Source organism: Cenococcum geophilum (assembly GCF_001692895.1).
Source record: "Cenococcum geophilum 1.58 unplaced genomic scaffold K441scaffold_56, whole genome shotgun sequence".
Taxonomy (NCBI): domain Eukaryota; kingdom Fungi; phylum Ascomycota; class Dothideomycetes; order Gloniales; family Gloniaceae; genus Cenococcum; species Cenococcum geophilum.
The window spans coordinates 496,567-637,682 of NW_027137614.1; the positions used below are offsets into that span (position 1 = coordinate 496,567).

The window sequence follows — 141,116 nt, forward strand, 5'->3', positions numbered from 1 at the left end:
GGAACCTAAGCACGTAGAATTTTTTTAGGGTTTTGTATGGTTAAGGTAGCGAAGGCATTATTATAAAGTCCTATAGCAACTATAAGGGTAATAGGATAAAGGAAAGGGTTAGGATTCTAATATAATTTGTATATTTTCCTATAAACCTATTAGCCTATAAATATAGGGAAAGTAAAATAGGAATACTTGTGGTTAAGGCTTTTAATCCTCTCCCTTTCTACGGATTATTATAATAAATATAGCCAGTACTATATAATCTCTAACCTATACTATAAGTATTATAATATCCTAGTAGAGTATTAATTTTAATTTATTTATATCCACGCCCGTAAAAGAGATTTCGTCCTTATTATCCTCGCCATTATTTAAATACGCGCTTTTATATCCATTGTTAATTTTATTAATATTATTATAAGAGTTAGCCTCTTTTATATTACTCCCTATAACCTTATTAACCTTCTGTCGGTATCACCTAGGGGTACTGCAATTGCAATATAAGGTAACTGTTTCTTGATTCATTCGTGTCTTTTCTTTCATCTACTAAAAGAGAAAGAAAGGGGTAGTAAAGGTCGGGCTATCTGTCGGGCCGTAGGTGGTCAGGTGACCTACGCTACGCATACAGCCCCTACCGCATACGCTCTACGCCATTTATCTAATAGCAATATTTATAACCTCTGCTCGTATAAACACCATCTTTATAGCTATATTAACTAGTAAGTATAGCTAAGACCCTATATACGTTAGGAAAAAATTTACTAGTATTTAATTTTACTTTTCTGCCATTTTAGCATTTTCTAGCATTTCCTAGCATTTCTAGCATTTCCTAGTATTTAGCTGCTAAATGCGGTATTTAGAATTAAGTGTTCGCACTTAGCTGCTAAATACAGCATTTAGAATTAAGTATTAGCATTTAGCTACTAAATACGGCATTTATAATTAAGTGTTAGCATTTAGCTACTAAGTGCTAACTATAAGATTACTAAGCATATATAAAAGTATAATTTTTATTATTTTAATATTTTATATACACTTTATTAATATTACTAAGCATATATAAATATATAATTTTTATAAATATAATATTTTATATACGCTTTATTAATATTACTAAGCATATAAAAAAGTATAATTTTTATAAATTTAATATTATTAATAAAAATAATATATTTTATTAATATTAGTAAACATAGGGGGCGGGGCGGTATTATAAAAAAATTTACTAGTATCTTAAATTAGGTTTATGCTAATTAAGTAATTTTAGCATTTAGCCGCATTTAGTTGCATTTTGCGGCTATATACTACACTACTAATAATAATGCTGTAATTTACGGCTAAACGCTGCCTTAATAATAAAGGTGCTATAAGCTGCAGCTTAATACTCTCTTAGAAATAATAATACTAGAAATATTTTAGTTAACTAAGTTTACTATATACGCTATACTACTACCTATAAGTTACTAGAAGATACGTCCCTTAGCTTATATATACGCCACTATATAATTATAATAGGTTTTGCTATATAGCGGCTATATATAGTATTTAAAACTATCTATAGTTATATTATACTCTTATAATCATTACCAGTATTAGATAGTCTTAGTATCTTCCTTCTTATCTTAGCCTACTTTTAAGCTTAAATCGGCCTTCTCCTTATATACCAACTTATACAGTAATAACGTAAATTTAGTTAACTTTAATATCCTTTATTTAATACTTAACTTCTAATTAGCTATAATAGTATTATAGTAAACGGGCTTAGTCTATCCTTATCAATCTATTTAAGCAAATAGTTACTTTACCTCTAAGAGCTTATAGCTTAGCTTAACTATAATAGTATAATTTACGCGCTATAGGTTAATAGATAGCTTAATTAATATAAAGGTACAAAGTAGGATCTACTTAGAGTTATTAGTGTTAAAGGTTTACCTAGCCTTAGCTTTCTTAATATTAGATATACCGGCTATATAATAGAGCACCTTATCTTTACCGTATTCTTTATATAGCCTATTAAACTAATAAGCTAGCGTAAGAGGTAAGTAAGTAGTAATAATAATCTTACACGCTAAACTATCTATTTATTTTTCGATATAAACATAATTATAGATTTTTTTAGCTTAAAAGAACTTTATATTCTCTTAAAAATAGCGGTTAAGTATATTAGTAAACTCCTTACTAAGTAGGTTAGTAATCTACTTAGTGATAATTAGGTCCTTAAGTACGCAACTCTAAGTTTTTAGGCGTTTGTTATTAGACTTATTAAACTTATTAGACTTAATTATAATAGGGGTATACTAGTCCTAGTATTAGATAACCTAGGCTATACTTATTACCATTTTCGCGTTAGTATATAACTTAGCTTAGGTAAGTTTTAGTATCTTAGGTTTAGTATTTAAATTACTACTATCTTCCTTCTATATAGCTAGAAGTTCCTTATATTAGCGCCTCTACTCTATTCTTACTTAGTCCTCTATAGCTATAATTATAGCCGCCTTAGTGTTATTAGGGTCGGCTTATAACATAACTAATTTAAAATAGCTATTTTTTAGGATAAGCTTTTGCTGGTTAAACTAGAGTATTAACTCCCCTCTATATATCTAAAACGTTAAAATAACTATACGGAAAAATACAACTAGTTCGCCGAATTTCCTATCTACTATTACTCTAACTAGGTTAGTTTTCGCATCCTTATAAAGACGGTTAAATTCCTTCTTCTTTAGCTAGATATTTTCTTCTTTAAGCTTAAACAGTACTTTAAACTCCGTTCCCTTTAGCTTATTAGCTTCTTTCTACTCTAGCCTCTTTAATCCTACCGTAATAAACCGCATTAGTTATATTAGGTTTCCGTTATTAGGCGTATTAAACGTACCCTATATAGCAGGGCTGCGATTATATATAATACGGTACTCCTTAACTATATCCTTAATAAATAATATTAAGACTTTACTGGTTGCGTTTAGGTGGCATTTATCCTAAAGGATACGCTTAATCTATATTATACTTTTCAATTTCTAATACATTCTAGGGGATTAGCTATTTAGGTGTTTCTATATATTAGTTTATATAGTAATAAACCCGCGTATTAGTTGTGTGGTAATATAATTTCGCGTAGTAATTAAAAGGAATTAGGCTAAGTATCTTAGCGCTAATAGTTCTATTACATTAGGGGTAGGGTAATAATTATTCTTAAACCTAGCTTTACCCTACGGGTATAATAGAAGAGCCTTACCAACTAAATATATATCGTTATTATTCTCCCATTATTCCTTATTAGTCCACTTAAAAGCCTTATAGATTTGCGGCTATTTATCCTTTTTTAGTTTACTAAATATCTTAACTTTATTATAGTTAAGGGCGAGAATTGTAATCCGGGGCGGGTTAGGGCGCTTTATAATCGCGCCGTCTTATAATATTACACTCGCGTTTTTTAGAAATCCTAGTAGGCCTAGGGTTAGCATAAGGACGACTAAATAGCCTCGTTATAGGTCTATAGGGTACAGCTTTTTAGAGTTATCTTTGCAGTAGTATATAATCGGCTATATTACTACCTATAGGCATTTTATATCCAGCGGATGCATCTTAGGTAGGTAGTAGGTTACATCCCTAGTAGCTTAGGCCTCTTAAATATCTATTACATTCTAATAATAAAAGTAGTTTATTAGCTATTAAGTGATTATTTATATAGTCTTACCTGCGCTAGGTTCGTCTACATAGATACTACTTTCTTTAATTATCCTCTTTTACTTAAATACCTAAGCTATATATACTACTTAGTATAGGCTAAATTTAAAGCCTAATATAAGGCCCTAATTAGGGAGTTTAATTAGGGCGGTTTTAGAGAGTACTTTTAATAAGATAAGTAGGAAATACTTTAGAGTAAGCAGAAGATCTACCTCCATTATATATACTAGTATACTATTTAGGTTATCCTTCCTAGCCTTATAAAGCTGGGCTAAGAAAGTTTATTAATTAAGTTCTTCCTCTATATTTATATTTTAGTTATTATTATTAACTAAATCCTTATCTTAGTTGTTATTATTAACTAAATCTTTATCTTTATCTCTACTTTTATATTCTTAGAGTTAGTATAATATAGGAACTAATTATTATATCCACTAGTACGTTACGGTAATTTGCTATCCTCTATGGTAATATCTTAAGGGATATTAATAGTTAGTAATATAGCAGTAGAGTCGTCTATTATATCATTAGGCTAGTATATACCTTTAGGTTCAGTAATAAATTATAGCAATTTACCGTTATCTGCGGTAATTTCTCTAGTACCGCTGTTACTTACTAATATAGGCTTATAGGTAGATAGGTTACGTCTTCCCTTTACTAATTACCTTCTGCGCATAACCGGCTTATTATTACTGTTTTTTATAAGGGTACCTACTGTTAATTCTGCTTAAGGGCGTTTCCTATTTCTATTTAGGTTAGCCTTGCGACTATTTAACTTCTTAGGCGCGGCCGGCTTACTTTTATTATCCTTTACTAGGGCACTTATTACCAATCTTAGTTAAGGCTACTTATTATATCTACCTAATTTAGTCTTACTATTATCCGATTTCTTATATCTAATAGGCTCGCCCTTACTATTTTCCTTAGAGTTATATATTGCTAATTCTAAATAACTCCGCTTTTTATCTTCTCCTAGTTTACTTTTACCGCTAGCCTTACGCGGCGTTAGGACTTGCTAGCTATCTTTTACGCTATATTTATGGCGTTTAGGCGCCTTAGATTTAATAGCTAGTGGTATATTATTAGCGGCAGCGACTTAGGAGTTTAAGCTAAAAGGTAAGAGTAATGCTATAAGCATAGCCTCCTTTATACTATTTCTTGCTATTTCGCTAAGAGCTATAATAAGTGTGCCCTCTAACCATATTATAAGGTTTTTATATCTCTACGGCAATATATAAATATTCTTTTTAGGTAAACCGTTAATATTAAGCTCTATATAGGCTTATAGTTCCTCCTATAGCTTACCTAGAGCTATATATAGGTTTCCGCTTATTAGATATAAGACTTAAACTACCCTAACTATTAACCTACCCATTAAGCCTATAGATTAGATTTTAATTTTAATATCTCCTATATTAATTACGTTGCTTACCGCTAGGGTTACTAGCTAAGGCAAAGGAATACTATATAGTAGGGTTATAGTAACGTCTATAGGCTATATTATATATAGTAGCTAAGGTAGCGTTATCTCGTCTTATGCTTTGGTCTTTAGGGGTAATATATATTTACGCAGAGCGTACCTACTCTTAGAGGTACTTAGTACCCTCCTTACGCGATTAGAATAAGCACTTCCTATAATTTTTAAAATTATCTATAGTTTTTAATCCGGTAGAGCATTAGTAAATTATAAAAGTTACTTATAAAACTCCTTAACGTGCCCTTCTTTTATTATTATAGAGTTACCGCAATATATTACGTGCTTAGGCTTAACTTTAATTATAATATCTTTAACTATCTCTTTTAGTCTATTATAGTTTTTAATGCTTATTTTAAAGCCTTAAGCAATATCTATATCTTTAATCGGCTTTAGGTTTACCTTATACTATATATCTAGCTTTACCTATAGTTACGTTATTATTAAGTCGCTTATTTAGTTAGGTACGTATAATATTACGGCATATATTAAGTAGAAGGTAACTATTAAAGTAGGAGGGCTTTATACGGTAGCTAGCTAGCGCTATACTAGTATAACTCTAGTATTAGATATAGTTAGAGGTTAGTTATAGAAGAGATAGAAGATAAGGTAAGTAAAGTTAATTAAGAAAAGGTAAAGAGGTAAATCTTATAATTACCCGTATATACCTATATAAAGGTAAAATTGGCTATAGTTTGCTATTACTAGTTAGGGTAAATGCGGCTAGACTTAATACTATATAGTTAAATAAGGGCATAATTATATAACTTATAGGGACTACCCTACCTAGCCTATTTAGGGCTAGGTAGCGGTTTAGTACCGCTAAACTTTTATAGTTTTTAATATAAGCAATTTGTTAAGTACCTATAAAGGGGTAGCTAGTTATTATAGTATAATAGAATATAGGAGGTTATAGGCGTTACTATATTTCTTATTATTATATGGAGTTAGTATATATACGCGCCGCTAGAGTTAAAGGGCTAGCCTATATCTATATATGTGGGCTCTATTACTATAAAGTGTTTACTATATAATAGGTAGTATTTCTAGTAAATGGTGATATATTATACTTATTATAGGCGTTACTATATTTCTTATTATTATACAAAATTGGTAGATATACGCGCCACTAAAGTTAGAGGGCTAGCCTGTGTCTATATATACAAACTCTATTACTGCAAAGTACTTAGTATATAATAGGTAGTACTTCTAGTAAACGGCGACGTATTATACTCACTTTATAATCGCTAGTGTTATTATTATACTATATAGTACTTAAGGGCCTACTAAATAAGTTTATCTAAAATAATAATTATCTAGTGCCTGGGATTTACGTCTATATATAAATATCTAGTGCTTATTTAAACGCATATTTACCATAAAAGGTAGTAAGAGGTTTTATATTTTATATTATAAGTTTATATAATTAATAGCATTTTGCGGCATTTTATAGTATTTTAGAGTATTTTAGGATAGTAGATATATTGTATATACTAGTATCTAGCCACTTAGTAATATTAACTTATCTTACTATTTATCTATTTAGTATTATATAAGAGGTTAGTATTCTACTATAGTATTTATTATATTAGAGTCTCTTAAATTTAATATCTTTATTTTAAATTTATCTAAAACTATATATAGTTTTATATATCCCACTCCCCACCTAGTACTCTAGTAAGAGATTATTTAGTTAATAATACCTTTTCTCTTACTAATTAAGGGAGGAAAAGACTTATACTTTCTAGCAGTAGTAGGCTATGCTTATTAGTGATATTTTTAATAAATTATAGTATTTAAGTTTCCGTTTACCTATAACGTAATTAGCCTACCTATAGTAAAGTGCTTTTACTTTACTACTTACTTCTCTTTTCCTTTACCCTTCTATATATTTATATACTCGTATTATAAACTATAAGAGCTTAATAGTACTAAACTATTACCTAGCCTATATTAAGAGATAGGCTAGGTAAAGTAGTCCCTATAACTTATACTATACCGCGTCTTTTTTTATAGGTTAGTCTTATTACTATAAATTTACCCTTATACGCGTTTAACCTATATAGTATATAACTATATACTTTGTCGCCAAGGTCTTACTTATATAATTTTATTAGGGCGCGCTTTATTTTCTTACCTTTACTAGTTAACCTAACTCTACTAACTACCTACCCTTACTCCTACCCTATTAGTATCCACCTTTATAACTAGTGCCTTTATAGATTTATTTAAGCTATAGAGCCTTATAATATAGTAAGTTAGCTGCCTTATCTTTGGCCTTAGCTATATAATAGAGAATCTATATTTACTAATATGTTTATATAGACTACCGCTTAATACAGCCTACTACTAAAATAGACCTACCTACTAATTATTTTATAACTTATGATGTTAACTACGTTTATAACTATAAAAAGTTCATTAAGGGTGTTATAGTTTTTAAGATTACCTTAATTATAGCAGCTATAGGCTCTAGTATCTTATAAGGTAACGGTAAAGGCCCTATACTTAATTAGCCTCTTCTTTTAAAGCTTAGCAGTCTATACCTCTTAGCTAATAATACTCTAAAATGCTATCTCTATCTATCTACCGGCCATATACACGCTAATTATCCTCTTAAGAAAGCTTCTTAACTTTATTATAGCTGTAGTAAGGCTAGTTATCTTAAAGCTAACTACCTTAACCCTATATATAATAATTATAGGGAAGCTAGTTATCTTAAGAGTAACTATTTTAGTATAACGTATAACTAATATAGTGCTATAGGCTATAGAAAGCGAAACTATCCCTAGCTATTAGGTAATAAAAAAACAGACTTGCCTAAACTATAGCTCCCTAAACTATTAAACTATCTTCTATAATTAGGTATATAAGAACTACAAAGTTATAGGGTATAATATTAATAATTATATAAGTAGACCTACTTTAATTCGGGTAATAGACGCCACAACCGCTTTAGGCAAGGTAAATGCATTAGGTACTACTACTTTAAGTATAGCTATTACCTCTCCGTCGCCTAAACCTCTTAATATAGCTAGCTTCTATCTAGTAGTATATAGCCTAGTAGATAATTTAAACATCTATATAGAGGATAGCGATTCCGTAATAGCTAAACCTTTAGATATACTCTAGCTTCTAAATAACAACTACCTTATAGTTTAGTTTATTATGCAAATTATTAAAGAGCATATTATAGTATATAGCATTACATTTTAGGTGTTTTATAAGACCAGTAAAATGCCTACTTATTATTTATATAAGACGGCGTCTATCTAATTTATAAATACTAATATTACTAGCAATGTTAAGGTTAATACTACTAATACTGCTTCTCTAGTTACTTAACGACTATTATATCTAACTACGCTTAAGTATCTTACTTATATTCTCTCGCAAGATGTTATAACCCTATAACTTTACTATATTAGGTTTATTATCGCCTTTAATAAACTTATACTAGGTACGCGCACGTTGCTTAGTAAATACTTCTTTATTAATAGGGACTTTGGCCTATTTACGCCGTAAATCTATAAAGCTTAGGACATGCTGTTAAATAGTCCTATAGTTATTGTCCATTTCTTTACGCTAGGCACTAAATGGCTTAATAGTTATATCGCGAGCCTAAACGCGAGCCTATAATAGTAGAGCGTTAATAATCCTTTAGGTTGCTAGTGGAAGAACTATAATATAAATATCTAGCTTAGTATATAGCTTTTAGTAGAGGACCAACTATCATATAAAATCCCCGCGAGGTATTAGTTTGATAGCGTTCTTAAGTATTTTACGGTCTAGTTTTATACCGCAGTTATAAGCCTTAAGGCCGTTAATTAGAACCCCTAAGTACCTACTATTATTTATCTTATTACCTTCCTAGGTAGCGCGGACTAAGTCTACTACGCTACTATTTAGATAGTTAATAGTCTTACCCTTCGCACTAACTCTATTATTAATATCTTATTTTTAGGTAAAGACGTAGATAGCTAGGCCAGCTAAAAAGGAGTTATTATTAATACCACTCCCTTTAACTCTAGCTATAACTACTATACTTTTATCTTTTAACCACAGGTGGGTTATAAGTTTATACTAAACCCTATATTTGCTCTAGAATATATCCTAAGCAGTAATAACTTTATAATAGTTAGGAACCTAAGTAAAGCCCTAATTACGGCATAGGGCATTAAATATCTTATAACTAAGTATATTCCTAAGGTTAGAATCTCCTAAGAGATTAATACTCTACGCTACCTATAGCAAGGAGGCGATAGTTTCTATATTAAGCGCTAAACTATGCTATCTAACAACTTCATAGATCTCCTGCGTATTAATTACTTTAACTGCAATATTGCTAAGTATAGGAAGAACTTAGTTAATAATGCCCTTAAGGCCATCTTACTACTACTTAACGAAGAGTAAACAGGTGCCTATACTGCGCTTAAATATATAATAGGCGGTATTTTGCTAATATAAGGCCCTGGTAGTGTTAGGAAATTAACCTTCCTAATTATTTTAGTACAATACTAGTATTAACTTAGGTCGCCCTAGTAGGATCCTACTAGAATCTGGGTCCTATCGCTGCTTAATTACCAACTAAATATGCTGGCTAAGATAATTAATAATGCGCTTATAAAGGACTATAAGGCTGTCCCGCTAAATTTCCTATTATCCTTCGCCGCTATATGCGCTTAACGGAAACTAAGGTCTATAAGTAGGATGCCATTATATAGCGAACAGCGGCAGGTATAAATACTCGTCCTAAGTATTTTAAGGAATAGGATAACTATGCTATAATTAATAAGGACGCGTCTATGCTAAATATAGCATTCCTACTCTACCGTAGGTTTAAGGCTAGTAATACTACTAGCTTTAATAAGCAGTTATAGGTTATATATTTGTCTAAAGGTTAGTAGTTATTACGCCTTATAGGTGTTTTAGATAGTAATAAAAACCTATATCCTATTATAGACCCTAATATAACTAAATACGCCAAATTCCGCTAATACTTGTACTAATTTGCGCTTAGTAATAATATAATATAAGATAATAAGATAGGATTAACACTTACGGCTAATATAGTTATTATAAACCTAGCTAAAAAGGCTAATGTTATTCTTATAATACCTAATATAGTCTTACAGACTTATATATATTCTATTAGCGCTATATATATAGTTTTCTATAATAAGGCTAGAAAGGCGTTTAAGCCAAACAGTTTTACTAGGTTTACCTAGAGCAGACCATATTTAATCTAGGGAGGTCTATAGATCTAGGCTAGTAACCCTGTGCCTTAGGTTTTCCTTAGTAATATATACTAACTAAAACCAATCCTTAGTCCCGATTTTAATAATCCGTTCTACTATTAGAAATTTATCTCCCTTTATACGCGTCTCCTTATGGCTAGTGCGGATACGGTGTAGTTCTCGCTGTAATATTAATTTATTAAAGACATTATATATCTTATAAATACCGCCCTACCATATAGCTAGCTTTAGATAAGCCTAATAGTTAAGGACTAAGAGCAGTCGAAGCTAGCGGCGAGCTTTTTTAAGGATATGCTACGCTACAACCACCCTATTGCCTTTCTTGCTATTAATAGTACTATATAGGTAAACGAGCTTAGCTAATTAACGTATAACCTAGTTTACGCTTAACGCGTATTTTAGGTAGCTATAGCGCTAATAGACTTTAGATTTAAGCCATTAGAGGTTAGCCTTGCCGTTCTATATATAGCCCAACTTGCCATCTACTCTGCAGCGCTATATACGCTTAAAAAATGGTGCTACGCCTAGTAAGATAGCAGTAAGTGGCGGGAATTTACGCCAGTAGTTAGCGAGATTAAGGTCTTTACCGTTAACGGCATCTAAGGCAGCTAGGTAGAGTTATTAGTATATAATATAATAGTCGCCAGTTCGCTAAAATTTATTTAGAATATAGTAAGGAACCTTTTTATAATTACTAGACTATAAGCGGGCCTTATTATTATTAGTAGTTCCTAGGTAGTTTATAATTATTATACTAGCAATAAGACCTTTATAAATACCGCGTATTATAAAATTAAGAAGTAGTGTAAAAATAGTAAGGTATTTATTAACCTTAAGAATCCTAAGCAGAAAGAGCACTTCTAGCAACTTATTGCCCTATTTAACGTTAACAAAACTATATATTATATCTACCGCTAGCATATAGCTAATTATACGCCTATTTTATATAGTATAGATATTAACTTTAATATTACTATCCCTAACTTTATAGGTATAGTAAATATTAGTAGTACTAATAATTATACTAAAGCGTAGAACAAGGCTAATAAAGAGGGCGCTAATAATAACGGCTAGGGCGGTGCCGGTAATAATAGCGGGGATAACAATAATGGAGAGGATATTAGTGGCGTCAGAATATAAGGAGGGTAGTAAGAATGGATATTATAGACTTTACTAGTAGCAAGACCCTTAAATAGGGATATTAGATAGAAGTTAAGAGCGGTAGTAGCTATAGGCCTTTAACATTTATAATTTTACTACAGCACTAGGTAAAATATGGTATATTATAATATTATATATTACAGCTAAATAAAATATACTTTTAATAATTATAATCTCCAAAATAGATATGCGCATTATGGTAAAGATAGCCCAATTTATAAAGCCTAGTAATTTTAGTTTCTATCCCTTATAGGCTAGTAGTTAATTAATACTAATCTATAATCTAGATTTTAAGGGGTTATTTGGTTATAATCTATCGCTTTTAAATCTAAACTAAAAATCTAGCAGAAAGAACGCGTTTTTTTTCGATTTAATACGCATCTATAGCTCTACGGATTGTACGGATATATGCAATCTAAAGCCTTTAGATTTAATTTAGAGTTTAAATAAGAAGCTTTAAGCTCTTAATTTAAACTAACGCTAAGACCTTAGTTTAGATTCTGTATATAGTAAAGTTACTAACTTTTTAGTAACTTTTAGCGTGTTTTTTAGAACATCAAAAATTTATAGCTAAAGTTAAGTTAAACTAGAATTTAACCGAATGGTCGCCTTAAAATTAGATTAGAGCTTTAAATTAACTCTATTTTAAAGCCCTTATTCTAATCTAAACTTATAACTAAATATTCCCTAAGTACTTAACTAGTTAGATTATAGTCTAGATATCTTGCTAATAACCGTAACTATTATTAATTACTCTCCGTATAGTAGTATAGGCCGCCTTTATTTTCGCTAAACTATAATAGCCTTAAATAGGATCTAATCCTTTTCTTACTATAGCTGCCGCTAAGGCAATGTGACCTAACGCCCTCTCCTGCTTATATTAGGTATGCTATTCCTAATATTAGCACGCCGTTACTATATCTTAAAAAACTTATCGCTAATGCTATAGGCCCTTAGAATAATACCTGTCCTATTATACTAGCTACTAGCTAGTAAAATACAGGACAAATATAATGTCTATATAGTTGCCCCTAATAGAAGAGCCTGTAGTAAAGGCAATTCGCTATACTATATTTGGATAACTTAAGATTATATCTATCTATCGCAGTTACGTAAGGGGATATTTAATTTTTATATAATTGGGAGGCGTAGGGCTATAAGGTCGCTCTAGGGCTAGTTCTTAATAGTTTTGCTAGTTCCTAGCACTTAAATCTGCTAAGGATTTGCCCTAAAGCGGCTAGATGTCCCTAACTATAAGCCTATAGCTGCAAGACTATCTAACTATAGTGGTCGCACTAAGGCTAGTTCTTAGTGGTTTTGCTAGTTCCTAGCACCTGCTAAAGAATTGCCTTAAAGCGCTATCTATATATAATGTATACTAAGTATAAGGGATAGCAGGTAGGGAAAGCGAATTAGCCACGTAGTGACTGCGTTTGATATTCGTAAATATTGCAGGAGGTCTTAGTATTATACGTTGCTAAGGTGGATGCTGCTAAGCAATATATAGACGCTAGTATCTATCTATTGCAGTTACGTAAGGGGATATTTAATTTTTATATAATTAGGAGGCGTAGGGCTATAAGGTCGCTCTAGGGCTAGTTTTTAGTAGTTTTACTAGTTCCTAGCATTTAAATCTACTAAGGATTTGCTCTAAAGCGGCTAGATATCCCTAAGCGAAGCTCCTGCGCCTAATAAGACATTACTATATTCTGCTATATTCTGCTATATTATTATATTCTACTAAATTCTACCACCTTATTACATTCTGCTAAATTCTGCTATATTCTACTAACCCTAAGTTATAAGCTAACTAATTAGGATTTTCTATGCCCGGTATAGAAAATTACTATTAGCTTACTTACTACTAGTGCCTTAGCGGCCCTCTTAATATCTTAACCTGCTACCTAGTAATCCTTACGCTAAAAGCGGTATACTACGCTGAAAGTAAGAGTTAAGGTAATAGAGGTTAGTGGTTTTAGTTCTAATATATAGGCGGAAGGCTTCTAATAACTACCAACCTAGCTGCTGAATTTGCTAATATAAACACCCTAAATTTTTAGCGAACTGGGCAGCGCCCTAGCGGAAGAAGTAGTTTAAGTAACTACTTAGGTTAATCCTAGCAGCTACTAGATAGGAGGAAAGGATTTTATAAACCCCTAGAGAGGTAAAGGGTTTACTATTAAGACTAAATAAGGAAGAGTTAAGGGGTTAAGGGTCCCTATTAAACAGCTTTATTATAACAGCGACTAGGCATAATAGGCCGCCTACTGCCGCGATAGTGACGTTAACGCCCTAGTATTGCTTATTGGCTTTGCTCTATTTAAGGCGGAATATTATCCTACTAGGCGTAAAGGTAATATTATATTGGGTAGCCTTTTTTGCTAGAAAGGTTGTTCGGTTCTTAAGCTCCGCCGTAGTATACGTAATTTTACTTATCTATAGAAATCTAGTAAATGCGAGGGTAAATATGGTATTAGTGTTGACATCCAGTAGCAATAGGCTGTGTGTTACTACCTGGACTAGAATATCCCTAGTAATGGGTTGCTTATCCTTTTTTGCTAAGGGAGAGATAGTAGCTGCTTTGGCGAGTAATTGGTGTACTATAGGATCCTTAAATGCTATAATTAAGATGCTGTAATTAATGTGGCGCAAGCGAATTGCGGAGATATAGGCTTATAAGGTTTTGGCCTTAAGCCTATCTATCTATAGCTAGGAGGTACTAAACGCGCGGTAGGTAATCTGTTCGCCTAGTTTATGCGGCTTAGCTAGGTAGGGGGAGACTCCTTTAAGTGCGCAGTATAACTCCTAGCTGTTAACTACTAAGGAATAGTTCCTATGGGTTGCTAGCGTAAGGCCGTTCTAGAGAAGGAGCGCGTAAAGGTTAGATAGCGCGTTAATATTATTTTTAAAGTTTATAGGCGGTTATAAGTAGTCCGTTAGGTTTACGGCACCTATTAAAAACTTATTAGCTTTAGTAGTAATAAATTAAGGGCCTAGTATAGGTAGAACTAATAGATAGCTATAGCCTAGAATTAAGATAGTATATTAGCTAAGCTATTTAAATTACCTAAGATCTACTTCGTGGATATTATAATATTATAAGCTATAGTAGCTAGTATGATTTTGCGGAGCGATTTATTTGCTACGCTATAAATAACGGTCTTTTTAATACCCTGGTGAACTACTATACTATTAATATAAATAGATAGCGCGCTATACTGCTAGTTAGTAGACTATAGATTAAATGCGTAAGTAATAGTATACATCTCTTTCGGATTAATATAGTCTACTTATTAACTGGGCTTAGGCAATATACTAAACGCCTAAGATTAAGGGAGGTTGGCTATATACTACTGCTAGTTATTCTTATATTTAAGTTTCTTAAAAAAGTAAAAGCCGCTAAACCTAAACTAGGTAGAGGCGTTAGTAAAGAGATAAATATAGGTACGCTTGACGTTATTAAAGAATAATACCCTATTACTTATAGTAAGTAGGTTAAGCTAGATATATAAGTCACTTCGTAACTTAGTGCTAAATTGCCTAGGTTTATACTTATTTGCTAGAGTCTTTAGCTAAGTAGTAATAAAAATTTAGAGGAATCTAGAGTAAGATTAACTAAGTTTAATTATATAGGCGTACTATACAAGGTAGCCCGCAAGCTACTAGGCTTAAAGGAATAATAATAAGCCGTATTAGAGTGCGGTAGTGACTTTTTTAATAGCATATAATTGTTTTTGTGGTAATAATCGCGTCTGTATTTATATGGTATTAATAGTATATCCTAAAACTTTAATAATAGTTTCTGCTATATCTTTAGAGCTATTTTAAGGGATACCTAGGGAGTTAGTAATAGAGATGTAAGTCTAGGTAACAGCCGCTAAGTTGTTTAGGTTAGTAAGGATAAAGATAAAGTTATTTAGGTAGTATTTTACCTTATAAGGTAGTTATAAATAGAGTATCTAGTGCAGGCCTTCTGCGAAGAGGTTAAATATAAGCGGCGCAGTTTAAAGACTAAAGGATAGGTAGTATTTTTAGTAGGTAACACCTTCCTAGGAGAAGCCTATTAATATTCTTACCCTATAAGATAGGGGGACTATATAGAACGCGTCTTTAATATCTTTTTTAAGTAGTAAATATTTACGACCTGCAGAAATAACGTGGGCTTAAATAGTGGTAACTATAGTGTATACTAGTGCTCCATATTCTTCTAGGATTGCGTTATTAACTAAAGATGCTAGTGGAAAGGAGAGATTATAAATTTAGCGGTATCCTCTATCCGATTTTGGCACTAGGCTAAAAGGTAAGACTATAATAGGCCCTGTCGCGATTCTAATATATCCTTTTTTAAGGTCTAATATTATCTTCTTAGAGATAAGGTTGGCGTTATCCTAAGAGAAGTTGTGGTTTCTATAAGATCTTAAAGTAGGGATAGATTTGGCTCCTATCTTATAGCTATAGGTTAGGATGCCTACTAAGATGGCTAGTAAATTGCCTAGGTAGTTAGATAGAAGGGAGTGCTACGCTAAGATTCTTAGGGGTAATAGAGAGTAGTAGAGAGCCTTCGCCTTTATAAAGGTAGGGAATAATGGTAACGTATTAGGCCTAGGTCCTAGGCGTATAATTAAAGTTATTATTATTATTATGCTAGACCCTACTTTATAAGGTTCGCCTTACTATTCCTAGGCGCAAGCTTTAGATAATATAGTATAATCTTTACTACACTTTAAGTACTTATGCGGGTATTTGCAAGCTATATTATTGCAGCCTCTACTATTAAATTTATGGTAGGTATTAGAGGTATAGGAGGTATCTAATCTAGGTTTCTTTAAGGCAGTAAAGCTAATAGTACTAGACATTGTGAGGTATGGCGCTATATACTAGGCTAGCATTTACTAATTAGCGGGCTTTAGTTAGCCATTAGTTATTATAAAGGTGTAGTAGTTAAGTGCTAAATTAAGTATACAATCTACCTAGATATACTAGGTTAATAAGGTATAAATTATATTTATTTAGAGAAGTATACTAGCAATAAAGTCCAGCGGGCATGTATAAAGGGTGCTAGTAATAACTATATAGTTAGTAAAACCTTTAAACTAGACGCCTTTATCTATAAATAGCTTCCTATCTACCTTTGCCTTNCTTATAACNAGAGTACNATTCTTAATCNNTNTCTTATNNGCNATCTTAATTTAAGCNGTATAGACTNAAANANNGGCNAGGTTTACTAGATTAAAGGTACCCTTAAAAATATCTAAGTAATCCCTTTTTATAACGCTAGGAAGGCGGAGTTTAAGTAACTTTATACTAGGAGGGAGAGGCTTACTAAGGATATTAGCTATAGTAGCTGTTATAATGGCCTATAAGGCTAAAGCGGCTAAGCCTAACTATAATTAAGCCATTTAAGCTAGGTAGTATTTATGCTAGCAAGCCTCCTCTACTAGGCGGGCTTTGCGCTCTTCCTTATACTTCTAAATCTCCCTTTTATCTTGGGCTTGTTCCCTTTACTCTTTAGTAATTTCGCGCTCTTTTACGGCAGTAGCGTATATATTAGCCTTGGACGGCATTATAGGATTAATAGAGGAGAGTGTAGCGGTTGTAGACGATGGTGTAGTTAAGGTAGGTCGTCTAGGTAGGTTTACTTATTAGGATTATATACGCGTATAAATCTCCTAGTTAGTTATAAGCAGTAATAGCGTTATAAAATAATTCTTAAATAAATAAATAATAAATATACAATAAATATTAATAAGTTTAGCAATATTAAAAGCGAATTAGCCATGTAGTAACTGCGTTTAATATTCGCGAATATTGCAGGAGGTCTTAGCATTGTGCGTTACTAAGGTAGATGCTGCTAAGCAATATATAGACGCTAGTATATACAGGTAATAATCTTAGGGCTTTCTAGTGCGATAGGAGGTCTTACTACAAGGTAAACTTAACTAAAGTTACTATCTTTATATAGATTAGATTAACTATAATTAATTAATACCTTTTAGCCCGCCTAGTAAAATATATTACGCTAGAGATAGGGCTAGATAAACGTTAGTAATATATTATAATTACGACGGACACCTATATACTATCTCTACGGATAGCCGTAAATATAACCTAGCCCACCCTATAATAAACTGCCCTTAATAGAGTAGCCCTTAAGGCCCTATTGTTTCGGATAAGTATAGTCTCTATATAGGCGGTCTATATCTACTCCTTATTATAATCCACCCCGGCCTCTAAAAACATCTTAACTAGTAGCTAATATTCGACTATGCGTAGGTCTTAAGGCGTATTAGACAGCGATACTAGACTTAAGGCTACGTCTATACTTAGGACTAAGTTCGTACTATCTAGTTTCCGCCTATAAAGTAGTATAACGAGTTATTTAAGATTATAGCTGCAGTTCTATATATAGTTAAGCTAGGACAAACTCTGTAAGTTTGCGGTAACTATATGCCCCCTTTCCGTATCCACTATATAGTTAATACTAGGCCGCCCTAGCACCTTTATCTTCTTATATATATTTAACTATATATAGGCTAGTATATTTTATATAGCCTTGTATACCTATAGCGCTAGTGCCTTTTTATATTCTACTACCTAACGGATAACTTTCTGGATTACCTGCTTGTATAGTAAATCGTTTAGTTATCCGCGAAATAAAATATATAAGATGCCGTCCTTAATAATAACCTACTTAAAAGTCCGCTTAATAGTATTAAGTCTTTCCGCAGTAATATCTAAGCCGGTAATAAGCTATATATCTTTTCACGGGTCTATAGCGCTTGCAGAGTTATATTATACCACATTTACGGTATACTACTATCGTATATCGCGTCCTATTGTAAAAAATAGTCTAGTATCCTAAGTAGGGAATAGTAGTGTTTAGAATTCTATGCTTAGTATAATAGAGAGGCGGCGCAATATTAGTAATAAGTAGAGTTTCCTAGCCTAACGTGACGCGATCTAGTATAAATTAGCGTTAAATATAATAGGTTACGCTATCTAGCACGTTAATATCCACGGATATCGCTATACTCTTACTATACTCCTCCTATCTTAACTAGCTTATAATATAGTATAAGCTATAAACACTACTTTAAATATATAGTTCTACACAGATATTATTTTCGGCCCCCTTCTAACTAAACTGTAGTAAATTATAGCTTAATGCGGTAATTTATAAATAAGCTCTATCTAGCAGTAATATAGAAAGTGTGGGACTAAAGTAAAAAGTATAGGCGGTTTAATTTGTTATAAATAATATTATTTAAGATAATAGAAATGGAAGAAGGGTAGATATAAGGGCGTTAATATTAAAGAGATAAATAATAATGCACCCTTACGCTATTAAAGCTGAGAGGAGTATTAGATAGCCTATTATAGGGCTAAGCTAGAGCAATATAATAAGTGGCTACTTATATAATATATAGACGACAATATACTATTATAATATTAAACCTTAAAAGGGTATTATATAACTAATTATAAGGCCGAATTAGAGTAAGATAATAAGTAGCCACCTATATAAGCTCTAGGCGATAATATTATTAATAAGCTAAATAACAGGGCTACGGATATACACTATAACAATAATTCCGTAATATTTAATAGGGTATATAACCTAGTAATAGTTAAGACTAATTAGTAAACTTTAACTGGAATATCTATAGATGTCTTTTAGACTAAAATATTTAAAGAGGCCACTGGCCGCGCTATAGGAAAGCCTCTGGAATGGAACTAAGGAAATCCGCAAACTATAAACGATACTATAATAGTATGCGATATTATACCGCGTATTAAGCGTACTAGCAATATACTAGATAAGACACCTCCCCTATTTTATCTATTTAGTAGTAAGGCAGAATACGCATAAGTCTTATAATAGGTAAGCTATAGGACTTTTAACCGCGCTATTAACGAGTAGTTTAACGATATTAGGCTTTAGGGAGTGTTTACTAACCATTTTTCTTACTAGAGTGCTAATAATATTAAAGTAAAACTACTTTTAAAATAGATGTAATCTAAAAGTAATTAACCGTAGTAGATTAAAATAATTATAACTATAGGGGACTAGTAGCTGCTAGTATATTACCGAAATGCTCTAAAGATCGTATCCTTCTTTATTAGTTACGGCCCTTTTTAAAGAGATATAACTTTCTCGCTAGTAAGGTAGTACTTATTAGTAGGAATAAGAATATATAATAAGCTTAACACAGTAGACTAGTAGTAGGAGACGTAAAAGCAGCTACTGCTTAGCGTAACCATAGTGCTAATTATATTAGCTAGCGATAAGACCTAACTAACATAACATACCGGCGGCAAGAAAGCATAGCCGCTCTATATTTTAATTGGAAATATTAAACTACGCGTTTAATAATCTGTAAATTAACTAGCCCTATTACTGCTTATATATCTCCCGGTCTATATACCTAGCAACTAAATAATATAACTAGCGGTGCAATATAAGACCCTTACGGCTATCCTTAAACGTATGCTTTAGCGACAACCCTACTGCTAATATAGTTATACTAATAATGCCTATAGCGTTAGAGAAAGCTAATAAAAAAGAAGTACGTCTTTTATATATAGATGGCTAGGATTAACACTACTTTCTACTTTTAGCTATATTTATGGCTAATTATAAAGAATAGGTTACGCTTATAGGTATTAAGAGTGGCTGGCTTTCGTCTTCATGCACGAGTACATTTTCTAATCTTCTATTTTGAGAAGTGAGATGTTTCTTTAGAGAAAGTACTATTATAGCGGCCAAGCTCATGCATCCAATGCAAACGAAAAGTCCTTTCATATGCAAGGGCTCATCACTATGGATGTAATTGTTGACGCCTACCGGAAATGCCAAGTGTCCCACATGGTCGCCGAAATGCAATAAAGCAAAGCTCACACATTTTCTCCATTTGGTGGGACTGCTGTTAAGAGTTTATGCTTTGGCTAATGCGACGATGCTGAAATACCCATTCATGATAGGATGAATTCCAGCATATTGCCACCCCAACTCCATTTGCTTAGCCGCCATGAGAGCCATGAGTAAGAACCACATCGCTGCGAGGAAGGCACTGTAGAAGATAAACATGCCACGTCTCCGAGATTGGTCGGACAAATGACTTGTGACGAATCTGGGGCTAATTTTGGAACCCTCGTTAAAAGTTGACAATTTCTTTTGACTCTGCCACGAAGTGAGCCGAACCTAAGTTAGGCCTAATAAGCCGGCCTAAGTAAAAGCGGCACCGGGAGAAGGGGGTAGTATAACTAATATAATAAGTTTTCTTATATTAATAGGTTCTAGGTATTAAACGCCTTCTCGATTTATATAATATATATAGCTTTATAAATATATTACTAGATAGTCTAGAAATGTTATATAGTACTTAATAAATAGTATTATAAGTAGATTATACATTACGTTCATTAAAACCATTATTTCTAGATTTCAAGCCTACGAATATATTATAAACATGTTTAGAACTGCTTTATAACCATATATTTTCCTCTTCAATAATGGTGCTCCGTTATACTTAAAGACGATCGTTAAGAGTTAGAGTAAAGTCTTTAACGTCTCTCTTAGTACTTCTATATTATTAATATAGATATCTAGTAGCTAAAGCTATCTATTATTAAAGCCTTCTTGAAATAGATCAGAACACGGTTAGAATATATTATAAACAACTTACCCATTTTTTATTTCGTGCTTTTGATGAGAAGTTAAAATATAAATATCATGGTCAACCGACCACGTGACAGGGGACCGCCTAATTTCGGCTAGGTCAGCCGAACTTTTAGTGCGGTCAGGCGGCCTGCGCTACGCGACTCGCATTAGGCAGCTCCAGGCTCCAACACCCATGCGATATTACCGTTTGAGACGCGATATCTCCGCTCTCGTGGTGCACATAAAGTCTTGCGCCCTTTGTGTCCTCGGAATTGTTCTGTGAAGCGAGCTTCCAGCGTAGTAGTCTAGGCTTCTTCTGCGGTGCTCCTATGGCGTCCAACTATACGGACATAGCCTCGACATGCACCCTTCATGCCGACAATGTATTCGGCCCAGTGGTTGCTTCTCCCTGCCGTCATGGCTTTGATTTTACCTTATTGTTTGAACAATCCATTCTCTCAATTGTCCCATCGTCTATCTTCCTTCTGCTAGTGCCTTTGAGATTGTTCTGGCTGTATCGTTCTAGCATTACTACCCTCCCTCACTATAGTGTTTACACTGGAAAAGCGGTAAGAACTCTGGGATGCTTTACTTCCAGTTGAGAGCACTTCTGACTTACAATACCTACCCTCAGCTGGCCATATCCCTTCTTGCCGGCCTTCAGTTAACCCTTCTAATACTATGGACGACAAACCCGACCATCCGCACGCTAACTTCGGTACCTTCTGCTATACTTTCGCTTGTCGGTGCACTGGCGATATATCCATTATCCTACTTAGAACACACTCGCTCTGTTCGTCCTTCGGCCCTTCTTGAAGTCTACCTTATAGCCTCCTTGCTGCTCAATATCCCTCAAGCACGCACACTCTTTCTTCAGCATAATGACATATCAATTGCAGCCATTTTCGCAGCGAGCATTGGGGCCATGTTATTGCTCTGGATCCTGGAGGCTCGGAATAAGACAAAGCACCTTAAATATCCGTATAAGGAATATCCCCCTGAGGCTACTCGGGGAGTTTGGAATAGGACGTTTTTCTGGTGGTTGAACTCTCTATTCGTCAGGGGCTTCAAAAGAATCCTGTCCTTGGAGGATCTTTACCAGACACCCCCAAGCTTGTCTTCAGAGCGGCTGCGGGATGAGATGCAGGCAGTCTGGGACCGACGATGTAAGTGATGCTGCGTGTATTCCTACTGTATCTATCGTGCTGACATTTTCTCAGCTAAACCTGAAGGCCGGCGTTCCTTGGTATGGACATGTGTAAAATGTCTTCGTTGGCCGTTACTCTCAGTCGTACCTCCCCGCTTATGCTTAATCGGTTTCAACTACGCCCAGCCTTTCTTGATAAGCCGTATGATCAGCTTCGTGAATCAGCCGCGTGCGTCTCAGAATTATAATCAGAGTCTTGGTTTGATTGCTGCTGCGGCTTTGATCTATACTGGCGTTGCTGTGAGTGTATTTATCTCCCCACGGAAAGACCGAGATGCTAACAAGGTACCTAGGTATCTACCGTGTGCTACATGCATCGACTATTTCGGTCGATCACTATGCTTCGGGGCGGACTGGTCGGCCTTATCTTTAACAAGACACTTCTTTTGCGCGATGGAGTATATGATGAATCTGCGTGAGTATATCATCTTTGTCTTAGTCACACCGTTACCGGTATTGATTCGTTGTTGCAGTGCAATAACACATATGTCGACCGACATTGATAGAATAGCCGCAAGCATGCAGAGCATGCATGAGACCTGGGCTCGCCTTATTGAGGTGTCAATCGGTGTCTGGCTGCTTTCAATCCAACTAGGAGCAGTCTCGGTAATACCCATCATTGTTGTAATTAGTGAGTTGAGCATTATAGTCTCGTAAAGCATCATATATAAGCTAATATGTAGGATAGTTTGCGCCGCTATAAACACTCGAGCCGCAAAGCATTCTAGTAACCAGCAAAAGATCTGGGCCGCATCTCTTCAGACACGCATTGCGTCAACAGCGTCTCTGCTAAGTTCAATGAAGAGTGTAAAGATGATGGGTTTAGCAGGCTTGATGTCCAACAGCATCCAGGACCAGCGCGTTAAAGAGATGAAATCAGCGAATGGGTATAGATGGCTGGTAATATTAACAAACACAATTGGTAAGTTAACTCCTGCAGAGCACATCTATGCCTTCGTATTCTGATTTTTTAACAGGATACACTCCTGCCATCTTTGCGCCTGTCCTAACCTTTGTGGCATTCGAAATAAAAGCAAGAGTTCAGGGCTCGAGCTCCCTTTCCACTAATCAAGCCCTCACGTCGCTAGCCACAGTAACTCTACTAACAAACCCCGCATCTACTTTGCTGACTGCGATCCCCGAAACTGGTGCTGCCATTGGATGTTTTGAACGCATCCAGAAATTTCTCGTTGCGCCCTCTTGGGAGGATAAAAGGGGCCGCACGGCACAACACCGATTAACTTCGGACGAGCCTTCCTCATCTCAAGTGAATGCGGACATAGAACTTCAAGAATTTCGGGCTGACAACCAGGGATCGAGCTCTCGAGTTACCTTTCCCAAGAAGTCCGAGAAGAATGCGATTTCAATGACTGGAATAACAGTTCGGCCCTCACCAACTTCAGAGCCCGCTGTCTTTGACATTGACCTGCAACTCAAAGCTTCCACAACAGCGATATTGACTGGACCAGTGGGATCTGGGAAGTCTACCCTTATGAAAGCTATCCTAGGAGAGCTTCTTCTCGACAAGGGCGACATCTCTATTACCTCCACAAATTTTGGGTACTGTAGTCAAACGCCATGGATTTTGAATACGACTATTCAACGAAACATTTGCGGTTTGGGAAGAGCCCATAACATTGACGAAGAATGGTATCAATCTGTTCTAACTGCTTGTGGCCTGGATCAAGATCTGCTTCAGTTGGAGGACGGGGATCAAAGCACACCCGGTACCCGAGGTTTGACACTCAGTGGTGGTCAGAAGCAACGCGTAGCTCTTGCACGTGTGCTTTACGCGAAACCTGATATTGTACTCCTCGATGATGTATTAAGTGCATTGGATAGCAAAACCGAGAGGCTTGTTATCACCAATCTTCTCGGCCCACAAGGACTTTTCCGGAAATTCAAATCTACGGTTGTTTTGATCACTCATTCCACTCGTCACTTCCATCTTGCCGACCACATCGCAGTTCTAAATAAGGAGGGAAAGATATCTCAACAAGGAAATTTTGACGAGTTAAAAGTGCAAGACGGTTATGTCAAAAGCCTACTTCTAGACACATATCATGGTATAGAAGAGGCAGCTCCCGCCACAAAGCCAACTTCAAAGAGAAAGCGACCAGCTATTAAAGGCGTCACTCCAAACGATGTGACCGACTTGACGCGGAAAACCGGAGATATTGCTGTGTACAAATATTATTTTAAATCCATAAGCAAGTTCGGCGCTGTATGTTTTCTCAGCTGCACGGCTCTCTTCGTATTTACGCAGTTTTTCCCTCAAATCTGGCTCGTGTGGTGGACCAAGGCAAATGGCCATGAAACAGGGAAGTTTGTCAGTGTCTATGTGATACTGGCTGTTGCTTCCTGGTTCTTCAGAGTCGGTTTGCTGGGTTGGATACTCCTGTGGATTTCCCCAAGATCTTCTATCAAACTCCATCAAATACTACTGCAGACAGCTACCAGGGCCCCGCAATCGTTCTTCGCAAAGACCGATACAGGAGTGACGTTGAATCGATTCAGCCAAGACCTTGGCCTAATGGACCGAATCTTGCCTCTATCATTTGGAAGAGTATTCCTTGCGGCTTTCACAATTATCGCACAAGCAGCGCTTATAGCGCAAGGTTCCAGCTACATGGCAATCGCAATTCCTTTCATTACTCTGGCGTTTTACCTACTTCAAAAAGTCTATCTCCTGACATCTCGACAACTCCGCTTCCTTGATTTGGAAGCCCGCAGTCCCGTCTACACTCATTTTCTAGAATGCTTGGAGGGGCTATCAACCATCCGTGCCTTTGGCTGGACTCAAATAGCACAAGAGATACAGATCGAGCGTCTCGACGTATCTCAACGGCCTTACTACTTGTTGTTTTGTCTGCAAAGATGGCTTGCTCTCGTCCTCGATCTCATGATTGCTGTGGTAGGTATTGTGGTTGTTGCACTAGCTGTGAGGGTGCCCGGCGCATCTAGTGGAGCAGCGATCGGCATTGCCCTCAACAATGTCTTGGGGTTCAACCAGTCTCTCAGAGTTTTGGTAGAGAGCTGGACTCAACTCGAAACCTCTTTGGGTGCAATTGCGAGGCTGAAGAACTTTGAGGCTACAGTGGTTCCGGAGGACAAACCAGAAGAGTCCGGTGTGGCGCCCGAGTCGTGGCCGGATCAAGGGGCTATAGAGTTTCGAGATGTTACGGCTTCCTATGGGTAAGAGATATCATAATGGCGCTGAGGAAATGCTAACCTTTACCTTAGACCGTCGGCGCCTGCCCTTCACAGCATCTCCATGACCATCGAGCCCGGTCAAAAGATTGGAATCTGCGGACGCACTGGAAGGTAAGCTAGCCTAAATCGAAGCCTGCTGCTCGAGCTTACTTTAGTGATATGGAACAGCGGCAAAAGCTCGCTCCTACTCACCCTCTTCCGCCTCCTCGAGCTCGACTCCGGCACCATCTTCATTGACGGCATCGACCTCCGCACCCTCCCCCGAGAGGTGATCCGTACCCGCATGACTGCTATCCCGCAAGACCCCTTCGTGCTGAGCTCCTCGGTCCGCGCCAACGCCGACCCCGCCGGCGCCGCCACTGATGCTGCCATTATCGATGCGCTCAACAAAGTCCAGCTATGGGACAGCATCCACGCGCGCGGCGGGTTGGACGCGCAGATGAAGACGCAGCCACTGTCTCATGGTCAGCAGCAGCTATTTTGCCTTGCGAGGGCCATGCTGCGGGACAGCAGGATTCTGGTGCTTGATGAGGCGACGAGCAATGTGGATCAGGAAACGGACACGCTGATGCAGCGGATTATTCGGAGGGAGTTTGCGCGGCATACGATCATTACGGTGGCTCATCGGCTCGATACAATTGCGGATGCGGATGTCGTGGCTGTGCTGAGTGAGGGGCGGTTGGTGGAGTTTGGGAAGCCGGAGGAGTTGCTGGCAAGGCAATCGAAGTTTAGGGAGTTGCATAATAGGTAGGGCTTAGAGGCTATTGGGTGAGGGTTAGGGTTTGAGGGGAGATAGTGGTTGTAAGCTCATCGCTTCGGGCAGGGGTTTTTGCTGTTGAAGGTGCGTTGCGGAAGCAATCTTATAGCTGGTGTAGGTAGGGAGAAAATCGATCACAGCCGGCGGGAGTAGATAATTCCACATAGCTAGTCAAGGATTCTGTCAGCTACGGGTAAATCCAAGCGATAAGGGTCACTTGTTCGCCCTTCTCAATCTCGTTGGCTTAGTTGATACATGCTGCATCGACCCATAGTAGACGTAATTTGACTGCCCCGCTGAAACGTCTTCATGCTAGAGACAGATCCGTCGTAATTTTTATGGCGACTTGAGATATAAAAAAAGTCTATGGAACTGCAGCCTCTCCCAATTGTGGAAATTGGTTCATAAGCGAATTGATCTTGTAAGCGACGCTCTGTAAGTGTAGCCTAAAAGCAACGGTTGGGAGGATGTGGGTTCAAGCCTGGGGGGTGAGACGGAGTCTGGATGGTTGAGCTTATTGAAAGGGTATATCGGAGGCACTTGAAATGAATCCTCAGAATCCTCCATAATTGTAATGCTATCGTGTCAACATCCTGAAGTTCTATCAGCGTAGGTGCGCTCTAGATCTGTTCTGAGCTGAAGCTGTGGCTTGCGTATATCTCAGTACCTTAGGTGTAAACTTGGTCACCAGCATTTGTCAAAGGTAAAGTTAACCTCCACCTCCACAACCTGATATGCTTTTCTCCTTACTTCAACTCTTACCGCCCGAGCTCTCATCCACAACCGGCCCAGATATCCATGAGGGATCATCAGCTAAGCCATATGGCGCCATCGGCACCTCGTGCAATTTATCTTGTCGCGCTAGCTAACCGAGCACATCAAGGGGCTGATCTCTCACATTACGCCTTTGTTATCCTTTAACCCGCTGGCGTCCATGGAGTAAGTGGTCCGTGCAGAACACCCGAATCCAGGCAACGCGTACAGTCGATTACATTGATCTAATTGGCTAACTCTTATCGATAATGAATGGACGAATTTCAGCGGGTTCAGGGATAAATAGAGCTTCTATTTCTATCAATCGCCTCGAGGAGGCTCTCACACCAAAGTATTAATACAATATGGTTAAATAGCCCCCATGCTTGAAGTTTTACGACCATTGGGCAGCGAATTTAGGCACTGATCGCTGGTTGAAGATGATTTCCACCAGAAGCGTTCTAGACAGCTGTGGCGTTTTCCTTGGCTATATAGATTCAATATTTCAACGCCGCTGGCGACTACTAGTTCTCCGGGCACTACGAGGGGATGGTATGCTCAGTCCTGTAGCGCGTGGTATCTCGCGGGAGGGAGGATATATATTCTGGGTTAGATATGACATATCAACCCTTTTCTTTTCACTTCCTTTCTTGCATCGCACAGCCTCACCTTGCGCTTGTCACTCATTCAAGTCACTCGTTCAATCATTGCTGCTGCAATGTTAGTTCATTTCTTCTCCCTTCTCTCTCTCCTCCCTCTTCTCTATACGCGCTCCGCTTTTGCGGCGACTACGCCACTCTGCCCTGCTGCCAACCAAACCTTGTATGTCTCCGGCTCACAGACCTACCGCATCGATTGCGGTATCAATTATAACGCAGGAGATATGTCGTCACCTAACGGACAGACTGCTGTAACGATGCAATACTGTATAGCATCATGTACCGCACGGGCTGGATGCGTCGCTGTTAACTACTCCTCTGGGCCTAAGGCTTGCTACCTGAAAAAGATCGTGGGAAAGGGCGCTTTGAGCAGTGGGATATGGGGAGCTATGATAGTTACGGACGGGACGGGAACAAGTTCAAGCTCTTTCATGATATCAAGCTCGGCATTGGCGCTGAGTTCGTCGGTTGCGCTGAGCTCGTCGGCAGGCATATCTACGACGCCGAGCTTGTCCAAGTTTCCAAGCTCCAGTGGGTCGTCAGTTCCTGCTGTGGTGTCGAGTTCTACTTCCACTTATACTACGTCTCTATCTTCCAGCCGCTCCTCCACGGCGTCAAGTTCCTCCACGATGTCAAGTTCCTCTATCACGTCAAGCTCCGCCGCTTCCAGTAGCTCCTCGGTTTCATCAACATATACGACGTTTGGTGGTTCTTCCGTAGTCATGGGTTCCTCTTATTCATCCAGCAGCTACTCGACATCAACCCAAACCCTTTCGTCATCTCTTTCAGCCAGTGTATCAACGCCGTCAAGCTCGTTGAGCAGACTTCCATCTTCCAGCACGTCGTCTGCATCATCTTCTTCGAGCTTATTTTCGAGCACTAGCCCCGGCCTCTCCACTACCTCTACAATCAATCTCTCCAGCACTTCGTTCAGCACTATTTATCTGTCCTCGAGTACTCCATCTCCCAGCAGTGTCTCATCCAGCATAAGTTCAAGTTATATAACGGTAACATCTGTGGCTACCTCTTCGTCTCCATCCTGGGTTTCAACAACTAGTGCCTCAATCACCTCGTCAGCTAGCTTAGCTGCTACTCCACTCGCCTGCCCTGCAGCTAACGGAGGCATATTTCTGGCTGCTGCCAGCGGTGAAGCATTCCGCATGGAATGCGCGCTCGATCGTGCCGGCGGCGACATGGGCATGCAATACACATCTAGCATGGAAGCATGTATCAATCTCTGCGATATGACTAGTGGATGCATTGTTGTGTCGTGGGTTGCTTCAGGGGGAGCTTGCTACATGAAAAATTTGATTGTTGGTGCAAGCACAAATTCTGGCGTCTGGGGGGCCATCCAGGTCAAAGCTGCAGCATCCTATGCTACCGCAACGAGCACAGCCACCAGCACTTCGGCAACCTCATTCGACTACACAATCCCAACAAGCAACGACCTGTACCCAAGCGTCAGAAAGCGCGGCCTCGCTTACAATGACGCCAGTCTCACGCAATTCTTCAACGGCTTCAAAGTGTCATGGGCATATAACTGGTACTCAGCACCTGTTGGCAGCACCAGCCACCCGAGCGACACACCCAGCCTCTCGCAGACCTTCGTGCCCATGCTATGGAGCGACACCAGTGACTTAACCTCCGTATGGGCTGCGAACGCGCAAGCCGCCCTCGATGCCGGCGCGGATCACCTACTCGCCTTTAATGAGCCTGACCAGTGCGGCGACGGGTTTGGGGGCAGCTGCATGGGTTCTCCCGCACACGCAGCCGCGTCCTACAAGACATGGATGCAGCCGTTCGCAGGCCGTGCTAAGCTGGGCGCGCCGGCCGTCACAAATGGCGGCTCGCCGATGGGGTTAACGTATCTAGAGTACTTCATCGGCAACTGCACGGGCTGCACCATTGACTTCATCCCGATCCACTGGTACGACCAGTGGTGGAACGTCGACTATCTGTACTGGTACGTGCAGCAGGCGTATCAGGTGGGTGGGGGTAGGCCGATTTGGATCACTGAATTTGCGCCGTGGGGCGCAGAGTGGCAGCAGTGGTGGTTTTTGAATCAGACGTTGCCGTGGCTGGATCAGTATGACGGTGTGGAGCGGTATGCTTATTTTGGAACGTTTGATGGTATGTTAATTAATGATAATGGGACGGGACTGTCGAGATTGGGCGAGCTCTATAATGAAAGGAGAAGTAGTTATTAATGCTTAAAATCCTTATGCGCCAACGTATCCAAATTAAAGCGCCTCTTTGCCGGTAATTCGCTTGAATTCTTTCTCTGTATGCTGCCAAATTTGCTCCACCATTCCCCTATTTACGGAATCAGCCAAGAGCTTTTCCACTTTGGGTCCTGAACTCTCTACATCCGAGCCTACGGAGTATACAATTCGTGTAGTCGTGACGGTCGCTGGAGGCTCCTGGAGTGCTGGTACCGTATGCTGAGTGTTGCCTTATGCAGCTCTTAATTAACAGTCTTGTACTCGTTGTCCCTGCAGATGTAATCGCAAGTCTTAGTGAGCGGGTTTCCCGTATCACCAAATTGAGGCTTGGCTTGTAATGAGTCTATCTAACTCTTTATTCAAGATATCTATCCAAAATTATCCTCCCACCCATACCCATACTAGTTTACATTCTGAACACACCCCATCTCGTCTCCTTTTCCTCTGCTTGCCCTCCCATAGCCGCCCTCAACCCCATCCCAAGAACCGCTCGCGTATGCTCCGGCGGAATAACGCCATCATCCCACAACCTCGCTGATCCAAAAGTAGCCTCACTCTCGCGTTCGATACGCGCTTTGAGTGCCGGGTCGGCTGATTTCCCGACAGCCTCCATAACGGAAGAGAGCTGTTCAGGTCCCATAACAGATGTGCGGGCATTAGGCCACGTCCAGAGGAAGCGAGGGGAGTAGGCCCGGCCACTAAAAATGTTAGCATCTTTACATGTTCTTGACTGTGTCGGTGCAGTGGGTGGCAAAATCAAGAAGAACTAGTGAACATCCACTACTCACCACATGCCATAATTTCCTGCTCCTGCACTTGATCCGAAAACAACGGTAAGCTTAGGCACCTCCGCACAGCTAACCGCTGTCACAAGCTTGGCTCCGTTCTTAGCAATGCCTCCCTTCTCGGCATCCGCGCCAACCATGAATCCCGAAATATTTTGTAGAAACACGAGCGGTATTTGCCGTTTTGCGCAGAGCTGGATGAAATGTGCGCCCTTGAGAGAGCTCTCAGAGAACAAAATACCGTTATTGGCGATGATGCCGACACGATGGCCTTGAATGCTAGCAAAGCCAGTTACTAAGGTTTGGCCATAGCTGGGTTTAAATTCGGAGAAGACGCTCCCGTCGACTATGCGGGCAATTACTTCGTGGGCAGGGATCTGGCGGCGTAGGTTGGTGCCGACAATGCCAGCGAGATCGGTAGGGTCATGTAACGGCTCTTTGTAGCTAGCAGAAGGGGAGGTAGAGGGGGGAGCCTGGCCTCGAATCCAATTAAGGTTGCTAATGCTACGGCGGGCGAGGATAAGAGCATGGGCGTCATCTACGGCGAGGTAGTCGGTCACGCCTGAGATTTCGCTGTGTAGTTTACCGCCGCCGAGATCTTCGGCGCTGACAATTTCGCCTGTAGCAGCTTTCACGAGGGGTGGACCAGCAAGGAAAATATGGCCTTGCTCCGCAACGATTATAGATTCGTCGGACATGCTTGGGACATAGGCACCCCCAGCTGTGCAGGGTCCCATGACTACAGAGATTTGGGGTATGCCCATAGAAGACACTGAAAGGTGTTAAAAATAGTAGCGGGAGGATTGGAAATTGGTTGTGAGGTATACGAACGTACTCCGAGCTTGGTTAAAGAAAATACGGCCGAAATGATCTCTGTCGGGGAAGACGTCGGCTTGATGTGGCAGATTGGCCCCTCCAGAATCGACGAGATATATGCATGGTAACCCTATTAATGTTACTAATGTATATCAATGAAGAAGACGACACTCGTACGGTTTTCCTGCGCTATGGCCTGCGCCCTTAGGTGCTTCTTCACGGTTATGGGATAGTATGTGCCACCCTTGACCCTATATCGTTCATTAGTTGATATATGGTAGAATGACACTACATATACCTACGTGCTATCATTTGCCACAATCATACAAGTTATACCTTCTACAGTCCCAATTCCCGTAATTATTCCTCCCGCAGGTACGTCTTCACCAGGGTATACCTCGTAGCCTGCCAACTGTGACAGCTCGAGGAAGGATGTCCCAGGATCTATGAGCGCCGTGACTCGACTACAAGAATTAAGCAGTCAGCCTAGAGTTCTGGATACTCTCTACTATGCGATATTAGAAAGTTCCAACATACTCCCTCGGCAACATCTTCCCCCTCGCAATATGCTTGTCTCGCGCCTTCTGCGGCCCCCCCTGTGCTATTTTCGCATGCAATTCCGTCATGCGAGCCATCAGCTCATTCATCTGCTGTTTATTCTCCCTAAAATCCGGCGAGGAAGTGTCGACGGCAGTCGGTAATATAGAAATGGCCGAGGCATGGTGGGTGTGTGTATGCGTTGCAACACTACGAATGCATTGTCGAGGGCGGACACACGGCGGTCGCCGTCTCGCCGTCAGTCTGGCTGAGCACCGGAATAAAGCGAGAAGCTCACGGGAGGGGATTGCTGAAGCCATGGGTGTGAGAATGGAATTGAAGAGAGCGGAGGATGGTGTTGATGTTCATGTCGATGCTTGGGCCGCTTCTCTGGGGTTGATTGAGCCGATGGCAGCCGACCGTGGGGAGAAGCTTCCGGTTTCATACCGGATTGTTAAGTTACCCGAATACAGAGTACAGATTTCGAATTAGCTAATCATGTAGGAATGTTACTACTTTGCATTACAAGTCTGTTGCCGAAGCTCCTGAAGGTTGAATACTAAATCTGGTGAGTGTCTTTACTATTTAGTCCACCCCCCCCTACCACTTCCAACCTCTCCCAGTGTCCGATTATCTGCAATCTCAATTGTCTTTTTCATCCTATGTATCTAATTCACTCTCTAAATCCCTGCTCATCAACGTCGTTGCCAACCAAGCTTTGCCTATTGCCTTAGCAAATGTCGGCTACAAGCACTACTCGCTGCTCATCTGCAAAAACATCGTGGGCGTCATTACCGTCTCCTTCCTGTTCCTGGAAGCCAAGGGGGAGAGTCTTGAGGAGATCGGCCGTATCCCCGGGAAGGTTATTGTGCAAGATTTGGCGCCGGTGCAAGTGATGGTCGAGAGCGAGGCGGAACTGAAGAAGAAAAAGTAATAAATCAGATGGTATTTGGGCGTGGAATATGTAGTCATGCGTGAATCCGGATTTGTATATACCACTGTCTGATCTTCTGGAATATGAAGAGGTAGATGGTGTAGAGAGGCCTGCTCTAGTAATTTTGACTGAAGCATCGCTAATTTAGCCATTTTTGTCGAACGTTGAGGTCACTGTCAGGTACCACCTTATGACTCACACCCTGTTTCTATTACCTATTACCGACTGAGTGGCAATGTCGACCTGGTGGCGATTAAGTAATAGCTCCAGAATCGTCGTNAGCGTCGTCGTCAGTCCTTTGCCCCGACCTCATGTATATAGAGAGCTTCTAGAGCCAGCTTCAATCGACAGAGTTCTTATGAGTGACTTGTCCGTCCGACAATTTTCTCCCGCCTAAAATAGTGCGAACGTTCCTAAACTTCAAAATATTGAGACCCAAATTTTCACAAGGCGGACACTCACCACTTGCTATGAAATCAAGTTTTAAAGCAGGTCGGAAAACAGACCCACTACCCGATCTATACTAGAATTTAGGTTTCGCAATAGGAGAATGACTGTATCTCTGAAAATTTCTATATTTAGTAGTATCGGAGGATTGGATCGTGTCCCGAAGATCAGGTCTAGGCGCCGAGCCAACCGTGCCCCTTGGCATCAAACCGGTTCTTCTGGGCGACGTCTTGGTCTTGACGACATCCGCTCTATATACCTTAAATTCACTTCCGTTCATTTTCCGAAATTTGGGGCGCTAACAAGTGTTCCAAATTCAATGATTTGGCTCGCAAAAGACGTGTCCCAAGGCACAAAAGAGCTGAATAAACTTTATTTTCATGCAGTCCGAGTATTGTCAACAAATCTCGAATATAAGTACAAGCTTCCCTCACCAAAAATCACAACAGGGAAATCCCAAACGTATTGTCGCTGATGAAATAATAGAACATGAACGCCTCAATCCTAAGGCCGGTATCGATATGAAATGAACGCTATCTCACGTAACCATGAACCACGCACCCCCTAATATCCCGCCGAGTACCAGGGTCGTCAAAATCCCCGCGCCGGCTCTATCGCCCGTCGTCACTGGGTTACCCTCCAGCGGGTTCTTCGTCTCACCATTACCTGTTCCCGCCGCCGGGTTACCCTTGCTGGTTCCTCCCGTCACGGCCGTCTTTGGGGACGCCACCTCCATGATCAGATTCGCTGATATGACGCTGAGTGCACTCATTTCCTGCCCGACGCCGGTGTTGCCGTCCGAGGTCGACTGGAACCAGCGCGAGCCGCACGCAGTCCCGGAAGCACCGCCATTACATTGCGCCGCAGCTGCCTTAGCCGAAGCGGCAAGTTTAGGCATAATACTCGAGGCCGTGTATGGCGCTATTTGCGCAGCGACGGCCATCCAACGTGACAGGTAAGCTTTGAAGGACCACTGATCCGTGTCGCACTTTTGGTTTAGTTCGCAGGCGACTTCTACCATTACGTTACCTCCGTATTGGGAGGGGAAGAAAACGTCAGAGTTGTTTAGCAGGCCGGTAAGGCGCGTTTGCCAGATTGTAGAACCGTTGGTATAGTTGTACATCTATGAGAAAGTTAGCTAGTGAATGGGTAAATTGAGTGGTAGTGATACTCACATATGCAGCACCACCAATTAAGATACCGTAATTGTAAGACCATTGCATTTGGTCTGCGTCAGTGCAGTTCTGGAGAGAGTTGGAGCCATCATAGACTTGGTATTGGTCTGTTAAAAGCGGAGACGCTGCAAGCCAATCGTACACTTTGTTCGCCCAGTCAGCGTAGGTCTGATTTCCAGTATATTTCGCAAGGCGGGCTGCTAGCTGGAAGAAGCCACCATTCGAAGCTGTATTCTTGTAGTCGTAGCCATTATTAAAGGTATAGATTTGCCAAGGTAGACCACCAGAACATAGGGTTATATCCCATCGTTGGGTCATCTGATTGAATATTGCTTGCGCAAGGGCAAGCCATTGCGGCTGGTCTGCAGGAGGATTAGGGAAGTTCAGCTCTGCAGCTGACATTACTGCGAAGCCCCAGAAGAGTTGATCGTCGTTGCCCTGTCAATGTGAGTAAGTCCCAATTGGATATGATATTGAAGAGCGTCTCACCTCGTCCTTGGACTGATTCGGAGGCATCTACAGTTTGTGTAAGCAGAGAATTTGCGTTCAGATTCGTTAGATCTTACATAATTGGCCTGAGGTCCCACTTGGAACAGCAGTCCAGCGGTTACCAGGTCATTGTAAGTAGTATCGTTGGTATAATACCAGTATTCGATCATCTGTCCAAACATGGCACCGGCTTCCCACCAATAATACGGTGGGTATGTAAGTAATCCAGGGATACCGCTCAATATTGTACCACTTGCGTTTGTCGCGTAGTAGGCTATCATGTCATCCGCGATCGTCTTAGCGGCAGCCTTGATGGATGCTATGTGGATATATTGTTAGCTTAATCGCGCATGTGAGAGACAATTTGCGATGCCCTGTAATCGCAAGGACCGCTGCGAAAGGCATACAAGGTTGTGTGAGATCCAGCTCAACAGCTTCAGCGACAAAGGCATTCTGAGTAAAGAGGCTGACTGCTGTTAGCGCTCCAACGGCTCTCCGAAAGAAACCCATGGCCCCATATGTTGCTATGAGGCAAGGCAAGGGCGTAACGAGTGTATGCGGTGGGGAGTGGTGGACAACGGAGAATAAAGGACGAAAGTGAAGGTGTGCATACAGGATCTCAAAGGGGGCCAAGGGAATAATAGGCGGGAGGGATTGCGTGTGTCTTGGCCGCGTGTGTACATGGAGAAGGCTTGAGAGGCTTGTGTCGGCAGGGGTGTGCCGAACAACCAGAGCGCTGTTTCAGGGCAATCAGCTGAGCCCGTGAGTGTGCTGAACCTCGTGCCCTTCGTATCGTTCAGACGCAAAGCGAGACGCTGACGTCGCAGTTTTGAGTTGGACCCGTATCTGGTTGCGACAAGGCAGGGCATGCANCTGGCTAAATTGGCACATTGGCACAAGGGGAAATTGGCGTGGATGCCAATCCCTTTTGTACGAGCGCAAATAAAGAAACCGCGGGCCAAGCTTTGCTAAGCTTTCCTGCACCCTCGCCCCGCACATAGCGAAAGCTTGGTAGAAATGGTCAGGTTTCAAATGAACACCATGCTGATATCCTCCGTTCTTCTGCTTATTTCTGTTGAATTAATTTTCCAGTTTAGCAGGGCGCCATTTCTCTGACATATCTACGCGTCTAAGGCGCAATTGGCTGGCTAAGCTGCCGAACGAAGCGGGGCAAGACTTGTAACGTATATCCATTCCACCAGGGACAAGTAGAATCTTTGTGATTGTAGCATCTAATCTGCAGCTGTTTAAATGTTCCGGACAATATATATACATTTAATCCAACCCTTCATCATCCAGAAAGGAAGCCTGTCACGAAAGACGCAACATCGTCTGGCTTCTCAACCATCGGCAAGTGTCCAGCCCCATCAACAACGAAGAGTGGAGCACCATTCCCAAGCTGCTGGGCCATTTCTTTCATCGTATCGGGTAACACGCCATCTCCACTTCCCACTAGGAATGCGCCTTTGCCGGCATAGCTTTTCATCTCTGGCCCGAGGTCATATTCAAACAGCGCCTGCACGCTCTCCTTAAAACCCTTGAGACTATTTTTTACCACCATATTTTTAACCCTTCCTATTTCCGCCTCCATCTTCCCTCCATCATAGCTCTCTTTGACGAACCACCTCCTGACTGTCATTTCTGCCAATTCCTCCCCTACTACCGTCTCTCCTGCTTGACTCTGCGCCCCCTCCATTTCCGCAACTGCAATCCTATCACCCCAAGCCTTCCTGTTCCCAGAAGGACTTACCGCATTTGTATCACATGACACAAATGCAGAAACTCTCTTGGGATGCTTTAATCCAACATCCAAACTCGTCGCGCCACCAAGACTGACGCCAATCGCTGCTGCCGCCTTCTGGACTCTCAGCGCGTCAAGCAGCGTTATGATATCCGAAGCCAATAAATTCACGGTAACAGGTTGGTCTCCGCAACTGCTTGACCGGCCTCGGGTATGATAGCGTACGATGCGATATTTCTTGTTTTCTGGCTTCGACAAGAACGCGGTGATGAAGCTGTCCCATATGCCCCACTCGACGAGAATAGAGTTGCTTAGCACAATGAGCGGCGCATGGATATCTGAAGAGCCCTCCAGCCTATAAGGAAGCACGGCACCATCTTTCGTTATGACGTACGACTCGATTGCTGCACTGCTACCGGCAGACACGGGTATCGTCCTCGTCAGCCCATCCGTACTCTCAAAAGGAACCGCATCTTTACTCCCGAGTGCCGCCAAATCTCTTGGTGCAGGTCCAAATGTATAGTATAGATTGTATACTCGCCTCCTCTTCTCCTGCACTACGTTCTTGTAAATCTCATCGTTCCACTTGGTACTGGTCGCCGCCTTGAACTCCTCCCCACCCAAACCATTCTTCGACGCATACTCATGCAGTGCAAGCCACTCCAGCTCCTCTTTGCCCTCAATCTTCGCCGTAACAAAACGCCGCGTCCTCAGCCACCCAGGCACTTTCGACAACAGAGGGATATGCTCCTCAGTATACCACCTCGCGAGCTCCTCCTCCTTGTCTTTCCCAGAATGCAGGGTCAAGCTGACTGCAACCAGCACATTCTCTTGTCCGTCTCTCTCCACCTCTTCCAGCAGCCTAAACTGCTCTAACTGTTTTTCGTCTACAAGATCAAAAAACTTCCTATCCACTTTTATCTGTTTCATGGTGTCCCTCTCGCGCTGACTCTGCACCGGGGCCTTCCTGAGCCGGGTATACGGCTCTCTCATCAGCTCGTCCATGTCCGCGATGTCGTAGATGGCCATCCACTCTGGCTTCATTTCGCTGAAGGCTTCAGCATCGCTGGCGCGGTAGCGGAAGCCGTTCCTCACCAAATGAAGACGCAGGCGGCCGGGGCCATGCTCGTTATCATACCAATCGTGGAATTGAGCAAGGGGAAGGCTCTCCCGTGGTTGCATCGTCACGTAGAGGATTCCCGAAGTCGACGCCATGGTGGGCGGTTGGGTTAAATTCTGGCGCTTAAGATGGTGGGATTGTGTAATCGGGCTCCGGAACAGGGGACTACGGAGAGTGTATGAGTACTGTAGCTGGCGGGAGCATCGGGCGGCGGGGAATGCGTGGGCGGCGGGGAATGCGCAGGCGGCGTATATGTATACCACCCGACCCCATCTGCCGAGCGTGGAAATCGCGGCCTTAAGTTTTGGAGAGGCACGAGAAGAGTTACATGACGTGAGTCATGTGTTTTGGTTTGTGACATGGTGAAACAATGTCCCTGTAGACAATTGAAATGTAATTGTTTAAGGTTTCTTAGCCAATCGGAATCATGATAATATTGTAGTTGAAGTGATGTTCAAGGCGGAAGGCGGAAGTCAGATCTTGGCCTGTGCGCCCCCGGTTTCTTCCTCATGTTCCTCGCAAGTCGCATCTACGCACCGCACTCTGAAACTGCTGTACTACATATCCAGACCACCAACACCTGTACAAAATCTAACTGGACTCTATCAATCATACCAAATAGCATTCATACCAAACCCCGGCTCCGGAATATCCAATCTCGCAACCCTGCACAGAAACTCCTCATGCCATCTATAAATCTCAATCCCGCCCTTCTCATCGTCCGTGAGTGCCAGCCACTTGTCGCTCCACGGGAAAGGGCTGACTGCATTCGAATGGCCACCGCTAGTAGGCGTCGGGTTTAAGCAAATCTGGCGCTCGATGCTGCCAACGGGCGAGAGCTTGAAGGCAGCAATGTAGCCGGTTAGGGAGGATGAGTTGGCGCGCGATGTCGCGAAGAGGTAATTGCCGCTATGGGAGAGGAAGACAACGTCGGAGCGGTACATTTTAGTGTTAGTGATGCCTGTGGATCTGTCAGTTTCTGCGGAATCGGAGAGGTTGTGGGAGACCATACCGGGAGGAATGAGAGGGTATGTGATATGCGTGAATACGGGCATGTGAGTCTGTTCATCTATCACGTAGACTGCAAGCCTGTTACCGGCTTCCATCAACGCGTACAGATACTTTCCCGCAGGATGCAATTCCACCCATCGAGGGTGATCTCCAGGAGAGGGAGCATCAATGCTATCAATAAGCGTTAGATAACCTGTCTCACTGTCCTTTTTGTGCATCCATATCTTGTTCTCCCACATATCCGCCGAATAGAGGTATGTTTCTGTAGGGTCGAAAACCATGCCGTGTATAGCAGACCCCTCGCTATACTCGTAGTTTTGGATATTTGACTCCAGCCCACCATCCTGGTTAACCGAGAAGACATTGCCGTAGCCTGCGTATTTGTAGAATGGATTTCCGTATACGCTGTATGGTGGTTTATTTGCGGCTAGGACGAAAATTGCTCGCGTGTCCGAGTCTGGGCTTGACGCCTGTACTGGGAAAATATGAGATTAGGCGTAGATTGGGCTGGGTAAGGATGGTACATACAATGGCCTCCCATAGGATGTGAAGCATGGTGTATTATCTCCGTTGGGCCTTTAACAGTGTAGCTGGACCACTTTTTCATCGAAGCTCCGTAGATATTTTTTCTCGCGTGCTGCACATCTGTTTAGTCCAATGCTGCTGGACAGATGGAAGAAGTAGACGCTCACATCAAAAGTCATCCATGAGATAGGTTCATCATGAGGAATGCTAGTTTTCTTAAGCAATTTTAGGGTTAATGCTTCATCGTCAAATTCTATAGTATAGATGTTTCCAGGTTGTGTCCAGGTTCCCACCATCAGACGATGAAGCATGTTTACGGATAGGATGAGACGGGCAGTTAGAACAAAGGCACGAGTACAAGAAAAATCATACAAGCACAGGGTCTGTGAAACAGATTCAATTCTCAATAGCTTGACATAGTCGGAGCATAATCCACGCGTGGAACACGCGTGCGATAAACCAATAATTCATTTCTGAGTAAACACCGCTGGTGTGAGACGTGCATTAGAGAGTGCGGGGGAGGGAACGGCAAAGGAAGCGGCAAAGCATTCATGGTTATTGCGGAAGTAATCAGTTCTCTGATTGGCGAATGCCGAAGCTCTAACCCAGCCTCTTACAAGGGGTAACACGTACGGGACGGACCCCTCCTGCTAGTATGTTTTTAAAATACGCGAGCCACCTGCAAAATACACGGGTTGTGTTATTCTGCAAGCGTACTAGCAGGGAGGGCGTCCGTCCGTACCCTGGGTGCGAGTCTCGGCATTTTTTGGAGGGGAGAAAGGCCAAAAACAGAAAGCCGATGGATCTGCCGCTAGAGTGATCTGACATCAGTCGGTCAACGGGACGTTGAGGTCTTAGTACTTCCCCCGTATATATCTTTTACAATTGGTAGAATTTTCATTGAACGCTCAGACAATCATATTCCCCTTTCCAATATCATCCTTTACCACCTCCCATCTATCTTCTCCCAAAGAAATACTTTCAAAGCTCCTCCATTCGCAATGGCTCAGCACAGATTTGACCCGGATTTCACCCAAAATGTCATCGACGCCATTGGACCGAAATGCGAGCCTCGAACGAGGGAGGTTATGTCCGCATTCATTAAGCACCTTCACGACTTCGCTCGAGAGGTCGAGCTCACCGTAGACGAGTGGATGATGGGTGTGAATTTTGTGAATACCATCGGACAGATCAGTGATTCCAAAAGAAACGAAGGACAGCGAATATCAGATGTCCTCGGACTTGAATCGTGCGTACACCCTCCTAGTTTCCCGTTTCTGAATTTTTTTGATGCCTCCATAGGCTAGTCGACGAAATCGCACATACGCACATCAGCGAGTCCGGCGAGAAACCTACCTCATCTTCGATATTGGGCCCATTCTGGAGTCCAAACGCTCCCTTCCGCGAGAATGGCTCCACCATAATCCAGAGCCCGCATCAAGGCGAGGTAGCACTCATGTACGGAGTCATTAGAGACCTAGACACCAAGAAGCCCATTCCCGGAGCCGTTCTTGACATTTGGCAAGCTTCCTCCAACGGGAAATATGACTTCCAAGACCCGGAGAACCAGGTTGACAACAACCTGCGTGGCAAATTCAGGACTAACGAAAAGGGCGAATACCACTTCTACTGTTTGCGGCCAACCGCATACTCACTTCCTACCGATGGTAAGATAATGATGTTAATTGAACGTTACTCCAGAAATACTAACATGTTGGCTCTTCAAAGGCTCGGCTGGCACTCTCTTCAAAATTCTTGACCGGCACCCAATGCGACCCGCTCACATTCACTTGATGGTATACATATCTCCAGTGAGTTATGGAATCAACGTTTGCTGACAAGGCTCGCTCCTCTAGATTACCGCCGAAGGTTATAAGCCAGTGACTACTCAAATTTATCCCAAGGACGACTCATACTTGTCAACCGACACAGTCTTCGCTGTGAAGGACGACCTCGTCGTAGATTTTAAGCCGCGGGAGGGCGATCCAAAGGCCAAGCTGGATCTCGAGTACAACGTCGTTCTTGCACCAAGGGAGCCGCAACGAAAGAATGCACCACAAGCGCAAGGAGTGTCCCGCCTATAAGCGACAGATTGAGGGTGAAAAGGGCATAGAGGCTTTTAGAAACTTGTATTTTTGCTTAGAGTTAGGATGGGAAATATTTTCATGTCAAATCGGAAGGAGATAAGCGGCTGGGTCAGCTGCGGCATTCGTGAAACATCGTTTCAGCGCGCATGGAGAATCAAGCGTCTCCCAAAGTTTTGACAATGTATAAAGCCCTGTTCCTTGTACATGAATATAAAGTTCATAAATTGACAAATAATCTTGACGCTAAAACGATTACTTAATGGATATTCCTTAGAAAACTCTAAGAAACGTCAAGAACTCAAATGACGGGATTCACATCGCTCATGATATTGCCGCGAGAAACGAGGCAAATGCCGATCATCCGTTGACCACTAACTCTTGAAATAGCATATATAGAGTCTAGCAACCACCGCTCTGCCGTCCTCCTAAAATTTCACCTATCTATCAATTGCTACACCTCCCACCGATTCAACAACGGTATACCAAGCCTCCATCTCCACCATGCGCCTCCCATACGCCCCCTCCACCCCCTCTGACGCTTCTTCTCCCACTGCGGCCATATACTCTCGCATTGCGGCCCGCCGCGCCCCACGACCGCTCATCCCGCTCGATCTGGCTCTGCTATATTCCCCACCCGTTGCGGATGGTTGGAACTCTTTCATAGGCGCCGTGAGAACTCAGACTTTAATTGATGCCCCCATAAAGGAGTTGGTAATCAGCCGCGTGGCAGTTCTCAATGGCGCCGTCCTTGAATGGAACGCGCACGCACAATTGGCATTGAAGGGAGGCGTTAGCCTGGAAGGGCTGGAGAGCGTAAGGAGGGCGGAAGTAATATCCAAAGGTCGGAACGACGAAGTGCCAAAGGACGGAGAAGGAGGTCTAAGTGCAAGAGAGTGGGCCGTTCTGGCGTACACAGATCAAATGACGAAGGAAGTGGCGGTTGATGAGGCGGTATTTGAGAGACTGAAGGAATATTTTACGGAAAGGGACATTGTGGAGATCACGGCAACAGTAGCGGCATATAATTGTGTGAGCAGGTTTCTCGTAGCGCTGGACGTGGGCGAAAGTAATGGGAAGGATATGAAGAGTGTTGAGGAGTTGAACAAGTGAAATGGTGCTTCAATACTCAGATTGACACGATGTTTATTCAAGATATTTGTGTATAGTACGCTCCAAGAAGAGAATCAATGCATGGAAAACGACATTTTTTGGGTCAGTCTTGCCCGGGCTCATGCTCAATGGCTGAAAGCGTGCATCAATACAGCCTCATCCTCCAAAGATAGAAGGTCCGCCGTGTTAGAGCATAATATAGCTGTCGATCCAATGCAGATCAGATGAAGATGAGGAAGACTCTGTCTATTAAGCGTGGCTCTAGGGCCCCTATATATACATAACGAGGGTGTAGGCAACAGGAAGGGGAGTTACGCAATAGGGGTGACAACTGGAACGGGGGTGGCAGCTGGAACAGGGGTGGCAACTAGGACAGGGTGATACGCATCTAGAACAGGGTGGTAGGACAACCCGATTTTGGTCAACAATAGCCTAGCATGCACTTCGATAAATGTGGATTTATTAGGCCATACACCCGTCCTTTCAGTTGATCCCTCCAAAAAAAACTAATCGGGTCAATCCGGTGACGAGACGTACTCATTTTCGGATGATGCGGAAATGCTTTAAATAAATACAGTTGCAATATGACACCAAGACCTTCAGGATGTCGCTTGAACTATGTCCGAAAACTCATATTCCGAGATATAAAACCGGTATGAATCCTACTAGTAACTAAGACACCTTCCGTGTGCCCGTTTTTAAATTAGCTCTAGATTCGTCTATAAATACTAACTAATCGACGGTAAACTGCGAGATCGTGGCCCAAAACAAGGTATAATCCTCCTGGCTCCGCTCGCGGGCAACTCGAGCTTTATATATAATCAGCAACTTCCTCACGCGCAGCTATTAAAGTATCCTTACCAACTTCCTGCTCCAGCTAGTAACCCTCAGTCCTACACTAGGCGTCTACTTGCTTATAACGACCTTAACCCAATCGTAGATAAACTATATTATCTTAATAATCTTTTTAATACTTAGTATACGCCTTAGCTTATATTCACGACCGAGCCTTATTTTTCCGTATAGCCTTATCTTCCTCTGAATATGTTAAATTGCCTCAAGGGAGTAATCGGCTTAATGGGCGCATATATGCTTACTAGCGCCAGCCATAAGAAGGATTTTAATAAAGGCGTACACCAGTCGCCTATATTTAGAGCTATATTAAGGAAGGCAGCAGGGTAAAACACTACGATCCGGAACAGATATCGCGACTTTTGGTGAGCTTCGAAGTGGGTCGTTAGCTTAAGCCCGGGCCACGTACTACACCCCTTCCTGCTAGCTCTACATACTACGCCGTCTCGGCGCATCCGGTTGAAAGCGCGTGATCAAACGGCAGAATTTATACCTCTTGAAGTAGTAAGCACGGCCATTTTAACGTATTTTTACCTACTTTTGGGTACAAATGTATGCATTTCGGTTAGCGTGATTAACACGCGCTGGATGCGCCGAGACGGTGTAATTTAGCCGCAGACGTAGCGAAATTAGGTGTGTCGCGCGCGCAACTAGGGAGGGACACCGAAGGTCGGATACCCTGCATGGCTTCAGTAATACCACCAAGACTCTTATCACGGGGCGTAATACAAATATGCAGACACCGGCCAGTATCTACTCCCCTCAATATACGACGTGCAGCATCCTCGAAACATCCTCAGGGCTTCGTGCCTCCGGCAAAAGAGGACCTTGATGAACTACGGGAACGGGTTCAGGAATTTGCTAGTATGCTCTTTCTCGATGAATGTGATGAACTGGAGCTGAATAGTACTTGCAGGGCGTGAGATCCCCGAAGAAGTCGCTCAGAAGACCGATTCAGACAATGCATTTCCTATGCCAATGTGGAAGAAGCTTGGGGATGCAGGTTTCCTCGGTATAACAGCGGATGAGGACTATGGGGGTCTAGCAATGGGTTACCAGGCGCACTGTGTCGTAATGGAGGAGATAAGTCGGGCGTCAGGTCCATCACCCTTAGGTCAGCCCTTCAATATCGAGTCTGACCATGTTAAAAAGGCAGCATTGCCCTCTCCTACGCCGCACACTCCCAGCTATGCGTCAACCAGTTCATGCTTAACGGATCCCCGGACCAGAAAGCCAAATACCTACCAGGTCTAATTTCAGGAGAGAAGGTTGGCGCGCTAGCCATGTCGGAGCACTCAGCGGGTTCGGACGTTGTCAGCATGAAAACAACAGCTAAAGAGGTAGATGGAGGATACCTGCTGAATGGGACGAAGATGTGGATCACAAATGTATGATCCAGTCCTAGAAGAATAAAACATTCACTGAAGATTTTGCTAACCTCACTAGGGGCCAGATGCACACTATATTATCGTCTACGCCAAAACGGTTCCCGACGGCGGCAGCAGAGGCATCACTGCCTTCATCGTCGACTCCTCTACAAAAGGCTTTTCATGCGCACGCAAACTCGACAAGCTTGGCATGCGTGGCTCCAATACCGGCGAGCTAATCTTTGAAGACGTCTTCGTGCCGCGCGAGAATGTCCTAGGTCAAGTCAATCGAGGTGTGCATGTACTAATGGAAGGGCTGGATCTTGAGCGGCTGGTTTTGAGTGCTGGACCGATAGGGTAAGCTTTCTCGTGCTCAGTCCTCCGCTACTTACCCATCTGTCCTTTCTCGTACCACTGACGTCACATGCCTAATTATCTAGTCTAATGCAAGCCGCTCTGGACCTCACCATCCCTTACGCGCATACCCGACGCCAGTTTAACACCCCAATTGGCCACAACCAGTTCATCCAAGGTAAACTTGCCGACATGTACACTAAATTGCGCGCCTCTTCTTCATACACGTACTCCGTTGCTGCTGCTGTCGACAACTCTTCTACTATTTTAACCCAAGATTGCGCCGGTGCAATTCTGTATGCCGGTGAGCGTGCAACGGAATGCGCGCTTGACGCTATACAGTTGATGGGCGGGATGGGCTATATGAATGAGGTCCCGGCCGGGAGAATACTTAGAGATGCTAAGCTTTACGAGATTGGTGCGGGGACAAGTGAGATTAGACGGATGGTCATTGGGCGCGCTTTCAATAAGATGTATGCGGAGGGAAGGTAGCGTTGCGGACTGGGAGAAGGGATATTCGAAAATCCATGTAGGAGTTGTCACCTGATAAACCAAGGAGTGAGCAAAAAATCACTTGATTGAGCTGAAGATATCATTTAAAGTGGTTAATACTGTTTATATGTCCAAACTATTGTCAATATATTGTAGCTTAGTGCAATCGATATGCCCATACCATTGGCATTGTAGGAAGAATTTAAGGACGAGATCACGCTGTGAAATGCTTTGTCCCTCTACGCATCCATTCGATCAGGTTTTGTCGCTTTTTCCGCCTGTTGTTTTTTCCCTTTCATTATATGCTTATTTCCTGGACCGTAACATCTTGCGTGGCTTGGGCATCTATAGATGATCTTGCATCTACGCGGCAGGAGGCAACAAACTCCCATCATAAATTCCCTCATCAGGCGTAACCGTGTACGTTGGTCTCTCCTCTGGTTTCAGGGATTCAGGGTCGATATAGCGACATGTGAGCGCAAAACGCAGTTTGCCGGATGGATCAACAGCATGCTATTAGTCGTTAGCTAAGCATCCCCTGCAGTATATTACCCTATCCGAATACGAAGTATATAAATCGGCTTACTTCATAGAACTCTTGTATACCCACACCATGCATAATAACAATGTCGCCATGTCCCAGAGTCATCGTAATTGCGTCTGGTGCCTTTCCTGACTTTTTCACCAAGCCCAGCTGTTGCGGAAGATCTTTGATCTTTTTCTTGTATGCATCGCGGTTGGTCATTTTGAGTGATTGGATACTATCGTAAGCGGCTTTGCGTGCATCATAATGTCTGCTGCCAGGTAGTGGGGTAGCCTCTGTGTAGTTCCCGGTCTTCGAAATGCCATGATAGTGCTTGGCTTTCAAGCGGAGTTTCATGGTAGCCGGAGCGCCTAGAGAGAGCGTAGCAATTGTAGGGCCAAGACCGAATTCGCCATCGTCGTGGTAATCAATAGCCTGTTTTTCAAAATATCCAAGGGCCAGAACCTCGTTGAACTCCTTGTGGTCTTCTTTTGTAATATGTCGAGCTGCCCAGTTGAGGCGTGAGCGAGTACTCTTAATCGCGTCCGCCGCGCCATCAAAGCTTCTGCTAGAAGTTGCCGCAATGAACTTATACGGCATACCGTAATTCACTAGGAAATGCTGTGTCAACATCTGCCCTTTTAGCATTGCTGTTTGCAAAGGTCTTCTCCGCAGTCCGATATCCGTCCCTTGCAACTCCACAAACATGTCGTCTGGGCCGCCAGCTTCCTCATTCACAGTCCTATTTGCGATAAGATGAGCAACGAAACCATCTATACCTGGAATCTCAAAATAGTTGATCCGGTAATTGTGAGCAAAGTCTAGCCTCATTTTGATCAAAGGTAAACACTTGTCCCTGGAAAATGCATAATTCGAGGATAACGGATAATAAGGGTCATGGAGTAAGTTCGGTGTGATAAGAGTGTGAGTAAGGCTGTACTTGAACCCGCAATTGGCATTGCCACATTCCCAACCTATCCAGGACTCTCTTGAATTGCAACGCCCACATCGAGGACAAACAAATCCTTTCCAAGCAGCGTAAGAAACATCTTGGCCGATGGTGGGCATTGAATTAATTTTCATTAACTCCGGACGAAGTTCATAGGGCTCACTGGAATGCGGCCATTGGGTATGTTGCTTCATGAACCTCGGATCGTATAGCAGACATGCTTCCTGTGGCTCAGAGCCATTCTCAAGCTTCCAGAAAAGCAAGCAATCGGGTTGCAAACACATCCATCCCTGAATATATACCTGTAAGCTCTCTTTACTGCAGCCACAGCACTGCTTACTGATTGCTGGAGAAAGGTCTCCAAGGCCCACTGGTTCGTACATCTGTTGAGGAGCCCACCAGCAACCATCATATGGCCTCAACTTCTCAAACCGGTATCGGATAATTTTCTTGTCCTGTGACTTCTCGAACCAGACATGTGTCGGTTTGAACCAATCCAGAACACAGTACGGGTGCGGGGGCCGAGATGGCGATGTTGGGTTGTTTTCTCCTACAATCATTACGACTGGATTGAAATGGAAAATGCTATTTCGGACGCTGGAAACCTGGCTCCCTTCTGTCTGGTCTTTTTCCATTACCATATCGCCAGTGGCTTTGTCCTTAGACAACCCACCACCAGCACGAGATATGATAATATTCGCGTCCATATAGTCTCGCTCGTGGCTTTCTTTGTCGTACATGAACCCGCGAGCGAAACCGCCGGTGCAGTACCCGCCTCCTTGGTATGATCGGAAATAGGGAACCGTTTCACATAGCGCTTGACGGCCATCGGCCCAAACGGATGGCTGACCTGAAGGCGCGGGCTTTGGGAGAAGTGCTGCCGCAGTGGTGAGCTGCTCGGCGAGGTCGGTGAGCCGTCTCTCATCGTCACTGATCGCGGCATTATGCAAGTATACAGCATTATATTCTACCGTCTTCGGAAGGGCTTGGTGTGCCGGCCATCTCTGTGACACCAGAGTGCTGGTAGAAGTATCATCGACGACGCGAATATCAGGGGGATTTGGGAATGATGTTTCGACGACTTCCATTTGAGGGTGTTCCCTTAGCTGGTCCGGTGCAATTTCTCCGGTACCCGTTTGCGACGGGTATAATGGCAAGGTGGTACTACGAAGACGTTCTTGACTAGGTAGCGGCGTATGGCCCGTACCATTGCCTGGCTTATTATTCTGGCCCGTGGGGCCGAGAGAGATAGAGCCATCTTCAGGCCGGGAATGAACGTGTGTTTGGTCATCAGTAGAGCTCGCCAAAGGAGCGAATCTCGTTGTGCAAGTGGTACCACACTCTTGTTGCGGCTGTTTCGCCTCCACGGTATTCAGTGAATCAGGCTCAGCAAATATAGTATTAACTAACTGTGGTGCGCTCTTTCGGCGTGTTGACTTTTGGCCAGAACATCCCGGGCTCTTTGCAGGGGAACGAGAGGTGATTTTGCGGCGTGATCCAGTAACCGCCGCAGTCTTTGTTCGTGATACAGCAATCAGCCCAAGTGACTTATTGGCAAGTACCTCTGCTGTCGGCTTCCTCGCACGACCACCTAAAGGAGTAGGACTGGAGATTCCGACTCCCTGTGTACTAGGTTTTGCGGATTTCTGAGCTGATGTGGGAGGTATCAAGAATTTGGCCGTATTTTTTGCCTTCCTATGTGGCTTGTGTTCTCCATCTCTTGCATCTGTATCAGTCTTCAGACGCTTCTCAAGGCGTGCCTCAGGCCAATCACTAATGTCGGATGCGGGAGAGCTCAATGGGGAATCTGGTGCGTCCAAGGAATTTCTCGGTGAGTTAAAGACACTCGATAGTTGCGTAGGCAGGGTGTCTGATGCGACTCTCTTCTTTTTTATGTCTGGGGTGGTAGGGCGTAGTATTGTCGAGAGTTGGCCATCGGTTGTTGATCTAGTACGGCCAGAGCCAACTACAGATGTCGGTGTGATAATTTGGGTTGGTAGACCGCTGTAATCAAGCGAGCGACGTATTGCTATGCGCATGGAGGACATGACACGTAACAGATGAACACAATTATCCCTCAATCTGGACGTCAGGAGGGATGTCCGTTGAGGAAATCTGAGACTTAGATGACCCTGCTGCTACAAGTGAGAGCAATGCAGATAGCGAGTCGGAGAACGAGAGACAAAGGCACATGAAATTTCTCAGAGCAAAAGCGATGTGGTGAGATGTTGGGGGCATGAATTGACCACACATATGAATCAATTCTACTGGAGGTCAGATAAGCTAAAGCGCCCGGTATGGTGTCATGTGAAACGAATTCGGGAAGAAGTGAGTGATGCGTGTGATAATGCTGTCTAGTAGAAGTCTGGTGATGTATTATATAGACTTTCTTGACTCCGATACAATGGTTACCTTGGAGTGAGACGATTAATAGCCGGCAAAGTAAATCGGTAATGGGGATGGGATAATAAACTACTTCTCGCAGAACTATCATTTCTATTAATGCTAATGCTAGTCATCGCAAAAGCGCTTCGTCCGGATATTGAGACGCTCCTTTAGGTGAATGAGCCCAAGTGAAGTGCGAGGTTGGGCCGGTTCCTCGGTCATTATAAAGGCTCCGAATCATATAAGTTTCGCTCCGAATACAACTGGGTACTATTGGCTATGCTCACTTAAATATTTCTTCTTTATAAGCAATGAAATTTCATAGCTGAAAGAGATAACCTGAGGGACTTATATAGTGTATTAATACTGGAGAGCTTTCTATTAAGTGATCTATACACTGGCAAAATAACAATTGGGCATCCCGATTGGTTCTATTGGGCTGGACCTTATCGATAACTGTAGGACGAATTGTACCGTTCAACGAGCGAGGACCTTGAAGTAAGCGCGAGCTAGTTCTTGAAAACCTACGCAACTCGTTTTACATCATGGACAAATATCTGGAGGTTATGCCCTTGTTAGTCCCTGTAATGTGACTGCGTCGTTCCTACATCTTTTGAGCGATCTTGTGATCCTCCTAAACTCCGAGAGTTGCAGGATGGGCCCTATACGATGGTTGAGGGATATTTGCAGGTTTGGAGCCAGATACGTAAGGGAGTCTGATTTCATGGTGGCGGTGAGGGGTTTACTATTCTGAAACTTGGCCGCAATCGTTAAAAATAATGAAAATCACGACGCCGATTTCTCTATAACTTCACTGTCCATTTCTGCGTACTTGAGAGTTCTCAATTCTATTCCCAACTTTCAACGGCTTCTTATTTGAGATAAGCCACGGGAAGCTGCAAAATTCCGAATCCGTACACATGTCTCGGGTACAACGCCATAATCGACCTGTCACCCTATGAGGTTAAAGAGCTTCATATCACTTATCAGGGTTTTAGTGCGGCGGGCTTCCTTCTCTATCCGCTCGAGTAGGCGCGTCTTGGCCCCATTTTGATATTCAGTTAAAGTCTCCCAGTTGCCACTAACAATTTTTGGAGCGATGGCTGCTGTGCTAGCATTGGAGTCTTCCACAAGGGTTTCAAGATCTTTCACGCTTTCGTAGATCCGTTCCTCCGCGGCGCGCTGAATTCTCAGCAGGGAGAAGAGTTCCTGCTCCCGGACCACTCTATCGGGCATAAATTCTTCCAGCTTTCTTAGGTCCAAAACGTCATCAATATGCAGCAGAAGTCAGCAAGTATTTATTTCAGTGTACACAGCGAATTTCATACCATTATGGAGTTCAGAAAACAATTCCATCCCTTGTTCCATTCGTTTAAAAGATGCAATAATGCCACTTGAAATATGGCAATACCAATAAACTGTTCACATATGTTGAGCTCAATTCGGCGACGGCCCTCCAGATCATTCAGACAAGTTGTAGGATGATCACTCAGCATTACCATTGAATAACAGGCAAAATTCGAATCCAGACTGGTATTGGTGGCAACTGCTATCCGGCGTTCAATGAAGGAGATCTCATGTCCCTTTTCGAACGAAAAAATTTGACCCTGTTGCCGGCAGATGAGTAGCCCCTCAGACCGATCTTGGGGAGTCCGGGGCGATGCGACCTTGTCGGGGACCGAGAAATAGCGGAGATGAAATTGGATATGACAAATACGTTTGCCCAAGCAACGCCATCTTGTCCAGTTCGTGCTCGGCCAGATGACTGCGTAACGCTGGGCAAAGACCATGGCGCAGTAACCAACCTCTTCAGGTTCAAGATCATGACCCAGCGTGGCTTGGCAGAGAACGAATGCCAGAACGGCGAAACACATGGAGGGTTCTGTTGGAGAAACACACCTGTTTACCGTTACTAAATATATCTAGGACTTTCATGTCAAACGTCGGCCTACCAAATTCTGCCGTATATCTCCTTCCCTAATACTAATTGGGGAACAACAGGGATGGAGTTCGGAAACCAACGATCTATCAGCTTTGGAAGGCCAATATCGTGGTAATATGACTCGATCAAGTGTATCACGGTTCCTTGAAGGGATCCCATCTCATATTCGTGGTCTCCTCCGAATCTCTTGGGCCATCTTCCTCTAATATATCCCGCTATTTCCCGGGAAAATTTGTCCCAGGCATCCTCTCCAGAAGGTTCATCCGACTGACACTCTACGTAGTGCAAGTTTCCTCGTCCATCAGGTTTCTGGAGGACCAGCCGAGTAGGGCTGAAAAGGTTTGTGATGGAGGGATCGGATGGATCTGACACCTCAGACGTCTAATTTCGGGGCGTGTGTCAACACGTCAAAGAACACGATTCGTAGTGCGTTGAGCTTCCCCTCAGCCGGGCATTGCGCGCGCCAGAAGTTTTTGGGTGTGGTGGTAATGCGGTCTGTTCCATCTGATGTTGAAGTCGAACTCAGATTCCGCCGCCGGGCGATGGCAACGTTAACAAAAAATGCCGACATGGCCCTTGAGCAGTCTGAAACCAGAAGAATACTATCGAGGGCCTAATTTCAGATTAAACCAGTTTGAGCAGCCGCGAAAATATGGCAGAGGATAAGTCATATTGTTGCTGCACGTCAAACTTGCGACCACCGCCATTCTGCAAGCTCAGACGTGTCCATCCACTGGGGTAAGTTAAACATCCACTCATAGATCATAACCGCGAGTTTCCACATATCTGCATATGTCAAAGCAAATGGGAGCAGTTGATAGTTGGGGCGTAATGATGAGTTGGCATCGTCCAGAAGGTGTCGAGAGCCCTCGTATCATTGGTTGCCTGGCACGGCTTCCATGAGCCCACCGACGACAGACACGGCACCGAACACTCCACGACACAACCCGGGTAAGCTACAGAGGCATTGGACACGTGAGTTGCCGTAATTGAGCTGTGGAACTTCGGGTAGTTACAACTTCGACGGTCCGACACTTGGCTAGATGAATGGGCCACACGATCGACGAATGCTTCCAAACTTTGGGAAGTTGGGTCTACTCAATTAATTACACTTCAATAATGCCAGAAGGAGAGTTTAGGAGCTTTATTCTGATGTCGTTAGGTTCAGGTTCGAAAGTGATACTCAACTGCATTGATAGCTTCGAATCGGATTTTGGGTTGCTGGTGACGCTTACAATATTCCCGCACACATATGAAGGGAAGTGTCCTTAAGCTCTTTAGTGTTCTTCTAGATATCACTTTGTTTGCTACTGAAGGCGCTGAACTGCGTGCACATTTTGGAAATGCAGCTGACAAAGTTATCTCTATCCCAGACCTTCTACCGAGGTTCAGCCGCGCACAACTTGTCAATGGCCGAATGTATATTAAGGCGTTAGTTGGTGGTTGATTGATGGATGAATTTTTTGTATGGCAACTCTAGCCTGAAGTTCAATCGCACGCTACGCCGCTTTGGGTTTCACCTTTGTTAGAAGTACTTTGCAACTAAATGTGTAGAGTAACTTTTATAGCTTTCTTGATAAATGCCTTTACTTAGCTAAGGCTTTATTGTAATTCTCCGTAACCTTATAATACCCGAGTCCCTTCGCGGGGGTGTGGCTAGAACGAGTAGGAAATCTGGCTGGGAACGATTTAAAGATCCGGGCCCTAGCACCCGTTTGGACAAAAAATTACGAAAGCAATTTGCTAAACCTTGCGCTATTGGGTGTCCATTTGATCAGTTGCAAAGCCCCGGATCGTCAATGCAACCGGTCCATTTTCCTTCTTTTTCGACACGCCCAGGATAGCTGCTCGTCATAATGTTGATAACCGAAGAAATTGAGCAATTTAGCTTGCATCGGCCCGACAACAGGAAGCCTCGGCACCCAATGGCATAAGGAAAATAAAGGGGGACGGCCAAGAGCAACATCTTATTAGGCTTTCTCCTCATTGCTCAACTATAAACTTCACATCTCCATCCACTGTTCTCGGTTATTATTCTCCCTGTCTCCGCCTTAGTACCCAAACGTCTTGATAGCCAGCTCTAGTAAATACCTCCTACATACTTGAAATTAAAGCTGTCAGCTCTCGCAAAGCGAAGATTACCATCAACCAACAGAATACTCTTCTGCCATGCCTTTCCACCCACCACCATGGGTCCCAAAGCTTCCTTTCGACCCTCCCGACTCAATTCCAATTTCCGATTTTATGTTTGATGAGAATTATGGTCGATATCCTTTGGGATACTCTAGAGCGCCATTCACTTGTGGTCTCTCTGGCAAGGAATACTCAGCTCTCGAGGTTAAAGAACGAATAGATTACCTTGCGCGGGGACTCGCTAAGGAATTTGGGTGGCATCCAAATCAGGGTTCAGAGTGGGACAAAGTTATTGGCGTATTCAGTGTCAATACGGTAAAATGGTCCAGCAACTGTGCGCTTTATCTCACTCTAGCTGATGCGCTTTGCAGCTGGATACTGTTACCTTAGCATGGGCCACACATCGCCTCGGTGGTATCCAAACACCAGCCAATGCCGCCTATTCCGCCAAAGAGCTCGAATACCAGCTGAAGGATTCCGGCGCCAAATGCCTGTTCACCTGTCTTCCCCTACTCAAGACGTCTCTTGAAGCCGCACAGAATGTCGGAATACCTAAGAATCGCATATACATTCTCGAAGTTCCGAAAGAATTAACAGGCGGACAAGGAAGTCCTAGCGGATTTAAGACAGTGGATGACTTTATCCAAGAAGGTTCCAAGCTCCCACGTCTGGCACCATTGAATTGGCCGAGAGGAGAGGGTGCAAGACGAACAGCGTTTCTATGCTACTCGAGTGGGACGTCCGGCTTACCCGTATGGTTCTCTTAGGTATTCCCAATTGATCATTGACTGATAAATAACAGAAAGGCGTCATGATCTCGCATAAGAATGTCATTGCTAATACTCTACAAATATATACATACGAAAAGCCTTATCGAGATACAATGAAAGAGCCGGGAAGTCAGGTCGACTATGCTGAAAACGCTCTAGGTCTTCTCCCTATGAGCCATATCTATGGACTAGTCGTCATCTGCCATGCAAGCATCTATCGAGGTGACGGCGTTATAGTACTCCCGAAATTTGAGTTTCAAGCGTTGTTGGCAGCCATACAGCATTTCAAAATCAACACACTGTACTTGGTAAGGAACCTTGCGTGGTATTTGTCTCGAGATTGATGACTAACATGACCAAAAATAGGAGTACTATGGATAAGTATGACTTGAGCAGTGTCCGAAGTGTATACACCGGTGCTGCACCACTTGGAAAAGAGACCGCGGATGGTTTACAAAAGATCATTCCCAGCTGGGCCATCCGGCAAGGCTACGGTAAATGAATTTTTAATGTCAATCTGCAATATAGCGGAAATTGGGAACAGCCAGTACTGAGACTGTTATTAGGCTTGACAGAGACTTGCACAGTGGTATGTTCCACAAGCAATGATGATGTCTGGTTCGGCTCTTCCGGATCTCTTATACCAGGTATCGAATGCAAGCTTGTTAGCACAGAGGGAGCAGAAATCGAAGGCTATGATCAGCCGGGCGAGCTCCTCGTAAAATCGCCTGGTGTAGCTCTTGGTTACCTTAACAACGACAAGGCAAACAGAAAGACCTTCCAAGATGGCTATATGCGCACGGGGGATGAGGCGGTAATCCGAAGAGCCCCCTCGGGTAATGAGCATGTCTTCATAGTAGACCGGATAAAAGAGCTTATCAAAGTGAAGGTCAGTATTGCATACACCTTTTCTCGATACCGCGTTAACTATGAGCTAGGGCCACCAAGTCGCACCTGCAGAGCTTGAAGCACATCTTCTTACCCATCCGGCTGTTAACGACTGCGCGGTCATCCAAGTCCCTGATGAGAAGTCAGGAGAAGTGCCAAAGGCTTTTGTTGTCAAGTCGCCTTCTGTGGGTCTGGAAGAAAGCGACCGAATGCTTGCGCGGCAGATCCAGAAGCATATAGAGGAACACAAGGCACGATACAAGTGGATCACCGGCGGGATAGAGTTTATCGATGCTATTCCGAAGAGTCCAAGCGGCAAAATCCTGAGACGGTTCCTCAGAGATAGGGAAAAGGAATCACGAAGGAAGAAGGGGGCGAGGTTGTAAATATTAGTTGAAACGTAGGGGAAGAGCTTGGTTAACTGGAGGCGAGTTGGAGGCGAGTTTTTGGGTGATGATACCCGCAGCGTACATAGAATTAAGAAATAGAAGCAAATTCAACGATAAACTTGTTGTACCTTGCAGAAGATACCTGTCACGAATCGACATTATGAGCAGGTTGTGCAGTAGGTCGCTAGCCTGCCGATGACGTTCGGCGACTTCAGAGCTCCGAATGCGAGGGGCACTTTCAGAAAAATGGTTGCTCAGCGAGATGAATTTCTAAGCACATTCCAAAATCACCGCCTTCTGTGCCCATTCCTTCTCCAATAAATAGAGCTTTCGAGTGTAAGTTGCACGCTCCCTCTCATCTCTTTACGTTACTCACCATTTCTCTTAGACCCGCCCCAAACTTTCCCACAATGTCCGCCCACCAGCCCCACCAAGAAGAACATGAGCTCGGTGGTGAAGACGATGCAGCAATGCTCGACCCAGCCGAAGCTGGCGAGGAAATACCCGACGACGAAGATGCTCCCATGGAGTCTGATAATGACGAAGATCCCTCCGCCACCCTCGAAGAAATCCAGCTACAGAACGACAGCGTAGCCCACTTCGACGGCCACAAAGACAGCATATTCTGCATATCGCAGCACCCGGTCCACCCCGAAATCATAGCCACGGGTGGAGGCGATGACCTCGGGTATATAATAGATAGCACTCCACCAGAAACGCCTGTGCTGCCAGCAAGCTATCAGAGCAATCCGCAGCCACAGGAGCGCGAGAGCTTGAAAGCGATTTACAAATTGGAGGGGCATACAGATTCACTCAATGCGATCACTTTCACATTACCCAAAGGGCAGTATGTGGTCTCGGCGGGCCTTGACGGGAGATTAAGAGCATGGCAGGGTGAGCCAACGGGACGACGGTGGAAATTCCTAGCCGAAGCACAAGAGGTGGAAGAGATTAATTGGCTGGCGCCGTGTCCGCACCCCAGCTATCCAAACACAATAGCATTGGGAGCCAACGATGGTTCGGTGTGGATATACACAGTCAACGCTGCCGACACCTCTTCGCCCCTCACCATTGTCCAGGCGTTCTACCTACACACGGAAAGCTGCACAGCAGGATGTTGGACGCCGGATGGCAAACTCCTAGCTACGGTCTCGGAAGACTCAAGCCTCTATGTGTGGGATGTATTTGGTGAGGCAGCAGCGGCTGGTCTTGCGGAGGCTCAAGGAAGCCAGAGCGTAGTAGGATTAACAGGCCTGGATGAACGATTTAGAGTGGATGGCGGCCTCTACAGTGTTGCGGTAGCACCTAATGGAGCTTTTGCTGCTGTTGGGGGTCGAGAAGGCAATATACGCATAGTAGGGCTCCCGAGGATAGGGGCAGAACCGTCGTCAGTAGCAGGTGGGAAGGGTACAAGCGCTAAAAGCAAGGTAGGAGGCAGCAAGAAAGCAGGAGGGCCAAAAGCGGCTTCATCATCTGCAAGTGGTCAAGCTGGGCAAATTCTCGCCTCTTTACAGGCTGGGACGGACAATGTAGAGACGATATCGTTCTCGCAGCCCCCCTTGACTCTTATGGCAGCCGGAAACGTCGATGGCTCCATTACCCTTCTCGATACAGCACACCGCTTCGCTGCTAGACGGAATATACCCGGTGCTCATGAGGATGATCAGGGTGAACAAGCCGTTGTCAAAGTCGAGTTTGTCACGAATACAAGAACTGGCGGCTGGCTACTCACTTCATGTGGTTATGACGGTGTGGTGAGGAGATGGGATGCAAGAGGAGGCACTGCGGCGGCAGCGAAAGGCCTCGTTGGCGAATGGAGAGGACATAGGGGTGGTGGTGAAGGTGGCGGAATAATGGGCTTTGTTCAAGGCGATGGAAAATATATCACCACCGCGGGTGATGAGTAAGTCCACTCTTCTCAGCAATAGCTCTGGGGAAGTAAAAAGCTAATTCAGTACACAGTGGAATTTCGTTGGTCTTCTCCACTCCCGTAGTATAGGCACAACCGTAAATAATTCGCCATGCCGTCAAACTCACAGTACTCACATTATTACCTCGTGACAACTAGACCTAGCTAAAAGCTAGCTATTCGTTCTGCGTAGCTATTTACAGCATGGCAGCCGGATTGAAGCGTTATTAGCCATATTCTGAACCAGGGAATTCACTTAATTCTAGCAGTTGAATCCCAATCTTACAGTAGGTTATTACCTTACACCTACAACACTCTACTCAATCTGCCCTAAAAGCAACCAAACCTCCCTCACCATGCGACTATTCACAGAGAGCCTTGCGACCATTACGGTGCTCTTTGTCCCTCTCCCCTCTATGGTTGCGGCACCGATACTCTTAAACGGAGCTAGCTTTGGCGTTCACACACACCCTATTTCAGCAATTTATCCCAACGTCAACCTTGCATCGGGAACCCCAACATTCTCGTCAGTGGCTGCTAGTTCATCTACACCTAGAAACATCCTGCCCATTCTAGTCACAGTTGATACCAATGGGCTGTTGAGACCTAAGAATACGGTGCCGGGCGGTCCAGCCACTGAATCGAATCATCTATGGGATGCAATACAGGCCGTTGAGCAACTCATTGGCATGCCGGATCCACCAGAGCTTACCTGAATCAGCCAAAATGACGGCCCGATCCACACTACGCCGATGCTACCGGGAACCTCTCCACTAAGTCAAGTGGTCATACCAGGACTTACACCGGCAGAAAAGATGAAGCACGGCCTTAACTAAGTCTATAATTTGCCTGCCGCTCCGCCAGGTTTTACGATAGTAAAAATGCTAGTGACTATTGAGGGAAAAGGCTTGTTCCCGCCACCGATCAGCATCTCGCACGGCGCATCAAGCCCCAGATTTACCAAACGCAACCTTACATCCGAAGAGACAGCATATGCCGAAGTTATATTACAGGATGTGCAGAAACCATTACTTTATTCTGTTCCAGCAAGAAACCCTAAGTGCAGCGGAGTCTGTCTTGGCTAGCCCAAGGTCAAAAGATTCGCTTAGGTACCTTTATGACGTCTGCTATGATGAAAAGGAAACTCAGTAGAAAAGGGATCCTACTAGAACGTCGAGCGTAATCCGTTGGCGGTTAGTATGACTTCAAGTAGACGACCTAGTAACCTCCGCAGGGCGTCGGCTAGATAATGACATGTGATGTCGAGTACCAACACGTCCTCCAAGGGACACAATTCGGCTGTGCTCTATGCAATATATCCCTCTGTAAAGAAGGACCTTGCTGGCAGGGGCGCCTTAACCTAATTACGGCACGATAGAGTCAATTATATACAAGTTTAAGCTTTACTATAATGATTTAGAGCCTTGATTCGTTGATCAAATCCACAGCTTCATTTCGCCAAGACTTGATTCAATCTAGAGACTCTAGTTGGTTCGCTTGCGTGTACGCCTTTCTCAACGGCGCATGGGATAATAGCCGTATAGTACGTAGTAGTGGTATTAAAGCGTCTTACTATAGGGTTCCTGATCTAGTCTCAGACTATAGCCTTAAACTTATCTTATAGTAAAGGACCTTTATTTTTAGTACCTAGCCGGTAATAAACTAGTTAGGCGATTAACTTTTCATTTATAAGACCTTTAATAGCGTAGCGCTTGCGTCACTTATAGTTATAGTTAGCGTTATTAACTTTAAATTAGTTATTAACTAATTCTATTATATCCTAAGTTAACTAAAAGAAAAGGTAGCTAACTATTATAGGACGAGGGTAGTGGCTATAGAACGTATATATTTAAGGAGTCTATAAGACATTACGCGATTGATTGTAAGGGTCGAGGGCGTAAGGAGGTAATATACCTACGCGTAGCTAATATAAGTTGTATATAAGGTATACGTAAGAGTACGGGGCTCTCTTATAGAGGCCCCTATAGTAGGGTTCTATAACACTACCCCCCCTCCTATAGAGGTGGAGCTCCGGTAACGCTATAGTTACTATATATATATAAAAGGGATATTTAAGGTATAGAGAAGAAAAAATAGGGTATTGCTAAAGGCTTATAATAACGTTATATAATAAGGCTTAGTACCTAAGAATCTAACTAATTAGATAACTTTAACCGCCGGTTAAAGTTCCTAGACATCTTAATAATTTTCTAGTTATATAATCGCACTTTACTATTACGCAACGGCAGTCTACGGCAATTTAATGGCAATTTGCCCTTACGTAGTAATATATAACGGTTTAACTCTATAAGGGCTCCTATAGAGGATTAGGTATAAAATCTCTACTTAGGCCTAGTTTCTATAGGTTCGCGTAATAAAAATCGCTAATTAGATCCTGTGCATTTTTAAAGTCTTCCTATAGTTACTATTCTGGCTAATCTATATCGAATCCTATATAGATAGCTCTATAGTAGAGCCGCTATCCTCTACCTTTATATATATAACCATACTAAGGTAGTTAGCCCGTAACCCTTTTAGGCGGCCGACTTTATAGGCTATAACCTTATTCTTAAATACCCTTAGCTTATAGAAGTAGATCTTAAGATACGCTTTAAGATAGGAGCCTTTAAATAGTAGAATAATAGGGAATTAGAAAGGCGTATATTACTAATAAGCTTAAAAGATATTCTAGAGGATATAGCTCTAGGTAAAATAGTATATACTTTATACCTAAAGGAGTATTAGATCTAACCCCTATTTTATAATAAGACGGATATAAAGCCTAGTATAGGTAATAACCCCTCTATAATAGAGACCCTATAGGGAACTACTAGATAGGTTATAGAGACACTATAGGGAGGCGGCAATCTTAAAGATCTTATAAGATACTTCTACCGCTATAGGTTACTCTGGCTTAAGCAATACGTAAAAAGTATACTATAATATCTTAAACGCTGCGTTAAAGAATTCCCTACCCTCTACTAGCTACTATATGTAATAGTTTAACGTATAGTGGTAATTATATATAAGTAACTACTATAACGTATAACGCTACCCGTAAATATCCTAAGGGAGCTTTAGGACCTATCTAATAATAACGCGGAGGATAAACGTAACCCTAATCTGTTAAATATCCTATTAGGTCTAAGGGACTTACTAAGGGTATTTTTAGGTAAGTAAGCTAAAGTCCTTTTATAGAACTTAGAATATAATTATATAATTAATCTAGAAGAAGGTAAACAGCCGCTAAACCTCCCTATTTATAACCTCTCTTATAAAGAGCTTAAAATTCTATAGAAGTACCTTAATAGCTTACTAAAAAAGGGGTAGATCTGGCTTAATAAGTTGTCCATAAGTATACTAATCCTCTTTATTCCTAAACTAGATAGAACTATAAGGCTATATATAGACTACTATAGTCTTAATAAGATTATAATTAAGAACTATTACTGTTGGTGTTACAGGGTAACTTACTAATGCTACTCGAGTAGACACAGTGAATGTTGGTTGTAAAGCTTGTTGTTTAGAATTAGGGGGTGGGTGAGGAACTTAAGGTTCCTCACTACGCTAGTGCCGCGGCGACACGTGACGACACGTGACGACTGCTTGCCTTATTCCCGACACTGGCAACTCTTCTTTTGTAGTTGCCATCTATATACACTTATAGATTGCTACTATATAAAGATATAAAGCTAAGGAGAAGAAGAAGGACGTTGGGGGTTAACGCGAATATAAAGGGGCCGCCAAGGCGCTAGTAGTAAGCGAGCTAATAGCGATTTTCCATCCCGGGGATGGAAAATCCTAATTGGTTGGCGGAAGTTAGGGTCGGTAGAATATGGCAGAATTTGGCAGGTAACGCGCCCCTACGCTGTTATACTTGCCCAAAGTCCTAGGTAGAAAACTGTATTATTAAAATAGGGTTGCGGAGCTAGCGGAGCGTAACTGGATAAGGCTAGCTCGAGCAAATGGGGACGATAGTTGACTAATAGGAATGCTCTTGAATTGCCTCTGTCATCGCATCTGCCGGGTTGTCTTGGCCATTAATCCATCGAATCCCAAATAGTTCTTGATGCTCCACAAGGACCTCCACGAGGACCTCTGCGAGAACCTCCACGAGAACCTCCACNAGGACCTCCGCGAGGACCTCCGCAAGGACCTCCACGAGGACCTTCGCGAGGACCTCCACGANAACCTCCANGACGACCTCCGCGAGGACCTCTACGAGAACCTCCGCGAGGACCTCCACGAGGACCTCCATGAGGACCTTCGCGAGGACCTCCATGAGGACCTTCGTGAGGACCTCCACGAGAACCTCCACGACGACCTCGCGGTCGACATTGATCGTACCCTCTGCCGTATTCCAATTCCCCGCTAAACTTCTTCTCCTGATCTTGCTGTGGCAGAGTTTGGAGGTTGTTGGATCGCGAAGCAAGGGGATCTTGCGCTTGCTCTTAAGGGGCAGTAGTTAAAGTTATAGGTTGAATTGGTGGATACTGGGGAGCTAAAGATAGAGGTGGAGGTGATGGATACGGAACTAAAGATGGAGGTAGAGGTGATAGATACGGAACTAAAGACGGAGGTAGGAGTGATGAATGCGGAACTAAAGACGGAGGTGGAAGCGATGGATACTGGGAAACTAAAGATAGAGGTAGAAGCGTCTCTGGTGGTGTATTGCTTAGATTCCCTCGTAAGTTAAGCTTCTTTTAGTGCTTGATCTCTTGTAGATTCCATTATAGGCTGAGCTTCTTTTAGTGCTTAATCTCTTATAGAGTCCATTCGTGCTCTTCTTTTGCGTTAATAACATACTCCTAAATATTATCTCTAATAATGCCCCCATCTATAGGGACAAATACTCTATTCTCCTGAAGGAAGTTACGGAAGTCTTATACGATAACCTTCTTCGCGAGAGCCTATATTTCCTTTATCCATCTAACGAAGTCCTCCTTTATGCAATACTATAGCATATTATTAACGTATTTGCTGTCCTTATAGTATGCTATGCGGTATAATAAGAATTTATTTAGCTCCTTTTGCTTAGCGGTTGTAAAGTTAGTTATAGGTCTATTCTATATCTTTGGGTTAATATCTTTCTTATACTTCTTTGGATAGGTTAACGCTATAATAATAGTTATTCGATGTGTAGAGAGAGTCGAGAATATAGGGATAGCGTGCTGGTAGGACTTTGAGAGTCTGGCAGAGCTAAAATTGTTATAGGGTAAGGGCGCGCTAGTAACTGCCTTAGATGCTGATAGAGTATAAGGGCTAGAGAGCGCGTTATTAATATAATTTCGATGTGGCAGGGCCGCTAGAAACGTGGCAGAGTGTTAAGAGTATTATTTTTAACGCGTTTCGGACGTTAACTTAGGACCTTAGGTTTAGTAATACTTCTGACCTAAAGTACTTAACTAAATCTTTATAAACGTGGTTGTTCTGTATAATAGACGCAACTTGGTATCTCCTAGTACTTAGTGATACTTCTGTTACTAGTTTTCCGTAAGTTTAAGGTAGCATAGTATCGCTGGGATCTATTCCATATGAGCGCATATAGTACCCCTATACGAAACTATCTCTTCTATTGAAAACCTTGCTGTTCTGTAGTTAACTGTGTATTTAACCACTAATTAGTGTTAGTGTTACAGGGTAACTCACTAATGCTACTTGAGTAGACATAGTGAATGTTGGTTGTAAAGCTTGTTGTTTAGAATTAGGGGGTGGGTGAGGAACTTAAGGTTCCTCACCACGCTAGTGCCGCGGCGACATGTGACGACACGTGATGACCGCTTGCCTCATTCCCGACAATTACCTACTACTACTAGTTAGTAAAATACTAGATTAACTATTTAGGGCGAAGATCTTTATAAAGCTAGATCTATAAGACGCCTATTATAGGCTCCGTATTAAAGAAGGGGATAAGTAAAAAACTACTTTTAAGACCTAATACGGCTACTTTAAGTATCTAGTAATGCCTTTTAGGCTAGCTAATACGCCTATAATATTCTAATTATACATTTATAGGGCCCTAGGGGGACTAGTTAACTATATATACGTTATCTATCTAGATAATATACTAATCTACTTAGAAGATAAGGATTAGTATAAGTAATACGTCTATAAAGTGCTAGAATGTTTAGATAATTAGGGCCTCTACGCTAAGGCGTTAAAGTATATCTTTAATACTAAGTAGGTCAAGTTCCTAGGTTATATTATAACACCTATAGGCGTAGTTATAGACCTAGTATAGGTGTAGATAATTTAAGAGTAGCTAGAGCTAGAGAGCTACTAGGATATTTAAGTATTCCTAGGCTTTACTAATTTCTATAGGCGCTTTATTTATAACTACTTAGATATTACCTAATACCTATTTAACTATATTATAGAAGCTTCCTAAAACCTAGCCTAAGAAGTAAAAGGCTTAAAGGTAGGAAGAAAGAAAACTAAAAAGGGACTAACTAAATAGTATAAACTATAGTTATAGCCTAGAAAGGTTTAAGAGGCTTTTTAAAAATTACGCGTAAAGTTTATAGAAGCTCTATTACTACAGCATTTTAACCTAGATTAGCTATTAATAATAATTACTAATATATTAAATTTTGCCCTTATTAATATCCTACTATATCCTAATAGTTATCTAAACGCTACCTAGCTCTACTAGAGACTAGTAATATTCTATAATAGAAAATTCTAGGGGCCTAAAATTAGGTATTATACCTATAATAAGAAACTGCTAGCTATAGTTAACTACTTTAAATAGTAATAATATTACCTTAAGCACGTAAGCTATACTACTTATATACTCTTAGATTATTATAATCTACGCTACTTTATAACTATAAAGGAGCTTATACCTTAATAAGCTAGATAGGTAGAAGAGCTTACGCGATTTAATTTTAAGATTAAATATAAACTAGGGGAAAGTAACTCTACTAATAAACCATTATAACGGCCAAACTATACTAAAGGCTTTAAAATAGGAGAAGGAACATAGATAATAGATATCTTACTCCCTATATTATAGAATAAGCTCTAGGTATAAAATGCTTAAATATCTATAGCTCTATATACTAAGTCTTAGACGGTATAAACCCTATTAGCTTCTATTAATATTTTAGTTAGTATTTAATCCGTTACTAATAAGGGTCTAAATATACCTAAATAGGATATCCCTAATATAAGTTTAGAACCTAGTAATACGCTACCTCTAATTGCTAAGCTATCCCCTTAAACTAATAGCGAAGCTATAGAGTAATTAGAACTTAGAGCCCTATAATAACTAAAGGACTTTAGCCTTATAGCGGCCTTCCTAATATACACGTACTAAGAAGTTATAAGATCTATAGTACTATCTAGTCTTATACTTAGAGTAGTATAAGATAAAATAGCTTTTACCTAGGAACTATGTAAAAGATTAATAGATCTTATCTATAAGGTGTAATAGAGGGACGCCTTCTATACTATCTTTAATATAGAAGTAGACTAGAAATATAATAAAAAGGAAGCTATAAGGCGCTAAAATTAGGAACTAGACCTAATAGGCCTACTGCGTAGAAATGGTAAGGTTTAGGTGCTATATAAAGTAAATCTATAACAGAAGATCCTTATAAGGAATTATAATAATCCTCTAGGTAGCTACTATAGTTAAGCTAAGATAGTAGAATTACTATAATATAAATACTATTAGCTAAAGCTTAAGTAGGAAGTAAAGGAGTATATTAGCTACTATAAGAAGTATTAAGTATATAAAATCCAAAGGTATAAGCTATAGGGTTTACTTAAATTAGTTCCCCCTACTAGTAAGCTATAGCAATATTACGCCATAGACTTTATTATAGATCTCCCGCTATCTAAGGATAAGTAAGGATAAATATACAATTCGGTCCTTGTATTTATTAATAGGGTTTTAAAATATATCTAATACCTTCCCGTTAATAAGATAACTAATATATAAGCGCTTATAAACCTAATTAAAGAGAAATGCTTTCTTAAAGTAGATTAGCTATACTCTATTATTACTAATAGGGGTAGCATCTTTATAAGCTAATACTAGTTAGATCTATACTTTTATTTAAAGATAAACTACTATTATAGTACGGCTTTCTACCTATAGATAGATAGGTAAATAAAGCGCTAGAACTAGGAACTAGAGTCTTATCTATAAATATATTTAAACTACTAGCAAGATAACTAGTACGAACTACTTCTATACGCGGAATACGCTTATAACTTAAAGTAGTATTCGTTATATTAGTATATACTAATCTAGATTACCTATAGTATCCAACTATTAGGGTTTAATAGTATTAGGGTTTTTTAGATAATGCGAATAAGCGAGTATAAAATATTCTTTATCTAATAGAAAATGCATAAAATATCGCAATCGATAAGGATAAAAGTGCCCTATGCGGAGCTTTTCTACCCTAACTAGGTAGAATAGGACTTAATTCTAGTAGAATTCGGCAGAATTTAGTAGACTTAGCAGAATTTAGCAGATATTGCAGGTATTACAGATATTACAGATATTGCGGATATTACGGTACCTTTCCCCCTTAACTATATAATAGCTAAAGGTCCTTAAAATCAGACTCTACACCTATATGTAGTAAGGCCTACAAACCTACTAGTCTTTAGACTTAGCAGAGCTAACGTAGAGACGTCGCATAGTTGTGGGTAGGAGGGTGGTGGTAGTTAAAATGTTGTGGGGGGTAGTGAAAAGTTTTTACATAGGATGGTGAGATTTCGAAAACCACTACTAATGGTACCCCCTTTATAGTAGATAACTGCTATACTCCTATTTAACCCTATATAATCCTTATAGATATAAGATAAAATCTAAACGTCCCCTAACCCCTAATAGAAAGTATTAATAACCTCTTATATTAACGAATAAATAAATATAAATAAACAAACGAGCAAATATATGGCCCCTCCTAACCCTTAAGGCGATCGCCCGCGGAGTATACGGTTACTTACTATTAACTACTAAATACTACCTAGCAGCCTAGATAATACCGTACGGTTTTCCTATCTCCTTTTAAGGAGTGGTAACCCTTAGTAAGGGCCTAGCAATTAGGGCCTAGATATAAAAGATACCTAGGCATATATACACACGTCCCACTCGCCTTTTAGTATAGTAGTAGTTTATAAATAAATCCCCCTTATACCTTTAATAGGCATAGCGTATATAGTAATAGTTAATAGGAGATAGTATATAGGGGACGGTTAAAATATAGGAAACAATAATAAGACACAGCGATTAATCGGCAAGGCCTAGCTAGGACGTAGTGAACCCTAGCTTAGGATAAGCTATAGAGAAGGAAGTAGTGGTTCCTAAGGAGTTTAAGACATCTAAGGAGGATAGGACGTAGCTATAGGCCTATAGGGCCGCTGCTATGGACGGACATGGTAAATTGGGGTTTTTTTATCCTACTAAGATAGCTTATAGGGTTTTTCCTCCCCTAACCTAACTGTAGGGGTTTTCTTCCTGTAAATACATAAGTTTTCCCCCTACGATGGAGTAGTCTGCGTAGGCTAGTAGGATCCGTATTAGACGTTAATTAAAGAATTATTATTATTATATAATAGCTAAATACTTAGAGAAAATCCACCTATTTTTCTTATAGTTCTTCTCTAATACTAATTCTTTAAAATACTCTATTTTCTTAAGAGTTTAGGATCTATCTATATTCTCTCCTATAATACTATATAACGTCCTTCTAAAAAGACTCTTTCTAGCTTATTACTTATTACTAGAATTAAGAGAATTTTAATTACTATAAGCAAGAGCCATAGCTAGCGCTTTTATTACTATTCTTAAGACTACTACTAAAGTATAGTTGTTAAAATCTTATATAGCGTCTTAGAGATAAAGTCCTTATACTTATCTTAACTTTTTGGTTAAAATATTATACTATTAAGATCCTTAGTAATCTTATTAAACTTATTAAGGTCTTAAGCTAGAGCTAGCCTTTTATATAACGATATACTTCTAGGTATAAAACTCCTATTCTAATATCTTTCCTAAAGCTCTTTAACGCCGTTAAGTATAGGCTTATACTACTCCTTCTTCTAAACCTACTTAATATATTTTATATAACGGGCTAGATAAAGAATAAGTATAGCGGCGTAAAGGGGCAAGTTATCTATTTTATGGTAATATCTATTAAGGGTATTCTAAGTATTTTTAATATGTTTAAAGAACTCCTTATTAGATATATACTCTTCTATTATATAATATTAGCTAAATTAAGAAATAGAAAGGGGAGATAAACTAACCTAGGATTTATTAAGGTGCTTAATTATAATATCTATTATAAAAAGTATATTCTTAAGCGTTACTTTATATCCCTAATATTTTAGGGTTACCTAGTAGAATATCTAAAGAAAACTTTTTATTATATAAAGCGCCTCCTAGTCCTTTAGACTAAGATAGTCCTTTTTAAGTATATTAAGGTTATACTTAGTATACGTATTAATAGTAGACTCTTTCTAAATTACTACGTTAAGTATAAAATACTAGCTATTCTATCTTATATAATTATTAAGTAGAATTCTTCTCCCTATAAGACTTTTAAACTCCCTTATATAACTAGCTAAGCTATCCCTTCGCACGTTGGTTTGCGTCCTACGGTATTAATAAGGGCCTAGCTAATAAGAGGCACGCGTTGGACGCCTGTGTGTATAGCTAAGCACGATGTTCTACGGCTTGGCGCCAGGTGTAGGACTCTAACGTGCGAAGGGATAGATATATATAGTAATATTATAAAGCTTTCTAAGTACGCCAAGTTTCTAAAATATATTACTTTTCTCTTTCTCCTCTTTTAGATCTAACTCTTTTCCTTTTACCTTATCTATTTTATATAACTTAATATTATTAAGACTATCCACCCGCCTTTATTATTACCTAACAGCTTGGACCTGCCGCACGCGGTATATGTCCTCCTTTGTGTTACAAAGGACCTAGGTTGGGGCCCTAGGAAAAGACACCTAGCACCGATTACTGTCCCGTTGTTTTGGTTTTAAAAAAGGTCATACAGGACTGGATATAAATGCATTATGTGGGAGGGCAGTGGATCATACTAGAAGGTATAATAATAAGATTGGATTATGCTGCAAGTAGGGAAGCTGCAAGTAGCATATATGTATGCATATAGGGCGGAGTAGGGGAAGGGCAGGTATACAATTCCACATAGGCAACAACAGATAGGGAAAGTGGTTCAAAAGGCAGACAGGGCAAGACAGGCATTCGAGACACCTTACTTAGGGGTCTCTGAGCAGTAACCTGACGGTGTTTTTCCCCCCGTTGATGTAGTACGAATGCTATCTGGAAGTATTACCTCTCACGTTTCCCTCGGGGGTTTTTTGTTCACCCAAAAAATGGGTTTTTCTCAGTGTGTATATTGAGTTTTTACTATAGGAATTAGTCTGCGTGGACCCATTAGGGGGACCGGGTCGGACGGTAAATTGAATTTATTATTATTAAGACTAATTAAGTTTTTAAAGAGGAAAGCCTATACGGTAAGATTAAGAATATAACCCTAATAGCGGATCCGTTAGTAGATAGGATTCTATTTAATTCCTTCTTCTTAAAGAAGCTAGTTACTTATTATATAATAAAGCTTATTATTTATAGTATAGTTATTAGATATAACGGCACCCAGCTTTTACATAATTCTATAGTCCTTAAGCACTAGAAGGAGAGTATTTTATTACTTATCTCTATTATAAAAGGCTACCGTACAGAGGCTAAGAAGAGCGTTTATAAGCTTTTCCTGGCTATTAGTGAAATAGCCGCAAATTATAAGGAGAAGGTAATTATTTAAAGAGGTCTAGATATTAATAGAGAGATAAATACTTATTAGTCTAGACTATAGCCTCTTTTATATAATTATAACGGCGCTAGGGCATTGCCCCTACGACGTCTATATGCAGCCTAGTTAGGGGCTTACTTAGAGACTTAGCTCGTGTATATAGACCTTTCCTCAACCTTCTTCTACTCCTTAGCTTAGTATCTTTATAATATAGCATTCTACAAGCTTCGGTTTAGAGGCATTTATATAAGCCGTAACAATAATATCCTTTTATAATAGCTATAAGTTATAAATCTTTTTTACTAACTGCTAAATAGGCTATAGTTATATAGCTATCTACTTTAGGATTAATTAACTATAGAAGAATATAGAACTCTAGCTACTTAACTATCTAAAATAGTAAGTTTTATATAATAATTAACGTAATAAGGGCCTTATTAATAACTTCCTTATTTAGGACTATTTAGAGTACTTTTAAATCTAGCTCTTCTATCTTATCCCAAGACAATACTTTAAGGTAAAGGTCTTTTAATTAATCCTACATTACTTCTTTTATATAACTAGTTTTAGGCTTAACTATAATACTATACTTTAATACTAAGTAGTTTTATAAGTTAGAAGTTAGAAGTTAACTATATAGTATATAACTCTATATAGTGTTTATAATAGAATAAAAGATAGGCCTTTTTATTTTATATGGGCTTATTACTACCTAGTAGATAGGTATACTCCTATATTAAAAGAGCTAAGTAACCTCTTATATTTTTTAGTCGCCACTATTTATACACCCCCTACCTCATTTGGTTTAGATGCTTCCTCATTAAGTTAGATGCATCCTTATTAAGTTAGAATATTACATACGTTTAACTTATTTGCGCCTGCATCACGAAAATCAAAGTGCGAGTCCGTAGTACAGCTAGTATTTCGCTTAAATGCTAAGAGCCCTACGAGTAGATCTGTTGACGCGATTGGCAATTATAGAGCTAGTTATAGAGTTAATTAGCTGACCGCCGCGACGCTCTACAATTGCAGGCTCTTAAATGCGAAGTAGAGGTATTAATTTGGTCCTACCGGGCGCGGGCGTAGGCGCGAAGCAGAGGGAGCAGCACCTAAATTAGTTTGTGCGATGCCTTACAAAGCACTACGCAATCCAATTAATTAATTACCTCAGCGAGCTTAGACGCGATTTTTTAGCTAGCATTGGAATAACCTATGCCGTCTTCCGAATTGCAAAATCACGTCTAAATTACCTTAGCAAGCTCAGACGCGATTCTGTTGGTGCGGAGCCAGTCGGCCCACAAGCGAATAACTAACTACGTTTGTGGTAAACCACCAGAATCACGTCTGAGGGACATTTCTAACGTTTATTACATTTTCCGACAATATCCGCGTTGTGGAGGTTGCGGATATTAAAATAACTTAATACTAGTATTTTATATCCTTTCCTAAAGTTTATTAATTATATAACAGAACCTAGGCTTTTAGGCTATATCATTTTTATTACTTAGGTATTCTTAGGTCTTATGCTTATTTTCGCAAAAAAAAACGCATTATTAAGGATTGTAGAACTCTATATAATTTTATTAAACGCTAGCTAATATATATAAAAACCATATAGATCTACAATAGGTACCTTAGGGCACCTACTATAGCTAGGTAGATATACAGCATCCGCGTTATACTGGATAATCTTACTTTAAACCCTACTACAAGCCAACTACCAAGTCACGGATATTTAAGTTAACCCATAGTATGCCGCTATAAAAACTTATTAGAAGGAGAGGTAGAAGGTTAAATAAGATACTAAAACAGCCGCTACCGCATTAGGTGCCGGATACTTAAACTTAAAGAGGTTGTATAATAGAGTGGGCGCGATAGCTATGGGACCTTTAAGATTAGCTTCTTACGCTTTACGGAAAGAGCGAGGCCTAGTAGCTAAGTAAGGTTAATAAGGCTATTATATTTTTATATTTGTATTATAGATATATAAAGCAGCTTAAAGTCCTTAGGTGGTTACTATTTAAGGAAAAATATATAATACTTATTATAAGAACCTTATTTAATAAGAGTATAATAATATAAGCAATACTATATCTTCTTCGGGCCTTAGTGGTAATTATTATCTTGCTACTTAATATAATTAGTATAGAGCAGAAGGTAAAGATTAAGGAGCTTCCTAGAATAAGGCCGGTTTATATATATAAGGAGATAATATCTAAACGCCTTTTAGGGGAAATCCGCATTAGAGTATATACCTATATTTTAATATCGCTAGAGCTATTAGCTAGGGAAAAGCTCTATAAGATTCTTACCTACCCTACTTTCCGCGCATATATTGGCTTAGTAGTAATTAATAAGGTGCACCTTATAGCTAATTAGGGGGGTTTATTTTAGAGTTCGTATATACAGCTATAAAAAGTGCGGTTGTTATTAGGGCGAAGGCCTTAGTTTACTTATACCGCAACGCTTAATAATATAATATTTAAGATTATATAAGAGTTGGCGGGCTTTTAAGATAATATTAATATAGTACGGACGTTAATTAACCGGCTAGATCTATTAATTATTAGAGAATATATTAAGCGAGGGAGTAAGAAGTCCTTTAAGAGCTTATACTTTGTTATAAACCGCGCATATAAAGAAGCTCTAAAAGGGAATCTATTATCTACACCAATTAGAAGGGTGTCTAGTTAGATATCTACTATATTTACCCATTAGAGGGTTAAATATACGCTAACTCCTTATTAGATCCCAAAGACGATTATCTTCTTTAATTTAAAGGAAATGATATTATAATGCAGAGACGCGATTTATTTATAGTTAATATATTATAGGTACCAGAAAGCGCAGGCTAGAAAAGCAGTTTAGCTTTATTATATATTATTAGCTACTACAGATAAGGATAGACTATATAAGGAGTTTAGAAAGCCTAACTCTAAAATCTATTTTAGTTTCCTCTAATACGCTTACTTATAGCGCTAATATTCCTAATATTAACTATGCTGTATAGTATTACATACCTAAAATAAAGTTAATTAATATAATATAGCAACGATTTAGGCGCGCTGCTTATAGTAGTAGTTAAATAGGTATAGTAATATTCCTAATTAAGGATTAATATAAAGGTCTATATAAGGATATTACTAGGCTAGCCAAAGGTTATAGTTATATAGGTAGAGCTTTCTAATTCTAGCCAAGTTAACTTAGACGTAAATATTATATCGCGCGAGAGATACCGCAAGAGGTATCATAAGAAAACAGGGCTGCTAATTTTGCTAGTAATATATCTTTAAGAGTATCCATATATAGCGATATAGATTCTAATCCGTCCGCATTTAATATAGGGTAAAAGCTTAGTTTAGGCGGAATATCCGTAGTTCTACCTATAGATATCCTACTAAAGAAGCCAGCGTGGCGCCTAAAGACTAAGGCCAAGAAAAGAGTAAAGCTCTCCTATTATATTTATGCTCTTATAAATAAGAAAAAGGGCTACTTATAAAAGATTATATTAGAGAACTATAAGGAATAGTCTCTGTCCGCTAGTAGCTAGGGTTATTACTTTAACTATAATCCTACTTTGCAGGCTTTTAAAGAGTTTAATATCTATAAGCTGTATATAGAGGGGGTTCTAAGGCAGATATAATAAAAGGCCTTTACTATAAGCATAAAAAACTAGTTCTGTAACTAGGCGGAAAAGAAATATTAGTATACTGTTTAGAATTTAACCTTAAGCTACGTTATATCTAATAAGCAAATTGCCGCTCTTTATAGCTACGCCTAGTATATAACTGGCTATAAGGCGCTTAAGAGAAACCTACCTAATTAGAATTAGAATTAGCTTAGTAATAATCTAGATAAGTTTATTACCTTTATTTAAGCGGAGGTAGAAAAGGCAAATTAGGTAGAGAGCCAACTATTAGCATTAGTAAGTAAATTAAAAGATAGCGTAGAGCGGATATTACTATAGTCTAGAGTAGTGGAGAGGCGTATAATATTAGCAGCTTAAAGTCCGTAAATATAAGTAGCCTAGTTACCTTAATTAATATCCGCCAAAAATTCGCATATAGGGCTACTAATACTATTACCTTCTTAGTTTATATCTAGTAGGAACGCGTAACTAGCTAGCCTAAACTCTAGCTAGTAGAATACCTCTAGGCTAAGTATACTAAAACCCTATAACGGATATTAGTCCTAGCAACGCAATAATTAGGTTTAGTTTTTAACGCAAGGCGAATATCTAGGATCTTAAAGTTAGGCCCACTCTTAGATTTAACATTAGGCTAGGTATTAATAGCCCTAGGGTAATAATTAGCGTTAGTTATTATCCGGTATTAAATATCGGCCTCTTAGATATTAGGGTCTATACTATAATAATAGATATTAACTCCCTATAGCTCCCAGATATCTAAGTCTATACTATAGTATTAGAAACTAGTCTCTAGGGTAGGCTAGGTATTATAGCTTATAAGGCAGCTTTATATTCTAACCCTTAAAATAATCTAGATATTAGAGCTTATAGCGGAGTATTAAGTTTTAGCCTTTAGAGCAATTTAGATATTAAAGCTTATAATAACGTGGGTGACAGGGTTTTAACGGTTTAATGGGTTTTGACGGTTTCCAACATCAAAACTCTAAGCGAGAGGCACAGACAAAGTTTGTATGGGAAACCTTAAAACCGTCAAAACCCTGTCACCCACGTTATAGTATTAAATCTAAATCCTTAGGGCAGTCTAAGTATTAGAGCTTATAGTATAACACTAAGTCTTAACTTTTAGATAAGCCTAAGGTTTAATATTCGTAATATAGCACTAGATCTCCAATTATAAAAAATCCTAAAGTTTAAGATCTATACCGTAGCACCAGTTCCTAGGTAGTAGGAAATCTGGAAATTTAGAATTTAGAATATAGTATTAGATCTCCGCTCCTAGAAAATCCTAAGGCTTAGAATTTAGGTTATAATACTAAATCTCCGCTTTTAGGAAACTCTAAGGCCTAGGGTTTATAGGCTAATACTTAATCTCCGCCCTCTAAACTAGGCGTAGTTTAAAATTTATATATTAATACTTAATCCCTATCTTCTAAATTAGGTACGGCTTAGAATTTACAGCCTAATATTTAATCTCCGCTCTTTAAGCTAAGTGTAGCTTAGAACCTATAGCCTAGTACTTAATCTCCGCCCTCAGTTTTAGATATAACGTAGCTATTAGGTCCACCTCGCAGTAAGAAAAAATAAAAAGGCGTATTTACGCACTTTAAAAGTAAAAAATCCGCTTACTAAGTAAACCTAATATCTACTTATAACCCTTCTCTAGCACCTTAGCCAAGCAGTAATTTTATATTAATATTACTTTGTAAGTTAACTAGACGGCGCCCACTTACTTTAATTAGTAGTAACTTAACTATAAAGAATTTACGCGTTATAAATAAGCGTATATAAGGTAGTTAATATTTACTAAAGTAAGTTATAGCGGCGATTATTTATTAGCGAGCTAATTTAATAAAATTGGCAGCATGGATATTTATCTTAATTAACCTCCGCACCTTTTCTTCTACTAACCTTCCACCTTACAGCACCGCACTATAAACTTTACCGTTATTATTTTATCTACTATCTATTAGTATACCACTATCTATAATACCTTTATTTATACCTCTAAATACATCCAACAGCTATTTAGTTAAGGAACTTAATATACGCGACGTTAATAATAAAATAATTAAGGACGCTTTTAAGGACGCTCTTTCTTTTACTAATCCTTTAAAATCTCTACCTAAAGAGTAAGCTTTCTAATACTAAATTATGCCTATAGCTAATATAGTTTTAGGAAATATGTACTAAAGCACTCTTTATTAGATATAGCAGAGCACTATAATAATGCTATTGCAAAATCCGCTAGAAATCCGCTTACCTCTTTACTACCTACTTCTCTGCCGCCTACCTCTTTGCTACCTTTATTTAAGCCGCTTATTTCTTTACCTATTACTTTTAAAAAGTTTAATCCTTATTATACTTCTACTTCTTTTAAAAGGTAGGCTAATAGAATTGCTGTGTAAAATATTTAGTATAAGATAGCTTTTAAATCGTATATATTAGCTATACTCTTTTAATATCTTATCTACTAATTTACCTCTTATAGTAACCTAATAGAAATGTTAGAGATTTTAGATAATAATAAAAAGAGTAATCTTAATAACGCCGACTCTCCTAAAAGCCCTCCTCTATTATTTTATAATCTCTATAGTCCTCGTAATCTCTACAGTATATAAATGGCCTAAGCTATAACGTTGGATATTGACACAAATAAGTGTCTTCCTATTTAGGTGCCGTTAGTAAATAAATATTATACCCTAAAAGCTAGTGCTTAGGAGAATATAAAGGAAGCTTGCTAGCGAATATATACCTATATCCAGAATATTAAGGGTAGCTCTAGTATACTATATAATCCGCTATACGCTCTATATATTAAATAAGATTATAAATATCACGTTTATAAGCAGAACTCTAGGCTATATTTTAGAGGCGCGTACTTAAGATATTGCTTAAGTGGTAGGTTATATAGAAAGGTATATACTAATAATATACTACTATTCTATCGGCTAATACATATATAGGATAGTTCGCTAATACTAAAGCCGGTTATACCTTAGTGCAAAAAACATACGCAATTAGCTTCTATTAATAGTCTAGCTAGAACACCTACTAAAAAGGTATAATATCCGTATAGCTTTATACCCGCACTATCCCCCCTCTAGAGACCTCCCCTCCCCCTAAAACTCCTACCTATAGTAATATACGCAGCCGTAGAGGCACCCGTTCTGCTGCTGCTTTTTTTTACTCTTTTACTAATTCCTAGTACGCGTAGTGCTGCTTCTAATACTACTGCCGCTCCCGCTAGTACAGAAAATGTTAGGGCGTATTTAGCAATTGCTGTTTCCGCGCGCGTTAATATAGTTTATAAATAGGTAACTAAGATAGTAAAAGATACTCGGGCTATAGATCGCCAGTTAAGTAAGCTTAAAGATTCTCTAAGTAAGATAAAGGATAAACTTGCGTTTATAAGGCGTAGTATTACTACATTTATATATAATACTGGGTTGCCAAATATAGAATTTAAGTAGATATAGGTTGGCTATTATTACGGGTTTAGAGTAATAAAATAGTAGCTTTTATCTCTCTGCTATTGCATATATAGGAATTAAGTCTCTACCTTATATTTAATAGATATACTTAATTAATATTATAATATCTATATAGGCTAGGATAAGGATATCCGTATAAGCCAGGATAGAGATATTTATATATCTGCACCGTTAATGTTTACTAGGGTAAGTCACTATAGTAGCAATTATTTATTAGTAAGCTAATTTAATAAAATCGGCAGCGTGGATATTTACCTTAATTAACCTCTATACCTCTTCTTCCTCTACTAACCTTCTACCTTATAGTACTATACCGCGAACTTTATTATTATTGTTTTATATACTATCCCTTAAAATACTACAATCTATAATACCTCCATTTATACCTCTAAATAATATTAATACAAATAATAGTAACTAGGCAGTTAAGGAACTTAATATACGCGACGTTAATAATAAGGAGTTCAATACTGTTAAGCACGCTATAACTACTCTTACTAAGCCTTTAGGCTTTATTTCTAAAGAGTAAGCTTTCTAATACTAAATTATACCTATAGCTAATATAATTTTAGGAAATATATACTAAGGCGCTCTTTATAGAATTTAGTAGATAACAATAATAAGGATAAAGCAAAATCCGTAGAAAACCTACTTACCTTTTTACTAGATGCCTTTCTACTGCCTATATCTTTGCCATAGGCTACTTTACCATCCACTACTTTACTATCCGCATCTCTACTGCCGCCGCCTAATATATCTAAAAAGAGGCTTAATAAGGCTTGTTTGTTTTCTTTTCTTAAAAAGTGGGCTAAAAAGGCTGCTAATACGAATATAAAGCTTAAGATAGCTATTAAATTGTATATATTAGTTATACTATTTTAGTGTCTTATCTACTAATTTACCTCTTATAGTAACCTAAATACTATATATAAGGTTTCTTTAGATAGCGAATCTTTAGACGGCGACAAAGATAAGGACCTTAATAATGCTAACTCTCGCAATCTCCGCAGCCCGTATAATCTTTATAGTACTCCTAATATAAATAAGCGCCTTCCTATCTAAGTACTATTAGCGAATAAATAGTATACTCTAAAAGCTAGTGTTTAGAATAATATAAAGGAAAGTTACTAGCGGATATTAACACACGTCTAGAATATTAAGGGTAGCTTTAGTAAGCTATATAATCCGCTATATACTCTATATAAGAAGCATAGCCACAAATATCGCGTTTATAAAAAGGTCTCTGGGCTATATTTTAGGGGTGCGTGCTTAAGATATTATATAGGTAGTAGGTCGTGCGGAAAGGTACATGCTAATAGTATACTATTATTCTGTTAGCTAATACACGTATAGGAAATTTTACTAAATCTAAAGCCGGTTATACTTTAGGGCAGAAAATATGCGTAATTAGCCTCTGCTAGTAGTCCAGCTGGAACACCTACTAAGAAGGTATACTATCCGCATTTTAATAATATGGATATTGCTAATATTCGCATAGCTTTATTCTTATACTATCCCCGCCTACGCCACTACGCCTCCCCCTACTAAGACCTCCCCTCCTATTAAGACTCCTACTTATAGTAGTATGCACAGCTGTAGGGGCACCTACTCTACTACCGCTCCTCTAACCCTTTTGCCAATTGCTAGCACGCTAGGTGCTACTATTACTACCGCCGCTTTCGCTAGCACTAGGTCTATTAGGGTATATTTAGCAATCGCTGTTTCTATATATATTAATATAGTTTATAAACGGGTAACTAATATAGCAAAAGATATTCGAGCTATAGATCGCTAGTTTAATAAGTTTAAAGATTCTTTAAGTAAAATAAAGGATAGGCTTGCGTTCATAAGGCGTAGTGTTATTATACTTATACGTAATACTAGGCTACTAGATATTAAATATAGGTAGATATAAGTTAGCTATTGCTACAGGTTAGCTATTATTACTAGTTTATAATAATAAAATAGTAGCTTATACCTTTTTGCTACTATATATATAGGAACCAAGTCTCTGCCTTACATTTAATAGATATACTTAATTAATATTATAATATCCGCATAAGCTAAGATAATGATATCTATATAAGCTAAGATAATAATATCCGCGTAAGCTAATATAAAAATATCCGCATAAGCTAAGATAAAGATATTTATATATCTGCACTATAAAATAGCCTACTGCTATATTATATACTACGCACTAAGAAGATTATACGCTAGCTAGAGTTAATATTAATAAAAAGAACTCGATTAATATATTAAGATAAAAACGTACCATAAGCCTAAGCATTTAAAAGTCCTCTAGTATATTATCTATAGCCTTATTAAATCCGTCCTTATAAAAGTTATATAGTAAACCGCTAATATAAGACATCCGTATATTAAAATCAGTAATACCGCCCTATAAGAGCCGCTCTAATCTAAGTTAAAGAATAGTAAGTGCCTTAAACCTAATGTCCTGCATACGCTAACGCATAATTAAATCCTTAGCAATTATATCTATAAGGGACTGGATATTAACCGCAGGAGACTTAATTATATAATTGGATATCGTCTACTTACTAAATACATCCTTAAACTTAGTATAAAGAGGTCTAGTATAGCTTATAGTAAGAACGCTCTACCTAAATAGAGAGTCTACTCTAAAGGTTAAGTTTCCGCGTAATTAGAGTAACTCCTTTAGCTAAAGATTTATTAGTTTATTAAGTCGATTAGCTTTAAAAAAGCTATTTAGCTATCCATAATTATTAATTAGCCCATTTATAAGTATGGCCTACTATAGTACTAGATTATACGCCTTTATTATAATTAACCTCTAGAAGTATATTATTTTAGATATATAGTTATTGCTCCTTAATCCGGCGAAGTAAAGGCAAACGTAGGCAATTATACGCTTTAAAAGGCTAATATCCGCATACTTAATAGCATATTTCAACACTTTATATATTTTAACCACCTATAGATACCAAATATAATTAAAGAACTCTATATTAATAATCTAAGCAGGCTAGCTCGTAGTAGCAGAGTTAGGTACTATCTAAGAACCTCCGCAGGTAAAGGGCTGCAAAGAAACCAATTTATTAGCCTTATAGCCGACGTTAGAGCTAAAACCCACTGCGTAGACATCCTCAATATACTATAGAAACTGCTTAGGCGTTAAGGATCCAATATATCTTTTAATCGCACCTTCTTTGTAGATATTAAGCCTATCGCGGATATGTGTTAAGAAGAGTGCAATAATGCAGGCATTAAAACTATATAGTACTAGCTCCTTAAGATAGTAAAAGAGAGGGCACTTTATAGGAATATTTTATCGCCTAAGGTGATTTATATAAGTATAGAGCGTAGAGTACTACTACGTATATTACTTACTACTAAAGAAAGTCCTTATAATTATATATAGGAAGTTTAACTAGAGGTGCCAAAGACCTAAAATAGGTAGTACCTAACGGTGGCTATTATATAAGAGCGTAGCCTCTACTCACTCCCGCTTATAGGCGTAAATAAGCTTTATAGTTTTCTAGTCACCGTACGCTAGATATAATTGGTCCTAAAAATCGTTATCGTAATTAAGCTGTAGTTGCTCTAGGAAGATCGTCTTAAGTATACGGTAGTTGCTATTTATAGAAGCCTCGCTCTTTATAATAGGGCCCAGGTTTATATAGGTTATCTTTACAGATAGTAAAATATTAATCTCTGGTATACGCGGATATTTAAGCTCAGTATTAGATTTAAAAATACTATTTACGGCAGTAGAATACGTGCTTTAGAGAGCATCGGCAATTATAAAAATAGATATCTAATTTTAAACGCTATTATATATATTACCTAGCGCCTTAGCAATATCCTTAATCTAAAGCTATACCTAGTTATACAGCATACTTTAAAAAAGGCTATTAGGGGGAATATAAGATCCGCGGATAAGCTTTCCAATAGTATAGGAATGGAAAACACTAATATCTCCAATTAACTAATATCGCGTTTGCTTAAGGTAGTTAAAATTATTATATATAATATAAATATTATTAAGTGCGGATATTAATTAGAGGTAAGTCTTTAATAACATTAGCGCTAGTATATCCGCCGCTAGTATTATAACTTTCCTTAAAGCGTTTAGCTAATTCTATCTTTTAGCAGTTAAGCGTCTTATATCCGTTAATAAGCCCTAGTCTATAAAGCAGTAATAGAACCCAACGCTTTATACCTATACCTTAAAAATAAAAACTAAGAAGCTAAGTAAAATAATTAGCAGAGCTTTAAGCGCGGCTTAATAAAAGGATAGATATAAGAAGAACAACCCGCCCTAAGTGCGGATTTTATAATTTATTAATTCTTAACTATGCCAATAATCCTTCTATTAGTTAGTAGAGTAGAGGGGCATATTAGCTAATTGCTTTATAGCCCTCTAAGAATTAAATATCTTTAAACTCTAGATCTAACTTCTATAGGCTAAAGATAACCGTCTTCTGCTAAAGATTATAAAGCTCTTTATAAAAGATATCTATAACTACATTAATTAGTTCCAAATAGATATCTACAGTCTCTATAATCGCATTATAGATTTCTTCGTCCCCTAGAAGGGTAGTAATAAGCTCCTTTACCTTCTTCTTTTTTATCTTCTTCTTTCTTTACGTATTATCTTTTTTTACAGCACTAAGCTATAGCCACGCTAAAGAAAGGTTACTAAAGGACCATCGCCAGTCCTATAAATGCTCTAAAATAACCTTAATCTTCTCTTCCTTTATTATCTAGCGCGATATCCACTCGGCAAATGCTCTAGTTAGTATTTAAATAGGCGTCCGCCGGTTAACTAATATTATATTTATAGTGGGAGTAAGTAATTTAATTGTTAACACATCACCTATTTAGCGGCGCTTTCTGCTTAATATCGCGGAGGCTAGTAGGGTAGAGATATTTATCGATTATAGAGCTGCTTCTACGGATTAATTTAACGGTATTTCTAAGATAATAGCTGCTATAGGGGTGTAGATTAATTTCGTTAAAGATAGTAACTGCTCTATATATAAAATAAGTTATGTCACTTAATAAAGTCTAGAAAAGTCCCTTAGACCATAGAATTAACTTTTTAACAAAAAAGGTTAGCGATATCCGCTTGCGGATATACGTATGTCCGCTAATTAATTCTATAGTCTGAGCTTGCTAAGGTAAACGTCTAAGAGCCTTTGGCGAGTTTTATTAAAATTATAACTAAAATCCGCCAAGCAGAGATTGCGGATATTTAATTCATTTATTTATATAACGCATTATTATTACTACATAAAGCCACTTTTTTTTTTAAGACTTAGGGCTTCTAAATAGTATAAATTTTATAATACGGCTATTACTTAGTCCTAATATTAATTTCATTAAAGTTAAAAATCGCGTTGTTAAAATTATAAATATATATTATATCTTATTAAATAGTCTACTAATATAGATAAAACTATACAGATCTATAGATATCTACTACTTAAAGCTATTGCAATACCTAGTAGGTGTTATAGTTAGGTCCTTCCTTAAAAATACCCTCCCTTGGCCCGGAGAGCCTCTGCTACTACTAGGGGGTAAGCTTTGGGCAGAGCCTTATGCAGAGCCTTAGTAGAGCTTTATATAGAGCTTCGTATAGAGCTTCGTGCAGAGCTTCGTGCAGAGCCTCATGCAGAGCCTTAGTAGAGCTTCGTGCAGAGCTTCGTGCAGAGCTTCGTGCAGGCGTGCAGACATGTAGCTGTGCAGACGTTCGTACGGGCGATCAATTGCAGAGACATTTGTAGAGACGTTTGTATGGGCAATTGATCGATTAATTGTATGGGCGTTTGTACGGGCGTTTATACGGGCGATTATAGAACCTTCCTAGTATGACGATAGAGCTGACGACTACAATTTATAATTGCCACTGTCGACAACGCCACTCAGTCAGTATGGGAATCGACAATAGGGCTTCGAGCAGAGCTTCGAGCAGAGCTTCGAGCAGAGCTTCGAGCAGAGCTTCGAGCGGAGCTTCGTGCGGAGCTTCGGGCAGAGCTTTGTGCGGAGCTTTCGAGCAGAGCTTTGTGCGGAGCTTTCGAGCAGAGCTTTGTGCGGAGCTTCGAGCAGAGCTTTGTGCGGAGCTTCGAGCAGAGCTTTGTGCGGGGCTTCGAGCAGAGCTTCGAGCGGAGCTTTGAGCGGAGCTTCGTGCAGGGCTTTTGCAGAGCTTCGTGAGAGCTCCGTGCAGAGCTCCGTACAGAAAGCTCCGCAGCTCTACGCAGAGGGCTGGCCGCGTGGGCGTAAGCGTTTAGCGTTGGTGTTTACTGCGCGGCTCGGCGGTCCAGAGGTAAAATTAGGGCCTCTACGGCGGCGACTTCCTCTTAACATTGCGCGGGTATAAGGAGCTAAGGATCTCATAGCTTTATAGAGTAGGCTTTTCTCTATAATTTGGTGTACTTTTAATATTAATAGATATTATGGGAGGGTAGATTAATTTCGTTAAAGTTAATAAAGTCTTCTTATATAAACAGTGTTTAGGTTTTCTACAAATCTCGCCAAAGTCCCTCAGACCAAGAAAACGATTGCCGTCCTAAATCAGCTTAGCGGACGGTGCGGATATTCCTATATCCGCACAATCGATTTCTTAGTCTAAGCTTCTAAGGTAAATTAATTAACTCAGGCGCGATCTGAATTTAGACTCTACTACTTATACTATAACTAAAATCGAGACTTAATCGTAATGTTGCAGTTGTAAAACTTATATGGCGCGTACTTTAATTTTCGCTTATCTTAGTATGCTTAGACTATATAGGAGGCCGGATAAATCTGGCCTGATGGCACTAAACCAGTTTAGGCCATCTATCCCTGTGTGGTCTAAGACACTTTAGCAGACGTTTATAAAGCACGTCGCGATATCCGCATAGCTAATATTACGGATATTCACTTCTTATTCTTACGACAAGTTTAGGCAGCTTAAAAAATCCATTAATTATACACTAGGCTCCGGCGAATCAAATAGTCTATATAAGAAGTCTCCCCGCCTTTTTATTCCTAATATTAATTTTAAAATAGCCGTAACGCGGTTTGCTAAAGTAAATAATTAGCAATATCCGCACTAATAACGCGTTAATTTTAACTACCCACTCTTTATCTATTATATCTATAATCTAATAATTAAAACCTATTAAGATCTATCTATTATAACGTATTTAAGTCCTCCCTACCTTTATTTAACCCTCTATTCTCCCTCTACTACTTTTAAGCGCTATCTACTAATACCTCTATTAAAGTAAATAAGGTAAAGAGGTTGTAAACTATAAGTTAGTTAAGTAGATTAATAAGCTAGCAGTACGTAATAGGCTAGGGATTATATTAAAATGGATCCCTAGCGGTCTCTACAGCTATATAGCCTGTGGAGGAAGCTACCCTAGCTTATAAGCAGCTCTTATAAACTTTAAATAAGTAAGCTAGATAAAGCTATTGCGGAGATATATCCGTACCGCGGTTATATAAAGCAGCTCAAGGCCCTAAGGGTGCTAATATTTAAGCGGTAAGATCTTATGCTTGTAGTAAAGACGTCTTTTAGCAAGAGTATAATAATATAAGCACTACTATGTCTTATACCTAATGTAGTTATTATTATTATTATTCTACTTAACGCGATTAGGTTAGAGTAAGTAAAAAAGATTATAAAGCTACCTTATGTTTAACCTGTTTATATATAGGAGAAAACAATATTCATTAAGCTAATTAAGGATATCCGCATAGGCAGCTATATACATATCCTTATCTCCCTAAAGCTTTTAGTTAGTAATAAGCTATATAAGGTTCTAATAGACCCGATATTTCGTTCCTATATTGCCCTTATAGTGGTTAATAAAGTACACCTACTTACTAATTAGGAAGAGACCTTCCGTATAGCATACACACAACTCTTTAAAGTACGTTTAGTCTTAGTTAATAAGCCTTAGTTTATATATACCGCAACACTAAACCCATCTATATTTCAGACTATATATAAGCTAGCTAGGTTTAAACCTAATATATAAGTTATTAAAACCCTAATTAATTGGCTAGAGCTAAAGATTATATAGAGGGTTATAACCGCGCTAGAGAAGAAGGACTTTTAAGCTCTTTACTTTACTATTACTACTGCTTTAGTATATTTATATACTACTAGTAATAGTAACTAAGGAGAAGGCGAGTAATTAAAAAGCTACTTAATATCCACACAGTAGACATACCGCTAATAGTTTAATTAACTTTAGCTAATTTTAAAGACAATCATCTTCTTTAATTCTAAGGAGTGGATAGCTGCCTATTGTAATACTATTTATAGCTAGTTAATCTATTATAGCTATAATACTACTATTGCTAGAGAAGCGGTGTAGAGCTACTACGTAATGCTTACGGATATTAATAAAGACCGCTTATACGCCGAATACGCGCGCCCAACGTCTTAAATTTAAATTTTTATTGCATTAGATGTAGTAGTATACAGTATAGATATCCCAGATATCTACTATTTAATTTAATATAGAATGCCTTGCTATAAATCCTATAATATACTGGCACAGCGGTTTAGCCAGGTAGGCTAAAGAGAAGGCCTCTTAGGCGAAGTAATCTTTATAGTTAAGAGCCGCTGGCGAAGTCCTTATAATAAATTAGGTGGTTCTAAGTATATATAACCTTAGTATATAGGCGATCTTCGCGTAAGCGCGCTGCGTAATAATATCCGCAGGCGATAAAACGTAGAGACTGCGGATATTGCGGGCGATGCTTTATCTATAGCGTTAGTTAGTATTAAGCAGTTAGTAGATATAAGAAGCGGGCGTAGGTTAAGCCCTAGTAGTTCTATAGTACGCCTACCTAAAGAGCTTATCGTACTAACCCTACGTCTAAAAAAGCGGTTAACTAATGCGCAGTTACATAGTAAACTGCCGTTCACCCTATAGCGGCTAGTTAATAAGGATTAGGTATACTTATAAGTAATATAACTTATATACTATAGAGACCTACAGTCTACTATTAGTAAAGACTTATATTGCAGTAACTATAACCTAGTAATATTTATGGATTGTAAGTACAATATTTATACTAGCTATAGTATAGATATTACAAAAACCTACTAGGAGCCTATATTAAGCAATATATAGAAGTAGTTATATAATAGGCGGAGGCTAGGTATTAGGATATATTATAAACGCCTATAGTTAATTGTGTTATACTAAATAAGTAGCTTTATCGCCTCTATAATATAGGGTAGGTTTTAAATATAGCATCATTAAGGCAAGCAATGCCTAAGTGGAATCCTAATATCCTTAGTAAGGAGCTTCTATCCCTTATTAAGCTTTTAGCAAATAAGAAATAAAAATAGAAATAGAAAGAAATAGGGCAACTCTTAGGTTCTTCTAGGTTAATTATATAGATATTAAAGCGGTTTTCCTAAGCATTAAAGCAGCACGCTGCTATAAATAAGCGCTTATTATAGGCTCTTATATAAGCTTTACAGGTTTTAAATAGAAGATTTAAAATATTAGCGCCGTGGCAATTAGCGCCTTACTATAGCGCTAATATATTGTAGGCTAGTTAATAGTTAGCTATAAACCTCTTACTAATAACTTAGGAAGAGAATATACCTATACCTTTACTAACTCTTAGGTCTCCAGCTCCTACTTCTCTATTATTACCCTTATACTAACCGTCAGATACATCTATACCGCTAGCAACCCGCTAGTTAGATATATCTTTATTAATACTATAAAGGCGGTTAGCGCGATTAAATAGAGGTAAACGTATATAAAGAGCACTATAGGAAATTAATGGTAACGCTAATTAGTATATAGCGGGCTAATATTAGGCAAGGTTAGTTAATATTAGGCAGGGTTAGCTAATACTAGGTAAGTTTACCTTATATCTACTAAGCGGATATTATAACTATAGTAGCTAATATCTATTAAAATAACGCCCCCCTTTCCCTTATACCTTATACCCCTAATAAGCGCGGCCTAGGAACTAAATAGATTAATTAATTAATAATATTAATTACTTAGGAATATGTACTAGTGCTACTAACTATAGCGGATATTAAACGGTTGTAGTAATAGCTTATAGCTAATATCTTATATTACTTATTAAGCAACTTATATATAGGTTAAAGCTAGGTTTAAGTAAAGTTAGTAGGGAGTATAAAGCCATCTAGCTTATTATTATTGTTATAGAGATTAAGCTTATTAAACATGGCGGAAAGATTACCGCCTAGCCGTAAATTAAACTTATTAAGGGCAGATTAATTAAGTCGTTTAATACCTAGTTATAGTAGAGGCGGCGCTTTTATCTTTGCTTACTGTGCCTAACGGCAGATAATAGAACCTTCGGCAATTACATTAGTAAGTAATTAAATATCCGCTATAGGAGATTTAATAGTATATTAAGTAGACATCCGTTCGCTAAATATAATCTTAAACTTTATACGTAGTGGCCTTATATAATTAGTTATATAAAATAACTTAAAAACCTATAAAGCCGCAACAGCAGCGAAACTAGCCCAAAACCACTTAATAAAGCAACCCGATATCGGAATCCTATTCCCCGCACTGAGAAACCCCATAAAACCACGTCGCCCCCATCTAGAGCATGGGGGACGACGGAGGGGCGCAGGCTTCCTACTAGAGTCGTAAGAGTTGTGACGCGCGGGAACCGAACCATGAACCAGGTAGGCAATAACGCGAAAAGGACAGCTACTAGCAATAGTAAAAACTAAAGGAAACACTTAAACAAATTAAAGACAATCTTATAAAAGAGGAGGAAGAAACCCTATAGCACTAAATACTTGCCTTTATTTAAGAGGTAATATAGTATATTAAAGCCCTCTTAACGCGTCTAGTCCTCTAGATAACCTAAAAATAAAAGACTAAGGCCTAGCTTAACCAAATTAAAGCTAGTATTAAGAAAATCCAAAAAGAAACGCGTAAAGGAGGACCCCTAGGCCTAGGAGTTCCCCTAGTACAGGTCTAAACCTAGGCAGCCGTTACTACGTAAGCGGCCCGCACGGTAAATATAGTCGCGGCACTATAGAGAGCGAGTATACGCGTCTAGCTTAAGGAGCCCTAGGGCTATAAACTAAGGGAGCTTCTTAAGACTATTTAGAGAATAATACTAAGCGTATACGCCGTACGCACCCTTAATAGTGGGGACGTAGATATTTATATCCCCTCCTAAATAATAAAGGACTAAATCCTAAATAGGCCAAACGCGCCAGGACTTAGGATACTAAGGAAAGATTACCTCTTAGAAGTACTAGGAGTCCCGCTTAAGACTCTAATTAATAGCGGAAGGGACGTAGATAATTTAGAATTAACTTAATCCATTTATAAAGCCACGAAGCGCCTTATACCTAGGATAACTATTAGCTAGATCCGATAGCTATACGACCCTAAAGTATAGGTAAAACGCCAGGCAAACTCCAGCAGCGCCTAAAAAGAACCTAAGAAGACTAGGGGAATAATTATAATTAGCGTCCTAACCTAAGCAATTTAGTAAAAGATTATAAAAAGCGGGATAGTTATTAAATCCCAGCTTTTTAAGACTAGGCTATTTAAGAATAGCGTAATTATAAAGTAATGCTACCGCTATAATTAATAGGGGTATATATAAAGCGTATGCGGAAAGCAAATAAAATATAGGCAATGTGCGGGACAATATAACACCACAGATTGCCCTAAGAAAAGGGTATCCTATATTAACTGCGGTAAAGCCTATAAAGCATAGTAAAGAAAAGAGTGTAGGACCTTTTAGAGCTACCTTAAAGGTATCTAAATAAAAAGAATAGCCCTCTTAACGCAGTTGCTCCGTATATAAGAAGCCGCAGAAACAATATACCAACCCTTAATACTAGGAAACCTTATAATCAGCACTAATAAGAAAAGAGGATGGGAAATATCTTACTTAGGGACTTAAGAATAACCACTTAAACGGGGACCAGGTAAACTATCTTTTATTAAAATAGTAAGCAGAGATAGATTATAATTAAGGCTCCGGCTTCGCGCTAATAGAGTAATAATAGTTAATAGCAAAAACAATAAGGAATAGAACATAGATATAAATGAGCTTATACCTACTTTAAATAAGTAAATATACAATTATTTAGTATAACTACGGAAATGCAAACCAAGGGGCGTATCGCCCCTTCTTTGACAGCGTTACGCTAGCGGACTACTAGGTCCTTATAATCTAGGAGCTAGTATATAATAGATATACTAAATTAACATACTGCCCTAGGGGATTTACACTTATATATAACGCTCTCCCTATAATAAAGGTCTGCTTTATAATTAGCCGGAATATAAATACCGCGTATTAGAAGCGTAGATAGTACGGCCCCTTTACTATAGCCCTCTAGGTACGCCTAAAGGGGCTAAAGGCTATAATTATTAATATCTATAACCCGCGCGAAGATGGCCCTTAGATTAGGGCATAGCCTAAGGTTAAAATAGCTATTAAGGAAGCTAAGGGAAAAATTATACTCTTAGGTAACTTTAACGCCTACTATCTAATATAAGGCGGAAAGTATATAGCTAGCAAAGAGCAGGCGGAACGCCTTTTAGCCAAAACCAATACTAGAGGCCTAGTACTCGCTATACTAAAAGGAAAGCCTATATAGAAAAGAGGGTAATAGGAAAGTGTAATAGACCTCACGTTTATATCACCAGATTTATACAGAAAAGTTAACTTTTATAGTATAGTTAAGGAATAGGCCCTTATAAGAGACTATATACCAATCCGCATCTAAATTAATAACACTAGCTATCCGCTAGCGGAACGCTAGCGCCTTGCCCTTAAGAAGCTAAACTTATAGGGCTTTCTTTAAAGTATCTAGGAGCTTAACTGGACTATATCTAAAGACCCTATTTAAGCCCTATAGGAAGGGATTAAGCAAGCACTTAAAGAATACTGCCTATAAGCACAGCCTAGCTAGTAGGCCCGTTAAGAATAGTCGCCACAGGCCATATAGCTCTACGCCGGCGCCTAATAGGCGCGACGATAGCTCTAAGCTTATAATAACCCTAAAGACCACTAAAGATATTTAGTATTAAATAATTAATTACAAAAAGAGATTAGGAGAGTCAGTTATAATAACTAGAGACGCTTTATTTATAAACTTACTAAAGATTAATTAAAACTATATAATAAGGGACTTTAGACTCTATTAAAATAGAGCAGAAAAGTAAGCGTAGTAAAGGCGGACCCCTATCTACTAGACCTTAGGAGGTCTACTAAGGATCCCTTAATAGATAATAATATCACAAAGGCCGATATTCTTATAGCTAAGTTCTTTCCTAAAACTGGAATAGTAGACCTTAGCGACATAGAGATAATAAGGGAATAAAATGTGCTTAATATTAGCCCCACTATCTTAATAGAAGAAATTGGTAAGCTTATTAGGAGTCTTCTAAATAGAAAAGCCCTAGGGCTAGATAGCATACCAAATAAAGTCCTTAAAGTAGCTGCCCTAGTTATTACAAAAGATTTAGCAGAAGTAGCTAGTTATTACTTTACTAGCGGAATAATACCAGAAAGTCTTAAAGAATCTATAACTATAGTATTATATAAAGAAGGAAAGAAAGACTACTCTTTCCTAAATAGCTATAAACCAATTACCCTTAAAAATATACTAGCAAAAGTCCTAGAAAAGTACGTAGCTAATATTATATCTAAGGCTGCGGAGGAGTATAGACTACTTCCTTAGAACTAGATAGGAGTAAGGCGTAAACAATCCACACTATTAGCGGTAGGACTGCTTAGCTCTTACGTATAAACGGCGTAGCAAACGCGCCGCGGGTATATAGTATTAATGCTAAGCCTAGACTTAGCAGGGGTATTTAACAACATCTCCTATAAAAGGCTCCTCTATATTTTAAAAAGAAAAGGCTTTTTAAAGTAGCTTATAGATTTTATATAAAGCTTCCTAACAGTACGTAAAACCTATATTAAGTTTATAGAATATAAGAGTAACTAGATTTAGATACAGACAGGCATCCCCTAGGGGTTACCCTTATTACTAATCTTATTCCTCTTTTTTATATTAGAGCTATTAGAGGAATTCTAGCGCCCTAATAGCAGCACGCTAGGGTTTAGCTTTATAGATAACATAAACCTTATTACCTAGGGGGACTCCGTGGCAGAGAACTGTTAACAATTAGAGGCCGCCTATAACTACTGCGCTATATAGGCAAGTTAATATAGGGCGGCGTTCGCCCCTAAGAAGTACTAGCTTATACACTTTATAAGACAACGGCGCCATGCCACCGCAGACCTTACGTTTACCGTGCGCATCGCCAGCTACAAGACAGCCCCCTAAAAAACCAGCATGCGAGTCCTAGGGATCTAGGTAGACCCTAAGCTCTAATAGAAAGAATAGGTTAAAAAGGCTGCGAGTAAGGGCTTAGTAGCCTTTAAAGCAATATTAAGGATTACTACATCTATATAGGGCCTATTAATGCGCCGCTTACGCCTCCTATATACAGCCACCGTCTAACTAGCGATACTATATAGCGCCTAAGTGTAAGAAGTACGGGATAACGGCAAAACGCCAGTAAAAAGCTTACTTAAACTATTATAGAAAGTCCAGAACTAGTGTCTCTATAGGGTTATAGGGGCATACTAGCAAACACTAATAGCTGCAATAGAGAAGGAAGCGGCTATTCCCCTAATCCAACTCTATATTAAAACGACAGCCCTCTAAAAAGCCGCCAAGACGGCCTCTAATAGGGTAGAAAAGGAATTAGTAAAGGTACTTAACGGTATCTGGAATATATTAGTAAAGCGCTAGCAAAAAACAAAACGGCTACTAGTACTATTAGAAGCGCTTAGGGAACGCGTAAAGGACTATAAAAATAAAATATAAGGCTTCCTTACGCACTAGAAGGACTATATAGAGTAGGAAGCTATAATAAACCCCTATAAGCGCGGCCAGCGGAACGCCGGCAAAGCGTAGGTGGAGCGCCGCTACTATATAGGAGGTCACCAGCACTAAAGGCAGGTAACCACCTTTATTGCGAAATGGGCAGATTTAGAATAGCAATAATAGTAGTAGGTAAAGGCTAAAGACCGCACAGAAACCATATAGAAGACCCTATAGGGGAAACCTATAATCCTATTATACGAAGGCCTAATAAAAGCAGAGGCTATAGCACTATTTCTTCTTTATATAGAGGTAATAGGGCTTAATATATAGCTTATATCCGTTAGTATACCAGCGGTTCTCCTATGGTGCGAATATAGCTAGATAAAGCAGATAGTCTACTATATGCTATTCTAGTGTCCACACTACCAAAGGGCGGACTTTATAGCAAAATGCGCCTCTAAACGCCTTTAGGATGTTTTAAATAATAAAGAAAGCGCCTAAGCGGCAGCAAAATGGCTAGTACAGTTAGGTGCGTTACCCTAGTTTTAGGTAGTAAAGGTAATAGATATAGAGAATATAAGTAGATACTAGCCCTTTTAAAGCCTAGAGGACTGGTAAAAGAATAAGGGTAAAAGGATAAGGAAAGAAGGGGGTAGAGTAAGATTATCCGCGAAGCGCGGCTAGTTAGCTTAATATGCAGACTTAAAGGCAGGTAGAAGGCGAGCCGCCAGCGCTCCGATGTCGGAACGCTGCTATCTCTCCAGCGCGGCCCAAGGTGGGGTTTTCTCTAAGTTAGAGTTTTTCCTATAGAAGGTATTAGCCTGCGTGGACCCACTAGAGGGACCGGGACGGGCGGTAAATTGAATTTATTATTATTATTAATTAGTTATATAAATACTCTAGCGAAAGAGTAAGTCTAGGTTAAATATTAAATTGCCACAAGTGTATATAAGCTACTTTAGCTCCCTATTAAGTAGCTCGTTATTAAAATCTATTAGGTAGTAACTATCCTATTTACCGCGGATATTTACTAAACTATTTACTAGAATAGCTTACTAGAGCTTAGGGGAATAAGCATTTATTAAAGTTAACTAGAAGAAACGTAATATCTTTAGTAGATAGTTCTTATTTTAACTACCTATAAAATAGATATAAATGCGGGGGAGTACGCGGCTAAGTAGGCTAATATCCGCAAGCTTAATAGCGTGCTTAAGGACCTTATACGTCTCTACCAGTTATAAAAAGCAGACGTACGTTAGAAACTCTACATTAGCAGGCTTAGAAAGTATTTATAAGGATATAGTACTGCTAGCCTACTTAAGGTAACCCTTTTGCCGTAATTCCGTAGGCTAGCTAGTATAGTTAGCCGCCTAAAAGACTTCCTAACCGAAAACCACTATACGGATATTCTTAACTACTGCTAATAAACGTTGCGAAGATAGGCTTTTAAGGTACCACTTAATATCTATAGGCGACTTAGTGTTATAAGACTCCTTAATTTAAGTATAGAGCAACGCTATAATATAAGCGTTAAAGCTATAGAGAATTAGCTCCTCCATATAATAAAACGGCGCGCGCTTAGCTAGGATATTTCTTTAACCTAGGTGGTTTATATAGGTATACAGCGTAGAGTACTCTTAGGCTAATTGCTTACCACTATAGTAATACCATATAACTATATATAGGTAGTTTAGCTTTAGGTACTAAAGAGCTAGAATAGGCAGAGCCCAACATAGGCTATTATAGGCGGATATTAACTTAGTACATTCTCCCTAATATAACCGAATAAGCTTTACGGTCTTTTAATCACTATAGATTAAAAATAGTCACGCCTTAAATGCTTTATCGGTGCGTTATAGATTTATTTAATAGAGAAAAATGTTATCTAGTACCTTATAGGTTTTAGATATAGAAGCCTCTTTAGTTATAATAGGTCCTAGGTTAAACCTAGACGTCCGCGTAGCGGGTATTACATTAATAGAAGGCATACGTGGATATTTAAACCGTGGGTTTTTGCTAAGTAATATATTAAGGCCTGGGTACGCCTCTATAATAGCTTTATAGATTAAAGCTATTAAGATCTGCTTCTATATCTTATCTTATAAATTACCTAAAGCCTCTACAATATCTAAGAACTTAATTAAAATATCCGTATAAAGCATACTCTGTTAAAGCCTACTATTAGGTATACTTATACTAAAGACAAGCTTACCAGTTATACGCGAATAGAACGTCCTAGTATCCCTAAGTATTTAATACTAAACTCGTTAAAGGTAGTTAAAGTTATTATAGATAATAATAGTATTAGAAGCTGCACCTATTAAGCGGATTTTCACCTATATATAGGTTAGTATATACCTATACCGCGGAGATTATAGGCTAAACCTTAATTCCTAGGCTATCCGCTCCTTCTGCTAGTTTAAAGTAGTATAACCATTAATTAATCCAAGCCTATAGAGCATAGAAAGCACGTGGCGCTTAACGCCATTAGCTTAGAGATATATCCCTAATAGCCGTAGAATATAGTTTACGAAGTTTTATAAAAGGCTAAATATAAGCATAAAAGCTATTAGAACCGCACGGCCTTTATATAGAGAACATTTACATTAACCCTCTTAATATGCTGTAATTATATGCTCTAGTATAGGTGCGTAAGTCTTTATAGCTTAATAGCACTGCCTAAGGTTAAGCTGCTTAATATCCGCATATTAGTTAAAGCTGCTAAATAATAACTCTTTCTCCCTTAGCTCTTTAAGCTCTCCCTAAATAGTAAGAGTAATACTAGTACCCACTATACCGCGCTTCTCTATCTCTTTAGTATAGATATTTAGGATATTAGCATCCTCTAGGAGTTTGTTAAGGAGCTCCCTTACTCCTTTTTTCTTTAGTGCCTTACGTAAACCTTTAGCCATTATAATCCATTTAAGCGCTAGGTCTCCTATAGACATCCACTATAACCTAAAACAGTTAATAATTACCCAGACCTTCTCTATAGCGGATATCTTCTTAGCAGATATTACAGATATTATAGATATTTTATTAACTCCTACTTCTTTATTCTCTTAGGGATCTATATAGTTTAGCAGTAGTAAGTAGGCTATTAAGGACCGCTATTAAGCTATAAATAGCGATGGGGGAGATAACAGGGGAGACGATAGGGGAGATAATGGGGGTGGGATAAGACGGCTAATGCCCTCGGGTACTATATCCGCTATATCTCTTAATCCTCTAGCGGTATTAGTTAATAGAGAGGGTAGTTTATTATTAAAAGCTTAAGAAGACTGGCTCCTGCTAGACAAAATAGAGGGGTTTCTTTAACGCCTTTTAAATGCGCCTATAGCTAATAGTTAGTTCTAAAAAATCCATTAATTAAAGAGCTAATTAAGGCAATTCTAATATAGGTATTAATAGGATAATAGACGTGGCGGTTGCTTACATTAATTTTATTAAAGTTAATAGTTTGCCTTATATAAATAGACCAGCTTAGCTTCTAAAAGCTTGCCAAAGTGGCTTAAACTAAGAAATAGATGGATTGATCAAATAGGTTAGCTTGCGGATATTTATTGGTTTCTTGGTCTAAGCATGCTAAGTTAAAATTTTCGCGATGCACGCGTAAACGCACGTGATAGCAGTCTTCACCACTACGTGCACGGTCCCACTCAATGTACGGTTTTTTCTTACCAAAATTTGCTTAAATATACCTTTTTATACTACCTATAACTTAATAACCTTTTAACAGAATTTTATGAAATTCTTAATATAGCTTATTAAATACTAAAGCTATAATTTTATGTAAAAATATTATAATATATTCTAAAATATATATACTTAAAATTAGGTTAAAAAAGTACTTTTTTAGTAAAGCTTAGTATTATTAATAATACTATTAATAAAGCTATTATATAGCTAGATTTTATATATATTTATATATATTATATAAATAAGTGTTTTTAATAGTAGTAATTCTTAATTAACGTCTGATACGGATCCTATCTAGGCCTACGCAGACTACTCCGTTATAGGGGGAAAACTTATAATTTATAGGAAGAAAACCCTGCAGTTTAGGGGAGGAAAAACTCTATAAGCCACCTCAGTAGGATAAAAAACCCCAGTTTGCCATGTCCGTCTATAGCGGCGGCCCTATAGGCCTACGGCTACGTCCTGTCCTCCTTAGATGTTCAAACTCCTTAGGAACCGCTACTTCCTTCTCTAGCTTATCCTAGCTAGGGTTCACTACGTCCTAGCTAGGCCTTGCCGTTTAATTACTATACACTTGTGGTTGTATTCCATATTTTAACCACCCCCTATATACTATCTCTTGTTAACCATTATTATATACACTATGCCTTCCCCCCCCTAAGGCCTATCAAAGGCATAAGGGGGATTTATTTATAAACTACTATTATACTAAAAGGCGAGCGGAACGTATATACCTAAGTATCTTTTATGCCTAGGCCCTAGTTACTAGGCCCTCGCCAAGGGTTACTACTCCTTAAGAGGAGATAGGAAAACCGTACGGTATTATCTAAGCTGCTAGGTAGTATTTAATAGTTAATAGTAAGTAACCGTATACTCCGCGGGCGATTGCCCTAGGGGTTAGGAGGGGCCGTATATTTACTCGTTGCTCATTTATTTACAATCACTCGTTTATTAACGTAAGAGGTCGTTAATACTCTCTACTAGGGGTTAGGGGATGTTATTAAATACCGCGTATCTATATTAGATCGTATAGGTGCCTTAATAGGAGAATAGTGTTGCTGTTATTCATAAGGGGCACTTAGTAGTAGTTTTCGAGATCTCACCATCCCATATGAAAACTTTTCACTACCGCCCATAATACCCACCACTACCACTAGGTCGTATCGCACGCTGTACAACGTCTCTGCATTAGCTCTAAGTCTAAACTTTAAAGACTTAGGTTCGTAGCCGTCACCACGTACAGGTGCAGAGTCCGTTTTTAACGGCTAAGTGTTTTTAATATATATATAGTTTATTAATTATATATTAAATAAATTATATTAAATTTTAATATACTTAAAATATATATATTTATATTATAAATAAAGTTTTTACATAATAAATTAAGGATATAAAATACTTTATTATAAGTAAAATTAAGTATAAAAAATATAATTAAGCTTATTATTATATCTAATATAATAATTGAAATTTTTTAGTATATATAAAAAGTAAGCTTCTTTATTTCAAGTTATAACCAATAATATTTTTCAACTTTTATTTTATAAATACTTTTATTTGTTATAGAATAAGCTATATTAAAAAAATTATATTAATTGCTATTATAGTAATTAAGTTATAAGCATTTAAATATAATTTTTTTAAAATGATTTTTAGAACTATATATAAGCTAATTATATATATAAGCTAGTTACTAATATATTTAAAAAAAAAACTTACTTATATAATAAAACTAGATATATATATAATCTAGCTATATAGTAGCTTTATTATTAATATTATTAATATTATCAAGTTTTATTAAAAAAGTACTTTTTTAACCTAATTTTAAGTATATATATTTTATAATATATTATAATATTTTTATATAAAATTATAGCTTTAGTATTTAATAAGCTATATTAAAAATTTTATAAAATTCTATTAAAAGGTTATTAAGTTATAGGTGGTATAAAAAGGTGTATTTAAGCAAATTTTGGTAAGGAAAACCGTGCATTGAGTAGGACCGTGCACGCAGTGGTGAGGTACTCTATTCTAACTTGATGAGGATGCATCTAACTTAATGAGGATGCATCTAACTTAATGAGGATGCATCTAACTTAATGAGGAAGCATCTAAACCAAATGAGGTAGGGGGTGTATGCGTATTAATTGGGGGGTGTACGTGTATTGTTTAGGGGGTGTATAAATAGTGGCGACCTATTTTTTAATTTAGAGGTATTAATAGAGTTAAGAGCTTCTAATTCTACTTCTAAAGCTATATTTTATATAATAATAAAGAAGAAGAAGGCAAATGAAAATTTATTTAGGGTATGCTAAGACTTATCGCAATAAGACACAATATATATCCTTTTTTTTTGTCCATTGTATTATACTATATACAATACTGCGCATACAGCCTTAGGCTATAGCGCTATAGTTCTATATACATAAATCCTTTCTAGGCAGCTTAATATATACTAGTAGCTATATCCTAGTAGTTTATAAACCCCTAAACTATAAGTTTATAGTTTCCTAGTAAAATACTAAGATACTACAACTACTAGGGAATGAGAAAATGGTAGGAAAAACTATAAGAAATCCTAACCCCTGTCCCTGTCCTTTTGCAATTTATTTCTATCCTTTTGCTCTCTAATATCTTTTACCTAAAAGCCTAGTAGGAGGTACCTCCTTCTAGAATCCTATTAATTTTTATTTTTCTATAGAATCTTCTACACTAGTACTATGTACTAGTTTAGCTACTTTAAGAACCTCGCAGTCTTTGCTATTAGCAAAGTGTTTTTCTTTACAATTGATGTAAAGAGGGGTAGTATGCTTATAAGGCCTGCCCCCTACTATACAGGTAGGACAGACGTGGTCTTTAGATAGATATGCAGCCGCATAATATCTACAGGCCCTAGTAGAGCATCTGTCTCCTATATAGCCAAATTTTTGGCAGCTATTATACTGCGTAGTAGGAGAGACTTCGAGGTATTTTACTACCTTAGTAGCTGTACCTGCAATTGATATCTCTTTTTANTTAAGGATTTCTTGTCTTTTTTCTTCGTTCTCTATAGTAAAAACTATAGAGCTAAATCTGGTCTATGGATCGTATCTTTTTACACTAGATAAGATCCATCTAGGTAGTCCTTATATCCTTATAGGATTAAAAGTCTCAATTTCTTCTTTTAGAAGCTTAGAGCCTTCTTCTCCTAGGAAAGGTAAGGTAGGAACCCTATGGGCTATAATTTAAACCCATAGTTCTAGTTTTTGCTCTCTTTAAAAGGTAAAGCAGTTATGCCAGATTTCCTTATATTTAACTAGGAAATCCGCATTATACTCTTCCGTAGTCGTAAGGAGAATATTTTATTTTCCTTTAGTTCTAGCTATGGATACTAAAACAGGTTTTTCTACTTGCAGTTTTGATGCAAATAGTTAATTGACTTTGTTTCGTATAGAGAAGGTATCTAAAGGTTAGTCCTTTTGGTCCGTAATTAGGACTAGCTTTCTTTTTTATAGCTGCTTTTTCTTACTTCTAGTAGAAGTAAAAGGAGTAGGAGGTGGTAGTGACGAGGAGGGTAGAGAGGACGAAGTAGGGAGGTCCTTCTTTAGCCTCTCTGCGTAGGTTTCTTTAGTAGGGGCTACCNCCNTACGGAGAGCTCNTACNTCNTCAACNAGTCCTTTTAGGACATCTTTTGTCTTTTNTTTTCCTTTTATAAAGGGATTTTCTCCTACTAGGATACTACGTGTATAGTCCTCTAGCTGTTTAACTTGTTCCTTTTTATCTTCTTCTTCTTCTTCTTCTAACCCTTTATAGGCCTGGGTTAGGCTATCTAGAGCCTTTTATAGGTGTTATTCTGGAGAAAGGGAAGAGAAAGATATACTAGGTATACCAGCCGTAAAAGTTATTAGTTTAGTTGTCTTTTTTTATAGGTTTTTGGTTTTCTTTTTCAGTAGAAAACTAAGGATGTCCTCTTTTTTCTCCTGTCCCAAATAGGCCAGGAGAAGGAGAAGGGCCAGAAAAAGTGAATGTAGATATAGACTTATTATCACTTATTTCTATAGAAGGTTTCTTTTTAGGCCTACCGGGCCTTGGCATTTTGTGTCTTATAGGGGGGTTTTCCTAGTTTTTACTATCCTTATACCTTTTCTCCTTACTAATCCTACTAGAAGATTTCTGGGGAGATTAGGCTAANAGGTANTAGAAAATCTANCCTCTATATTNCGTGGTNTTNGTATTTNGTTTTNGTNTTCCTGTCNNTNCCTCGCTTATAAGCTAGGACCACCCCTAAGAAGAATTTTCTGTTGGGGGAAAGGGGGTAAAACGACAAATAAATCCACCTCTAGCTCGCTAGGCAGTAGGAATTAAGTCTTAAAAGTTGGAAAATCGATTGTTTTTGATGGTAAGATGGGTATGCGTAAGTTTAGAAGTGTGGCGCTACCTTTTAGTAAGGTTGCATATGCGGTTTATTAATGTATATCCTTATCGCGATAAGGATATCCATTGCGCCTTATCGCGATAAGATTTATCCAAAATAACCCTAAATAGTATACCTAATAATTACTAGCTAAAGCCGTAGGATTAATTATAGGATCCTACTAAGAAGTTTAAGGACATCTACTAAAGAGTATAAGGATACCTTAAGGAATAGGAGGAGTAATAGAAGTATATAAAGCAGAGCATATAAAATACCTAAGAGCAGTAGAGACTTTAGTACTTTTAATATACTTTTAGGGCGCTTTTCCTAGTAGTGTAAGTGCTGTAAATCAGGATTAAATACTCTCTTACCCCCTAGCCCTACTCGTAAGCTCTATAGCTTTGCCCTTTTAAAATACCCTAAGAGCTTATAATAAAGCTCTATTCTAAATTGCAAGTATATAAGAGGACGCTTGTTTATTATATGTAATTAATATAGCCTATAAGCATTTATATAAGCTATGTTAATTAACTAGTAAAATAAGGGCTACTAAGTCCTAAAGGTAGGCTTATAAGTCTCGTACGCTTCCCTAAACTAATTTGCAAGATCTACGCCTTCTATATATTAATTATAATTATTAATAAAGCAAGAAATCTAAAGCTCTTTTATTGGGGAATCGCCGAATATACACCGGATGATTCGGCTATTTATTAAGGTCTTTATAGGATACCTTCTTTCCTTTACCTAAAAGTCCTCTGCCTCATCTATAGTATAGATATTACTTAAAGCTAGGATATTATTATTATCCTACTAAGCTAGGCAAAGTATATCCTAAACTACCGCCGTAAAAAGAGTATTCTATGCAAGCTTTATAGAGAATCGGTTCTTTACCTCTATTAAATCCTTAGGAAACTCCTTATATGGCCATATAGTACCTACTATTACGGACGCTTTAAGTACGATGTTACGACTACTTGGAGAGGAGTCGGAAGAAGCTAGTTAGTTAATTTAGGCACGGTCTAGGATGGAACCGGTAGAACTATGTGACGAGGAATGGTAGCCGAGGTCATATAATGTGCTACGTAGTGTATAAAGGGAACGAGAGGAACTTACGTACCTTATATATAATACGTATATTACGTATAAGAAGGATTTTATAGGAGTACGGTTGTGTATTTAAGGACCCTTAGTCCCTACCTAGATAGTTTCTTCCTTGTAGTGATTCTCAGAATATAATTAGAGTTAATCTATTAGGCAACCACTCCACTAGTTATTATTACGTTGTTAACTTTTATTTGCATTACCTATACACCTAGCCTATTAACGAGCCTATTGTAGTACCTACTACAAGGTTCCGTTATATAATTACTACCTGGTTACGGTATTAAATACAGAGAAGTCGAATAACATGCCACCAAAAGCAGCCACTATAACGCCATCGACGGCGGTAACTACTTTAAGGTTAGGTGACACTAGTATAGCAGATACTAACTTACAGCAACCTATAACGGTTGGACAACTATAAGAGATAGTTAACTAGCTGATAAAGAATAATGCGGCGCTTAAATAAAGGATTAATGGGATAGGAGCAGCGAAGATTAAATTACCTTTAATTAAGAGATTCTTAGGAGAGAGATTAAAGCTTAAAGGATTTCTTACGCAAATGCACTTTAAGGTTATATAAGAAGGGGCGAAGCTACTAACACCTATGGATCGAATAGCTTATGCGGGACTATTCCTATTAGGAAAGGCACTTAAGTGGTTTAAGCCTTACCTTATAGAAATATAGGCAAATAGAATAACGACCACTAATTAAGATATGCGGTTTATGTTCTTAAGTTAAGAAGGATTCGCGGAATAATTTATACAAATGTTTGGAGACCTGGAGGTAGTAACTATAGCGGAAAGAAAACTTTAAGATATTACGCAGCGAACCTTAGTAATTAAGTACATAATATAGTTCTAAACGCTAGCTATATAAGTTAAGTAGAATAATAGGGCGCTTATAGTATAGTATAAATAGGGACTTAAGGCTAAAGTCTAGGACGCGATTATTTTAATAGAAGATGCGGACACCCTACGGGAACTAATAGATTAAGTAATTAAGATTAATAATTGAATCTACTAAAGGGAGCAGGCTAAGAGAGGCTAAGATAGAGTTTTATAGTTATATAAGGCGCAGAGTACGCATTAACTAAAGCTAAGTTAGAAATTATGGTATAGCGTAGAGCTAATGGACCTAAGTGGTACTAAAGAAGCCTATAAAAGATAGAGTAAGAAACTATAAAAACCTAGAGGTTAAGGATCTAGTAATTATAGGACTAAGGAGTAGAGGCTAAACCAGGGATCTTATTAGTAGAAGATGTTTAGGCGGACTCTATAGCAAAGTTAATGGTTTAGAAACGGAGCTTGTATAAATTGCGGGAAATAAGGCTATTTCGCGAGGGATTATAAAGATAGTTAGAGTTACTATGTAATAAAGGGAACTAGATTAGCAGTAGAAGACATATACGTATAGAGGGATAATAGTATACTGCGAGGAACAAAAGAATATTTAATCTAAAGTTTTGCGTTTTGTTATAACAACGCATACTAAATTTATAAAGACGCTAAGTATGGCGTAAGCTATTAGCTATAGGAGCTAAAATCTATAGAGTATAGAGGAACTAATAAACTAGTTTATAGATCGGATATTAAGGACGATGAATTTAATATAGGCGAAATATTTTGTAACAATAAGGTAATAGAGGCGGTTTACTAGGAATACATAGCTATTAGAGATGTTATACTAGAGGTAGAGGATAATTCCACTATAGAATAGGGAATATTAGTAGGGATCGAAACCCTACTAGATACGATATCTATCGCTTTGCGAGATATAAGAGAAGTAGAATAGAGAACTACTTCGGCACTTAATAAAGGCAAAAGGCTAAAGGCTTAAGATTTTTATAATGAAATAAGAGACGACTAAGATTCTTAAGACAAGATAAGGTAAGCTTAAGGACCTATAACGGACAATAACCAATAGAGCAGAGTAGCAGCTTAGTTTAAGAATATATAAATAAGCTCGGGATAAGAGTTCCCAACGGCATAAGATTCTTAAGACGAGATAAGTGAGATTTAAGACTCTTAAGATGAGATAAGAATACTAAAGATGCCTAATAGGACTAAGGCGGGAGCTAAGCTTAAGTTAGAAGTAAGCTTAGGATTAAAAAATCTAAGGAGCTAAGAATTTGGAGTACGAATAAGAACACCTATAGGTAAAAAGTAAGCGGCTTCTTTATAGATTAGAGAATCTGCGATATAAACAGTAACTAGACTAGGAGATAGATATATAGACCTAGAGGACTTACTAGGTAAATAAAGCGTTCAGCTTAAAGATTAAAAGTTTAATATAGAGATTAGGAAGTAGGAAGACTTTAAAAATCTACTTATAAGACGCAAAAGAAAAGAAACTATAGAGGAGTTTAGAGTAAGAATTACCTTATAGCAAGAGCAGAAACTAATTAAGAGATTTAGTAGATTGGATTATATAAGGGACAGAGCACCTATATAAAGAATCACTAATAGGCCTAGAGCAGGTACACTAAGAGCTAAGTAGCTTACTAAACTGGAATAAGAAGAGAATCTAGGGATTCTAACTAGGTTTAAAGAACGACATATAAAGGGCTATTATAACGCAGTAATAAAAAGATACTTCCTTACGGACGAGCCGTATATACTTAAAGGGTTATACTAAAAGTGGTATAGACAACGACACAACGATAAGTGGGAAGATTTCTATATATAGTTGGACGAGAAAGTTGCCTAAGACCACCTAATTATAGAAAAGGCTATAACTCACATTAAAGGAGCCTTAATTATAACATTAAAGGATCTAAAGGAGTAATTAGAGGACTAAAGAAGCGAGAGGCAAATTATAGTATCTATAAACGAAGTTGTAACGCTTAAATTAATATAAGAGAGGTTTAAACTTAAGGATAAAGACGAGCTAAGAGTTAACCTAAGACACTAAGCATATTATACATTGGCGTGGATTATACATGTGGATAATATATATAACATATATAGAGCACCTAAAGATAAAAACCGAAAATATCTAGTAAGGATGTATTAGTTATTAGACGAGGCGAAATATTAAAACGCTAAGTATATACATAGTTGGTACCTAATAGAAGTTTAAAAATAAGGGGGCTTAATACTTTAACCAGAAAAATTCCTTATAGAAGAATGCCTAGATAGACGACAATGGTGGGAATGTTTAGAAAATACCTATCTATAGCATATTAAAGATAAGAAACGAACTAAGTATTAGCCGAAGTTAGACTAAGTATAAATAGGATCTAGTAGCCAATAGTTAGGAAAAGTAGAGGCCTACGGGACCAGAGGGAACTAGTAGTAGAGCCTTAAACCCTTAAAGGAATTTAAGGACGACACCTAAATTTATAAATTAAGTAGTAAGATTAACAGTTTGAGGTACTAATAGATAGTGGAGCAATAAGGAACTATATCTTACTAGCAGCAGTTAAGAGAATGGGACTACCTTATTGATAGAAGGAGCAACTTTACCTATTAGTTACGATTTTAGGAGATCTAATAGCCTATAGAGGAGGGATTATTAACCTTAAAACAGGACCTATTTAGTTAACTATTAAAGGAAAACAGATTAAGATGTCTTTTAATATATTACTATTAGGGAATAATAAGGCAGTACTAGGGATGCCTTAGTTACAGAAATACAATCTAAAGATTAATTGGATTATAGGTTAGGTCGATATTAGAGATACTTAACGCCATAAGATATAACAATAAGCCAAGCTGGTATAGTACTAAGTTAGAGCGATATATAAAGAAACCAAGAAAGGGTTAAGCTATGTACTAAAGAGATACTATAAGTACGGTAAGAAACTATAGTTACTAGAAAGTAAGAAGCTATTAGAGCATATAGCGTGGGACTATAAAATAGAGTTAGAACTAGAAATAAGTCCAAAATTCTTTCCAATCTATAAGCTTACCAAAGAAGAAGGTAGAGCACTTAAAGAGTTTATCTAGGAAAACTTATAAAAGGGATATATTAGACTATCGCAGTTATTAGCGGGTTATCTAGTACTATTTATACTAAAGAAGAATAGCAAACTAAGGCTATATATCGACTATAGATAGTTAAATAGTATTACTAGAAAGGATAGGTATCCTTTACTATTAATTAGCGAAATTTAGGATAGGATAGGCAATGCGCAAATCTTTATAAAGATAGATCTAAGATAGGCGTACTATTAGATTAGAATTAAGAAAGGCAATAAATAGAAGGCAGCCTTTAAGTTAAAGGAAGGACTGTATAAACTATTAGTTATACAATTCGGGCTTATAAACGTACTAGTAATATTCTAAAAGCGTATTAACAATGTATTAAAAGAATACTTAGATAAATTTGTTATAGTATACCTTAACAATATTATTATCTACTTAATAACTAAGGAAGAGTATAGAGAACACGTTAAATGGGTTTTAAAGAGACTATAAGAGGAATAGATGCTAGTAGTAATTGAGAAATGCGAGTTCTTTACTAGGAAGACCGATTTTATTAGATTTATTATTAAACTAGGCTAACTTAGTATAGATCTAAAGAAGATTAAGGCTATAGTAAATTAGCAAGAACTAGAGAACGTTACACAGTTAAGATTGTTTTTAGGGTTTTGCAACTACTGCAGAAGGTTTATAGCGCAATAGTTAAAGAATATTAAGCTATTTACGCGATTAATAAAGAAAGAAGAACTGTAAATATAGGGAAAGGAATAATAAGAACTATTTAAGGAAGTTAAAAGGTTGTTTACCTAGGAGCTAGTTCTTAAAATCTATTAATTAGGACTAGAGACGGTTATAGAGACAGATATATTAGACTTTATACTAGGGGTATATTTTATATAAAAGCATTAAGATGGATAGCACCTAGTAGTATACTATAGTTAAAAGATAACACCACCGGAGTTAAACTATAACATCTATAATAAGGAGTTGTTAGGTAGAGTTACAGTACTAAAGAAATAGAGAGCATTCTTATAAGGTATAGAGAAACTATTTATAGTTAAGACGGATTATAAAAACCTAATAGGATTCCTAACAATAAAGGAACTTAACTAAAGATAGGTTAGATGGGCAGAGATACTTACAGAATACCATTTTAAGATTTAGTATACTAAGGGTATAGACAATACGCAAGCCAATGCGTTAAGTTAAAAGGCTAAACTATAGAATAATAAAAAGCTATTAGGGGCTTTATTACAAAAAGATATAGACGGATTAATTAAATATAATTATCCAAAAATCGCAGCAACTTAGGAAGATAAGTTAGAGAAAGTCTACGAGACACTAAAGAGCTTTTAGGTATAAAGAATTCTAAAAGCACAGCTAGAAGATCTATAGACGGATATATATAAAAATTAAGAAGTAAAGTATATCCTAAGAAGTATAGCAGAGTAGTTTATAGAGGACTTCTATAAGGGACTAACTTAAGGACATAACAGAGCTATAGGCTTAGTGTTAAGACTTTAAGAGGAGTATATTATTAACGGAATTTAGAGGATAGCTAGGAAGGTTATAAAGGAGTGTCTAGATTGCTAAAGGAATAAACTAATAAGGTATAAGCCGTATAGAGGGCTATAACCTATTAAAATACTAAAGAGACTATAAGAGGTTATATTATAGGACTTTATTATTAAGTTGCTAAAGTTAAAAAACCCTATTACTGGATAAGATTATAACGTAATCTTAGTAATAGTAGATAAGCTTATAAAGTGGGGATACTTTATAGTATATATAGAAGAAATCTTAGTGGAAGATATCGCTAAAATCTATATTAAAGAAGTATTTATAAGATATAGAGCACTAAGCAAAATTATATTAGATAGAGATTTAAGATTTATAATAGTATTCTAGGAGGTATTTTTAGTAGAATAAGGAGTTAGAGCAGTAACTTTTACTGTATATTATCCGCAGACAGACAGTTAAACGGAAAGATTAAATTAGACACTAGAACAGTATCTAAGACATTATATTAATTACGCATAGAATAATTAGGTATCATTACTACTAGTTATATAGTTTATATATAATATAATACTATAAGAAGGAATAGGTATATTACCATTTAAGGCGAATTATGGATATAAGCTAAGGATATTATTATCGCTACGTTAAGTAAAGAAGATAAGTAGTATAGCTAAATAAAGAATGGAGACTTTAATAAATCTTTATAAGAACTTTATAAAAATAGCTAAGGTAGTATAATAGAGAATAAAAAAGTACTACGACGCTAAGAGATCTGAGGGACTAAATCTTAAGGAGGGAGATAAAGTATAGCTACTATATAAAAATTTTAAGAGTTAATAACTAAGTAAGAAGTTGGACTATGTTAGACTAGGACCTTTTAAAATTATTTAGAGGATTTTACTAGTTATATTTAAGTTAAACCTACTAGCTAAAATAAAGATCTACCCTATATAGCATATTGTAATGCTAGAGCTAGCATATAGGAATATTAAGCTATTGGTTTATAAAGTAAACAAGTATAAAGGACAGGAAGAAGACAAATAGCAAGTTTTAAGGATTATTAGTTATAAGGACGTTAACAATAAAACATAGTACGAGGTTAAGTAGATAGGCTATAATAAGACTACCTAGGAACTACTAGAAAATTTAAAGAATACTATAGGAAAGGTATAGGAGTATTAGAAGAAAATAGGTTAGGTAATATTAATAAAGAAGGATCGCTAAAGAATGAGTTACCTAAGGGGGACCTAGAAAGAGCGACTACTAAACTACTTAAAGTTGTTTCCTTTACTATAGGACAAGAGTCGGTTCTTTTATTACTAAGTTCCTATAGACCCTATTCTATAAGCTTCTACTCCTTAAAATAGACCTTCTTACGTACTTTCTTAAGATAAAGTAATTAAGTAGACGCCATAATATAAGTATTTAAGGCCTTTTGTTCTATATCCTAAGAACGCTTAAGCTCTATAAAAGCCTACGCTAGATTACTATTAAGCTTTACAGTAGTAGATTAAATATAAGACCCTATAATAAATTACTTAAGGAATATAAAGACTACTAAGAGTTATAGGATGTGTATACTTAGCGTTAGAAGTAGAACGAACGTTATAAGAGGAACGAATGTTTGCTTTAGTACACTTTAAATAAGAAGAGGGCTGTTAAGACAAAGGACTCGCTAACGCGACGTAAACTAACCCCTCTTTCGCACAATAAGAATATGGAGATAGTATAATTTCACCTAGTAATAATATAGTAGTAATAGTGCGAGTATAACATTACGCGCGTAAAGAAAAAGATACTTTAGGTATAATAAGTAAAGATATTAACTAAATTAATTAGACGGATATTACACCTCTAGTAAATAATTTAGAGATATTAGGAATCTTTAAGGACGAAGATAAAAAGGAGGGAGATAGTGTTACGGACGCTTTAAGTATAATATTATAACTACTTAGAGAGGAGTTAGAAGAAGTTAGTTAGTTAATTTAAGCACGGTTTAGGATAAAACCGGTAGAACTATATAATAAGGAATAGTAGCCAAGGTTATATAATGTGCTATATAGTATATAAAGGGAACGAGAGAAACTTATATACCTTATATATAATACGTATATTATATATAAGAAGGATTTTATAGGAGTACGGTTGTGTATTTAAGGACCCTTAGTCCCTACCTAGATAGTTCCTTCCTTATAGTAATTCTTAGAATATAATTAGAGTTAATTTATTAGGCAACCACTCCACCAGTTATTATTACGTTGTTAACTTTTATTTATATCACCTATACACCTAGCCTATTAACGAGCCCATTATAGTACCTGCTATAAGGTTCCGTTACACCTATAGCACTAAATTTATAAGCTTGTAGCTCTAAAAATAGGGGTATTAATATAAAGTAGTTGTCTATATATATTATAAGGTAACGGCATAGGAGGGAAAGCGTAAGATTGCGTATAAGACACCTTATATTTATAAGGGTTATATAATAAAGCCTTATAGTAGGAACTACGGTAGACTTATTAATGGGCTAGGTATATAGGTAAATAGGAAGTTAACAACGTAATAATAACTAGTGGAGTAGTTGCCTAATAGATTAACTCTAATTATATTCTAAGATTTACTATAAGAAAAGAACTATCTTAGTAGGGACTATAGTCCTTTAAATACACAACTATACTCCTAAGAAATCCTCCTTATATATAATGTACGTATAGTACGTAAGGTATATAAGTTCCTTATATCCCTCTTATTTAGTACGTAGTATATTATATAACTTTAGCTACTATTCCTTATTATATAGCTTAATTAGTTTTATTCTAGACTATACCTATATTAACTAACTAGCTTCCTTTAACTCCTCTCTTAATAGTTATAATATTATACTTAAAGTGTCTGTAATACTATCTCCCTCCTCTTTATCTTTATCCTTAAAGATTTCTAATATTTTAAGTTATCTACTAGAGGTATAATGTCCGTCTAATTAATTTGGTTAATATTGTTACTTATTATACCTAAAGCCTCTTCTTTTTTATACGCGTAACGCTATGCCCGCACTATTACTATAATATTATTACTTAGTAAAATAATACCGTCTCCGTGTTCTTATTATATAAAAGAGGGATTAGTTTATATTACGCTAGTAAGCCCTTTATCTTAGTAACCCTCTTCTTATTTAAAGTGTACTAAGGCAAACGTTCGGTCCTCTTATAATATTCGTTCTACTTCTAACGCTAAGTATACGCGTCCTATTACTCTTAGTAGTCTTTAAGTTCCCTAAGTAATTTATTATAGGGTTTTATATTTAGTCTACGGCTATAAAGCTTAATAATAACCTAGCGCAGGCTCTTGCTAAGCTTAAGCGCTCTTATAACGCGAAGTAAAAGGCCCTAGATACTTATATTGCGGTATCTACTTAATTACTTCGTCTTAAAAAGGTTTATAAAAAGGTGCGTTTTAAGAAGTAAAAACTTATAGAATAAGGTTTATAGGAACTTAGTAATAAAAAAATAGATTTTCTTTTAACTAAAAAGGAAATAGATCTAAGTAGTTCGGCAACTGCTCTTTTTAGGTCCCCCTTAGGTAACTCATTTTTTAGTAATCCTTTTTTATTAATACTACCTAACCTAATCTCTTCCAATACTCCTATACCTTTCTTATAGCGTTTTTTAGGTTCCCTAGTAGTTTCTAGGTAGTCTTATTATAGCCTATTTACTTAACCTTATACTATATTTTATTATTAATATCCTTATAACTAACGATCTTTAAAACTTACTATTGTTACGGACGCTTTAAGTACAATGTTACGACTACTTGGAGAGGAGTTAGAAGAAGCTAGTTGGTTAATATAAGCACGGTTTAAGATAGAGCCAATAGAGCTATATAACGAGGAATAGTAACTAAGGTTATATAACGTAATCTATATTATCTATATTATCTATAGGATCCGTAATAGAGTAAATAGAGCACATATACCTCACGTATAAAGGGGATTTCTTAGGAGTACGGTTGTATATTTAAAGGACCACAGTCCCTACCTAGATAGTTCTCTCCTTTGTAGTAAATCTTAGAATATAATTAGAGTTAATCTATTAGGTAACCACTCCACCGGTTATTATTACGTTATTAACTTCTTATTTACCTATATACCCAGCCTATTAATAAGTCTACCGTAGTTCCTACTACAAGGCTTTATTATATATTTACTACTAAGGTTACGGTATTAATAAAGTCAAATAACATGCTACTAAAAGCAGCTACTATAACGCTATTAACGGCGGTAACTACTTTAAGATTAGGAAACGACACTAGTATAGTAGACACTAACTTATAGTAATCTGTGACGGTTAGACAATTATAAGAGATAGTTAACTAGCTAATGGAAAATAATGCGATATTAGAAAATAGGATTAACGGGATAGGAGTAGCGAAGATTAAGTTACTATTAATTAAAAGGTACTTAGGAGAAAGATTAAAACTTAAAGGATTCCTTATATAAATACACTTTAAGGTTACGCAAGAAGGAGTAAAGCTGCTAATACCTATAGATCGAATAGTATATGCGGGACTATTCCTATTAGAAGGGGCACTTAAGTAGTTTAAATCTTACCTTATAGAAATATAAGCGAATAGAATAACGACTACTAATTAAGAAGTATGGTTTATATTTATAAGCTAGGAAGGGTTTACGGAATAACTTATATAAATATTTAGAGACCTAAAGGCAGTAACTATAGCAGAAAGAAAACTTTAAGATATTATATAATGAACCTTAGTAATTAAGTATATAATATAGTTTTAGATATTAGCAATATAAGTTAAATAAAATAATAAGGCGCTTATAGTATAGTATAAGTAAGGACTTAAGGCTAAAGTCTAGGATATAATTATTCTAATAGAAGATACGGAGACCCTACGGGAATTAATAGATTAAGTAATTAAGATTAATAATCGGATCTACTAAAGGGAGTAGGCTAAGAGAGGCTAGGATAGAGTTTTATAGTTATATAAGGCGTAGAGTACGTAATAACCAAAGCTAAGTTAGAAACTATAGTATGGCATAGAGCTAATAGACCTAAGTAGTACTAAAGAATCTAAAAAATAAAATAAGAAATTATAGAAATTTAGAGGATAAGAATTAAGTAATTAAAGGTTTAAGGAGTAGAGGCTAAACTAGGGATCTTAATAGTAAAAGACATTTAGGCGGACTCTATAGCAAGAAAAATAGTTTAAAAAAGGAGCTTATATAAATTGCGGAAAATAAGGTTATTATATTAAAAACTATAAAAGTAGGCAGAGTTACTATATAGTAAAAGGGATAAGACTAGTAGACGATATATATATATAGAGGGATAATAATATACTATAAGGAACAAAAGAATATTTAATTAAAAGTTTTGCGTTTTATTATAATAACGTATACTAAATTTATAAAGACACTAAGTATAGTATAAGCTATTAGCTATAAGAGCCAGAACTTATAGGATATAGGGGAACCAACGAACTAGTTTACAGATCGGATATTAAGGATAATAAGTTTAATATAGGCGAAACATTTTATAATGATAAGGTAATAAAGGCGGCTTACTAGGAGTATATAGATCTTAGAGATGTTATATAAGAGGTAGAGGATAATTCTACTATAAAATAGGGAACATTAGTAGGGATTAAGACCCTACTAGACACGATATCTATCGCTTCGCGAGACGTAAGAGAAGTAGGATAGCGAACTACTTCGGCACTTAATAAAGGTAAAAGGCCAAAAGTTTAAGATTCTTAAGACGAGATAAAAGATAACTAAGATTCTTAAGACGAGATAAGGTAAGCTTAAGGACCTATAACGGATAATAACCAATAGAGTAGAGCAACGGCTTAGTTTAGTAATATATAAATAAGCTTAGGACGAAGTTTCCTAAAGGTATAAGATTCTTAAGACAAGATAAGTAAGATTTAAGACTCTTAAGATAAGATAAAAATACTAGTAAAGCCTAGTTAGACTAAGGCTAGAGCTAAGCTTAAGATAGAGGCAAGCTTAAGATTAAAAATCTTATAGGACTAAGATTTTAGCAACAGAATAAGGACTATTAAAGAAATTGCGAGTAAGGCTTAACAACCAGATTAAAATGTTAATACTAAAATTAAGAAGTAAGAAGACTTTAAGGATCTATCTATAAGACGCAAACTAAAAGAAACCATAAAAGAGTTTAGATATAGAATTATCGTATAGTAAGAATAGAAACTAGATAAGAGATTTAGTATATTAGGTTGTATAAGGGATAGAGTATTTATATAAAGAATTACTAATAGGTTTAGGGCAGGCATACTAAGAGCTAAGTAGCTTACTAAACTGGAAAATAAAGAGGATCTAAGGATCCCTATTAGATTTAAAGAACGATATATAAAGGGCTATTATAACGCAGTAATAAGAAGATACTTCCTTATGGATAAGCCGTATACACTCTAACAGCTATACTAAAAGTAGTATAGGTAACTGTTGGTAACATAAGGTGATATCACGTATCTACAAGTTATAGGTAGTATGATAATTGTTATTCTATATTCCTCTTACTTAAGGAAGGGCGAGGAGCTTAGGGCTCCTCGCCACGCTAGTGCCGCGGCGACACGTAACGGCAACTTGCCTCACGTAATGGCAACTTACCTCGCGTAACGGCAACTTACCTATATTCCTAACACTAGCAACTCTTTTTTTGCGGTTACTATCTATATATATATACCGCTCGACTAGCATAATAAATATTAATTCTCCTTATTTACTATTGCTATTATAATATAAGTCTCGCTGTCCTAAAATATGCCTCTTAGCACGTAGTGCTTTCTTACTTAGGAGTTATAGGTAGATATCTTATTAGGAGGGCCGCTAAGGCGCTAGTAGTAAGTAAGCTAATAGCAATTTTCTATCCCGGGGATAGAAAATCCTAATTAGCTGGTTTAAGTTAGGGTTTACAGAATATTATACTCCTACTCCCTTTTAACTTAACCTTTAACTTATATACGTAGAGTATTTATATTAATAAACATCTCTAGTACCTTATTTGGGTTCGCCTTTNTTATTATATCTACTAGGTTATCTTAGCTATTAATTTATTAAATCTTAAATAGTTCTTAACACTTATAGGATTGCTAAAGTGCTATAATATTAATTATAAGGCGCTTTTCCTTTGTGGTACCAAGTTTGACTAAATACTCGTAGAGGGAATATAAGTTAGTGTATATAATCGTAAGGATAGCAGAAAGTTTAAGTTGATCTATAATTATCTTTAGGGTAGTTCTAATTGTAATTACTATATTAACTCTGCTAACTATTCTATATATCTCTAACGCTAGAACGCTTTAAGTAACGCGCTTACTCTTAGTTAAGCTCTAGTAGATAAGATTACTATAGATTATAAAGTTATTCTCTTTAGTGGATTCGTTTGCAATAATAATTTTATATCCTAGCTAAAAGCTAAAATCTTTATTATTTATAAACGATCTATTAATAAATATAAAGAGCTTAGCGGTGGGAAGATTAATAGGCACGTAGAGTAGTCCCTAATTAAGATGGTTCATTTACTAGGAAAAACGTTTATTTAGGGCAAAAATGTTATCCTTAGTTAGTTCCTAGTGTTAGGCGGCAATAGAAAGATTAAATAAAGCCTTAGGTTAATAAATAGAAGCAATATACGCTTTATAAGCGCGTTACTCTACATATCTTTGCTTTAAAGAATTAACGTTAATAACGTTAATTTTTTTGCCTTAACCCTTCTGGCGTAAAGCAATAGAATCCTTATTTAGGGCGAGGATACATTTATTAAAGAGTAATGGTATTATTAAATTAAGCTTTTCCTTTGGCTTTACTATAAGATTTACCTTTACTAGCTTATCTTCTTTAAGAGCTAAGAACTAATCGTCTCCTAAGATAATTATATTATTAGTTTATATACCAACAATTCTAAATAAAGTTCCTATAATTGTGATAAGGAAGTAGGGATTAAATATAGAAGTAGTTATTAAAAGCTTCTCTTTATAGTGCTTGCTGTAGGTAGCCTACTAGTAAGTTCCTACCTCTGCGATTCTATATAATAGCTTAAATACAACTATAATCGTATCTTTAGGATACTGGTAGCGAATTTACTCCGGAAGGTATGCTAATATTAAGCGCTAAAGGTGCGTCTCTAATTGGGTATAGGCTTAAGTAATATCTTATAAATAAACCGCTATTCTATTCTTTATTAAGGAGGGAGCTAGCGTAATAATAACTTGCTAACTAGCTCGTTAAATTATAAGAGATTGCGTAAGAATTACCTCCTTACTATTATTGTTATAACTTTAGATAATAAGCCTTAATTTCTCCAATAGGGCATTAGTAGCTTTACCTTTAATCTTATTAACCATTCTTGACTTAAAGATGCGAACTTTATTAAACTTAGTAAGGTTATACTTCTTAAATTTAAAAACTCCTCTTATAATAAGATTGTTGATCTCCTGCTTATTAGATGCTTAGAAAGGAGCTTTAGGAGTTATAATATAACCTTTCTTTTAGAGCTGTTTTGCGAGCTTAAAGTTAGCCTTCTCCTTAGTTATTATAAAGGCTATTAATAACTTAATTCCATTCTTAATAGCGGTAATAAATTACTCTTCAAAATTAACAAGATATTGGTAATTTTATAATCTCTTTAGGCGACCTCTACCGCGTTATAGTTGCGACATATCTACTATAATTATATTAGGATTGTAGCTGTCTTCTAGAGTATATTAATCGTAGTTCCCCTCTAGGGCATCTTTTAGGGCATCCTGTAAAGGCTTAAAACTATTATCTTTATAGTAAGGCTTGATAACGGTTAAATAGAATTAAGTGGGTCTGTAAGGCATCTAAATAGTATAAGTTTAACTATTAATTATAATAAGTTAATATAGACCTAACTATTCTCCCTTTTTACGCTATACGTGTACCTTAGACTAGAGTGGTAAATTAAGCGTAGTTAAGGTATTTAGGCTATTTCTTATTCCTAGTACGTTGTTGACCTAGCTTATAGCGTAGAGACGTCGTACCTCCTTCGTTACCTTATAAATAGCCTTAGTTTATTATATAATAGAGGGAGATAGCAGAGAATTATTAGTTATTTAAGGGTAGGCGCTAAAGACTAGCAATATGGGTATAAGTTTATCCAGGCCAGCGGAATCGTTAATGGCTTTAATAGCCATTTATAAGGTAAGTTCTTCGCTAGCGTCCTTTAGTTCTAAAGAGATAATTTTATATACGCGGCGTAATAGCGCATAATATCGCTCTACTTTTTTAATACTATTATATGCCTTAATAGGGACTTCCTTAACCTTAATTGCCATTGCCTTTGTCTATTATTAAAACTCTATAGATAAGAAATTCTTTCTTATATTATGGACGATTTAATTAGGGGGTCCTAGGTAGATATTAATCTAGTATAATTATAGGGTATCTTATGCATTCTTAGCTAATATATCCTTTAAGAAACGTGCGGCTTAGAAGAAGGTTAAGAAGTTAATAACTTAGAGTACTAGCTTGCCGCTAAGATATATAACGTTAACGATAATATAGAAGTTAAAGTTATAGTTATCTTTAAGGGTGAACTTATATCGGCTAGGGGACTTCTGGTTTATTTGGTAGTAATAGTAGTATTTTATAAGATACTTAATTGCCTTAACCTTAACTTTATGGCCTGCTTACTAAAGAACCCTAAGTAATTAATAAACGGATAGGTGGCTAAAACAACGGTGTAGTTGGCGTAACTCTAACTTAGTTAAGTGGCTCTAAGTAACGCTCTTTTCTAGTTGTTAAAGGAGCAACTAAGGGTAACCCTACTTACGTATAATAGGCACCCGATTATCTCCCTATATAAGTATATTCTTAAGGTTATTAAGCTTAACGCCTAATTTATTTATATCCCTAATATAGAATAGAAATGGGGTGTTTATGGGAATAATATAGAAAGTAATGTATCCTAAGGGGGTTTAGACCCTAATTATGCCGAGAGAGATTATAGTACCTTTGCTAAAACAAATCGTATATTAGCCTGCCGTTAAATAGTTAATCTAAATAGAGCTATTAAGCTGCTAAAGGGTTTAAACTTAAGGTTCTCCTATTATAGATACTCCTGCGGCTCTAGTGTCTGGCATAATACTATAAAAGCCGTTTACTAAGTATCTATCGTTAAAGGAGAACGTAAAACTCTCCTTTAGCTCGCTAAAGATATCTAACTTCGTAATAGAGTGGAGCGTAGATTAATCATTAAGAACAGCGACGGTTTGTATACTATTTACCTTACTATACTTAGTAAAGTATTAGTTAGGTAAGTAGTTCTTAATTTCTATATCTATAAGGAGCTATTTAGCCTTATTAACCTTACCCTTAAGATCTTTTACGCCTTTATATTAAACTAGGAAGCTTTAGAAGTAGGCCGTAGTAACCTTATAATTTCTAATATTTCTTATACTCTGGCGAAACTTATTATATACCTCCTTTTGTTTATTAAAAGAATGCCTAGTTAACTAGCAATTTGGTTTCTTATAAACGTAGCACTTCTTCTAGTAATTACTTCGGAATAAACCTCTATAAGGACCTCCATAATTGCCTTATAGTTAACGTTAATTATACCCTTTACTATATTCTACACACGGCTACCATATATTTAGTTAGTCTAGTTATAATTATATTAGTTAGGTAGGGTTTTTAGTATAGAACTATTAGGATTCTTATATTTATATTATAGTACCTATAGCGGAGCGTAGCTCGGTATATACTCCTTTAAATATATCTATAGGTTTATATAGCGCTAAATTACACTTAGGAATGCTACGGCAGGCTAAGATAACCTAGTCCCTTAGGCTGTTCTTATTTTAGTAAGTTTCGGTAAGGCCACGTTAGATTTTCTAGAGTTTATTAAAGAGTAGTTAAAGGCACTCTAAATAAGTCTTTATTAAATTAGAAGCGATAACTCTTTAAAATATAGTCTTCTACTATTTAGACATATAAAGCTGGCAATTCTTATTAGTCTTAAAGTGGGCTCTAGTAAGCTAAAGTATTATATTAAAGCTATAGTTTCTACCCGCAATATAGTTATAATAAAATATTACTGCCCGTCCCTTTAATATAATAGAGAAAGCGTAATGGTACTGGTGGCTCTAAATTTTAACTTTGTTGCAACAGTTATAAAAGACCTATAGTTTTATTCCGAGTATATTATACAGTTCTTCTTTAAACTTCTTCTCTTCGTCTAAATATACCTTTATTAGATTCGTGACTTCTTATAGTAGAGGCTTACCGGTTAACTAGGATAGAGGAGTTAAAGGCAGCGAAGGAGGTGGAGGAAGAGCACCTTTAGGTAGGAGGGCACCTTTTAGTAGGAGAGTACCTTTAGGTGGGGAATTAGCGTTCTGGGGGTTTTAATATAAATTAAAGTTACCTTTTAAAAAATATAGGTTGGTTTTAGGTTTCCGTAGTTAACGTATAATCTTAGTTTCCGTCTATACTAGTTCTTCTATACTAATAATAACGGCCTAAATATTACTAGTAATTGGGTTACCGTTCTTAGTAATATATACCCTATTTCTATAAAAGAAGTCTTAAAAATCCTAAACAATATTAACGTTACTAAGTGCCTAGGTATTAGCAGTCTATCCTATAAAATCCTCCCTAAAATACTCCTATAGTTGTGAATCGGCGTAGTATCTATTTTAGTAAAATATAATATAGTGTAGAAGAAAGCCGTTAACCCGTTTTATAGTATAAGTTGTTATATTAAAGGCGAATTTGTCCTAATTTTTATCGATAAGTTTCGCGTACTTAGCTACCCCTAGTAGTAAGGAGTCTTTCCAGTTATTTAGAGTAGCTATATTTTTAGAGGAAGGGATATATTGTCGGTATAGGGATTATTATTTAGTACGCGTTTATAACAAGAATCTGCAATTATAGGGCTTAGGACTAGTTCTAGCCTTAAATTACAAGGACTTATAAAGCGTATTATTCTGCGTAATAGACACAAGAATCTATAATCTAGGAAAGGCTTAGGACTAGTTCTAGCCTTTTAAATCCTTAAATTTGTGGAAGAGTTTTATTTAAGGTTTAGGACTAGTTCTAACCTTAAAAGATAGCTTCCTCTAGCACGAGTAGCACTAGTATAGTAGCTCGTCTCTTCTTAGTGGAATACCTAGCTGTTTTATAATATAACAGTAAAGTTAACTACTAATTAGTATTGGTAATATAAGGTAATATTACGTATCTACAAGTTGTAGGTAGTATAATAATTGTTATTCTATATTCCTCTTGCTTAAAGAAGGGCGAGGAGCTTAGGGCTCCTCGCCACGCTAATGCCGCGGCAACACGTGACGGCAACTTACCTCACGTGACGGCAACTTGCCTCGCGTGATGGCAACTTGCCTATATTTCTAATAGTAATGACATAATAATAAATAGGAAGATTTCTATATATAGTTGGATAAATAAGTTATCTAGGACCACCCTATTATAGAGAAGGCCATAACTTATATTAAAGGAGCCTTAATTATAACATTAAAGGATTTAAAGGAACGATTAGAGAACTAGAGGAGTAAAAGGCGCATCTTAGTACCTGCGAATAAAGTTATAACGTTTAGATTAATATGGTAAAGGTTTAAACTTAAAAATAAAAATAAGTTAAGAGTTAACCTAAAGCACCTAGTATACTATACGCTATTATAGATTATATACGTAGACAATATATATAAAATGCATAAAAATCCAAAGGAAAAGAATTAGAAATACCCTATAAGGATATATTAGGCGCTAGATAAGCAATAGTATAGAAATGCCAAGTATATATATGGCTAGTATTTAATAGAGGTTTAAAGGTTAGGAGACTTAATACTTTAACTAGGAAGATTCCTTACGGAAGAATGCTTAGATAAATGATAGTAATAAAATACCTAAAAAACACGTGTCTATAGTATATTAAAGATAAAAAGCGAACTAGATATTGGCTAAAGAGCAAGCCAAGTATATAAAAATTAAGTAGCTAATAGTTAGGAAAAGTAGAGGCCTACGGGATTAAAGGAAGCTAGTAGTAGAGCCTTAGACCCTTAAAGGAATTTAAGGATAATACCTAAATTTACGAGTTAAATAGTAAGATTAACAGTTTAAAGTACTAATAGATAGTGGAGTAATACGGAACTATATCTCTTTAGTAGTAGTTAAAAGAATAAAATTGCCTTATAGACAGAAGGAGTAACCTTACCTATTAGTTACGATTTTAGAAGATCTAATAGCCTATAGAGGAGGGATTATTAATCTTAAAATAGGACCTATTTAAATAACTATTAAAAGAAGATAAATTAAGATATCTTTTAATATCCTACTATTAGGACGGGATAAGGTAGTATTAGAAATACCTTAGTTATAGGAATATAATCTAAAGATTAATTAGATTACAAGTTAGGTCAATATTAAAGATACTTAACGCCGTAAGATGCGACAGCAAACTAAGTTAGTATAGTACTAAGTTAGAGTAATATATAAAGAGACTAAGTAAGGCTTAAGTTATATACTAAAGAGATACTATAAATACGGTAAGAAACTATAGAGCCTAGAAAGTAAAAAGCTGGCAAATTATATAGCATAGGACTATAAGATAGAGTTAGAACTAGAAATAAGTCTAAAGTTCTTTCTAACCTATAAGCTTACTAAAGAAGAGTCTAGAGCACTTAAAGAGTTTATCTAGGAGAACCTATAAAAGGGATATATTAAACTATTATAGTTATTAGCAGGTTATCTAGTATTATTTATACTAAAGAAGAATAGGAAACTTAGGCTATGCATTAACTATAAATAATTAAATAGCATTACTTAAAAGGATAGGTATCTTTTACCCTTAATTAGCGAAATTTAGGATTAGATAGGTAATGTATAAATCTTTATAAAGATAGATCTAAGATAGGTATACTATTAGATTAGAATTAAGGAAAGTAACAAATGGAAAGTAGCCTTTAGGTTAAGAAAAGGACTATATAAGCCATTAGTTATACAATTTAGATTAATAAATATACCTATAACATTTTAGAAATAAATTAATAGTGTATTAGAAGAACACCTAAATAAGTTTATTATAGCATACCTTAATAATAATATTATTTACTTAATAACTAAGGAAGAGTACGGGGAATACATTAAATAGGTCTTAAAGAGACTATAAGAAGAATAGATGCTAGTAACAATTAAAAAATGCGAGTTCTTTATAAGAATAACCGATTTTATTAGATTTATTATTAAACTAGGTTATATTAGTATAGACCTAAAGAAGATTAAAGCCATAGTAAATTATTAAGAACTAGAGAATGTAATACAGTTAAGGTTATTCTTAGGGTTTTGCAACTACTACAGAAGGTTTATAGCATAGTAGTTAAAGAATATTAAACCGTTTACCAGGCTTATAAAAAAAAAAGAGAAACTATAGGCATAGGGAAATAAGTAAAAGAAGTTGTTTAAAGAACTTAAGGAGTTATTTACCTAAGAGCTAATCCTTAAAATCTACTAACTAGGACTAGACACGGTTATGGAAATAGATATATTAGACTATATATTAGGAGTATACTTACTATAGAAGTATAAGAATATATAGTATCTAGTAATATATTATAGTTAAAAGATAATACTACTAGAGTTAAACTATAACGTCTATAACAAGGAGTTATTAGGTATAGTTATAGTACTTAAAGAATAAAGAGTATTCTTATAAGGCGTAGAGAAACTATTTATAGTTAAAACGGATTATAAAAACCTAATAGGGTTCTTAATAACAAAAGAACTTAATTATAGATAGGTTAGATAGGCAGAAATACTTACAAAATACCATTTTAAGATTTAGTATACTAAAGGAACTAAAAATGCAAGGGTAAACGTACTTAGTAGAAAAGCTAAACTATAGAATAATAAGAAGCTATTAAGAGCAATACTACGCAGAGATAAAGATGGATTAATTAGGTATAATTACCCTAAACTAGCAGCAACTTAAGAAAATAATAAATTAGAAAGAGTCTACAAGATACTAAAAAGCTTTTAGGTATAAAGAATTCTAAAAGCATAGCTAGAAGATCTATAGATAGATATATATATAAAAATTAAAAAGCGAAGTACATCCTAAAGAGTATAGTAGAGCATTTTATAGAAGATTTTTATAGGGGAATAACTTAAGGACACAATAGAGTAATAGGCTTAGTGTTAAGACTTTAAAAAGAATATATTATTAATAGAATCTAGAATATTATAAGAAAAGTAATAAAAGAGTATCTAAATTACTAAAGAAATAAACTAATAAGGTATAAGCTATACAGAGGGCTATAACCTATTAAAATACTAGAGAGACTATAGGAGGTTATATTATAGGACTTTATTATTAAGTTATTAAAGTTAAGAAATCCTATTACCGGATAAGATTATAATATAATCTTAGTAATAGTAGATAAGCTTATAAAGTGGGGATACTTTATAGCATGTATAGAAGAAATCTTAGTGGAAGATATCGCTAAAATCTATATTAAAGAAGTATTCGTAAAATACGGAGCACTAAGTAAGATTATATTAGATAGAGATTTAAGATTTATAGTAATATTCTAAAAGGTATTCTTAGTATAATAAGGAGTTAGAGCAGTAACTTTTACTATATATTATCCGCAGACAGACGGTTAAATAGAAAGATTAAATTAGACGCTAAAGCAGTATCTAAGATATTATATTAATTATATATAGAATAATTAGGTATCGCTATTACTAGTTATATAGTTTATATACAATACAATACTATAAGAAGGAATAGGTATATTACTATTTAAGGCAAATTATAGATATAAGCTAAGAACATTGTTATTACTATAGTAAGTAAAGGAAATAAGTAGCACAGCTAAAGAAAGAATAAAGACACTAATAAATCTTTATATAGACCTTATAAAATTAGTAAAAAAAGTATAAAAAAGAATAAAAAGGTACTATAATACTAAGAGATCTAAGGGACCAGATCTTAAGGAGGGAGATAAAGTATAGCTACTATATAAAAATTTTAAGAGTTAACAACTAAGTAAGAAGTTAAACTACATTAGACTAGGACCTTTTAAAATTATATATAAGTTAAACCTACCAGTTAAGATAAAGATCTACCCTATATAGTATATTGTAATGCTAGAGCCAGTATATAGAAATATTAAGCCACCAGTTTATAAAAAAGACACGTATAGAGAACAAAAGGAAGACAAATAGTAAGTTTTAAAGATCGTTAGTTATAAGGACGTTAACAATAAAATATAGTACAAAGTTAAGTAGATAGGCTACACTAAGACTACCTAGAAGCCACTAGAGAATTTAAAAAATGCTATAAGAAAGGTATAGGAGTATTAGAAGAAATTAGGTTAGATAGCATTAATAAATAAAAAATCGCTAAAAAATAAGTTACTTCAGGGGAACCTAAGAAGAGCAGTTGCTAAACTACTTAGATCTATTTCCTTCTTAGTTAGAAAAAAATCCGTTTTTTTATTACTAAGTTCCTATAAACCTTATTTTATAAGTTTTTACTCTTTAAAATAAACCTTCTTATAAACCTTCTTAAGATAAATTAACTAAGTAAACGTAGCAAGATAAGAATTAAGAGCCCTTTACTAAGCTTTAGCAGCCTTTTACTTAGCGTTATAAGAATAATAGAGTTCTAATAATATAATAGACAGTTTATTATTTAGCCGCGTAGCAGCAGATTAAATATAAAACTTTAAGATAAATTAGTTAAGGAACTAGACAACTATTAAGAGTAATAAGTTACGTATATTTAGTATTAGAGATAAAGCAAACGTTATAGGACAAATAAATATTCGCTTTAGTGCACTTTAAGTAAGAGGACGGTTGTTATAAAGATGGACTCGCTAATATAATATAGACTAACCCCTTTTTTAAACAGCAAGAATACGGAGATAGTATAATCTCACTAAGAGATAATATTATAGCAACGGTATAAGACTGGTAAACTATAGACAAAGAAGAAGGAGCCTTAGGTATAATAAGTAATAACGCTAACTAAATTAATTAGATAGATATTATACCTCTAGTAAATAACTTAGAGATATTTAGAATCTTTAAGGACAAAGATAAAGAGGAGGGAGATAGTATTATAGACGCTTTAAGTACAATATTATAACTACTTAGAAAGGAGTTAGAAGAAGCTAGTTAGTTAATATAAGCATGGTTTAAAATAAAGCTGATAGAGCCATATAATAAGGAATAGTAACTAAGGTTATATAATATAATCTATATAATCTATAGGATCTATATAATCTATAATAGAGTAAATAAAGTATACGCACCTTACGTATAAAGGGGATTTCTTAGGAGAATAATTGTATATTTAAAGAACTATAGTCCCTACCTAGATAGTTCTCTCCTTTATAGTAAATCTTAGAATATAATTAGAGTTAATCTATTAGGCAACTACTCTACTAGTTATTATTACGTTATTAACTTCTTATTTATCTATATACCTAGCCTATTAATAAATCTACCGTAGTTCCTGCTACAAGGCTTTATTATAACTATTTATCTTCTTTTTATCCTCTATATATATCTACCTTATAGACTAGTAGCTTAATATTCCTATATATTAGTTCTAGCATTATAATATACTATATAGGGTAGATCTTTATTTTAGCTGGTAGGTTTAACTTAAATATAATTAGTAAAATCCTTTATATAATTTTAAAAGGTCCTAGCCTAATATAGTTTAACTTTTTACTTAGTTATTAACTTTTAAAATTTTTATATAGTAGCTATACTTTATCCCCCTCCTTAAGATCTAGTCCCTTAGATCTCTTAGCGTTATAATACTTTTTAATTCTTTTTTATACCTTTTTCGCTAATTCCATAAGGTCTATATAAAGATTTATTAATATCTTTATTCTTTCTTTAACTATACTACTTATTTTCCTTACTTATTATAGTAACAATAATATTCTTAGCTTATATCTATAATTTGCCTTAAATAGTAATATGCCTATTCCTTTTTATAGTATTATATTATATATAAATTATATAACTAGTAATAACAATACCTAATTATTCTATACATAATTAATATAATATCTTAGATACTATTCTAGCGTCTAATTTAATCGTTCTATTTAACCGTCTGTCTATAGATAATATACGGTAAAAGTTACTGCTTTAACTCCCTACTCTACTAAGAATACTTCCTAAAATACTACTATAAATCTTAGATCTCTATTTAATATAATTTTACTTAATGCTCTATATCTTATAAATACTTCCTTAATATAGATTCTAGCGATATCTTTCGCTAAGATTTCTTCTATATATGCTATAAAGTAGCCCTATTTAGTTAACTTGTCTACTATTACTAAGATTATATTATACTCTTATCCGGTAATAGAATCTCTTAACTTTAGTAACTTAATAATAAAGTCTTATAATATAACCTCCTATAGTCTCTCTAGTATTTTAATAGGTTATAGCCCTCCGTATAGCTTATACCTTATTAGTTTATTTCTTTAGCAATTTAGATATTCCTTTATTACTTTTCTAGCTATATCCTAAATTCTATTAATAATATATTCTTTCTAAAGTCTTAATACTAAGCCTGTTGCTCTATTATGTCCTTAAGTTATTCCCTTATAGAAATCTTCCATAAAATACTCTGTAATGCTTTTTAGGATATACTTTACTTCTTAATTTTCGTATATATCTATCTATAGATCTTCTAGCTATACTTTTAGAATTTTTTATACCTAAAAGCTCTCTAGTGTTTTATAGACTCTTTTTAGTTTATTATCCTCTTAAGTTACTACTAGCTTAGGGTAATTATATCTAATAAATCCGTCCTTATTTTTATGTAGTATTACTCCTAATAGCTTCTTATTATTTTATAGTTTAGCCTTTCTACTAAGTATATCTACTCTTATATTCTTAGTTCCTTTAATATACTAAATCTTAAAATAATATTCTGTAAGCATTTCTACCTATTTAACTTATCTATAATTAAGTTCTTTAGTTATTAGGAACCCCGTTAGGTTTTTATAATCTATTTTAACTATAAATAGTTTCTCTATACCTTATAAGAATACTTTTTATTTTTTAAGTACTATAACTATACCTAATAATTCCTTATTATAGATATTATAATTTAACTCTAATAGTGTTATCTTCTAACTATAGTATACTACTAGATGCTCTATGTTCTTATATTTTTATAGTAAATATACTTTTAGTGTAAAGTCTAATACATCCGTCTTTATAACTATGTCTAGTCCTAGTTAATAGATTTTAAGGATTAGCTCCTAAGTAAATAACTCTTTAAGTTTCTTAAACAACTTCTTTTACTTATCTCCCTATGCTTATAGTTCCTCTTTCTTTATAAGCCTGGTAAAAGGTTTAATATTCTTTAACCATTATGCTATAAACCTCCTATAGTAGTTATAAAACCCTAGAAATGACCTTAACCGCGTTATATTCTCTAGTTCTTACTAACTTACTATAGCTTTAATTTTCTTTAGGTTTATACTAATATGACTTAGTTTAATAATAAATCTAATAAAATCTGTCTTCCTTATAAAGGACTTATATTTCTTAATTACTACTAGCATCTATTCTTCTTGTAGCCTCTTTAAAACCCATTTAACGTATTCCCCGTATTCTTCCTTAGTTATTAAGTAGATAATAATGTTATTAAGGTATACTATAATAAACTTATTAAGGTGTTCTTCTAATATACTATTAATCCGTTTTTAAAATGTTGCTAGTGCATTTATTAATCTAAACTATATTACTAATAGTTTATATAGTCCTTCCTTTAATCTAAAAGCTGCCTTTTATTTATCGCCTTCCTTAATTCTAATCTAATAGTACGCCTATCTTAGATTTATCTTTATAAAGATTTATATATTACTTATCCTATCTTAAATTTTACTAATTAAGGGTAAAGCATACCTATCCTTTTAAATAATGCTATTTAACTACCTATAGTTAATACATAGCCTAAGTTTTCCGTTTTTTTTTGGTACGAATAATACTGGATATCCTACTAATAATTACAATAGTCTAATGTATCCTTTTTATAGGTTCTCTTAGACAAACTCTTTAAGTACTCTTAACTCTTCTTAAGTAAGCTTATAGGTTAGAAAAAACCTTAGGCTTATTCCTAGTTCTAACTCTATCTTATAATCCTATACTATATAATTTACTAGCTTTTTACTTTCTAAGCTCTATAGCTTTTTACTATACTTATAGTATTTCTTTAGTATATAACTTAAGCCTTACTTAATCTCTTTATATATTGCTCTAACTTAGTACCATACTAACTTAGTCTGTTATTACATTTTACGGCGTTAAGTATCCCTAATATTAACCTATCCTATAATCTAATTAATTATTAGATTATATTCCTATAGCTAAGGTATTCCTAATACTGCCTTATCCCGTCCTAATAGTAGGATATTAAAAGATATCTTAATTCATCTCCCTTTAATGGTTATTTAAATAGGTCCTGTTTTAAGGTTAATAATGCCTCCTCTATAGGCTATTAGATCTCCTAAAATTATAACTAATAGGTAAGGCTGTTCCTTCTATCTATAAGGTAATCCTATTTTTTTTTACTGCTATTAGTAAGATATAGTTTCTTATTGCTCTACTATCTATTAGTGCTTTAAACTTCTAATCTTACTAATTAACTTATAAATTTAGGTATTGTCCTTAAATTCCTTTAAGGGTTTAAGGCTCTACTACTAGCTCCCTCTGGTTCTGTAGGCCTCTACTTTTCCTAACTATTAGCTGTTTAATCCTTATATACTTAGCTTACTCTTTAGCTAATACCTAGTTTGCTTTTTATTCTCTATATACTATAGACATATATTCTCTAGGCATTCCTATTACTATTATCCGTCTAAGCATTCTTCTATAAGAAATCTTTTTAATTAAAGTATTAAGTCTCCTAACTCCTAAACTTCTATTAGATACTAGCTGTGTATATACTTAGCATTTTTATACTATCGCTTATCTAGCGCCTAATATATCCTTATAGGGTACTTCTAATTTTTCTTTTTTAGATTCTTATGCATTTTGCATATATTATTTATATATGCAATCTATAATAGCGTATAGTATACTAGGTGCTTTAGGTTAACTCTTAACTCGTCTTTATCTTTAAGTTTAAACCTTTACTATGCTGATCTAAACGTTATAACTTTGTTTATAGGTACTAAGATATATCTCTTACTTCTCTAGTCCTCTAATTATTCCTTTAGATCCTTTAACGTTATAATTAAGGCTCCTTTAATATAAGTTATAGCCTTTTCTGTAATTAGGTGGTCCTAAATAACTCGTTTATCTAACCATATATAGAAATCTTCCTACTTATTATTGTGTCGTTGCCTATACCACTTTTAGTATAGCTATTAAAGTATATACGGCTTATCCGTAAAGAAGTATCTTCTTATTACTATATTATAATAGCCCTTTATATACTATTCCTTAAATATAGTTAGGATTCCTAGATCCTCTTTATCTTCTAGTTTAGTAAGCTACTTAGCTCTTAGCGTGCCTACCCTAGGCCTATTAGTAATCCTTTATATAGGCGCTTTGTCCCTTATATAACCTAGTATACTAAATCTCTAATCTAGTTTCTGTTCTTACTCTATAAGGATTCTCTATCTAAACTCCTCTATATTTTCTTTTGGTTTTTGCCTTATAAGTAGATTTTTAAAGTCTTCCCACTTCTTAATCTTAGTTTATTTAATAGTCCTTATTCGCGTCTAAAAATCTTAGTCCTATAGGATTCTTAGTCCCAAGCTTGCTTCTATCTTAAGCTTAGCTTTAACCTTAGTTTAACTAGGCTTCTATAGTGTTCTTATCTTATCTTAAGAATCTTAAATCTTACTTATCTCGTCTTAAGAATCTTATACCTTTAGGAAACTTCGTCCTAAGCTTATTTTTATATTACTAAACTAAGCCGTTGCTCTACTCTATCGGTTATCGTCTATTATAGGTCCTTAAGCTTATTTTATCCCGTCTTAGGAATCTTAAGCCTATAGCCTTTTACCTTTATTAAGTGCCAAAGTGGTTTATTATTTTACTTCTCTTACGTCTTATAAAGCGATAGATATCATATCTAGTAGGGTTTTAATCCCTACTAATATTCCTTATTCTATAGTGGAATTATCCTCTACCTCTTTTATAATATTTCTAAGGTCTATATACTTTTAGTAAGCTGCCTTTATTACCTTATTATTACTAAATATTTCGCCTATATTAAATTTATCGTCCTTAATGTCCGATCTGCGAACTAGTGTGTTAGTTCCTCTAAACTCTAATAATTTTAGCTCCTATAGCTAATAGCTTATGCCGTACTTAGCGTCCTTATAAATTTAGTATGCGTTATTATAATAAAATGCAAAACTTTTAATTAAACATTCTTTTGTTCCTTATAGTATGTCACAGCACTGACCTGACACGTTGTTATAACTTAGTGTTGTTATAACACAAGTACAGACCTAACCCCTAAGCGACGTGTATATATATCGCCTCACCTCCTACATAGATCCTCACACGACATCGTTTGTCAATTATATACAGTCACCTCGTATATCGTACCTTGACAGTCGGCACGTACTGTAATACAGTATACTATTATCCCTCTATATATATATATCTTCTGCTAGTCTCGTTCCTTTTACTATATAGTGACTTTAGCTACTCTTATAGTCTTTAATATAATAACCTTATTTTCCGCAATTTATATAAGCTCTTTTTTAAAACTATTTTTCTTACTATAGAGTCTGCCTAAACGTCTTCTGCTATTAAGATCCCTAATTTAGCCTTTACTCCTTAGACCTTTAATTACTTAATCCTTATCCTCTAGGTTTTTATAGTTATTTATTTTATTTTCTATTTTCTCTAGTACTACTTAGGTCTATTAGCTCTGCGCCATACTATAGTTTCTAACTTTAACTTTGTTATTATATATTCTGCGCCTTATATAACTATAGAACTTTATTCTAACCCTTCTTAGTCTGCTCTCTTTAGTAGATCCTATTATCGATCTTAATTACTTAATTAATTAAATCCCTAAGAGTATCCGTATCTTCTGTTAGGATAATTACGTCCTAAACTTTTGCTTTAAGTTCTTGTCTGTACTATACTATAAGCGCTTTATTATTCTATTTAACCTATATTACTAATATTTAAAACTACGTTGTATACTTAATTGCTAAAGTTCTTTATACTAGGTTTTAAAGTTTTTGTTCCGCCATAGTAGTTACCTTTAGGTCTCTAAATATTTATATTAAGCGCTCTACAAACCCGTTCCAGTTTAAGAATATATATTATACCTCCTAGTTAGTAGTTGTTATGCCGTGCTTCTATACCTTTATAAGGTAAGATTTAAACTATTTAAGTGCCCTTCCCGTTAAAAATAATCCTACGTAAGCGACTTAATCTATAGGTGTCCCTAGTTTAACTCCTTCCTACGTAACCTTAAAGTGCATTTACGTAAGGAATCCCTTAAGTTTTAACTTCTCCCCTAAGAATCGCTCTATTAAGGGTAGCTTAGCCTTAACTACTCCAATTCTATTAATCCTTTCTTTAAATATTCTATTATTGTCTATTAATTAATTAACTATTTCTTATAGCTGTCTAACGGTAACTAGCTGCGAGTTAGTATCTATTATACTAGTGTCGTTACCTAATCCTAAGGTAGTTGCTGCCATTAATGCTGTCATAGCTACTACTTTTAGTGGCATATTATTTAACTTTTGTTAATACTATAACCTTAGTAGTAAATATATAACAAAGCCTTATAGTAGGAACTACGGTAGACTTATTAATAGGCTAGGTATATAGGTAAATAGGAAGTTAATAACGTAATAATAACTAGTGGAGTAGTTGCCTAATAGATTAACTCTAATTATATTCTAAGATTTACTATAAGGAAAGAACTATCTTAGTAGGGACTGTGGTCCTTTAAATACACAACCGTACTCCTAAGAAATCCTCCTTATATGTGATGTACGTATAGTATATAAAGTACGTAAGTTCCTTACGTCCCTCTTATTTAGTACGTAGTATATTATATAATCTTAGCTACTATTCCTCGTTATATAGCTAGATTAGTTCTATTCTAAACCGTGCCTATATTAACTAACTAGCTTCCTCTAACTCCTCTCTTAGTAGTTGTAACATTGTACTTAAAGCGTCCGTAACAGGTTAGGTAAAGAACTATATCTTATAATCCCTTCTCCCTAAAGCTCCAAATCTAGTTAACTATATATCTATAATCCGCAATTCCGTAGATCTTATACCCTTATTTAATTGGTTTCTTTGGCATCTTATATATATGTAAGGACCTAAGGTAATTAGCGGGGTAATAAGAGGAAGGAAGAGAGACGTACCTGCTAAAGCACCGTACTATAAGCTCGTTAATACTCACTTTGGAAGAAGGAGAGTAATACCGTTAAGAAGAAGCTTAAATAGATAAAGCAAGAGGTTTAACCTTATACCACCAAATCTTATTAGAAGGTAAGTAATACCTATTTCTTTTATTACTCTTAGGGCAAGAAATATAGTAATACCGCTTAATTTGCTTAAAGTGGTAGAGCGATATATAACTTAAAATCGAATATAAAGGACCTTTATTAAAGTCTGTATTTCAATATATTTTAATTTAAGGCTTCTCGTGGACTCCTATATATATAATAGCGCCGAGAAATATATATAACTCCTTCACAAGCATATCCGTCCATTCTCGTGCCCTTTCCCCTACTATATGTGGTCTCTATATACTCGCGTATCGATTTATATTTGTGGTTATTGTTTAAAAAAGGTCGCGGGTAAAAAATAAGCTGAAATAGTCGAATGTGTATGGTTTTTAAGGAAAGGAAGTAGGTAAGAGTGCTTTTGCTATCTGTCTAGGCTCGCATTAAAAGGGCTCGTAGGAAACGCTGTAATTGGTCTAAGTTTAAGGAGTATATCCTTAAGAGACTGAGCTTTTTGCCTCTTGGATTGTGTAGGTAGGTTAGAAGTATCCTCCATTACTTAAACGCGTAATTGGAGGAGGACTACTAGACGCGTTTTTATTTAAATGATATAGATTACTAATAAATTTATATGCGAAGGTATATAATATTATACTATGCTAGCCCCCTTTATTAGCGTAGACTATGTCTTACCAGACAAGGGGATAGGAAATATTATAACTATTATAGTAAAAAGATATATTATAAATTTTAAAAATAATATTACTAATATTGCTAATGGGGCCTAGGGCTAGCGTAAAGAAGTGTATATAAGTAGATCAGCGGATCTAGCTGAAATAACCCCGGGCTAGCCCCTACCACTCTCCCGTTTTCCTGACGAAATAGTATTAGAATTTAGAATAGATAAAGTTGATTCTATAATTCTTATAAAGGTTCTAAATAAGGAAGTTATCTAGTAGGCTCTTATTAACTTAGTTATTGTATAAAACCTTTTATTCTAGATTATAGAGTAGGAAGAGTTCTATATCTTCTGTTAGGCTCTTAACCTAAAGTCGTCTAATTTAATAATAATAACGTATATAGAAATTTCTTAGATAATTACCTATTCCTTTTAGTTATAGAAAGATATTATATAAAAACGAGTTTAATTAGCATTAATAAGTATTTATCTTTTTATTAATATCTAAATATCTCTAAATAACTACCTTCTTCTTACAGTCTGCGCCTACTTTATTAATAGCTAGGAAAACTAGATAAAAGCTCTTCTTGCCCTTTGTATAGTACCTAGTTATAGTAAAGCTAAATAATAAAATACTCTTCTCTTAGTCCTAGAGGAGTATAGGATTATATAAAAGCTTAGAGCTATTATTGCAGATAATTCTATAATAAATAATATTCTTTATTATACAATCTATAAGTATCTTGCTAACAATAAGGATATTACCTAGGATCCTATCCAATAACGTATCCGCTACTAGGGGTATACTATTAATCTTACTATTTAGGCCTTCCTCTTTAAAGATACTCTTAAACTTAAGGCTATTAAGTTATATAAAAGGAACAACGTAAGTAAAAAGGAGTAAAGTTATAAGGAAGAGATTAAGCAGAAATAGGCTTTTTAAGCAATATGCCTACTGTTACGGAAGTGGGCATAAGCTAGAATACAATGTACTAAACGGGGTAGTAATTAAAGAAGGCTACGTACGCGTAACTATGCGTGGTTAATATAAAGACATTTAAATACAGAAACAGAACAGGTTAGGTTAACGTGGTTAAAGAAATAGGGGTAGTTATAGGACGTGCGCAGGTGTTACGGGACGAACGTGCGCGGGTGACTCCTGTAACACCTACTTAGTAAGCTTTATAATATTATAGTATACTTTTATACCTTAGTAAGTTATATAAAGGAGTTTAAGACTTTAGTTAGAAGATAAGTTCCATTTAATAATTATATAAGATGGAATAGCTGGTATTAAATGCTAAGCGTCTTACTTAAGCACGAGTTAGGAATTGATAACTATATTAAGAGTAACTTTAATACGCTTAAGGAGGATTATATCTTACTATAAGACTAGAAGCTTCTTTATACAATTTATACCTTTTTAAAGCTATTCTATTATATAATATTAAAGATATAAGGGGATTATATAATACTTAATTAAGTACTCTTTATAAAGATGTACTTATTAAATATATAGAGAACTCTCTTATATAACTCTTCTTCTAACTACTATTACGGCACTAGCAGAACTGGTAGAACTTGGCAGAACTTCACACCGGCAAGTTGCCACAGATTGCCACAGATTGCCGTATATTGCGATCACGTGACGCGAAGATCTTATAAAACACCAAACGGCGCTACTTTTCTTCTCCTTTCCTTTCCCTAGCTTTAGATTCTCGTTTATAGACAATCTAATTATATAGGCTTGCGCGACCCTTTTGCTGTGCTTATATCTCGATTAACTAAGTCGCTAACATTATCTAAAGCTCACTCTACTCTTTCTTCCTAAGAAGGAACTTAAATATATTTACAAGAACACAGAATAGGACCACAAGGACAGGACCTAAAAGAAAAGAACAGAACCCTAAGAAAAGAACCCATAAGATACGCACAGACCAAAACCCCTAAAGAAATTACCCGGAATTACCTAATACCCCTACCACCATGCCACGAACTACAGTAGCAGGTAAAGCAGCTGCAGGACCCTTAAATACTTTAGATGAAGAAATAATTAACGTTTTAACCCCCTAGGCGGAGCTTGCGGCTGCTAATGCCGAAATTAAACAACTTCGAGAGCTGCTTAAAGCCAGAGATACCCCTATATCCAATAATAAGTCATTATTAGATAACTAAAGACTTGCTATAGTCCTTTAGGCCCTATTCTAGCGCCTTAGTAGACCTACTAAGGCCTATATAGTACTAAAGCGGTCGGTAAAGGTTGCGAATTCCCTACTACTTATAAACGGAACCAACCCTATATTTAATAATTGGAAGCTTTAATTATAGCATAAGCTTAAAGTTAATATAGACTACTTCCCTAACGCCTAAGCCAAAATAGCCTATATTTTCGGCTGTATTAGCGGAGACACCTAGACGTATTTACGCCCGCGATATACTAAAGACTTAACAAACCCCTTTATCTCCGAAAAAGAAATAATTAAATACTTATCTTCTATTTATAAAGACCCTTTTAAAGTATAGAACGCCTGCCTTAGCTATAAAAGCCTAAATATAAAAATAATAGAGACCTTTTCGGCCTTCTAAACCCGCTTTCTATACCTAGCCATATAGGCCTAGATTCCCCAGGAAAACCTACTACTAGACCTCTTTAATAAGCTTACCCTAGACCTACAGCGGGCCGTATTACTAGCTTATACTACGGTATAGATGTTAAAGGAACTTATAAACTATTACCTAGCTATTAACTAAGGCCTCTATTAAATTAAGGTACGCGCTAACTGGCTAAAAACTAGAAACCTTATAAACTAGGCCGTAAGTACTATAAGTATAGCCCGTAGTGCCCCGGTATAATTAGCAACTCCTATAGTTAACCTAGCAGCTAACCGCGTAGCTACCCCTACTACGGGCCTAGTATACACCTGGCCTATATATAGCGACCCCTATATATAGGCCCTTAGCGATTAAGAAGCTTGCTTCTCGTGTGGTTAAATAGGCTACCCTATAAAGAACTACCTAATAAAGGTAAAGATAAATAAGGTCTTGTTAATTTAGGAGGATAGTATAAAGCTAGAAAAAAAGGAACTTTAGAGGAAGACTCCTCTCTAGGGTTAAAAGGGATTAATATATTATATATTAATCTAGGTTAGCTAGTTAGTAGAAGAAGCTACACTATCCCTTATACTTTATTTCGCAATAAATATTAAGTTTTAACCTCTACTTTAGCTAACTTAGGAGTAAATACCTTTACCTTAATTAATACAAAGTGCGCTATAAAACTGGCTAACTTTTTAAATATACCCCTTAAAGAACTGCCTAAACTAGTCCCTATTTGCGGTTATAACGAATGGATAGAACTACCTATTATAACTATCTTATAGATCTACCTCCGCGTTAACGGATAAAGGTAGTATAATATCCCCTTCCTTATTATAGACCTTAGAAGCTATAATATAATCTTAAGAAAAAAATGGCTAGCCTATTTAGGCTTATAGCTTAATATACGGAATAGGCAGCTTATTTAGCCCAAAACTATACCCTTAACGCCTTCCTTTATAAAAGAGATTAGTATTATAATAAAAAACCTTATAAGGCCGTAGATAAATACCATTTACTAGGCTAATGCAACGCGTAGGGACTAGGCTTTTAAGAAGGATATATAGCTTAATCTGTAACAGATCTGTATACTACGCCGCCCCTAGACTGCCTATATTACACTACCCGCACCAGAGACTTAGGAAGTTAATAATAGCCTAGCTAAGTCCCTAATAGAGAACTTAGGCCCTACGCAGCTACAAAGAAAGGCTAGGGATATTAGATAATACACTAAACTAATAAACTAAAAGAACAACTTGCGGAAAATAGAATATAAGCTAAGGAAGACTATAAACCCTATACCACAAAATACGGCCTAATGAATATCCGTAAAAAAAACCTATAAACCTCCCACTAGTTAATATCTGCTATATTAGCGCTATAGGATTCTACTAAAACCTAGTTTAGCTTAATACCGTTACCTTTATAACTAGCTTATACAAAATTAATTAAATAATTAAAAAGAAAAAAGCCCTAGCCTAAGAGAAAGGCGAGCTTATAGATAAGGAGCTAGTAGAACAGAAACTACCTCATTAATATTAGAAATTTAAAAACACCTTCTCTAAAGCAGCGTCTAATATACTCCCGCCTTACCGACCGTATAACTATAAGATTAAAATTAAGCCGGATAAGGTAGTTACCCTTAGCTATAGCCCCCTCTAATAGCAATCTACTGCCGAATTATAGGCCATAAAGTAGTATCTTATTAATAACCTAGATAAGGGCTTAATTAAGCCTAATTAAGCCCCTTTTAACTCACCTATTCTCTTTACTAAAAAGCTAAATAGAGGACTTCGTTTCTATATTAACTACCATAAGCTTAATAATTTAACCTTTAAAGACCGCTACCCACTGCCTTTACTTAATAAGACTTTAGCCCAAATAAGTAGAGCTAAGATCTTTACAAAGCTTAATATCCGCTAGGCTTTTTACCAAATTAGAATAAACCCTAAATTAGAAAACCTTACTATGTTTCGGACCCGTTACAGAATATACAAATATAAAATACTACCTTTTAAACTAACTAATGGACCGGCCATATACCAACGATATATAAATAACGTACTATTTAACTACCTTAATAACTTATATACAGCATACCTAGATAATATTATAATCTACTCTAAAAACGAACTAGAATATAAAGAGTATATCTATAAAGTCCTATAACGGCTTTGGGAAGCTAGCCTCTAAGCCAATATTAAGAAGTTAGAATTTAGTGTTAAGCGTATAAAGTACCTAGGGTATATTATTAGTATAAACAGGATTAAAGCAGATCTAGAAAAGACGGCTATAATTAACTAATAGGTACTCCTAAGGACCGTAAAGGGGGTATAGTTATTCTTAGGGTTCTATAACTTCTACTAACGCTTTATTAAAAACTACAGCAGGATTACCCGGCTACTAAGCCTACTTACCCACAAGGACCAGCCCTTTTACTTTAATACCGTATATAGGCAGGCCTTTAATAAGCTTAAGAAACGACTAGTCTCTGCTCCCTTACTCGCCCACTTTAACCTAAAATGGCCCTTAATACTAGAAACCAATGCCTTAGATAGTATTATAGCTAGCATTTACTTCTAAAAGCAGACAAACGGAGAATAGCACCCTATTGCTTACTATTTAAAGACTATAGTAGATACTAAGCTAAACTACCCAATTCACGATAAAAAAATGCTGGCTATTATCTCTAGCTTTTAGCACTGGCGAGCCTAACTAGAAGGCACCCCTAAGTCTATCTAGGTAGTTTCTAATTATAAGGCCTTAGAATATTTTATAATAATAAAGGCCCTTACAGCCTAACAGGCGCGCTAGGCAGACACCCTATCTTAATTTAACTTCCTAATTATATATAGGCCAGGCGCCACCAACTATATAGACGCTTTTATAAGGCGTAAATAGGATATAAATAACCAGACAGCTATAAAGATCTCATTACGGACCTAAGCGCTACTATAACTAGAGCACCTTAACTCCTAGATACGGGCAAAACTAAATACAGACTCTTTAGATGCTAAGATATACCCTATTAACTCCATAAAACTAAACCTTATTAATAAACTACTATAGGTAAACCGTACGGCCCCTTCTCTACAGGAGTACCACGAAAAGGCAAAGAACGTTTCTAGCCCATAGTCCCTTAAAAGTGAACTACTTAAGCACCGCGAACGGCTAGTGGTAGTAGAGGAATAAAACTTATAGACTTAGCTTATTACCGAAGCATATGCCTAGGTCTCTACAGCCCACCCTAGAAAAAATAAGACCTATAAAATTATTAGCGACCGCTACTACTAGCCCGGAATAATTATAGATATTAACCGCTATATACAGAACTGCAATAACTACTATAGGTCCACAATTCCACAAGATAAAACCCTAGGACTATTAAAACCCCTTCTAATACCTAACCGCCCCTAGCAATATATCTCTATAGACTTTTATAAGCTACCTCTAGACCGTAACGGATATAATATAGTTATAATCCTAGTTAACTACTTCAGTAAGCGCCCATTTTTAATTCCCTATCATAAGAATATTAACGCTAAAGAGGTAGCCTAACTATATATCCACTACGTCTACCAAATTTACGGACTACTAGACACTATTATATCTAACTATAGGCCGCAGTTTATATTAGCCTTTTAGAATAAATTTACCTAGATCTTAGGTATTAGGCTAAAGCTTTCTACGGTATATTACCCCCAGACAGATAGTTAAATAGAGATTATAAATTAATACTTAGACCAAAGACTCCGGCCTTTTGTTAACTACTTCTAGGATAACTAGGCTAAACTATTACCCTTAATAGACTACGCCTAAGCAACCTTACCCCACGACTCTACCGGATTTGCCCCTATTTAACTAGAAATGGGTTACCTACCCCATATAAGCTTTAACTAGGAAAGACTAAAAGGGCCCCAGACCGTACGCGAAAAACTATCTCATAAGGAAGCCTAGTAGTACGCTAAGCGCTTAGAAGAAGCCTAGAAAGTAGCCTGTATAAACCTAAAAAAGGCCTAGAAATTAATAGAATAATAGGCAAATAAGCATAGGCGCGAGCCTAACTTTACTATAGGCGATATAGTCTAGGTTATAACAAAGAACTAGAAGACAAAACGGCCTAGCTATAAGCTAAACTATAAAATAGCAGGACTATATAAGATTCTTAATAAAGTAGGCAACTCGTACAAGGTTAAGCTCCTAGACTTAATTAAAGTTTACCATATCTTCTTACCGGATAAGCTACGGAAAGCTATAAATAACCTATTACCCGGACAAAAAAATAAACCTCCCCTGCTAATTTAAGTTAATGGTAATAATAAATAGGAAATTAAAGAAATACTGGCCTATAAACTTATAAAGGGAACGTTAAAGTATTATATTAGTTAGAAAGGATATAACCCAGACCCCACTTAGTACCCTATATAGAACTTTATAGGTAGTCCCTATAAGCTCTAGGAGTTCTATAGCCATTACCCTAATAAACCCAGACCACTAAAGTACCTAGATAAGTAGATAAAATGCTAGCATAACGAAGATAATAAGCTACTAGAAGAATATAAGGACAAAAACGCCCTAGAAATTTCTTAGTTATGTTAGGTGTTAAGATATCTAGGAACTTTAACCGGCAGTTAAAGTTGTCTAATTAGTTAGATTTTCTTGCTAAGACTTTTAGCGACAAAGCCTAAGGGCAGGCTTTTTTAGAGGGGGGGGTAATGTTACGGCACTGGCAGAACTGGCAGAACTTGGTAGAACTTCGCACCGGCAAGTTGCCACAGATTGCCACAGATTGCCGTATATTGCGATCACGTGACGCAAAGATCTTATAAAACACCGAACGGCGCTACTCTTCTTCTCCTTTCCTTTCCCTAGCTTTAGATTCTCGTTTATAGACAATCCAATTGTACAGGCTTGCGCAACCCTTTTGCCGTGCTTATGTCTCAATTGACTAAGTCGCTAATAACTACTTTATTTAAGCTAAAGCTAATATTATATAATAGGTACTCTTTAAATTAAATAAAGCTCTCTTACTTTAAGTAAAGAATATATAGGCGAAGTTTAATAAGTACTACCAGAGAATAGATAACTCGCCTCTTTACGCTACTGCGCTTATTCTTTACCTAAATTATTATATAAAGTATATTAAAACATTTTAGAAGAAGGAATAGTAGAAAATAATACTTTTAAAGGTCTAATAGCTCTGGGAAATATACTAAGAATTAGAGAAGCCTTCTTTTTAAATAGTATTATATAATAAGCTATTATAAGATAAGTATAAGGAACTTAATAAGTATAATTAAATTATAAATAAGTTAAATGAAAAGGTTACTTAACTAGCAAGCCAGGATAAGTATAATAACTACTACTCTAAAGTACTATATAAAATTAAAGTTTCTCTACTTTAGTAGTAGTCTTAAGAATAACAAATAAAGCGCTAGCTATGGCTTTTACTTTTTGCAAAAGAGGTACCTTTAACCCTAGCTATAAGTAACAAGCTAGAGAGAGTATTTTTAGGAGGGCGTTATATAGTATTATGGGAGAGAGTGCAGCTTAGATTATAGAACCTTAAGAAGATGGAGTATATAAAGAGCTAGCACCAAAGTAGGATTTTAAAAGAAATATAGTAGTTATATAAAGAAAGGTATATAAGAGATATATTGTATAACGCTAAGGGGAAGGGTATAAGATATATAAATAAAATAGTTTTAGGTAAAAGGTAACCACTAAAGGCGCGTAGGTGGCGTAGGTAAATATATACTAAGTTTAAATCCTACTAATGTTGTCCTTTATTAGGAATTGGGTAATATAATTATTTAGTACACCTCCTGTCCTACTATATAAGATATTCTTAGGTAATATTGCCATACTATAAGTAAACTCTCCTCTCTATATAATATACCTATAACTAACTAGCCTTAAGATAAGTAGAAGAAGGTAGAAGCTTTACTGGCAATTAATATTAAGGCTTAGGTAGGGGGTATATTAGAAAAGTAGGTGCGGATAGGGAGGCCTTTATATATAAATGTAATTCTAATTTAAAGTCGTAGATCTCTAAATATAACTATAAGTAACCTATATTACTTATATAAGGTAAAGAGCTAATTAATACTAGTTCTGCGAGGCTTATATAGCGACTCCGCGTCGTCTAGTGGGCCCTCACCCCTTTACTAAGTATAGGAGTCTCCTAGGGTTCTATAGTAGGTGCTGTGGAAATTATAAGTGGCGGGATTATAGAGCTCGATATTCGTTATATAATAAAATTTCTTAGCCTATAGTAGCGGCGGTAGGAGTACTAGAGGGTAAGGATTAGATTATAGAACTAGAGGATAATAAGGAATAGATAAAAGCTACTAAAATTTAACTGCTAGGTCTCCTCTCTTTTTTACTATTTTTATTTTATTTTATAGTATCTTATATAAGAAAAAGTATAAGTAAAGAGGGTAGAAATTAGCAGGAAAGTTAAGGATATTAGTAGAATTCCCTATGGTCGCTTATTTAGTAGGGTTAATTAAAAAATTCGATTGATATGATATCGCTTATCGTATCAATCTAATCGATACTGATTTTCGCCCACCCTGGATGGGTGGGTATCCCTTAACCCGCCGAGTTACGTCCATCTGTTATCGATAAGGGTTTAGCCAATCAGATCAATAGGATCAAGGCTCCGTGACCATACGCGTAGTTTTGATTCTGGTGTTCCGCACGGACCATCTACTAGATGGACGCCGGCGGGTTAAGGGATAACTCAGGGGTCCCAATGATATTTATATCCATTGCTTCTTAACGATATATTCATTCATAAGCAATGATAACAATTAGACTTTTTGAGATCCTTATGAATATATATAGGAGACTTGAAACCTCGTGGTGTAGTAAAAGGATGCTAAGTTTTATGCGCAGTCTATATTCTGATATATACGCAAGAGTAAAAATTTAATACTTGCCTTCAGATGCTTCTTTATTATAATATTATTCGACCCCTCCCTCCTCTCTCACCACAACACCAACCATGATCTCGTGATATAGCTTCCCCCATGCCAAGACTGGTGATGTAGCTTATATAAGCCATATCACGAATATCCATTCATATCGTGATATT

The 141,116-nt window shown here is 37.2% G+C and overlaps 14 protein-coding genes across 14 annotated transcripts; 5 read left to right on the top strand and 9 right to left on the bottom strand.

Moving 5' to 3' along the window:
* Nucleotides 1–21,483: 21,483 nt before the first annotated feature.
* K441DRAFT_699801 (putative multidrug resistance protein) lies at nucleotides 21,484–26,650 on the top strand. The gene is made up of 9 exons (XM_067653191.1): nucleotides 21,484–21,801; nucleotides 21,867–22,398; nucleotides 22,453–22,679; nucleotides 22,733–22,854; nucleotides 22,913–23,070; nucleotides 23,128–23,361; nucleotides 23,417–25,634; nucleotides 25,683–25,763; nucleotides 25,821–26,650. The coding sequence occupies exons 1-9, from the start codon at nucleotides 21,562–21,564 to the stop codon at nucleotides 26,401–26,403; spliced, it is 4,395 nt and encodes a 1,464-aa protein (XP_067498960.1). The 5' UTR covers nucleotides 21,484–21,561; the 3' UTR covers nucleotides 26,404–26,650.
* Nucleotides 26,651–29,287: 2,637 nt separating this feature from the next.
* Nucleotides 29,288–29,938, top strand: K441DRAFT_520679 (glycoside hydrolase family 128 protein; the record flags this gene model as incomplete). The annotated part of the gene is made up of 1 exon (XM_067642139.1): nucleotides 29,288–29,938. A coding segment is annotated over one exon (651 nt), but the record flags the coding sequence as incomplete, so codon positions are not given.
* Nucleotides 29,939–30,449: 511 nt separating this feature from the next.
* K441DRAFT_584079 (methylcrotonoyl-CoA carboxylase subunit beta) lies at nucleotides 30,450–32,501 on the bottom strand (the record flags this gene model as incomplete). The annotated part of the gene is made up of 6 exons (XM_067644530.1): nucleotides 30,450–30,741; nucleotides 30,832–31,600; nucleotides 31,664–31,774; nucleotides 31,822–31,895; nucleotides 31,947–32,108; nucleotides 32,182–32,501. 6 exons carry the CDS (start codon nucleotides 32,499–32,501, stop codon nucleotides 30,450–30,452), a joined length of 1,728 nt encoding a protein of 575 aa, XP_067498962.1.
* A 303-nt stretch (nucleotides 32,502–32,804) lies between these two features.
* K441DRAFT_277912 (uncharacterized protein) lies at nucleotides 32,805–33,381 on the bottom strand. The gene has a single exon (XM_067640914.1). It carries the CDS (start codon nucleotides 33,265–33,267, stop codon nucleotides 32,935–32,937), a length of 333 nt encoding a protein of 110 aa, XP_067498963.1. The 5' UTR covers nucleotides 33,268–33,381; the 3' UTR covers nucleotides 32,805–32,934.
* A 673-nt stretch (nucleotides 33,382–34,054) lies between these two features.
* On the bottom strand, nucleotides 34,055–35,891 carry K441DRAFT_667568 (glycoside hydrolase family 76 protein). The gene is made up of 5 exons (XM_067649865.1): nucleotides 35,634–35,891; nucleotides 35,304–35,545; nucleotides 35,227–35,253; nucleotides 34,738–35,175; nucleotides 34,055–34,685 (listed from the first exon to the last, which is right to left on the bottom strand). The coding sequence occupies exons 1-5, from the start codon at nucleotides 35,734–35,736 to the stop codon at nucleotides 34,101–34,103; spliced, it is 1,395 nt and encodes a 464-aa protein (XP_067498964.1). The 5' UTR covers nucleotides 35,737–35,891; the 3' UTR covers nucleotides 34,055–34,100.
* A 536-nt stretch (nucleotides 35,892–36,427) lies between these two features.
* K441DRAFT_699805 (alpha/beta hydrolase) lies at nucleotides 36,428–38,413 on the bottom strand. Its single transcript, XM_067653192.1, has one exon. It carries the CDS (start codon nucleotides 38,180–38,182, stop codon nucleotides 36,518–36,520), a length of 1,665 nt encoding a protein of 554 aa, XP_067498965.1. The 5' UTR covers nucleotides 38,183–38,413; the 3' UTR covers nucleotides 36,428–36,517.
* A 54-nt stretch (nucleotides 38,414–38,467) lies between these two features.
* K441DRAFT_644891 (3-carboxy-cis,cis-mucoante lactonizing enzyme) lies at nucleotides 38,468–40,026 on the bottom strand. Its single transcript, XM_067646774.1, has 3 exons — nucleotides 39,791–40,026; nucleotides 39,627–39,735; nucleotides 38,468–39,573 (listed from the first exon to the last, which is right to left on the bottom strand). Exons 1-3 carry the CDS (start codon nucleotides 39,932–39,934, stop codon nucleotides 38,693–38,695), a joined length of 1,134 nt encoding a protein of 377 aa, XP_067498966.1. The 5' UTR covers nucleotides 39,935–40,026; the 3' UTR covers nucleotides 38,468–38,692.
* Nucleotides 40,027–40,624: 598 nt separating this feature from the next.
* K441DRAFT_690003 (uncharacterized protein) lies at nucleotides 40,625–45,885 on the top strand (the record flags this gene model as incomplete). The annotated part of the gene is made up of 11 exons (XM_067652350.1): nucleotides 40,625–40,872; nucleotides 40,926–41,290; nucleotides 41,352–41,419; nucleotides 41,480–41,692; nucleotide 41,767; nucleotides 42,198–42,737; nucleotides 44,366–44,536; nucleotides 44,589–44,771; nucleotides 44,825–45,060; nucleotides 45,119–45,396; nucleotides 45,480–45,885. The coding sequence occupies 11 exons, from the start codon at nucleotides 40,625–40,627 to the stop codon at nucleotides 45,883–45,885; spliced, it is 2,709 nt and encodes a 902-aa protein (XP_067498967.1).
* Nucleotides 45,886–46,269: 384 nt separating this feature from the next.
* Nucleotides 46,270–48,274, bottom strand: K441DRAFT_505704 (uncharacterized protein; the record flags this gene model as incomplete). Its single annotated transcript, XM_067642046.1, has 2 exons — nucleotides 46,270–46,398; nucleotides 46,472–48,274. Coding segments are annotated over 2 exons (1,932 nt in total), but the record flags the coding sequence as incomplete, so codon positions are not given.
* Nucleotides 48,275–50,556: 2,282 nt separating this feature from the next.
* On the bottom strand, nucleotides 50,557–51,051 carry K441DRAFT_278069 (uncharacterized protein). Its single transcript, XM_067640915.1, has one exon. It carries the CDS (start codon nucleotides 50,976–50,978, stop codon nucleotides 50,694–50,696), a length of 285 nt encoding a protein of 94 aa, XP_067498969.1. The 5' UTR covers nucleotides 50,979–51,051; the 3' UTR covers nucleotides 50,557–50,693.
* Nucleotides 51,052–51,064: 13 nt separating this feature from the next.
* K441DRAFT_699811 (uncharacterized protein) lies at nucleotides 51,065–51,616 on the bottom strand (the record flags this gene model as incomplete). The annotated part of the gene is made up of 1 exon (XM_067653193.1): nucleotides 51,065–51,616. The coding sequence occupies one exon, from the start codon at nucleotides 51,614–51,616 to the stop codon at nucleotides 51,065–51,067; it is 552 nt and encodes a 183-aa protein (XP_067498970.1).
* A 2,237-nt stretch (nucleotides 51,617–53,853) lies between these two features.
* Nucleotides 53,854–57,863, top strand: K441DRAFT_690005 (acetyl-CoA synthetase-like protein; the record flags this gene model as incomplete). Its single annotated transcript, XM_067652351.1, has 8 exons — nucleotides 53,854–54,132; nucleotides 54,189–54,569; nucleotides 54,620–54,912; nucleotides 54,954–55,081; nucleotides 55,154–55,476; nucleotides 55,526–55,857; nucleotides 56,253–57,767; nucleotides 57,827–57,863. 8 exons carry the CDS (start codon nucleotides 53,854–53,856, stop codon nucleotides 57,861–57,863), a joined length of 3,288 nt encoding a protein of 1,095 aa, XP_067498971.1.
* Nucleotides 57,864–58,129: 266 nt separating this feature from the next.
* Nucleotides 58,130–58,489, top strand: K441DRAFT_681083 (uncharacterized protein; the record flags this gene model as incomplete). The annotated part of the gene is made up of 1 exon (XM_067651430.1): nucleotides 58,130–58,489. The coding sequence occupies one exon, from the start codon at nucleotides 58,130–58,132 to the stop codon at nucleotides 58,487–58,489; it is 360 nt and encodes a 119-aa protein (XP_067498972.1).
* A 3,949-nt stretch (nucleotides 58,490–62,438) lies between these two features.
* K441DRAFT_667581 (uncharacterized protein) lies at nucleotides 62,439–62,694 on the bottom strand. Its single transcript, XM_067649866.1, has one exon. It carries the CDS (start codon nucleotides 62,608–62,610, stop codon nucleotides 62,449–62,451), a length of 162 nt encoding a protein of 53 aa, XP_067498973.1. The 5' UTR covers nucleotides 62,611–62,694; the 3' UTR covers nucleotides 62,439–62,448.
* Between the last annotated feature and the right edge of the window lie 78,422 nt (nucleotides 62,695–141,116).

Coding starts and splice junctions, on each gene's coding strand:
- K441DRAFT_699801 (XM_067653191.1), top strand. CDS start 21,562: ATGGCGTCCAACTATACGGACATAGCCTCGACATGCACCCTTCATGCC. Junction 22,855..22,912: donor GGAGTATATGATGAATCTGC/GTGAGTATATCA, acceptor TCGTTGTTGCAG/TGCAATAACACATATGTCGA. Junction 25,764..25,820: donor ATCTGCGGACGCACTGGAAG/GTAAGCTAGCCT, acceptor GATATGGAACAG/CGGCAAAAGCTCGCTCCTAC.
- K441DRAFT_277912 (XM_067640914.1), bottom strand. CDS start 33,267: ATGGCTAAATTAGCGATGCTTCAGTCAAAATTACTAGAGCAGGCCTCT.
- K441DRAFT_667568 (XM_067649865.1), bottom strand. CDS start 35,736: ATGGGTTTCTTTCGGAGAGCCGTTGGAGCGCTAACAGCAGTCAGCCTC. Junction 35,254..35,303: donor TGGGACCTCAGGCCAATTAT/GTAAGATCTAAC, acceptor CACAAACTGTAG/ATGCCTCCGAATCAGTCCAA. Junction 34,686..34,737: donor TAATTGGTGGTGCTGCATAT/GTGAGTATCACT, acceptor ACTTTCTCATAG/ATGTACAACTATACCAACGG.
- K441DRAFT_699805 (XM_067653192.1), bottom strand. CDS start 38,182: ATGGCGTCGACTTCGGGAATCCTCTACGTGACGATGCAACCACGGGAG.
- K441DRAFT_644891 (XM_067646774.1), bottom strand. CDS start 39,934: ATGCTTCATCGTCTGATGGTGGGAACCTGGACACAACCTGGAAACATC. Junction 39,736..39,790: donor TCTCATGGATGACTTTTGAT/GTGAGCGTCTAC, acceptor ACAGATGTGCAG/CACGCGAGAAAAAATATCTA. Junction 39,574..39,626: donor ACATCCTATGGGAGGCCATT/GTATGTACCATC, acceptor ATATTTTCCCAG/TACAGGCGTCAAGCCCAGAC.
- K441DRAFT_278069 (XM_067640915.1), bottom strand. CDS start 50,978: ATGCCCGATAGAGTGGTCCGGGAGCAGGAACTCTTCTCCCTGCTGAGA.
- K441DRAFT_667581 (XM_067649866.1), bottom strand. CDS start 62,610: ATGGGGGCATTATTAGAGATAATATTTAGGAGTATGTTATTAACGCAA.